General features: G+C 40.2%; 5 protein-coding genes and 2 long non-coding RNA genes across 9 annotated transcripts; 3 read left to right on the top strand and 4 right to left on the bottom strand.

The window, feature by feature from the left end:
• Positions 1-16982: 16982 nt before the first annotated feature.
• On the bottom strand, positions 16983-23436 carry SLC7A13 (solute carrier family 7 member 13). The gene is made up of 4 exons (XM_005445413.3): positions 22713-23436; positions 20045-20176; positions 17977-18341; positions 16983-17228 (listed from the first exon to the last, which is right to left on the bottom strand). Exons 1-4 carry the CDS (start codon positions 23434-23436, stop codon positions 16983-16985), a joined length of 1467 nt encoding a protein of 488 aa, XP_005445470.2.
• A 5136-nt stretch (positions 23437-28572) lies between these two features.
• On the top strand, positions 28573-49867 carry LRRCC1 (leucine rich repeat and coiled-coil centrosomal protein 1). The gene is made up of 19 exons (XM_005445448.4): positions 28573-28719; positions 28869-29074; positions 29433-29498; positions 30270-30437; positions 31992-32161; positions 32262-32471; positions 33089-33291; positions 34055-34241; positions 34571-34719; positions 35895-36099; positions 39150-39289; positions 40614-40815; positions 41786-41971; positions 43049-43223; positions 43915-44078; positions 44978-45186; positions 45384-45521; positions 48251-48386; positions 49631-49867. The coding sequence occupies exons 1-19, from the start codon at positions 28661-28663 to the stop codon at positions 49751-49753; spliced, it is 3096 nt and encodes a 1031-aa protein (XP_005445505.2). The 5' UTR covers positions 28573-28660; the 3' UTR covers positions 49754-49867.
• A 3259-nt stretch (positions 49868-53126) lies between these two features.
• Positions 53127-68197, top strand: E2F5 (E2F transcription factor 5). Its single transcript, XM_055706099.1, has 9 exons — positions 53127-53363; positions 59274-59383; positions 60050-60213; positions 61414-61455; positions 62905-62969; positions 64569-64833; positions 65516-65716; positions 66116-66160; positions 67453-68197. The coding sequence occupies exons 1-9, from the start codon at positions 53232-53234 to the stop codon at positions 67560-67562; spliced, it is 1134 nt and encodes a 377-aa protein (XP_055562074.1). The 5' UTR covers positions 53127-53231; the 3' UTR covers positions 67563-68197.
• On the bottom strand, positions 67877-73274 carry RBIS (ribosomal biogenesis factor). Its single transcript, XM_055706105.1, has 3 exons — positions 73112-73274; positions 69637-69753; positions 67877-68321 (listed from the first exon to the last, which is right to left on the bottom strand). Exons 1-3 carry the CDS (start codon positions 73229-73231, stop codon positions 68253-68255), a joined length of 306 nt encoding a protein of 101 aa, XP_055562080.1. The 5' UTR covers positions 73232-73274; the 3' UTR covers positions 67877-68252.
• A 626-nt stretch (positions 73275-73900) lies between these two features.
• Positions 73901-95649, top strand: LOC102050995 (carbonic anhydrase 13). 3 transcript variants are annotated; one of them, XM_055706104.1, is made up of 9 exons: positions 73901-74250; positions 81266-81463; positions 81826-81874; positions 82590-82615; positions 85290-85408; positions 88745-88840; positions 89998-90060; positions 90941-91096; positions 93426-95649. In XM_055706104.1, exons 1-9 carry the CDS (start codon positions 74220-74222, stop codon positions 93537-93539), a joined length of 852 nt encoding a protein of 283 aa, XP_055562079.1. In that variant the 5' UTR covers positions 73901-74219; the 3' UTR covers positions 93540-95649. The 3 variants fall into 3 exon arrangements, with proteins under 3 accessions (XP_055562079.1, XP_055562077.1, XP_055562078.1); XM_055706102.1 differs by lacking the exons at positions 81826-81874; positions 82590-82615 and having other exon boundaries at positions 74104-74250; XM_055706103.1 differs by lacking the exons at positions 81266-81463; positions 81826-81874; positions 82590-82615 and having other exon boundaries at positions 74116-74250.
• LOC114017584 (uncharacterized) lies at positions 94503-101651 on the bottom strand. Its single transcript, XR_003562727.2, has 2 exons — positions 101447-101651; positions 94503-97955 (listed from the first exon to the last, which is right to left on the bottom strand). It is a non-coding gene; the product is annotated as an uncharacterized LOC114017584 (long non-coding RNA).
• Positions 101652-110603: 8952 nt separating this feature from the next.
• On the bottom strand, positions 110604-116299 carry LOC129735727 (uncharacterized). The gene is made up of 3 exons (XR_008731561.1): positions 116015-116299; positions 114980-115107; positions 110604-110658 (listed from the first exon to the last, which is right to left on the bottom strand). It is a non-coding gene; the product is annotated as an uncharacterized LOC129735727 (long non-coding RNA).
• Between the last annotated feature and the right edge of the window lie 21711 nt (positions 116300-138010).

The following is a 138010-nucleotide window of genomic DNA, read 5'->3' as shown; positions in this document are numbered from 1 at the left end:
TTCAATGGCTTTCAGTCCTGGCCACAGAGAGGAAAAAGCTGTCGGACTGCAAATCCTGATCCAGCTTTTGTGTAGTATGCTCTAAGAGTATGGCTTCATACTCTTAAGTTAATTGAAAGCACAGGGTTTGCATGTCTTCAAGTTGCATTTTGGAATTTGTTCTGCTGCTTTTATTTAGTAGTTTTCACTGAAAAGCAAGGGGAAAACTGTCTCACCGTTGTATTGAGAGCATAAAAGAACTCACTTTCATAGTATTGAAGGGGACTATAGCTGATGTAAAAATTGAAGCATGTACTGATATTAGGAAGAACAGTGTTGTTTTCAGTTTCAGAAACGGTGTCCCCCCAAAAAAAATCTTTTCCAACCCCTGCAAACCTGTTGCGGGATAATTACTTTGAGGGGGGGAATTAGAGAAAACTGGGACCTAATAGAAGCATTGTATTACATAAGGCATTTTTTAGGGTAAAATACAGCTATTGCTTTCAGAATGGTTGGCATGCACGGAACCTACATCACCAGAGTTTCCTTAAGAAACACATCCTGCCAGCTCAGCACATGCTGATAGGAGTGATGGAGGATGGAGCAGAGTGGAGACACCGCAGCCAGGTTCTGTTTTGCTCCATGCAGGAATCGGAATTTGATGGCACCATGCAGCTGACAAGCTGTATAGCAGTTGTCACATGAAGAATCTATGAGATGCCTGTGGCTGAGCCAACTGTTGTGGCAAAATGACTTTCTTCAGATTAAATAATCTTATTGTAATACTAACACACACCTCCCTCCCAAAGTTACCTGCCTCCAAGGTGCTACTTACACCTCACTGGGCACATGATACCAGTAAGTAACAATATGTACGACTAGAGTCACTCAAGCTCCACCTAAGTGTGAAGGAAATTGACTGGTCCTGGAATGAAGTCCGAAGGTGGGGGGAATTGTTGTTAAACTCCCAGATTACCCAACGCTGACTTAGTGTTCACTAAGTTAGGTCAAGCTGGCGCACTCTCTAAAGCTGTTATGATCTAAGAGACTTCTAATCAAGGGAGTCAGCCTTGGGAACGATGAGAGACAAAGAACAGATAGTGAAAAGAACACCGTTATCTATGTTACACAGAAAGAAGCTTTCAAGTGAGGAAAGTTCTAGCTATAAGAGGAGATCAGATGATAAGGTGTTGCAATCTACTGATTTCAACAGAAAATTAATTGAAAATAGGACAAAGGTAATTGTGGTAATGGGGAATTGTGAAATCCAACTCAAATAGCCCCCCTGAGAGAGGGCAAAACCCCACTTGGAGAGCATGTGTAGTTAGAAGAAAGCTTCAGTAGTGCTGTCTGAGGATGCACACTGATTTGCATTAGAAGTGAGAAACTTGTAACCAGTCCCGTGTATGATGAATGCTATGAAGTATAAAAAGTGGACAAATGAGAGGACTCCATCGTAACTTCTGGGATCAGTCAACGGGTTGAACCTGTCTTCTGCACCCCCACCCCACCCCCCCCCACCCCCCCGGGATGCCTACGGGGTAAGAACTTTATCTAATGCGCACTAAATAACTAACTCGCGCTAGCTGTTATTAGTGATTGTAGTTTCGTGGTATATCACTTCAAGCTTGGGGTTTTTTTGTGGGCAGTCTCTATCACTGTCAATCGAGAACCTTAATATGTCATGACTTTATATTAGAAAGAGTGTTATTCCATAAACTGCTAGTGATAGTCCTTCATGGGCGCTAGCAGTCACCGGCAGCAGGTAAAATATTCAAATAAAGTGAGAAGACCCACTGAGGGCTCCCCCTGATGCTCTTGGCACCTTTTCCCTGAATAAGTCAGTTGAATCACCCTCTGATCCAGCAGGACTGTTCGGTGAAGGGTCCCTGTAACAGTACGCTGACAGACTGGCTGGGCACAAGGGTCTCGGCTTTCCTGGGGCACTGATAGACAGATCAAACACTAGGGGTCAAGAAAATCTTCCCCCCTTTCATGTAAACACCTGTCATCAGCTATTTGAAAGTCTTGTCTGTAAGTGAATAGAGCCCATAAACTAAAAGTCTGTACATGGAAGGGGAAACTTTTGCTTATTGTGAACAGCAACACTCACAGCAAAAAGAATAGAGAGGTGTTTTTATTTAATTTTACTTCCCTACAGGAGAGGCTTCAGCGGGATTAAGATATTGACAGTGTTGTGAATTTTCCAAAATGCCTGTCACTTAGCGTATGCCCACTGGACTTTACCATAAAGTCAGCTCACATCTTGCCGTTCACACCACTGGACTTACGAGGTGCACTGGTGTTAACAGGACAGAAGTGCTCTTCATGTGGAGGATTTAAAAATCTATGTATCATGGTCATTTTGATTTAATTTAAATTCAGGAGGAAAAAAATATGAATATTGTAAATACGATTTTTATAAGAACACAAGAGGTATATATCAAACAGTTGTACTGGATCACGAAAGGATATTCTAGCTTCTAGTGTCCTACCTCCAACACTGGCCAGTGGCAAATGCTTAATAAAATTATAGAAAGGAGCAAGCATGTCGTGAATATTTTCCCAGGGTGCTTTCTCAGCCTCTAGCAATCTAACTTATTGAGTTAGAGATACAACTTCTAATAGTACACAAGGGAATTTCCTTTCCTGATTTGTCCAGGGGTTTTTTGAACTGTGGTAAAATTCAAGCATTCACAAATCCAGTGGTAAGAAATTCCACTGATTAACTATTCATTGTGTGAAAAATGCCTTCATTTTTGCTTTTGCTGCCAACTGATAATATAATTTGATATCTACTAGTCGTTGTCTTGAAAAACACAGAGAAAACTCTTTCCCTGTTCACTTTGTCTATGCCATTCACAATTTCACAAGCCTCTTTTTGCACTTTCGCTCATTTGTCTCTTTTCCAGGCTGACAAATTCTAAACTACTTATTAGCTATGACTAGTATAAGGAGTCAGTCTTTGTTTACCCTTGCAACCTTTGTATCTTTTCTCCTTTTAGTACGTCCTTCTGGAAAAGGACTGAAACTGCACATACTGGTTTTAACTTACAAAAGGGCATGGTGCTGTGCTCTGTTTTGTTCTCTGTTCCTTTTCTGATCATCCCTCTGACATGATATTTCCTTCATTCTGTAACTGCTATTGGGCTCAGAGACGATACTTGCATCAAAAGGACTTCTTTTAACCCCAAGGTCACTTTCTGAAGCCTGCTCATATCCCATTGTTTTCCAACGTTTTAAAATAAGGATAATTTTTTCCCAGTGTGTACTATTTTATTATTCTCATCATATATAAGGCAAACTGCATACTGGACTCCTTCATGAAGACCATGGCCAGAAGATCAAGGAAATTTGCTGTGCTCCTCAGCACCAGGGTCTCATCTGGGGCTCCCCAGTTTAAGAGTGTTGAGAAAGTGGCAAGGCAGGGGAGGGCTGTGAGAGGGATGAAAGCACTATCAGAAGGGGCTGCAGGAGCTGGACATAGAGGAGAAACTGCAAAAGCAACCAGCAGTTGCTTGAAGGGTAGTTGCAAAGGTGACAAAGCCAACGGCTCCTCAGTAGCGGCAAAAGGATACAAGCGGGGCCACGTGCTGCAGCAAGTGAGACTGAGGTCGGATATTAGAAAGAACCCTTTCACTGGGAATGTAGTGCAGGCTTTGTGGAAAGGCTGTGATATCTGCACCCTTGGAAGTTTCCATGATTTGCGCCTAGACATCGACACGGCTGACTTGGTCTGCTGTTGGTGATGGTCACGCTTTGAGCAGCAGGTTGGACTTGATGAGGAGCCAGAGGTTCTCCCAGCAAACATTGCTGTAAGTCTGTGATTGAATGATTTTACAGTTTTTACAATGGGTACTATATTTGCTGGTCTTTTCTTGAGTTAATGGTGCAGCAAAGCTAACTGAATATCTTAATGAGTATTCAGCTTAATTAGGTGCCTGTAGCTATGCATCCTGGCTTTAAAAAGACAAATCCCTGAGCTTTAGAGGATACTAGAAGAAGCAGTGAAAAATCCCAGTGAAATACTGTATTATTTCATAGAGCTTACACAGTTGCAGCAAAAAAATTGTTTGAATTGACAATGCTTCATCCCTAAGATTTTACATCTTTTAAAAATATTCATATAAGAGCATTTGTGTCTTTGCATCTTTAAAGAGAGAACTCTTGGAAGTGTCTTTAGCACTTAACCACTGCGATTGTTCAGCACAACTCACACAATGTGATTTAAGCCACCAGCCAGGCAGATAAAGGGATCCCCATTCCTTTCGCTGGCTGATTCAGTGCATTGCAAGCATGGGAGATGCTGAAGGCTTTGAAACTTTCAGGGCTGGAGTAAGCAGGTCTCAAAAGTTTTAAATATTAGAATATTTTTCTGTCAACTCCTTCCCAAGAGTTTATATTGCATTTAGTAAGGTTCATGGACTCATGTTTTAAAAATAGCTGTTTTCTCTCAGTACTAAAGAAAAGAGACAGTAATATATCAGATTTATTTCCAGTAATCAGACTTCACAATCAGTTTTATTTTGTCTTATTCACAATATAAAATTTACTCTTCTATCTTCTCCTGGCTGCTTTTATTTTAATTCCCGTTGCAGCAAAGAAATTACTAGAAAAGCATTTCTAGCATATATTCAAGTGTGAATGCAAAAAATTCTTCTTCTGGTTTCTATTAGTGAAAAACAACTTCTCTCAACATTGGTATGAAGAGAGGAAATTTTACAGAAAATACTGCAAAGTGTGTGTCTGAAGATAACATTTAAGTTTGTAAGACACATTTAATGTATGCATCTTTATGAATATGCAACCAAAAATGTTTTATAAGTATAAAACTTTATATTATGTTAAGGAAAAAATAAAGATTATTGTACTTACCAGGACAGAAAAATATTTTTCAAGAAAAATAACCACAGGATAGGTCATGTGCCTGTTTGCATTGAACAGTACTTCACTTCTAGGAACAAAATTCATTGTCAATAATGCAGTAAGTTTTGCATTCTGTCTGATTTTTTTCTGCTCCTTTCTTAGTTTTTTTTCCACACTATTTCCAAAGTTTTTACAAATATTGCCCTTTAACTTGCTCTTCAGGAGTAGCAAAAAATTTACCATGGTAATGCTTTCACTGCACACAGAGTATTTCATTATCTGATTTGATTGTGGTAATTTTTAAAATTAGGTTCATGGTGTGAATAGAAGCAGCAGAAAATTAAAAATTCATTTATTAATTTAATTCATTAAACACTGCAATGTTTGCTTAAAACTAGCTGTTTACCAGGCAGTTCAATTGCCAGATATACATAGGAAATGCAAAAAGAGGTGCAGATAAGAACAAGACAAAATAATTTTAAAATGAAAATGAAAACATATGATGCTATTCTGTTGTGATTTTGGAGTCACGGACTTCTTTCAGGTGAAAGCAAATACTTCCGCAAGTGCATAGTAAGTGGCACTGGTAAGAATAAACACTTCACTGACGTTATTATTTCACACCTCTGCAAAATTTAGGCAAGTTATTGCAAAATGATGCCTCTACATGATAAATTCTACCATTTCTCAGGTAATAGGGGCTGAAATGGCCCTCAACATAATTTTCGCTATGTTAAGTTTAAGCTTTACTTTAGCTGTGTTATCTCACATAGTGGTGAGATGATGTGCAAGCCCATGCTGGCATACCTTGGCAGCCAATGGTTCAATTGAGAAGGGGGAAACACCTCTCTCTCTACACATGTTGAAAGACAAAAGAGCGACTCCCTGCTTTGTTTCTTTTCAAGTTGATGAGCCAGAAATGTGGAGATTTAACAGGACAGTCATCTTGCCCGAAGCCCTTGGAGGGGTCCTTTCTCCACCCCCTTCACCCTTTAAAAAAACAACGTTCTCACAGGAGGCAGCAGTCACCAGTGACACAAATCTGGCCTGGCCCCTTTTACAGAACAGCATCACATCTCCAAGGGTGAAACTGATTATGATGAGGAGGACAAAGGCTAGGAAAGCCTTGGCAAATGTGCTACAAGTTTTTTCTGGAACAGAAATCACAGAGCAGAAAAGCAGGTGCAGGCTGGAGGCCGAGGCACTCTAAATGGAGAGCTCCAGCACCAGGCGCTCCAGGGCAGCAGCCTTGCAACTGGCCCAGGAGCATCTATGGGGCCATCAGAGCTGCCCTGAAGCTTTCTGCTCCATTCTCACCTCCAAAACACCCTGTACACAGAGACAGCGAGTGGGTGATGTAAAACTAGTGAAGTCAGCTTTCCCAGCAGAGGCTCCCCGTATGTCAGTGGAAGTGGCAGCTCCCTGAGCAGCAGATTTCCAGCTGGCTTCCAGCAACGAAGCGGTGCAACACACCTGCAATGGGTGCTTAAGGGACTACAGGGACACCACATCCTGGGAGAAAAAAAAAAGCTCAGGTAAAGCTGCTGCTCCTACTCCAACTCAGGCTGCTGAAACCGTCAGAGAGGCCACAGGGAAAAAAAAAGGCTTATTAGTGGTGTTGATCAGTGTATTTGTGTCACAAGCTTTCAGTTTGTCCTTCTGAGAATCGTATGCTGTCATGCAGTCCAAGAGCAGATTACAGCAGCTACTGCTTGCAGGAAGGCGTGCAGAGCAGTGTTGGAGTACTGGATACTGCAGCAGTTACTGTGGGTCCTCAGTGCGCAAAGGGACTGAAAAGAAGAAATGTTACATCCAAGCACAGTAAGAGGAAAGAAGCTGAAAAGTCTCAAAAAAATACCCTAAGGAAAATTTTCAAGAGACAAAATCTGGTGTCAAAAGAGACTACTGAAACAGGTTAATTTTTAAAAATGTCATTGTTTAATTGGTTTAATTGATTATTACAGTGTGACGGAACAAATGTTCCATTTTAATACATGAAAGTGATCTAAGAGATTCATTTTAATAAATTTAATGAGAATATTTTAGAAACTTAAGAAAACAACCTCAGAGGATCTTCAAGGAGTTAAAATGTAGGCAGGGTGTTCCTAAATGCATTAACATTTATGTGGAATGAAAGTTCAAATGAGACCCTTCCATCCTATGTATGATTCAAGCCCATAAAGAAATAAAACCTTGCTGTGTTAATGGCAGCCTACCCATTGGTTTCACTGGGATTTCACTCCAGCAAGCCTCAGATATAGTCCTACTTTAATTTAAAGTTGAATTCGCAAACTCACATTGGTGCTTTTTATTTGATGATGATTTCTTACGCTGTATTGGAACCCAGCAGACAAAGATAAACGCTGCTTTCCTGCTCGTCTCCCAGTTTCTCGCTTTTTACATGCTTCAGATCAGCTCACAGCCAGCTGCTCACTGATCAGCATCACTCTGCGGTTACCTGCAGGTTTTTTTCTGCCTGTTCTTTTGCCACATCACTGATCTCTGTTTTGCACTGTTAGCTTACACTAAATTCAGCTTATCCCAGCTTGGGTCTGGAGCAGAAAAGCCTTCTGGCTCCAAGGGAATTAACCGTTCATTTGTCAACTGTTTGACCACCTCAGCGGGTGTTAGATCACAACCTGGGAAATTACACTTCTTATAACAAATGCACAGAGGATGGGGTCAGAACTGCGGCTGTGGTGACTTACCTAAGGCTGCTGGTTCCTGGCACCTCCACTGGTCCCAGGACACCTCCTCTCAGAGGGCTTCACTGCCATGCCAGTGCAGATGAAGGCTGCCTGGCCCTCACACGAAGTCCCAGACAAGGAATATGCAAGTACTGATACCCACCTAGCCTTCAGCTTAAGTGGCTGAAAAGGTATGGACAGGTTGGAGAAATGGTAAATTTGTCCTTTATTAGGTATATAATATATCTATATTGTATATGTAGGTATACGTATACCTATATACCTATTATTACCTATATGTAAATATATATACCTATATTAGGTAAATTCATTGGCTTTTTCTTTTTCTAGATTACTGTCTAGAGCACTTGGAAAGCACAGCTAAAGGCTGCAAGACTAAATCTGTGAGCTTTCTAACCAGTCAATATGGGATCAGAGAGGAAAGAGGCTCCTCTGTTTCCAGTGCTGCTTAAATGGAAGAATTTAAGCTGAATTTAAGCTCCTGCACCTTGCTCTTGATGGATTTCTCTGATGAAAGACCTTCAGCACTTAATTGAAGACTGTTACGTTAACCATCAGTGAAGGGAGATGCTTCCACTAGACCAGACACAAAGGGAACTGTGATCTGAGACATGCCCTTGCCTTTGAGGGTTGCTGCTGACACCTCCTACCCAAAGGTGCTGGTTTATGAGGCTCTCAGCTGAAGGTGGCTACGCTGCACCATTGACGATGCAGAAATCATGGTGGCAGGTCATCTAAAACTTTTCCAGACATCTCCACATGATGCCAAGATCTCAACATACCTTTCTGAAAACCGACCCCCAGGTCTGCATTACTTGATCAGGATCTTCAGAAGAAATATTGTGACATGATCAAGGACTGGATGCACCTCAGCTAGGTCCCAGTTAAGGTTACGAATCTGATTGCAGCTTTACAGTGGATCTGCCACTCACTTCAGCATAGACATAATTTTGCATAACTTATTGAAATATCTGGCCAGTATTGTTATGCATGCAAGTTCTGAAAATAAAGAGCAAAACCAACATAAGACCTTAATTTAGGCTTCAAATTAAATGCCTGGTTTCAAATAGTTGAGTAAGAACCATATGTTGCCAAGCATTTCAGGAAATGAGGATTTGTCAGACTAAAAGATCAATTAAAAAGCTGATCAGTTGTTGTTTTGGGGTTTTTTTTTCCCCTTAAGGAAAAGCCTCATCTCTAGCAGTTAATGTTGATATTGATTATATATAAAACCCCAAAGATTAATTATGCTTATAGTGATGATGCCCTAAATATTGATTCTTCCGATTGTGCAATTTTTTCAAAGGCTGTACGGCTAAAGTTAGTAAGTCTGAAGTTAATACTAAGCAAGGAATGTGTCAGTAGGTTTCAGCTCCAGAGAATATTTAGTGTTTCCCCCAACTAAAACAGAGGCATTACCTTGATTACAGGAAGAGGGCTGAAAAAAGCCCATATTAAAATACCTGGATGACACTAAGAGAATCAAGAAGAATCAGAGTTTTTCCCTGAAATATATTAAGTCAAATTATTGCAAGCACAATCACATACCACAAATGCAATGCACTCTTCCATTGCACTGGGAAAGTGATTATGAACTATGTATGGGATTACCCAAGTTAAATGTAGTAATAACAATGCAATAAGGTTACAATTTTTTAAAGTGTTTAGCTTTGTCTTACTTTACATTTAAATTCCAAGAACAGGAATTACACAAAACTACCACACCATACGCTGCATGGAGTAAAAGCCAGTAAAACACAAAATGTAATTGTGAACAAGAATGTATCCTCCAGCAGTTGTATTCCTAGTGGAGTCTCTCATGTATCACCTTTTGGCCTTAGGCTCCTTAAAATATTTTATCTAGCCTGGAGCAAAACCACAAAGCTATCCCTGACATACTCTGGGTCTGACAAAGTTGAGGAAAATCACAGGTAATGAAATGGCATGTTGCTGCTATAAGGCATGCTGAATAATCTGGGCGTAGACACTGAAATATGAATTTCTGTATCACCCATCCAAAACAAGAAATACTAATCTTGTTTCTAGGATGTGGGTGTCTCTCCTGGGAATTGCTGCTTTGCAGATGTTAGAAGCCTTGGCACATAACTAGCTAAGAATAACTCCTTAGAGTGATGCCATGGTCAGACTTGGAATATAATTTCTGCAGTCCAAGTAAAAATTCCTCTGTTTCACCCTACAAGAACTCTACATTACATCATTTGTGTGACTGCTGCTGATACTAAGTCCAGTTTTAGCGCCCTCAGAGAATGCTGATCGTCCTCACTTAACTGAAAATGAAGAAAGATTCACATAATAAATCTCATCAAATAAACTGGGAAAAAAAAAAAAAAAAAAGAATGATTTTAGTGAAGAGTCCCCCCCGTGAACTGGTAATGACTTGGTCAGTTTAGTAAAATCTATACGGTGAACAGAAATTCAGTAACAGCAAACAAAGAAAGAGCTAAAACCAAACCAGGAAGTCAAAGGAGACAAATCCAGAAGGGAAATACCTCTAGCAATGCATTTTTTACACTTTAGAACAATTACCCAGGCTTGACTATTAGTGGAAACAAAAACTTAATCAACTAGCAAGTGTAAGATAACAGGCAGTAAACTTGCATGGCAATGAACGCACAGAGGAGATGCCATTTCTGACAGCAGATTTTAAAACTTCTTATGCTGGAGACAAAGCTGAAAACCACAATTCAGTGCCCTGCGTGTTTTCACGTTTGGGTGACTTTTTGAGTATTTCACATGCACTTGCCGCAGCAGTTCTGCCAAACTTAGTCCAACCACTGTCTGCTATGAGGGTAAACTGCAGATCAGAAAGGCGTCTTTTGCAAAGACTGAAATACATATGATCTAACTCAACTGACACATTTTGGCAGCTGTTGTGTTTATCCTCAGCAGCTTTTGAAAGTAAATTCAAAATGATGCCATAACCTTTTTGGCTTAGAAGGAGCTCAAGACCACAAAGTGAAATGATTAGACAATTTTGGAAAAAAAAAACAACATAAGACCTGTCAAAATGTGCTGCATAAAAGAAAGTTTTAAACATTGATAGCAATGGCTTTGACAGAAATTTCTGCTGGAAAGTACGTCAAAGGCTGCAACTTACTTGTTGCAAAAAGGGATTAAGAAGAAACGGGAGAAATAAAAGTTACTTTCATGTTTCCTGAATATAATTTTATTTTTAACGAGGTCTGAATGAACATATTGAGCCTAAAAAAATAATGTATATATGTACTTCAAATTTAGTCTGAATTGCTTCAACTTTGAGGTCCAGGATCTTGCAGTGTCTTTATCTGCTAAATTTAAAAGCCACTTAGTAATACTTTGCTTGGCATCAATTAAAAAAATTTCCATTTGGCTAAGCTAAAATATCCAAGTTCGAGCCATCGTGCATGGTTGGTTTTCTGTCATTAACTGTCTGCTGTTGGAAAGGATTGAGAGAGAAATCACAGCCACTCCTCCTGTTGTGGAGAGACAACTGGAACCAGTTCTTCAGAGGAGGTCTAAGCCTTGCTGCCCATGCAACACAGAGAAGCAGGATCTCACTGAAGCTCAGTTCAGTTGACCTTTCACGACAACTGTGGATCACTTCTCATGGTCGCCGGCAACAAAACTGATCTAACAGCCTGCTGCCGCCAGAAAGGGGGCAGTGGTTCTGCCTGTTACACATATGACGGTAATTTTTGCAGAGCATATTTTTTGCTTCTGCCCAGCTGATCACAGAATCCTGATTTTTGTGGCTCTTTGGATACTTAGCTAAAGCATTCATGAATAAAAAAATCTACATTATATAGGAAAATATTTTTTCCTGCAAGTTCTTCCATGCATTATTTCTCTCTGCCAGAGAGCCTTTACCAGCTGCCTCTCTGAACTTCCTCATCTCCACACGGTATTCCTGTTCAGTAATTGACCAAAACCCTGTCCTCTTAACTTTTTGTTTGCCATTTTCCATTTCAGTCACGTATAAACTTTTCCAGCGATGGCTCCATTTTTACAGACCGCTGACAGGCACACTGAACGGTAGAATCAAAGTCTGATCGCTGTGGGGCTCCTTTTCACAGGTTAAACCGAGATCTCATTTGCCAGTTTCTAAAGCATTTAATGTGTGTCATGTTGATTTTGTCATCTTCAAGATATTTCATAAGACTTTTCTTATCTCATTTCAAGTAAAGAAGTTTGAGTATTATACATCAACATTATTATCCTTTAATCAACCAAAATTACAGAAAATATAAAGTGAAGCTGGTTTGATAGGATTATTTTCCATAAACACAAATGAACTGGTATTAATTATGCTACCCTCTTTCAATTATGTATTAATTCAGTTTCTTATTAGCTGTTCCATTATTTTTCCAAGGATTTATGTCATACTGACAAGCCTATAATTACTTGGGTCATCTCTTTTATTCATTTTAAATATTGGCATGTTAACTTTCTTTTGCTCTCCTGATACTTCCCCTGTGTTGCAAGAGTTATTGAAAATCAACATTAATAGTCAAGCTCCTCAATGGTGCCTTTAAACCTGTCGGATACAGGTTATCCAAACCTGCTAATTTGAAACTGTTTAATTTCCTGTTCCAAAGCAGAACAGAAACAGCTTCAAAGTCCCTGATGCGCACACAGCTCTTACCCCACCAAATCAAGCCAGTAAGAACTGGGATGCTCAGGGTCCCCCTTCACTTGGAAAAAGTCATAAAGAATAATGACAAGAATTATGTCTGACTCTCCAGAAGAGAAGGTGACAAGCAAATACTCTTTGACCTGTAAGCTGTTAAAACGCAACTGTTTCTGTTTTAGCAGATGTAGAAACTGTGATACGGGGAACCTTAGCAACATCCACAGCGCAGCAATCAAACCTAAGATTAGAAGTCAGAAGTTCTGAGCCCCTCCATGCCTAACGGCTACAGGCAGCTCCTCACACATCCTCACACAATCCTCCCCTGTGTAAACCAGAGGTTCCAGCCAAAAGTCACCACATCAAGGCAGAAACAAAAATGTACAACTTCATTTTTAGTTGATTATCTTTTTACTGAAATCAAGGTTAACACTATGAAAAGGGAAGTAAATCGCTGATTTTTTTCATTTCTTCTGTACAATTGCTGTGGTTTGCCTCAGTAATTTTTTTCTTTTTTTTGTAAAGCAGTTAGCACACATGGAATTAGTAGGATATATAACAACAAGTAATTTTTAAAATAAGACATAATCATTTGGGGGTTTATGGGGTTTTTTTAATGGAGATAATGGTAAAAAAAAAACACCAACTAACAACAACAAAGCAATGCACACATACATACAAATATTGCATTAGGAACCTACAAAAACACCTAGGGATGTTGCATGCTAAACTGGGCCAGTACGGTATTGAAAAACAAATATCCACATCTTAAGTTTATTTTTTGTAAGGATGAACTTCTGAAACATGAAACATGCAAGTATGCATAAGCTTAACATTATAAAGTCAAAGGTAAAAAAATAAATTAAAAATTTAAATAAATGTCTGATATAGTCTAGTACTAAAGCAGTCACACTTCTATATAGCATTTTCTGAGATATATTCCAAGTAGGAAAGCAGGTGAGACCAACTAGTGTCACTGAAAACAAGCTATAATATTAAAATATTGAATTGCTCTTAGCCAGAGTAGCTAATATGAGTTATAAATTTGAATTCTGTTCCTTTATGCTTAGTGCTTGTAAATGGGGATTGGTCCAGCAACAATATAAAGTCTATATAAACTGAATACTGTACTCGATTCTTTGTGATTTAGCATTCTAAACAGGCAAAAAAAAAGGCCGCATTAAGAGAACATCAAGTGACAATACCATATCTAAGATCACTTCTATAATGTTAATTGAGCTCAGCTGTGTGTGTCCCTTTCCAAACAGCGGGTTATTTAATGAGAGCATTCTTTTTCAGAAGACCTCTATCTCACCCAGATCTGGGAGTAAGTCAACGGTCTGTGTTGAAGAAGACACTAAATGTGAGTGACCAATCCCTCATTTGCTGTACAAATGGAATCTGACATAGTGAACGAGGTGGCACTTGCAGAAGGGTTGCTGGATTAAGGAATCTGAATATTGCCCAGAAGAACTCAAACTTTTCTTCCCCTATAAAATTCCAAGGTCATACTGTAATGATTTAAACAAATGTTTTTTTAAAAAATGTCATTAATTCTGTTTTTCTCATTTTCTATACCCCATCTTAAATCCTCAGGGCTTGATTTGGTGGAATTTTAAACTCTCATAGTTGTAATTTAATATTTCATCGACTATCTTAAAGGAATTGCAGCTACCCACAGTCAGAAGTTGAGTTATAGGGTATCTGCTATTCATCAAAACCAAAATGACTGTGATAATTTGTCCTTCTTTCCTTTTTTTACTATTCTTGGAACTTAATTCCAGAAGACTATAGGCACTCTGAACTTTTTAATTACTATGAAAAATCAGGTCCAAGGTACCTCATCTTAGGCATCCAAAGTTCATGAATTATTTTGGCCATATTTCCCTTCTTTCCATCTGAAAGATGTGGAAGAACTGAATTCTCTATATAGAGGGTGAATATCTATACAAAGTGTATATTCACCAATTCTCTGGTTCTTTGCCCTGCTTCCTAAAATAAAGAAACATCCACAGTTGGTTCTGAATCTCCATCAATGGTTCTCCATCAAGGTGCCTGATATGAACTGACGGATCACAAGGAACATCACAAATTGCATTTGTTGTGCAACCTACACATCTGCTTAATTCACTTTATGCAAAGCAAAGATGATACTGCTGATTCAGCTCATGAGAGCAAAGACAAATTATTAGTTGTTTGTGAAATGCTCAGATGCTTCAATGGGAACGCCATAGAAAAGTCTGTAAGAAATTAAGAATGTCTATTGAGAACAGCATCCGAGCAGAGTGATAAATAAAGTGCAAGCTCACACACTGAAATAGGAAGAAAATAATAGTGAATTATCTAGCCACCATCCATTCAATCCAGTGTATGAGGAAAGGAAAGAATAGTTTATGATCTGATAATCAAAGGCCATTGTAATGTGCCCTCACAGAGCGGGGAGGTTGGGTTTGCATGGGCAGTTTTCATTCTGACCTGTTGTGTTCTAAGTGTTCGCAACTTTGCTGATCCTTTGGCAATAACCATTAAAACTGTGGGGCATGTGCATGCCTGTTTCTATGTGCCATAGAAAAATTATCTACTTCATATTATAAAAAGATACATAGGTGCAATTTATTTCATAATATATTTCACCGGGACTTCTGAGTTCCCTAATTTGTTGAAACTGCTAAACCTCTGAATTCAAAGTTTGTATCATTGATACATGCTCCAATTACATTTTGACACATGTATTCACTACATAACCAACTCCTTAAGGAATTCAAGTGTACAAACAAGCTCAAGTAGATCTACTGACAAGAAATTACATGGAAATTACACATCCAGTTGAGCAACATCCCCCTGATGCCTGCTTTTTCTAACCATGCGGTCTACAACACAATATTAATTGTTCTACACACTTTTGTTTTTCTTATGGCTTTCATTTTTGTTTACATATTAAAACATGGGTTTACATAAGTGACTTGTTCAAGATCAGTTGAAAACCTGTGGCACTGCTAGGCACCACACCTGCATTTACAAATCCCTGGTTGGTGTTTTAGTCACAATAAAATCCTTCCATCCTTTCAATACTCATCAGAATTCAGTTCTTAAAATATTACTCTGATAAAATTTTGACAAGACTTGTGATTTTGAAAATCTAAATAGCAAAATAAATGCTCTTCTGATAGCACTACTCATTGAAATTAAACATTGATTCCTGCCTTGCTTTCAGCAGGATCCAGTCTCCAGCTCAACTGTACTGACTTCACTCCTTACTTGCATAGACTTTTCTTACGGCATTTGGAAAGGTCTAATTTTTACTTCAAATTTCCATTCTGTGTACACCACCAGCTGTGAGAAAAGCCATTTTCTTCAAGAACTTGTGTTCGTCTGGGGGTTTGTTCCAGTGCAAAGTCAAATCCTCTTAAACCTTCAGTTCCCAGCATTATTGGATGTGTACCCTATACTTCGGGTAGCTGTGTATAAAGTCTTTGCCTATCATTCTCAACTCTAACTTTTTGATATATCAGAGAATTGCATATTCTAGCAAGGTTTTTTTCATACTACTAGAAGTGTTATAATACAATACTCTGCGAAACAAATTCTCTCACCAATGCAGCATCCAGCAAGCCAGAATACCACAGTGTAAGAGAGATGTTAGTCTGGAGCCATCTATGGGTTATATTGCTGAACTTTAATAGACAGATTTGAAAACCCACTTTACACATGTAGTTTTATTGTAATTACAAAAGTAACAGCATATATTAATATATGAATCATCTAAGTATGTGGTGTTTCTTGTGTACTGGTTCTCTGTGTTCAAGTTTAGATGCCAGGAAACTTAATATAGCCCAATTATCAAAATAAAAAATAATTTATTTATCTGGCTTTCATAAACAAAATAAAAATGGAGGGGAGGGGGGCTAAAAAAGCTCTTATTTCTCAGTAACACTGACAAGAAACAAAGGAACAAGGTAATATTAATGCCAAGATGTAAACAATTTAGTAAAGTAATCCATACATCTTTAGTTTTGCTGTGATAAAGAGGATAAATAGCTCTCATTGCCTTATTTGATGTTTCATAACATTTCATCTTGATTTTGTATGTTCTAAATATATTGTTCTAAAATAGCTGAAATGCACCATGTATGGTTTTCTTGGGATTAAGAAAGGTCGCAGACAATTTTATGACGTTCTTCAAAGGTTTTTATCAGAAATAAATTCAGAAAAAAGAGGTAGCAGATGAACAGAAGTATAAAGCCTTTAAAACCAGAAGTTCTAATAAACTTGACTACAAACTAAAAATAATGCAGATAAATTAGTTTGGAGACCAAAAGTGTATTTATATAATGATGCTGTTAAATATGTATTTACTCATTTATTATATAATAATATCAGTAATTATTTGTGCTGTAATTTAGTCTTACTTCCATCATTGCAACTTTAACTGTGCCTTCAGGAGCATGACAGCATTTTACAGATTTTACCTTTTAAGAGAGATTCTTTGCACCTATTAAATAAGTATGCATAAACACCTACATATATGTATGTGTACACACAGACACACAGAAATATATATACATTCATTATGCTAACGTCTATATATACATATGCATATATATATACATATGCATATATATACACATGTATATATGTATGCAATATATGTGTATTCATCTATGTATGTGCATACATATAAATACATGCACATGCATGCACACCTATGTATCACACTTAAAATCTAATGTGTACCTTCTACAATCTCAGTTAAACAAAATTGTCTCTTGGTTTTTAGTTGTACTGGGATTAAACATTTGCCATTATTCACATTTGCCCTCTGCAGATCCATCAGCAGGAGAAACTTCCAACAGGAGCTGTAAGTGGCAAGTAATTTTATCAAGAAATGCAAAATGCAATTTATAATGTATAAAAGGTAAATAAATAATAAGACTTCCCAGCATAAACAAGAAAGCATAAACATATTGCAGGTTTGGGGACCAGACTATGGGAGCTAAAACTAAGAAGAAAGACACTGCCACCATCACAAATGGTACTGGTAGAAACACCTGCAAGAGAAAGAAAAAGACTGGTTTAGGAAATAAACTGACCACGTGATTATATGCCTCATTCATAAGAGTAATAATGCATTCTTTGCCACACTAGAGCACCATTTCTCATGTTGTTGCAATCTCACCCATGACAAGATTCATCTGACCTCAAAATGCCTACAAGATAGGCATCTTTTCTAAAACACTTGTTCAGACGTCTTCTATTGTTAAGGTGGAGAGACAGGTAGCACCTGAAAACCATTTGTCCACACATGATACTACAAACTTCTAAAAGAAACTCAGGGTTCGATGCCTGGAAGAAGACTTCACAACAATCATACACTCCTAACCCAGCTTTCTGAAAGCTAGGTTGAGAGGAAATTAAACATATCGTTAATGTCTGAGTTTGTGTCAGGAAAGATGAGAGTAGATGAAGGTTTAATTAACCATGAATGGCCAGCCTGGATCCCACACTGTTCTGGTTACTGCTTGATACTGGTATGGTTTCATGTTTGTACGTCTCCCCCATTCTGCATATATTCATCTCTTGCTTTTAAGTGCAAGCTCTCTGGGGCAGAGATTATCTGTTTGTTCTTTTCCTTCTACAATAAAGCAAGTTTTTGAATAAGGCTCTAAACATTGTGATTATTATTTGTATTTTTGAAGTGACTATCCAGTTTTTACCTGCACTTGTCCTGTAACTTTTGCATGCTACCCATGACTCAAAAATATCTGTAAAACTATTTTGTAACTTATTTCCATTTACTTTGTATGGTCGATGTAGATGAGGTTCCCGGTATCGAAGTACAATCAGGCTCGCACAAGTCAATCCAATCATAAGCCAGGCAGAAAATCCAAAGTAATTTGTTAACGTAATAAGGTCAGAGGGGATGATAAAAATGGATGCGATGGTGGTTGAAAAAATCATGGCTGGTGCTGGAGTACAGGAGTGGACATTAAGCATAGATATTAAAACAGGTAGATGTCCTGACTGACTTCCAGCATAGCTTAATCGCCCTAGTGTGAACATGCTGCTGTTGAGGGCACCAAATATTGAGACAGCAACAGAGAGAGGAATGATCCAGGCAACAGAAGGGATCACTCGATCAGCCCAAGTGACTGCCACAGCAACTGCAAGAAAGCAAAGCATTAGTGTAGCGTAGGCATCATGTTTTGAATTACTAACAGACTCAACAGAAACAAAACAAAATACAAGAAACACCTATTATTTACCAGCAATGCCTGGGTTTTTTGTTACAGTAGTCAAACATGATTAATGGAACCCTAAGGGTATTTAATTCAGGAGCTAAAAATTTTCAGGGTGGGGGGGTGACAGCAAGAAGGAGTGCTGCCAGCCAGAGCAAGCCAGGTAAACCTGCTGGGGCCAATACCATAGTGATGGACTGCCCAGCAGGAGCAAGCTGCATCTCACTGCCATGAATCACAAACGTGCACACATGGGCAAGGCCATGCAGAGAAGGAAAATGAATGCATTAGTCCCCAGTGTGGCCACAGTGGTGACATGATCTACTGTTATGAGGGAATTGCCAACACGAGTGCACGTATGAGCAGAGATGGGTCAGAGAGCTTGTTATTGATGAGGTTTTGCTTTGGGTGGAACTGAGAAAGGTAAAAGATTATTTCTGAACAAGAGACATTCAATAATGCTAGGAAATTAGCTATAGCCCATATTGTAGTGAGGACTAATATTTAGTGGGGCTATAACCAATAGCTATGAGGAATATAGGTCTTGCAGTGACCTGTGTACCATAGGAAGTTTAATTACAGATGGGGAAAACACCACCCCACCACCTACTACCCGCCCAAAAAAAACCCATAGTGAAAGAATAAGAACCGCAGCAATGCATAGCAACGTTTGAAACAAGAGATATAATTGTAAAGCTGTCTCCTCAGCTGACACAGATAAGCACAGCTCCCCTGGGATGTTTGGAGCTGGTCATGCCAGCTGGGCAGCTGCTATACACAAATACCCTGGTATTCACTGCCTCTTTCATTGTAGGGTGGCTCTGAAAATGTATGCATCCCTCCCAACACATAGCCTGCCAATGGCTGAGCAATAATAAAGGGCTGCTGAGTGACAGTTATACTGCTCCCATTTATGTTATTGAGCTGTTTTCACAGGAAAAAAATTAACTGATCCATCCAAATGATGGTATGTTTTTTGTCACTCCTGGAGGCAAGGTCTAAGAGCTCAGTCTCATTACAGTGGTATTTAAAAGGTGCTGTTTGGACAATCACGGAGAAATACAGCCCCTCTTGGACCTATTCATGGGCAGCTTATTGGTACAAGATCTGAGAGAGGCTTTACATACACTGGACTTTTGTATAGGCTCTTCTAAGGATTCATAATATTTATCATGAATCCACCCACCCACAAAATGGTTACATTTTTGCGTCCATAGTCTTTTCTATATTGCTAGCTACTAAAGGTAGACTTGTTCACCTCCTAAACAGTAACAGCTTTAGCCTGAGACACCATGAGGTAGGGGAGGAAGAAGAAGAGAGGATTAAAACTACAGGAAAACAAAGGTCTTCTCTATGCTCAACAGGGACCCGATCTCCACCTGATTTTCCAGGTTTTAATACACTTCTGATTTCTTTTTAGACAGTGCAGGTATAAGCCAACTTTTTCAGCACATAATAAATTCTTTCTGCATTCAGTCCAACTTGTGTCATACAGTTAAAATTAAACAAGAATCCTCTGTTAAAACTTAGAACGAAAACTTAGATCAGCAGGAATAACCCAGTAAATTCACATCAAATGGGTATGCTAATGGACCATATCTTTTTAACAAAAAATGTCAAATCCATACCTGAAGAGACAATTTCCTTAGGTGTTAGGACAGTCAGATATGAGATGTTCACCAGTAAATAAAAAATAATTACTGCAGGAACAGCAGTCATCACAGTTAAGGGGATATTTCTGCTAGGGTTTTTCATCTCTTCTGAAAAACACAATTTAAAAAGATTAATGAAGCAAGCAGTGTGGCTTCTGCAAGTGTGTTTTAGTAGTGAATCTGCACAGAGCTTGACAACACTGATACCGAAGTCCTGCCGCAACCCCTAATCATGGCTGCTAAGCTAAGTTCCTTGTGAGGTCCTACAGTGGTTATCAAATAGTTTATGAGAGAAGCCTAAACAATTCTTTTCATTTTTTTTTTCTTATTCAGCTTTCTTTTTTTTTTAACTACCTGGGAAGAGAGATGGATGGAGGTCTGATAAAAAAATGACAAAAGGACTGATAAATTTGATTTGATTTGATTTGATTAAAGACATATTTGATTTACATTAGAAAATCGATTTGGTAGGAAATTTTCAAGTAGCTATACTTTTAAGTCACTAGTTTAAATATGAGAGTCTAAAGCAAGACTATTTATTCTTACACCACCTTATGAGACCCGATGAGAAACTTTCTGAGTGTATTTTCCTATTTCTGCACAAAAGCTTTCTCTTCGCCCTTATATCAGGAAATGCATACAAGGTAAAGGGAGAGGCTGGAGGTATTGACAGAAGAGTAGTAATGCAGTGGCTTTAAAAGCGGTCCATTCCCAGCTGGATTCTACTGTATTTTCCAGGGCATAAATTGAAGAGGAAAACTTTTTAGTGCTAAGCCTGGCATCTTAACTTAAAACTACTCTTACCAAATAAGGAAAAACTCCAATTTTTGCCGCTGAACAACTGAGGCACTCACAAACATTTCTGATCATGTGATCGTCCCAGCAAAAGACGAAGCTGGTTTCCAGAACCCTAATAATTCATCCTCATCTCAGTCAAAAAGGGTCTTCCTCATCTCTTTCAGTCCTTCATCCCTTCCCTCTCGCTCCCTCTCCCCTCCCCACTTCCCTCAGCATTTAAAGAAGAATTCCTGAGTATTACCAATCAATAATTCACAAGGGGGAAGAAGTGCAAAGTCAAATGTGCAGTTTACTTAAGCTCTTTTTTGGGGAGAGAAATCCCTTTCCGCCCTCAAATATAATTTCTGTCTCCTGCTCAGAACATCAGCTTTGAGCTGGCCCCAGCGCCAGCTGCAGCGCGCAGAGCCAGAGGGACTGAATGAGCACAACAGTAAAATTCAGACATGAACTATCCAAGAATTTGAGATTTATTTCAAATGTAAGAAATACACTTTGTAATTTTGAGCCCAAAAGAGGACAATCACCAAAATTGCCAATTTAAATTTATCTTTCCATTTGTTTTGTTGCTCATTACAGTCCTGCCATCCAGCTGGCACCTGATGCTGTAGCCAAAGCTCACAGGAATGAAGTTATTGTTAAAGAATAGGAAATTCAGTTCAGAAGGGGACTATTGCACAGGTTGCATCTGTGTAAACAACTGTGCTGCCCAGTGTATCCTATTTATTATTACTGCTAACTGATCAGAAAACTAATATTTTACCAATTTTTTAAAATTATTTTCTTGGGCTTAAAATGCTAAATGTTTCCATTTAAGGAAATCCTAATATTTCAAAATTATACTTTGCTGATATATATAACTTCTTTTATTGCAGCATATTGTAATGCTGGAATACTAAGTCATTTTCTTAAACATTAACCCACTTTTCACACTGTTCTCACCATTGAACTTTGTGTCATCCATTTCACACATTCACTTTATTTAATGTTTTACATGTGATAGAGGTCAATGGATAAATAGAGTTAAAGATATAAGAGCAACATCCAGTTGCTTACAATTCAATTCTATAAATCTGATGATACTATTAAACTGTTCATTTAACTCATGATGTGCATAATTAACATTATGAACATTATCTCTGCAGCTTCCATGAAAAACTGCCCTATTTATTACTGCCACGTGTCACCAGACACAGAAAAAGTAAACAGATATTCAAAAAGGTTTAGAATGTTTAAAATTGAACACAAGATATATGAAAGGATTTATACTACTTCCCTTAGATTCTTCCTCACCTCCTGTACAAAACTCCTATTTTCCCACAGAAGTGATTACTGACCACCCTATATATTCCATAAAATTACAATATTTTAACACAATTAAAAGTGACTTTGTTCATGTACAAACCAGCTGCATAACCTCAGAGAAGGTACAGATATTTAAATGCAAATAAATCATTCATCTTTTTTTTAATTTGGTCCTTACTGTGCACGCAGCTTGGCACGGGTACCTTAATTCTTTTCTAAAAACGCACTGACACTGACACTGAGAGAGACAAAATGTAACCTTTTAAAGTATGAAAAAACCCCAAGTTTATGCATGAGATTTTAAATTAACTATTTTGATTTCTCTTGTACTCCTCCGGAAATGTCAGTCTGATTCTGGAGACTCCACAAGAAGCAAGAAACCTCCCTAGAGAGACCAACAATGCCTCTTCTACCAGCTCCAACAAACACAGGACTCATGTAAAACATGAGATCCTATGGTCTTGAAACAAGTTCTATCAAGATGAGCTGAGGAACATAGTAAGAATGGCAACTGCAGAACAAAATCTAAAGAACAGTGAGATACCTGCCATATAATTGAGGGACCACCAGCCACCATACGCGTACAGTCCTTGGAAGAAGGCTTCAGCAACCTCTGATGGGTTGGGCATTTCTGAGCTGAATGCATCCTCAAACCTGGCCAGACTCTCCTTTCCCCCACCAACGAGGAGCACTACGCCACCGACAGCAATCACAGACAAGGCCATCATCTTCAGCAGAGTGAAAACTGTCTGCACCCATGCAGCCATTTTGACACTGCAGCCATTCAAAACGCCCAGGGACCAGAGAACGGCCAAGGCCAAGCATTTCTTCAGTGCTTCAGGTGCAGGGCAAATGCCGTAGAAGGGCTGGGTGGCATACTCAGCAAACAGCAAGGCACGAGCAGCATTCGAAGCTGGCTTGGTAAATGTTGACGTCCAGATAAACATGAAGGCAGGCAGGGATCCAAGGCCTCTTTTAATATGGCTGTACTCTCCTCCAGAGAAGGGCAGCGCAGTTCCCAGCTCCGCATAGCAGAGGGAACCCATCAGAGAGACCAGCCCAGACGCAATCCAGATCGTTAGCGCAACGCCGACATTGAGTAAGGAATGCTTTAGCACTCCTGTGGGAGACACAAAGATCCCTGCCCCAACGATTGATCCTATAATAAAACTTACCCCATCTAAATAACCTATATTTCTTTTGAGTTCTATCTTGGCTTTTTCTTTTCTTTTCACATCTTTGGGATCATTGCTTTTTCCTTTCCCCATTTTTTTCTGTTTTTTCACAGCAGATTATATGACTCCAGAGGCTGGATTACATGTATTGCCCTTTCGCTTTGTTCTTAGCAGACTGTCATGGTCCTACTTGCTAGTGAAATGTTACAGGAAGCCTGGCTTAATCATTCAGAATAAAAGCATACTTTGGGTTCTGATGCCTTCTGTGTGAAGATGATTAACCAAATACTTAAAGAAACACTGGCAAATCATGTACATGTTGGTTTAATATGTACTTCAGAATTTATTAAGGTCTGGAGGTATTTTTACAGAAAATGGTGTAACGAATAATGCACAGTAAATGCTCATTTCTCATCTGCTTATCAGCAACAGATTTCAATTTTTTTACGTGTCTTCAGAGACAACTGCGAGAGGTGGGTAAATGTGACCTTTGCATCAGGCCTAGGGAAAGGGGAAGGGTATAGCAGCCTGAAGAAAGAAATCAGCCCTCCTTACATTATTGACAGTGACATGGGCATTAGTTGAACAGCCTGTACTATTTTTCCACCATCAATACATAAAATGAACAGTGATAACCAGTCATCGCCAGTATGATTTGCCAAATCCTCATCACTCAATGGGTATACTGGAGCTTGTTTATTTAATTTTTAGTTTATACTGATCAAACACTGCCCCAGAAAAAAAATTACCAATTTTTTTCCCAGCTTTTCTTGAGCATTCATCGTTATAGTAGTACCCAAGCACTTCCTAAGCAAGTATCAATCTTTGGACACTGCACTGAGGGGAAGGGCTGTACGACCATTTCCATTGTCTGTATGGCGGCTGTGGAACAGAAAGCTGAAAGTTCCCACCAGTTTGGTGTGTGCCTTTTAAGGTGCAGCCACTGATTTTTCTATGTATTTACCAATCGTTGGTACATTTTATCTTCAAAATACAGAAAAGGAGCTTCTCTTCAATCAGATGTGGATATATCATTGCCGCAGGTTTCTGCCCCAAGAAAAATGTTGGTGTTTTTTAAAGAGATATAGAGGAAAATGGGCAAAAAGAAGGAAACTAACTGAAAAAGAAGCTAAGCATATACCTTAAGGGTTGTTAAGTGCCCAACTAGTAGCTACATAGTTCTTACGTTTTGCCAGTCAAGTCGCAGAACCAATTTACTCATGGCTTTTACAGGGTCCAACCTGAAAGACACAGTGCTTCAGGTAAGTCCTGAACAGCATGATTTTCACTCAAATGCAAAATAAATTAGTGTGGAAAATTAGGTTTACGTAATATGTCATCATATGAAAGACCTCTAGTTAAAGTAGGCATGTGCACAGACTGTTATTTCTTAATTTTTTCAATGACTTGGTTAAAGTAGGTTTCCATCAGCACACAGAAGCTGTGCAGCGTGGTCAGTGACAGAATCCACAGCTCCAGAGAAGCTTTTAACCATAAGACAATTCTTCCATCTTCTGCAAATCATTGTACCACAACCAGGACAACTATATACTTTCACCTTAAAAAACAGCAAGTCCTACAGACTACAAAAATTTAGTTCTACATGAAATACACCTCTATTTATAAAAATTTGCATGCATTTTAAATTGCATTTATTCAATTTATAAATTGCAATATGTATTTAAGTATGCATTTACCATGTATTATGAATAATTCATAATAAAACAAATATTTATTCACCAGTATTCATTAATCGGAACTTAAGTGTGACAAATGTTTTAAATGGTTAAAATATGTAATTTCCTGTTTAATTTCCGTGCCTTTTCTAAGTCTCCTTCTCTGTGAAGGCACATATATTTTTTGATATCCCACAATCTTCTAACTCTTTATTTTAGGTGTTCAGCCATGTACAGCTGGATTTGGATTACTATTTTAAAACAAATCAGTATTACACTAAATGGCAGCTTAAAGTACAGATGCAATTGATTTTGTTACACTGTTCATCCTACAGTACATTAATTTGTTGTACAACAGAAGCATTTCCAAAATCTCCCAAGCAGCATATTAATAAGGATTTTTTACTTCTGACAAAGCTGCCCAATTTCAGAAAACCCCACTGAGATTACTACTTTCTTGCATGTGCTTTCTGCCTACCTCAGATAAATGTTTAAAGACTTTCAGTGAAATGCTTTGGAGATTCATGCAAAGTATGCTTCTCATTTCGGTGTGTTGCTGCCAGAGTAGGAGGAAGTAAGAGCAGAGGTAATGACAACATTCCTACAAATCCAACAAAAACTGACATTCTGGCAACAGCACGCTAACATGAGCATTACCAGGGCAGAACCTAGTAAAATACAGCTGGTTACACAACAACAGGTAGTTTTCAGCCAAACTGTTTTCTTTTTTAATATGTAAGGGCAGAGCCTTCTGAAGCATGCCATAAATATTCACGTCCCAGTTTTTCTGTAAAATGTCAAACTCCTCCCTCTGGCTAAGAGGATAAATTGCCACAGTCTGTATGATTATGTCAGGGTGTCATACGTCAGTGTCTCCTGCCTCACACCCAACTACGTACTCAATACCTGGACAAATTCACTTTGATGACAGTATCCAGAGACTCAATCACTGGATATAGGGCAAAGATAAATGATTAAAATAACCTAGACACATCTGTAAGACAAGCCTAAGATTCCCCTGATACATGGAGTAGACCAAAAGGTTGTATCATCATCAAAATAAAACGCCAAAATATCACAATTTTTATAGTCAATAGGGAGCGACATTTCTCTTGAGTGCCAGCTAAAATGAGGTCAAGAGAGTGCTATGTAACAGCTATGGTTGAAAGCTGAAACTTCAGCTAATCATTTCTAGTGTTCCTAGCATTTAGGACCTTCCCTTTAAATTTTCTTTTAAAATTCTTTTAGCCTTCAATGTCAAGTTTTTAATTATCAACTAGCTAATTCTTATCAGGAATGATACCTTCAGTCACTGTAGTTTCTCTAGACTGAAAAGAAACCAGTTTAGAAAAGTAATGGAAGAGTATTTTTGTTGCCTAAAATCGATATGTCATATTTTGTAATTGTGATTAACTGAATTTCAATGTACTTGGATGAGAAGCCTCGATTTCAATCTTGTCAAGAATTTTCTGCGTGTACTCACTAGTCCTTCTTATGATCCACTCACTGATTAGATGGACTAGAAAGAACCCCATCTGTCTAAACAATGTCAGATTTTAAAGCATTTATTTATTTCCTTTTCAATCAACTACAGTGTTTCAAGCATGGTATTGACTTATCACTGCACCATCACAAATCTTTTAAGGGGAGAAGATATAGCAAAAATTAGAAACCACTTTGGCTTGCAAAGTTTCAATAACTCTCCTGTGTTGCCTCTGAAAAAGCTTTCTGTTGCTGACATTCACCAAGGATAAAGAAGCAATGGAACAAAAGAAACACCTGAAGAAACCTTCTAGGGAAAAAAGTCAGTGTTATTCTTCCTTGGCAGACACCCAGGAACATACTGTATTTAATATGACCGATGAATTTGATCCTCCCTTTTGGTCTCCTCTTCTTCAGCTCACCTTTTGTGGGGAACATTACATTTCAAAGTAGTTTTGTCTTGCCTTCTGAAAGGAGTTCAACAGCTATTCAAGGACTTCTGTTAAGTTCCATTAGAGGGGAGACAGTTTACTATTTGCCACACCAGACCCCATGACCATATTCACAAACTTATTTAGAATATGAGTCTGCACATAAGAGACATGTGACAAACTACTGCCTTGGCAATATTCCTGTTTTCCTGTTCCTGGTACTCTGCCAAACTTATTGCACATCTGGTTTTTACTAAAAGTCTTAAGGATCTATTTGTTTCCCTGGCAGATACATCATTCTACTTTTATTATTGATCATGAAACAGACCTCACACAGCAGTCAGCTATTGGCAAACCAAAAAACATGGGAAAAGTCATTGTTCTGTGACATGCTATGATGTTTGCACTTGCATCCTATACAGGTGTTCATACTAGCTGTAGAGTTTACTGAAGTATTTCTCTTTGATAAAACATCAATGTAGGTTCATTTGCATGAGCTACTGTATACATCCATTTTTGGGGCTGCGAAGTGTGAAGAAAAGCATGATGGATTTTTTTCAGTAAACAGGTATTAATAATCACTGGCTAGCGAGCATGTCCAACAATAGCACTCATCTGTGTAAATGCAGATATTTAAAAATTAAGTGTCTAGTCTTTGTTATGTGCGAGACATGAGTTGAAACTCACCCAGTCCCAGCAATGGCTGTATTAACTGCCCACTGAAAATGATTCCCCTCCTACTTTTAGATGGTTAGATGAATCTACTCTATCAGGACAGGTTTGCATTTTCTACATCAAATGCTCAGCATTGCACTGTAAATGCTTAGTGTTGCACTGTAAAGTTATACAGTGATGCTATAATGCCATGAAAAATTAAGTTACTCATGAAGAAACGTCAATGTGGTATTTTAAAGGTGTACTACAATAGCACTGATATTAAAAGGCATGCACGGTGCCCAGTCCAAGTAAGAAGCCCATTAGGACATATAGTCCAGCCTTACTGAAATTGTTTAACCAAACTTCACCTTCAGCTACATTTCTCTTCAAATTCCTGGTTGTACTGTAACAGCCAGTGCCTTGTCAGTAGTTACAGTCAGCCAGAGGCTCTCCCCAGCCACGCAGGCCAAGCAAGATCCCAGAGTCATGGCCGGCGGAAGGCCGCCAGCAGCTGAACACAGTGCCGTGCCTCACCTGCTCCTCAGGACCCAGCAGGGGTCCCACCACGCACAAATACCGCGGTGGGACCCCTGATTTCCGCACACGGACCCCGAGCAGGCCAGCCTGTGGGCAAGTACTGAACCAACGCTCTGAAGTGCTGCCAGGGCTCCAGTGCGTTAGAAAATGCCGTTCTACAGAGTGAATCTGTGGCCCCCTGCCGAGGCCAGGCCAGGCCCGCCTGCGCCAGGGCCCAGCTTCGAGCCACGGCTGGGGTAAACTCTTAATGCTGCACCAGCCCTAAACAAACCCAAAACCTCCACACCGTGAGCGCTGTTCATACGCTCAGGCCGCCGGGAGGGCCCTGCCCCACGGCTACCCCGCCGCTGGCAGGCGGCCCACGCCCGCCGCCTAGCGCAGGCTCCCGGGGCCCGGGGGGGAGCGGGGAGGCGCTGCTTGGCGGCCACGTCGTTGTGAGGGCTTTGCGTCTTAGCCGTAAAGCGCGGAGCGTCGCCCGTGGGAGGCGGGGGCAGTTTGAAGTGAAGCGGCGGTTTGTGCGGGCGGGCCGGCGGTATGGCGGGGGGCCGCGCCATCGCTGGCGAGCTCAGCCTCATGGATAAGGGCGTTAAGAGGTGAGGAGCGTAATGGCGTCCCGCAGCAGCCGGCACTGGGAGCGGGGCGCTCGGGATGAGGGGAGGCCGGAGCGGGGCGCTGGGCGGGGGCGGGTGGAGCGGCCTGGGGGTGAAGCTGCCCGGTGGCGACAGGGGCCTTTCCTTCGCAGCCTGCTGGACGTGTCCCTGAGCCCGGGCCTGCACACGCTCAACGTGCACTGTAACCGCATCTCCAGAATCGAAGGGCTCAGCCACCTCCGGAATCTGCAGCATTTAGATCTGTCATCAAACGAAATCCGCCGGATCGAGGGGTTAGATTCCTTGGCAAACCTGCGCACCCTAAGTTTATCCTGTAACCTGATAACGAAAGTGGAAGGTCTGCAATATTTATTTATGTCTATTCAGCAACTCGTGAAGCTTTTCTAAGAGTTGCATTAAAGCTTGCTTCTGGAAAGTATGCATATAATTAAGGTTATGCGAAGTTAGTGAGCTGCTAACCATACTATTGTGTAAATTTTAAAAAAATATGTAGTCTTTGTATGATTTATCATAGCAATATGGTGTTAATTTATAAGGGAAACAGTTTATATATTTTTTAGATTTATTGTAGTTTATTGTTGTAATTTGTGGTTATGCTTTTTAAAGGCTTACTTTGCAGGTTTTGATTTGATGAAAGCAGAGCGTTCTTCTGAAATTCTTACTGTTTGTTGTTTTTTTCCCCTCATTTTGTTTAGGACTGGAAAAGCTCTTTAATTTAACTACACTGAATTTGTCATATAATCACATACATGATCTCTCTGGTAAGTGACTTTAGCATGTGCAGTGCAGTAAAAAGCATTTGCCGGACATTAATTTTTAAAAACTTGACCAAGTTTATTTTTAGAAGCTTCTAGTTGTTCAGCCAATTGACTGAGTAATGCTACTAAAGGTGCAATTGCTGCTACTATCAGCTTTCAAGTTTCTAACATCAAGGATTGTTCAGAACTGGATTTTTTTCTCCTGTATACGGCGAGGCCAAGCTTGTTCACTAAGTAGTATACTAAACATTTCAAAAAAAATGCTTTTGGAAGCATTTCGGAAGATATTTCCAAAAGATTCATATATTTCCTTTTTGTAGGACAAAAATGCAACTCTGGATATGATGTGAAAGTTCTTTTCTAAATCTATTTGTTGAAATGGTGGATTTTTACTTGTAAGATTTTTAAGCTGTAGAATCAAGGGAGTTTGTAATAGAAGATTTAAAAGAACATTGGTAACAATTTTGTTAATGAACTGAGTAACAAAAAGGAACTTCAAGCAAAATGTTTATTTTTACATGCTGCTTAGCAGTTAAACTAATCTATTTCTTTGAAGTTAGCTCTTGTAACTAGCTTAAGCATTGCACTGTGTGGTAGTGTACCGTAGCTAATTAATATATGTAGACAAGGATATGGAGCAAAAGTTGTTAGATCATTTCCAGTTATGATATATTATTTGCTGAATATTTTTCAACAGGATGCTATTTGTTCTAAACCCAATAGTCTAGGATTGCTTCAGAAATCGTTATTTTGTGGTTTTTCTCAAATTTTCAGGACTTCAGTGCCTTCATGGAACCAGTCATAAGATTAGCCATATTGACCTACATAGCAACTGTGTAAACAATATTAATCACTTACTTCAGTGCACAAAGGGGCTGCGCTGTTTGACAAATCTGACACTGGAAAAAAATGGAAAAGCCAATCCAGTTTGTCACAGAGCAGGTATGGGTCTCCTGTTAGGTAAATAATTTGTGCTCATTATGTCAGTGATTTCCCTTAAGCTGTGAGCCAGGTTCTGAAGCTTGCAAACCCTTTTGTAAACTGACCGGCCCGCAGGAATCTAAATTCTGTCAAAATTAATCTGTTTGCCATTAAAAAAAATATTATTTTTTTCTTCCCCCTGGGCATATTCTCAACATTTTATCTACTTGTATGCTTTGGTAAGGCTCAACTTTACACATATTATTTTAGGTTAAGGCTGGAGATAGGTAAAGAGTGATGGGAAGAGAAAGTATTGCAGAAATAGGAGGGAAGGAGTATTAATATTATAATGTGGGTGGGTGGAGAATGTGAAGAATGGCGATAGAGATATTGAACTATATAGAATGCGGGCAGGCATGGGAAGTAGATGTTTGTCTGCTGATAGAGACCACAAGAGGAAGATCAGTAATAAGCACTGTTAGCCTTTTGTCCTTGTCCCACAGCTTCAGTAAGCAGTGATAGACTAAGACGCTCTGCAGTAATCAGCATTTTCATCAAAATAGGCAGTGGTTTCACTAGCAGCATGGAGCCAACCTGGAGGAGTATGTGTGGATACATCACTTCCAGTCGTGTTGGGTTTCTGGGTTTGGGATAGGTTTTTTTCACTGTTCAAATGTTACACCTTGTGTTCAAACAAGTTAAACTGTAGCATCCTGTTTTGCTGCAGGTTTTGTTTGTTTTCTTTCTGTATAAGAGAGGGGGAAATCTCTCACAGGAACATAGAAGTGGAGGATTGGTACTTCCGAGACAGCTCAAAGATAGTCTCATTACAAAGAGTAGAACAGTAGGAACTACAATATTACAAAATAGCAACCATATCATGAGCATGTAACTGATACAGGTATAGTATGTGTACAGTTCTTAGAAAGAAACTTCAGAGATAATTGAGGTTTTCAAAAGCACCCATGAACAAGTTTTACAAATGAATTCAGGCACCATGGATGCAGTAACAGGCTATTATAAAGTTACCAGGATAACTTAGGAAATTCCACTAATTTTCTTCTGTAAGTGTTTACGTACCTCTTCATATCTGCCTTTTTGGTGGCACTTGCTTTCAAAGCTGCAGCATTCAGAAGCCAAAATTCTATTAGTTTTTAAATAAATCTGTTTTCAGTGCTTTACAGTTTCATAACGCCTTACTTCATTAACTGAAGAAGCATGAGGTTACGTAAGCCTTTTAGAACTTGCCTTTACCTTATATTTGTCTATCCTTATACTTGATACAACTGTTTTGGTGCAGTAGGCCAATATTAAAAGGTTGTCTGTGCAACTGCAACATGCTGATGTTGGTGGGGAAATCCCCATATGGACCAGGACTAGGCAGGCAGCTTCCCAGTTAATTTGTTTTGTAATGTTGTCTATTGAAAGTCTTGTGGGTTGGGAAAGATGAGACACTTGCAAATAACTCACTCCTTTTTGTCTTCTGTTAAAAATGCAATGCATAATTTAAGATGACATACACTAGATATTGCCTTTGGAGATTAATTTCAATTTAAATCTGGTCTTTTCCTCAAGGTTATAGAGAAATTGTTCTTCAGGCGTTGCCTCAGCTAACAACTCTAGATGGAAGAAATATTTCTGCTGAACCAGCGGACCCAGCAGAAGAAAACTGTTCAGATTTGCAGTGTTTAGAAGACATTTTAGGCTGTTCGGTTTCATCTGGGTTCCCCTTATCCAGAGACCAGGTGCCATAGTTTGTGTGTACTGTTTTTAAAATTGATACATTTCATTTTTATATTGCATGCAACTCATTAATGTTACAAGGATTGTCTTTCCTTTTGATAGGACTATGTTACCTTACCGGTGTTGACACCTCATATTGACCAGGCATTAGCTCATTTTCATCAGCGTACAAGAATACCAGTACAAAGTGCCATCAGCTCCTCTACAGAGCTTGTCTCATCTTCAGAACCAGAGAAGGCTGAACTTGATAAAATATTCAGTGAGATGAGGATTAAAAAAATAGAAGATCAGATTTCACAGATACTGCAAAAGGTGAATGTTTTTCTGTGATTGCACAGAAAGTTTTGTTTGTAAAATGAGGTGTACCTTTTGATTGCACTTTGAATCATGAAAACTTTCATACTGAATAAAAACCCTAGTGTTTGGGACTGGGAGAACTACTGATCGTAGTATATTGGAAAATTGTCTTCTGGTTTTTACTCTGAAGCCATCAATATAGTAACTGAACCAGAGTAAAATATGAAACACAGCAAAATACCTGACTTACAGGGTTGGTGAAAATTAATTTTGCTAATAGTCTAAGTTGGTCTCATATGTTTGTCAGGAATGTTTTTGTAACAGTTCGTGGTGTACCTTGCTTATTTGTTTTATATATTGCACCAAGCTGCTCTGCCTAGGGATTTTGCCAAACTTCAGGTATTTCAAAGATACAGCTGTGTTCTCAAACATGCTGTTCTGTTTGGTTTATATTGTCTTCAAAGCAATGAAATGTTTTAGCAAGGGGGGAGGAGGTTGTTTGGGAGCAATTGTTTACTTTTCTATCAAAATTATTTTGTGTGAACTTTTTAAAAACAGCACCTGAATAAGTGTGAGAAACTAACCCGTTAGAAATTGCAACTTGTATGGATAAAACTTTGATCTGTTATTAGGTATCTGATACCTCAAGAAGGGAAGCTCCTCCAAATGTTCTGAAAGCTAAGAGGGACACAGATCCAACTTCTGAGAGCGAAAATGAGAGTGGGAAAGAGAACAACAGAAAGATTGTGAAAAGAAGCAAGATCCCTACTTACCGTAGAACTACCTTATCTACTAGGTGTCATGCAAATCATCTTAAGAATAAAATAATTGACAGGTATCCCAGTGTTCGCAGTATAAAGCTAAAATTAATTAAGATTAATATTGTCAGAGTGAACTAGTAGTTTGACTTGAAACATTTGGCTGAAAGTGGTAGATTGGGTAAACTAGCTCTGTTAATAATGCTGTGAAAACTACTAGCTGCCGAGCCTTTGCTTGGTCATTTCCCTATACGAGCATTTTCTGTCTTGAGGTGAAAAGGAAATTGATCTGAAGTTTCCAAAATTAACACTTTCAGAATTCTAACAATTTACATTTTCATCTTTGTTTTAAATTGTGGTTACAGACAAATTCTCCACAGACAGAGGAACTGAGTCATTAAAAAATAATAATAAGATTTATGATGTCAGAACGATGGTCAAGGATATAACTGCCCATATTTGGTGATGAAACTGAGAATGCTATAGTAGTTTGATTTATATAGTAAATATCGGAAGTGATGAATAAAAGGTGATATAAATTGGAATATTTTAGTTTAGTCAGCCACTGCAGCTCTACAGCTACTCTGCTTCTCTAAAATTGTTTAATAGCTACATGATCATAAGGTGTTTCTCAGGTAGCATCTGCTAGTCCTACTTTTTTTACACCTGAAGATTTGAATTTAGCTGTTTGTTTTATGATTTGCTTGCAAGTTACTTTCTGTGTGGTTTTGTACTCTGTACAATTCAACTTCTACACAGAACTCTAAAATTTTGACCTGTTATAAAGTGTCTGAATCCCCTGTTGTTTTTTAAACACACCTTGATGTCCTGCGGTTATAGGGAAGAGAAGAAGAGTTCCTCAAAGTGTCCACGCTCCAGTCAGAGACACGCTTATCCCAATTCATCATCCGATACTCGAGACTTAGAAGTAGTGGGAAGAAAAGCTGAAAAGTTAACTGGAATACAGAGCAATATAGAAAGAGTAGAAGAAATGAATTCAGATGCCACAGAGGAATCAACATACCGAGTATGTTTTGCATCATTTCAAGTTAAATATGAGTATGTCTTCACCTGAAGACAACTATATGTCTCCTGGTGAAATTTTAACGTGGGAAGTGACAAAAATAATTGCATGTAGATAGTATCAAAAAAGTTGTGGAGTTCTTGCACTGTCTTTGGGAGAGAATTTATTTCATTTTATGGTGATTTTTGGCCTGGTTGCTTGCACTTCCCTTTGTCATCCATGAATTCCAGAAAGACAAAATATCTTATTCTACAATTACGAATATTGTTTGTCCTTTTTGGCCACACTGGAATGTTTTCTATTAAGCTGATGCTTGCCGCCTTATTGTTTAGGTACTGATTCGAGAACTGGATCAGGAGAAAGAAAAGAGATGGAAAGCAGAGCAAGCAGAGAAGAAATTAATAGAACATGTCAGAGAGCTACAGAGACATGCAAAAGAAGAAAAGAATATTCAAAGTATGGCTGTATACACTTCAGACAGGTGGGGAAACAGTGCTGTAGCATAAAAGTTTGTTTTGGTTTTATTAATTCAAGACAATTCAATTTATAGACTGAAGAAATGAGAACAGCTTTAAACAATATGCTTGGAAAATAATGCATCATGACATAGTGCTAGAATTTCTCTCAGTATTGCCTAATGAAATTCCTTTCTGCAGCTTTCTTCCTGTTCCTGTCTCAGAACAGTACCAGTATGTCAATTTACCTCCATTTCTAGCTGTTACTTTGCAAGCAGTCTCTATCATAATTACACTTTACCTTGCAGCTCAAGCCCTAGTAGCTGTCTCGTGTCGTGTTTTCATCTTCCAGTTCCCAGTCTCCCTTTCCACTTATACATACAGTGTTCTTTTTTTCCTGTATGGTGCACTTGAGCAAAGATGTTTGTGTCAGGGTAGAGTTGGCCAATAGGCAATATGTTGTGCAGGTCAGGCCTAGGGTATCTCCCATAGACTGCTACCATTATCCTTGTGAGTTCTGAGCAGCATCTTCTCCCCCCCCCCCCAGGGAGTTCTCTCTTTTAACAACATATTGTTTGTTCTCAGCTAAGACTGGAGATGTCTGCTGTATTTATATTTTTTTCTTAACTGCATTGTAGTTATCAAAGTTACATTTTCCTTTTTGTAAGGAGGAAACAAGCCAAGTGCTTCCTGAGTTGCCATTCATGTCTGGCTCTGATTGTTTCCTTTTTTTCTTTTTGTTTTAGGTCCACTTTGCACCTTTACTTGTTACTACCTTGTATAAGAGGCTTATTATGTTCCTTTTCATTTGAAATAGATCTTATGTCAAAAATTACTAGAATATTTAAGGATATTTTAAAGTTTTCTGAAGAAAATTATTAAATTACAAATTGATACTATATGTCTGACTACTGTATAAAGCAAAGTGGTACTGGAATGTCATTTCCTTAAAGACCTGTCTATGAGGTTGTCTCCAGCTTAGTTTCTTTCAAAATGAAACTTCATCTAGAAATGATACACATTACTTCAGTAATATTTTACGTATTTTTAAACAGGTTTACATGACAGTGCTTTAAATAGTAAAACTCAGCAAAGAACAAGATATAGTGCTACAATACTTACTAATGTCTTTTTCTCAATGTATTTGGCATCAAACTAAATACTAAAATGTTTGTAATACTTTAGTGGCATTTATTCTCAGGCTAAAGGAACTGATATTGAGAGAGAGAGATATTAAAGCAAGACTGCAGGCAGATGTCCAACAGTTGAAAGGTGAAACTGAAAGACTGACTAATGAGTTAAATCAGGCAAGAAACAAAGAAGTAGAACATCAGAAGGCCATGCAAGCTTTAGAAGAAACACTGTCCAAGATGGAGACACAGAGGCTGCAGCAACGAACAACAGAGGTAAATATTTTCCATGAGTAAATAACACAATGACAGCAGGATGGCTACTATAGTCCTAGATATTAATACATGCTATATTTTACGAGCCTTAAGTCTGAGTTTGCCACAAAAAGACAAGTATCCTTTTTAATTGTCAATTAACGTTTTTTATAAATATGTCATGGATGTGGTTTTAAGATAAAGGAGAATAAGTCCTATGTACTTAACACTGAGAGTTGATATTTTCTGAAAATCAACTTTTTAAAAATGTTGCTGAAATCAGTAAAGATTTTACTATTGGTATGAAAATCTGGTGGTTCTGTTTGTTTTGCTGATCTAAAGAATCAGATTATTTTAATTGTGACCATAAAAATTGCTGAGAACTTAAAGATTCTGGTTGTTTTGGGTTGTTTTTTGTTGTTGTTTATTTGTTTGCTTGGAATTTTTGGTTTTGTTTTTACAGCTGGAGAAGATAATGATGCTTTTGTTGCCACAGGCACTTTGTTCAGTATACTAATACGTAAAATCAAGATGCTGGACCAGATACTGCCACTATTTCTGACTGACTAACTGATGAATTTTCAGTGGTCAAATGCTCCATCCTCCAGTAAATGTTCCTGTTGTTTGATTCTTATTCCTGTGTCACTGAGTGCATCCACTTACAGAAATTGAATCCTAATATATCCATTGGGAAAAGTGTCTGAACTGCTAGTGTGGTGCTGTAGGGCGTGTTGTTGCTCAGATACCCTGAAAGGAAACAGAATTGGGGAGGGTGCTGGCAGCCAAACTGTAAGAGCCATTCAAGTTATGGATTAGCCACCCTCCACTTTAGGTTTGTTTAGGCACCTGAGTGGCTCTTCCATTTCCTTCCGTACCTGTAAAGACCCTGAAGCTATTACGGATCTAGAAGTGACCTTCAGTTTAGATCAGGTATCTGCTTGTCATTTTGAAAACTGCTAAATTAGTGATTTAGAGAAGAGTGGATGGTTTTGGGGCCTTTGGTTTTTTTGGGTTTTTTTCTTTTTCTATAAGAAAGTAAATATTTATGTATGAGGTTTTTATTTTTTCTTTGAGTTTGTAGAAGTAATCTCTTTTGATAGTAGTAACATCTTTTTTATTAACTGCAGAATTTTAAGGGAAGGCCTTTGTTCCTGTCTTTAAGATTCTGTAGGAAATATTCTTTAATAATTATGTTTAAAAGAATAATCATGATTCTCTAAGCCTAACAAACTCTAGAATATTTTATAGAGCTTTCTTATAGTACACATTGGCAGTTAGCTTCAGTGGTAAATTTTGGTTACTTATGGTAGTCACTGTTCAAGGATTCCAGTCAACATTACTAGATTACTTCTTTAAGGGGTTCAAGATAAATAAGTTACAATGGATCTAAATTGTACCCTATTTTCTAGCAGTCTTTAAATTTGTATGTGTTCTCACTTGAAATTTTTGTTTTTAAATACTGCAGTTTAGGAGAGAATTGCTTCACTTCATCCGCAAAACAACAGGAATGCAGTGGGGATGAGTTTAAGTGTTGCTTATGAAGAGGCTTAATATGTAGAACATGAGAACTTAAGTTCATACTCAAGCCTCATAACGATTTTCATACAACTGAAGTTACTGTATGAACTTTAGGTACCTCTAGCACTTTGAAGCTAGAACTCATAACATGCAGCAGCGCTTATGTATCTTAAGGGACGTTGCAGGAGATGATAAACATTGGAAACAATGTTTTATTTATCAGTGCAGGACATGCCTTACATGTTCCTTAATTTTTTATTTTTTTTTTTTTTAATTTTTCATTTTGATTAATTGTTCAAAAATCAAGTTGCAGGAACAGATGTGATAGAATTCTGAAAGAAAACAGATTTAGGTTGGGATTTTTTTATTACTTGGTCTTTTTTGTTTTGTGGAGATTGGGGTTTGTTTGTTTTATTGTGAGTGTTGGAAATCAGACCAGTTGTTTCTGGCATTCTAGCTCTGCCGTTAGATAACTGACACTTAAAACTAATCTTGAGTAGTCCATTAACCATTCACAGATTTGATAACTCTGGAAAGCAGAGAGATTAGAATTGTGGAAGTACAGAATTTGGAGGCCCTTTGCTTTGCTTAGGAGGACAGATTGACAAGATAGTTGTTACTGCTCGCTACTTGATCACAATAGGATTGAAATGAATGCTACAAGTAATGATTAAGAGTAAGAAAATCTCCATTAATATCACTTCCGCTGTTTCTGTTACACATTCTAATCTGGAGCCTTCTGAAGTGTCTTGATTCTGAATTACCATTTCATGAGTAATTAAAACCTTTTTTTATAACTTTTTTCATATTTTTTTCCTACTTGTTGCATCAGAAAAGACAGCTTTGTATGTAAAAGGCTTAAGATTATATGATGGATTTATTCATAAAAATTTGCATCAAATGGAAAAAGTGGACTATGTCACCTGGTATTTATAATATTTAATATATATTATTTAATAATATATATTAAATCATTAGAAAGAAGCTCTGTTCAGCAACTTTAAACTGTAAAACAATAAGATACAGATTTTGGTAACTGTGGTGTTTAAAAAAGTTATATTGGATGCATCTAAAAATATTTTGCTTGAAACTAATGCAAGTATTACAATACCAGAGATTCTAACTGAGGAAATCATTCTGCAGATATATTTGTTCCACTTCTCCACTTTTGGGGTCTTCATACAAATTAAGTAAATGTCCTTGGTTCTTCCTGAAAGTTGCTTTTTTTTTGTGTGTGTTGTAGTAAGTTAATCTAAGACTTAATTTTTAAAATCTTGTCTTAAATTTCTGCAAGTGTAACAAAACAAATTAAGCTAAAAAAAACCCAAACACACACCACAAAACATTCCTTTGTCTTGGGCTAGGTAACATAATAACATTCCATAACATTTTGTGAAAAATACAGTTGTGGTGTTTGCTGTAAACATAATGGCCCAGGTAGACATGTGTAAAACTTAATAAAGCACCTGTTCCTTTGTACTCTAGTATAAGACATGAAGAACAGATTACAGTTTTAAGAAAATCTTGTTTCTCTTTCTATTAATTCAACACAGATGAAACAGGTGCAAGAAGCAGAGCTTAAAGCATCAGCAAATGAAAGAGAAGTACAGTTACTTAGAATATCCTTTCGACAACAGAAGGAGAAGATAAAACAACTACATGAACTTCTTATATTAAGAGAGCAAGAGCAAAGGTATGGGGTCTTCTATTTTCTTTTCAGAAGTTAATGGAGATGCTAGTGTTGCAAATGTGTTTTGTTTAAAGCCATTCTGCAAAGTGTGGCTGTGGTTTTGGTAGTTTGCTCTTTTGTTAATGGGAGAGATGGTCTTTGTAAAAATGTAGATGTTTTCCCACCCATTTTCTTGCTCACTTAAGCATATCTTCATATCTTGTAGATTCCTGACTCATAAAGACAGTGTAGGCAACTGTGTTTTTCCAGCCTTTCATTTGATAGGTTCTTGTCTTATTATATGGCTGAATTCCTTTTAAATATTTCAATTGAGGAAAGAATCAGATAAAAATAAATCACATATGATTTATTGTCTGAAGGTCTGCATATACTACATAACACGAAGTTTAAAAAAAAATAAAAGTCAGCTTCTATAGTATCTTGTTTTAGGGTGGGTTGGCGACTTGCCCATTTGGTTTGAAGAGGAAAACTTGGCTGTTTTCCTCATTCATTTCAAAATTTCCTGTTTCTTGGAGAATACTTGAACACCAGATCTGTGCTATTTAGCTAATACAATTAAATATGTGTGCAAACTAAAGCAACAAGTGGTGTGTGGTATACTAGTATGTGAAGGAAGTTGTTCATAAAATAAGTTGGTTACAGTTCTTTAATTTTAGAAGGATAAATTTATTCCAATACCAAGATAACTGCAGGTTTAGATGGGAAGAATCTGATAGCTGTGTTTTGAGAACTTCCAGTTATTATCTCATACATCTCCAAAAGACGTAATGTGAAGGACAGCAGGTATATTTTGTGTTTGTGCTTTAAGACAGATGAACAGAATAGTCTTAAAGTACAGGTACTTTTGCTATAACATTCTCCTATAGGGATGCTTTCAGACAGGAAGGACATATTCTGGAACTCTTTAGGTCTCCACTGCTGTTGCTTTTCAGATTTTGGGTCTGAACAAGGAGAAACAGTTGAGTGAGGGTGAAGAGAATGACTGCAGAAGAGGTTATACAGTTCTTTTTCCCCCGATTCCAATGTCTTTTCCAGATCTTTGTTAACAGCAAAGCAAACAAACGCTAACAGCAAAAGAGCAATTGAACAATTTCTACAGCAGTTTGAATTTAAAAGTAAGGTTATTCCTTTGGGTGTTTTTAACAGTACTCAGCACAGTTTTCCTCATCCCAGGGCCATTGTCATACAAGACTGAAATCTGTCTGTGAAACTGAGGCATTTACTCCATTTATTACGTAATTTATTGTCCTTTTTAAGAAATTCTATGAAAATGAAACAGTATTGTGAGATACTGCAGGTCTTGTCTCAAGTATATGTTTAACTTCAGGAAAGAACTTGAAACCCGAGTTGCTTTAAATGGACCTGAATTTCAAGATGCTTTGTCAAAGGAAGTGGCTAAAGAGGAGCAGAGGCATGAACAGCGTGTTAAAGAATTTCAGGAGAAAATTAATACGTTAAACCAGAAGTACAAAGAGTTAGAAGATGAGTTTCGTTTAGCTTTAACCATTGAAGCAAAAAGGTTTAAAGAGGTGAGACTAAGAGAACATTTAATCTCAAGCTAAATGTAGCTGTAGTTTTCTTAAACGTGTAGGGTTTGAGGGGGCAGTTGTTTTGAGGTTTTTTTGATCCAAAGTCTCTCCTTCAAGGATTCATCTAAAAGTATGGGTAGTAAGCCTTGGAATATCAATGATTGGAACACAGAGAGGAAATGCCAAGTCAGCACTCAAAAAGCCCAGCATTTTTGTTCATAAGTAAAAGTTAATCAAAAGAATTTAGAAAACCTTCTGTCTGATGGTATTAATATCTTTTAAAAGATGTTGACCTATTAGAACATACTAAATTATTGTAAAAACTCCCTCATGTTTTGCTAAGGTTATGGTTACATATATTCTAATGTAGTTAATAATAAAGTTCTCTATTGTTTAAATTTTCAAAACTGAATTTTGGATAGCATTTTGAAATTCAAATTCAAAACTTGTTATGAAATTCCTTAGATAACTTATTTCTATGGCTAGTGTTCACATTATTTTATATGTTAAATAAAATTTTAAATGCTTCATCTTGACTTAATACATGGGAGAAGAGGGGAAAGAAAAGACTGGGGTTTCACCCTTCAAAGCTTTCTCTTGCAAGGGAAAAAAATATAATTAATTCTAAATTCTTCTGTCCAGATTTTAATGTTAATCTTAACAATAAGATTAAGTCAAGGCATTGTTTTCTTTTCCTAAGATATGTTTTCTGCTCTACTTCCCATCTACCCATTGATTTGTTTTTTTCATTCTGTTTTTACCAACTTGTAGCTGAAAAGAACCAGTTTTTAGAGTTGAGGTATCACCAACAAACTGGTAGAAAACTAGTCTCAGATATTAACTGATTTCCCATACTGTTGAGGAACCTCAGTTTCCTTCTTTATTTGAAATTCCAACATCATTTGTGTGTATGTATTCACACTTTTTCCAAATGTTAGCATTTTTCAAGTCTTATCTTATAAAACTTTAGGTAAAAGAGGGTTTTGACAGTGTTGCTGCTGATCTAGCTGAACATAAACGAGCCCGCTTTGAGTTGGAACAAAAGGAAAAGGAGATGGCAAGTCTGATCCAAGACCTGACAAGTATAGTGAAAGAACAGAAAGCAAAGATTGCAGAATTAACAAAAACAAACGAAGAAGCTACAGCAAACCTTAAGGTACTTGTTTCAAAACATTTCAACTACCTACATGATATTTTGGTAATATTTTATCTATAAAAGCTAACAATTCCATACGAGGTAGATTGACTGAAAGACGTTAAGTTTCCTGTTGCACTAAAACCTAGTACTCCACATCACCCTTTTTTTCTTGCATCTTGCACTTCTGTTTCTCACAAACACTGTTCCTCATAAAGCAAAATCTAGACTCATGTCTTCAGAAGTGCACTTCTTGCCTTGTTTGCACTAACAGTTTGTGTATAATCAAGTGGCCACTCTTCACTGAGATTTAAAAACCTATATTAATCGCCCTGACCCTCTGTAAATACAAAGTAATGAAATACAGTTCTGCAGTGGCCGCTGTATGTGAGGTAAAGATGAAATTGAATAAATAATCAAGTGTAGTTATTAGCAGCTTAATATCTAAGAGTTGCATAAAATTAGCAGTATTAGTCATTAATCTACTAATTGTCTAATTTTAAGGTTAAATACTGTGGGCACAGTTGCTTTATCTTCTACTATTGATCACTGTATAGTAACATACTGTAGTAAGTAGATCCTTAAAAATCTTGGAAACACAACCTTTAAACTGTTGTGTGAACCAGTCCATGTATGTATCCAGTCCCTCTTTATGTTAAACCTTCTGTGCAGTACAACCCCTGCGCAGCTGTTTCTCATCTCCTCCCCTACATGTTGCTGTTGGGGTGTACAAACACTGCGTGTTGCTGTACAGAATAAGATTCTGCCCATCAGTGATGTTGCTAAAAACAAAGTTAAAAAATAGCTACGTTAAACAGCTGTAATCTGTAAAACAAAAAGTAGCCTGCATAACTGCATAATTTAAGGTGGGTATTTAGAAATCAGCTTTACAGTTTTCTGGGATTGAAATATGTCTATTTGAAGCAAATCGTTTGTGTTTTATTACTGGGAAGAGATGCAGATAGAACACTGTATGCAAGCAGTATATTCTTCTTTTGTCACATGTAAGTACTACTTTCCTAGCCACTTATATTGGTGTGAAATTTTGAATAGCTGTTTTAAAAGATCTAATTGTGTTTTTCTAATATTTGTTCATAGTGTCGAACTGGAGAACTTGAAACTGTGATTGAGGAGCACAAACAGAAGGCTATTCAGGTTGAACTTCTGAAAAAGGAAAATGGAAAGCTTATTTCTCAGCTGACAGCCCAGGAATCTGTGATAGACGGGTTAAAAATGGAAAGGAAAATATGGGGGCAGGAGTTGGCACAACAGGGTAATTTTTTTTTTTTCTTTTGTAGAAAGAAATTGTTGGTATTCAGTGTCATACCTTTTAAAGGATGCCTTGTTGATCTTATGCAGTTGTAAAGATGGCATGCTAAAATAATCTTCTGTAGTACACAGGCCATTATAGGAACTATAACAGCAGTAGTGGGAGGTAATTGCAAATACAGTTTACCTATTTCCCAAAAATATCAAAAAACCATGATGTTATGCAAAAAACTTTCAAATATGAAACTAGGAAAACATGGATTTGTAAATATTGTTATGTAATGCTACTTTTCTATCAGATAAGTCTAATGGGAAAATCTCAGTATATATGTTAAAAAAAAAAAAAGTGTTAACTGCTGGGTGAAAAAAAGCTTGGGCTTTTATCACTTTTCACTATTCATGTAACTCAGCACCACCTTGTGGGTTGTTTGAGATTAGCTGGGTCTGTAAGAATTACTGGACTTTTATCAGAGAATTTCACAAAGGATAAAATACAGACCTTCAGTTCTACATTTCCTCTTTAAGTTTTACCCACCTACAGATTAAAGCCCTGCAGTGTTTCTAGTGGGCAAAACGGTCATGTTTGATTTTTAAGGTGGTTATTACCTTCGCCTCCCTCCCCCTCCTCCAACATTTTACATCTTGAAGTCATTTGTAAAATGAGTGCTGTAGTGTGAATATCCTGTTTTATCTAGGAGCTCATCTTGCTCAGGATCGGGGAAAACTGGAGGCAAAAATTGAAGTTTTAACGAATGAGATTGAGATGTTAAAAAAGCAAAAGGAACATGACAGTGATACAATAAAAATTAAAAACAAAATAGTGGACGATCAGACAGAAACAATTAGGAAATTAAAAGAAGTAAGTGCCATGTCTGACAGTTTGTGTGCTTAGTTAAAATTAAGACTTGCAGTGAAAGTTGTTGTAAAAGGCTGTAATGAAAGCTGGCTCTGCACTCCTAGTTTAGCAAGCACGATCAGGCTGTCAGTGGCAATTGATTTCACTGAGTGCAGATGAGGGCCTTGTTTTAACTTGGTGTACAGAGATGCTACTTAAAATATCTCTTTGAGCCATATGTATGTGAAGACTTTCTTCTCTTTGCCTTGCTTCAACTTATTCTTGATAATGATTTTGTAAGAGGAAAAGCTAGGGTAGCGTAATTTTTCCTGTGTGTTTAGAAGAAAAGGAAAAAAAAGTTTGCTTCAGATCTATTTCACAATGTAAATATTTTTTTCTTTATTATGTTCTTGTAAATCAGTATTTTAACAGAAGAGCTACTATGTTTTCTTCTATTAATTCCATTCATGTCATTTAGAAACTTAAGACTTTAGATTATTAATCAAAGTTTTATAGCATGTTACATCAGTCAAGGTTAGATGCGTTACTCATTAAGCTATATAGCCACGTAAAAGAATGTGAGCTCAGTGATTTGTGTATGTGAATTGTTGTATTAGTTATAAACTTTTTTCTGAACTTGCTTTCAACTTCAGATTTATGTTTTGATGTTTTGTTGTTTTTTAATTCTAACGTCTTTCAGATGAAGATTATTTAACTGGCTATCACTTTACTAAGTGTTTTTCATATAATTATATGTTTAAAGAGCAAACTTTCACATGTCCCTCTCTGCTTTTTTCCAGCATAGACTAAACACATATTCTTAAAGGGTATTTAACAATATAGTTATATTATTGAATATAGTATATTTAACAATAAAGTTAAAATGAAGGGAGTTTGTGTTCAAAAATATTTGTCTCCTAAAGGGCTTACAAGAAAAAGATAAACAAATCAGAAAACAGCATGAAGAAAATCTGGAAGCTCGGAAACTTTTTCAAGTACAGTTGGATGAAAAGGCTGCTGAACTTGAAGAGCTAATGGGAAAATTAGAAAGGCTAAATGGAAGAAAAGAGGAATTAAAGCAACTGCTAGAAGAAAAAGAAGTAGAACTTGATGACATTAAGAATGCACACAGGTGACAAAAGTGGCAATAATCCTTTGAGATCATCATAGTATGCAACACTGCTCTGAAGTTATTCTATGGTCAGAGAGTACTTGCTGGCTATTAAAACCCACAGAAATATAGAAAAATGGAAGCATGGAAAACTTTTTTACTCCCTTCTAAGAAGTGGTATCTATATCCATTGTAAATGTGTGCGTTTTATTTTTCAGTGCACTGAAAAAGAAGTGGCAAGGTAAAGGAGACCTATTAAGTCAGCTGGAGGTGCAGGTTAAACAAATGAAGGAGAGCTTTGATATCAAAGAGAAACGGTTGATTGAAGAGAGAAACAAAAGTCTTCAAACTCAGAGGTGAGCACCTTAATAGCTTATTTTGTGACTGCTCAGTTGGTATAGAGTTGCCCTGTTAATAATAGTACAGAAATGTGTGATTATTTAGTGAAAAAAATGCATAATGCCTTTTTAAGTACTTGATGAGCCCAGTTGCCGCAAACTCTGTGTGCATAGACATAATTCTTGCTATACAGGTGACTGACTTTGTGAAACTAGCATCCAGCTACAGTATTTTTTCCTTGTAACTTAGCTATGTTCCTATTTTCTTTGAAAATACTTGGACTCTACAGTCCTTCCTCCCTAATATGCTCATTCCACCACAATGCTTTTGATTTACCTCTGTGAGGAAACTTGATGTCACGTTTGCATGATAGGGACTCTTATACAGTCATCAAACATGCTGGCTGGAGGCATGCAGTGAAGATGCTTGTACACGTGAGGGACAGTCTGTAGCAGAGTTTCGTTGAGCATGAGCCTGTCAACCTTTTAGCTTGTAACCAGAACATGTGGGACAAATTGGTTGCAAATTGCAGGTCAAGCCAAGCAGCTGTGGCTTGCATGTGGGCTTAGAAGGGGGGCCACAGTGCTTGGCTAATGTCTCTGCAGGATAATGAAAATACCTCATGCACTTTGGAGGAAATTGAGGACTGATCCTCAATATTTGTCACAAGAATACTAATAAATCATAGAATTGTTTAGGCTGGAAAAGATCTTTAAGATCATTGAGTCCAACTGTTAACCTGGCACTGCCAAGTCCACCACTAAACCATGTCCCTAAGTGCTACCTCTAAACGTCTTTTAAACACTTCCAGTGAAGGTGACTCCACCACCTCCCTCCAGTACTTGACAACCCTTTCAGTGAAGAAATATTTCCTAATATCCAATCTAAATTTTTCCTAATATCCAATACCCAGTTGCACCTCCCCTGGTGCGGCTTGAGGCTGTTTCTTTCCTCTTGTCCTTTTGTTTGTTATCTGGGAGAAGAGACAGACACACACCTCGCTACAACCTCATTTCAGGTAATTGTAGACAGCTATACAGTCTCCCCTGAGCCTCCTTTTCTCCAGACCAAACAACCCATGGTTCTCAGCCACTCCTCCTAAGACTTGTGCTCCAGACCCTTCACCAGCCCCGCCGTCCTTCTCTGGACACACTCCAGCACCTCTACATCCCTCTTGAAGTGAGGGGCCCAAAACTGAACACAATATTCAAGGTGCGGCCTCACCAGTGCCAAGTATAGTCCTGCTGGCCACACAGTTTCTGATACAGGCCAGGATGCTGTGGGCCCCCTTGCCCCCCGGGGCACACTGCTGGCTCATGCCCAGCCGGCCGTCAGCCAGCTCCCCCAGGCCCTTTTCCCCCAGGCAGCTTCCCAGCCGCTCTGCCCCAGCCTGCAGCGCTGCCTGGGGCTGCTGTGACCCAAGGGCAGGGCCCGGCACTGAGCCTGGTTGAACCTCCTACAACTGGGCTCGGCCCATCGGTCCAGCCTGCCCAGATCCCTCTGCAGAGCCTCCTGCCCTCCAGCAGAGCGACACTCCCCCCAGCTTGGTGTCAATTAATATTTCAGCCTGTGATAAACAGACTGTTTATAAGTTACCTGTCATTCTCTTCTCATACAAGTAGCAACAAGTTTTAAGTTTCTTTTATTGTTTCTCTTGTACTGTCAATTTTTTTGAGCAGTTAATAGTAAATACAAGATGATACAGAAACAAATACTCATAACCCAGAAAACAGGGCCTTAGATGATGCTCAGTTATTTTATGTGTTCAATTATAGAGAAGTATGGTAGACTGCTGCCTGTGATAAGCTCAGATTGTTAGTATGATTTTTACTGTACTCTTTGGCCCCTTTCTCTTTTCTTCTTTCCTCCCAACTATTCTTAAGAAAAGAATAGCTAGTTAATTATTTACTACATATTTATCTAGCAGTGATAACCACAGTGTTACTGAAGGAATAAGCTAGTATGATGAAGATTTTTTGCTTTACAATTTTAAATTAAATACTTTGATGAATTATACTTTCAATATTATTTTAAGGAAGGTTATTGATTAATAAATGAAAGAAAATAACTTGATGGTTGAGTTTGATTTAAAAAGCAAACAAACAAAAAAAACCACAATTAAGCAAAAACCAACCACCTCAAATAGTCAGTAGTACCAGGTTTTGAAATTGTTAGATGATCAGTAGTGAAGCTGAAATTCTGTCCCAAATAATTCTGTTTTGCTTCAAAATTTTGTGGTAAATCAGTTGTGTAGTGGAATAATTTGCCTTGCCTTCTATTGCTACATATGATAGAATTATCCTCTAAAAGCAGAATTTGCTTGCAGTCAAGGAAATACTTCTACTGTGAAGCAGACACTTCTCTCTTTCTGTGAGACACAGGCTTACAGGCCATTTACAGGGTTGCATAGTTCTGTCATTGACTTCTCAGGAAGCAAAAGCCTAAGTAGATGTTTGAAAATAGGTGGAGTTCTTACCCATATTGACAGTAGGAAGCTCAAATCTTCGTATTCTTTGCTAGTAATTAAACTCTTTCTGCTGAGAGGAGTGCCAGAAGCCCTAAACACAGTGCATGAAACTAGAACACATGCTTGAAAAAATGACATGTTCTGATGCTAGATATTGAAATAATTGTCTTCGTGCCTGTGTTATTAAAGCCTTATCAAAGGCAGAATTGAGCAAAGCAAAATACTTCAGTTGTTTGCAGGAATGTGATTTTCTTTAAAATTTTTTTTATCATTTTTTAGGATTGCTGTGGAAAAGCTTCATGAAATGGATAATGCTTTTAGAAAACAACTTGAGTCAATGTTGGCAGCCCATCAGGAAGAACTATTGCAGCTGGCAAACGAAAAGGAAAAACAAATAGAAGCAGCAAATGAGAAAGTAATTTTAATACTAAACTTAAATGTTTACTGTATTTGAATTTTTATTCTAAAGCTGCTACAACAGTGGTGCTTGGAAGTCACCTGTTTGTATCTACCTGGCTAATCTCTGGCTGGAAACAGCCCTGGCTTAATCACAGAATCATGTAGGTTGGAAAAGGCCTTTGAGATTATCAGTTCCAACCGTTAACCCAAGGCTGCCAAATCCATCACTAAACCACATCCCTAAGCACCACATCTAGGTGTTTTTTAAACACCTACAGGGATGGAGACTCCACCACCTCCCTGGGCAGCCTGTCCCAATGCTTGACCACCCTTTCAGCAAAGAAATTTTTCCTAATATCCTCCTAAACCTCCCCTGGTGTAACCGGAGGCTGTTTGCTCTTGTCCTTTTGCTTATTATCTGGGAGAAGAGACAGACACACACACCTGGCTACAGCCTCCTTCCAGGTAGCTGTAGAGAGCAATAAGGTCCCCCCCGAGCCTCCTCTTCTCCAGGCTGAACACCACCACTTCCCTCAGCCGCTTCTCACAAGACCTGTGCTCCAGACCCTTCACCAGTTTTGTTGCCCTTCTGTGGACACGCTCCAGCACCTCAGTGTCTGTCTGTCTTGTAGTGAGGGGCCCAAAACTATGCAGTATTCGAGGTGTGACCTCACCAATGCCAAGTCGAGGGGGACAATCGCTTCCCTTGTCCTGCTGGCCACACTGTTGTGGATACAAGCCGGGCTTGGCCACCTGGGCACACTGCTGGCTCATGTTCAGCTGGCTGTCAACCAGCAGTTCAGTTTACTACTCAAACTGTACCATCATGAAGTTCTGTATCGAAGCAAAGTAAAGTTGCCATGCTATGTAGCTGTTACGAGTCGATAGCTTAATATTTCCTAATCTATACAGGCAAGAATAATGATGATTATGCCAGGTAATTAATTTCACTCACCTAGGCCAGTGTTAACAGTTGCTGTTCCTGTCATATACTGCATTCTTCCTTAGTGTGACAACTGGTGCTTTCTCTGCATAGTAGGTATTTTGGTTTGATACATTACTATCTCCTAGCAAACTAATACCTTTTTTAAAGCAAAATTCTGCTACTGCATCCAGCGTCAAAAGTAGTGCATTGCTTATTTAAACATAAGCATATCACTCTTGCATAGCTCATCAGTGTTAAAAATTGCCAAGATTATATGGTTTTAGGTATATTAAGGAAAAGCAAGAATTCTATTTGATCTCCATGTGCTCTTTCAGGTTTACTATGTTGAAGAAGAAATGCGGCAGCTTCTGCAGGAAATGGCAAACAATAAAAAAGCCATGGAAAACAAAATAAGACGACTTACACATGCACTGAATGATATTCAACAAGATCTTTGAAGATTATTAATATATACACTAAAAATGTGTATTATACATATGCAAATTCATATGCTACAATGCACTTTTCCTTGTTTTCTAGGAAATAAATTCTTTGTGATATATTTTGATGGTTTAGCAATCAGACAAATTTTTACATTATTTTCGTAATGGTTATTTCTAGCTTTTTGTTACTTTTCACTATTTCACTGTTTTGTCAAAACGGGTCAAAACACATTTATAGATTAAAAGCATTATACGAAATGAGAATTAGTGTGTTTAATAAGAGAAAAGAAGGTTGGGCCTTTGCTTCTAAGACAGGAGCTTGATGGTTTGCTTCGCTGGGGTAAAGAGTCTTGTAATGAGAGATCCAAGAATTTACCGGAAAGTATGTTTAATCTGCACTGTTGATGAAGGATGCATGACTTTGCAATCTGGAGTGGCTTTTGAAAAACAGGAGATCAGCAGTTTCTTATGGAAGCTAATCATAAGCCTTGTGTTAATATGATTGGTATACTTCTTTCATGATGGAGACTGCCATCTCCACTGTGTTCGGGCATTTTTTTCATTTGTGTGAATCTTCCCAGAAGATCCTAAACTGTTACTGTACTATACCATACTCTGAAGTGTTTAATTTTGCAGTAGAAGTAAAATAGTGACGGCAGTTATTTGTTGGTCCACCAGGTGGAGCTATTTCTTCCCCCCTCGCAGTAGCTACAGCAGTCCTGTTGCTCCAGTGACGGTAGAAGCCCCTAAGCCGCCTGTGCCAGCAGCTGGTTCAGGCCCCAGGCGTAATGCGGTTTTGTGCCCCTTAAAAGCACTGCTGCTAGTAAAAGGCCCTGGCCTTTGTTTAGGTAACTGTGCAAAGCCCGTTGGGCTTGTTATCAACGTGTTACAAAACTTTCTGTGTGAACCAGAGCTTGATACCAGTAGCCTGTTGTTACAAGGTGCAGCTTAAGTGTGGGATGTAACAAAGGCCTTGAAAAACGCAAGCACGAGTTGAAAGTGGAGCCAGAGCAGCAAAAACAACTCACTGATGGTCAGTGACTGGTCTTTGGCAAAGCACAACCTTGATAGATGGGAACAGACTGCTTTTGCTTTAAGAAAGGAAGCAGCAGCGAAACAAAATAATAATAATAAAAAAAACCCCAACAGCCCAACAACTATAAGGCACCTGCAGGGGCCTGGGAAAACAAGACCCCCTGCCCCGCTTCGCACAGTAACTTTGTCTGAGGGTGGAGGTGGAGGGCTGGGAATTAGCTACAGGTTGCATAGCCTTATAAACAGGTAAGAGCCCAGTTTCATGAGAGGAGGCAGAAAGCAGGTATCTGCTTCAGCCCTGGCTCCCTGCATCGAGAGTTCCTGCCCCTGGCCCCTGAGAGCAAGGACGGGAGCCATCGGTGCTAGTGAGGAGGCATCCGCTCTGCGGTACTGTATACCCGCAGCTAAGGTGGGGCAGAGCTGCCGAGGACCGACTGCTTTGAATCTGTACTAACAGTTGATAATCTTTAAAAATTAATACATAGTGGTAAGTTAGCAAGGTGTAAGAGCCAGTGCTTAGCACAATTGGGTTAATGAATGTCAGTGTAGTAAATTTTGCTGTGGTGTTTAAAATCAACCAAATTTATTGGTCTACTAGCATCCCAGTGATCTCTTCATTCCTAATAGGAATCTATCAATGTTATCTAAATGCAGAAGAAAATTATTTCTCATTCTTACTTTGCCCTCTACATATTCCTGCTTCTTCAGAGGCCACGTTATGTGAGGAAATACCTGGAAAGCTGTTCTATAGTATTTAAATGGATAACCCTGACACAGAAAGGTTGTACTGCTTCAGAATGCTTTTTTGTCACATTTATCAAGCGTTTCCTTGGGCACTTCTTTTTTCTTTGCTTCTTAATCAACCAAGCTACACTTTGGGCGAAGTGATGAATACCTGGAATGCACCAGGAAGGTGGTAGAACTTCCTCTTACCTTGATTCAATTTAGGAATATTGGCTCAGCGTTTTTCCTCCAAATTTTTAATTCTGAAATTATTTTTTTACTTCATCATAGGGAGTTTTTACTGCTTTTAGTGTAAATTCTTCTATTCCTTGGCTCTTGACTCAGAAATCCCACATGACAGTACTTGGTACATGCATGGCTAGTGTTTGGATTTGTCTGTCTTCTGGCTAATTCTGCCTTTGGCATTGTTTCCCTCTTTGTGCTTGCATGGCTTCCTTAAAGCTTTTATTTCTACCTTCAAAATGATAAAATAATAAATATATGGTGTAGGTCAAGGCTGTGCCAAAATCCCCTGTTCACCAGGATAAAATTCAGCCTGAGGTTACTGAAAGGTGTAAAACAAATAAATACAAACAAAATGTGAACTCTGACCTTGTCAGATGCAAGGCATGTTCTGCATTCATCATGACAATTTAAAATCAATCACATTATTGGATTCTGTTGTGTTTTCACTTCCAGACAAGATAATGGGTTTATTTAAGTCAATATTGAATGTGTAAGGAGTCAGGAAATTCCTGTCACCTGAGATCAGGAGGAATACGATTCAAGGTCCAGAGAGAGAGCACATCCCTGCTTGCTCCTTACTTCTATACATACATATATTGCCCTGAACATGCTATTATCTGTGAAGGTACAGCTCCTACGTGACACAGCACATTTGCTGTAGTGTCCCTCCGTAACGTACTCCGCTGCCTGGTGTGAAAGGGTATCCATGTGCCTCTTTCCCAACAGCGTTTCCTTCTTGAAGTGCATCTCTTGAACCCTTACGCCATACGGACTGCAGGGCCTTCTCACCTCCGTGTGACGGTAACCGGAGGAAGCGGCGCACCTGGAGCAAGGTTAAGGCCGGGTGTATTTGGACACCAGCGCAAGGGGCTGGGGAAGCGCCCGAAGGGTCGCCCCTCGCCAGACCACCCGCGTGTCCCGTGCCTGGTGGCCTCAGGAGACTTGAGGACCTAAGTTATAATCGATCTCGGCGTTTTTCTGTCAAACGCGGCCGGTGAAATGAGTGACAGGGAGCTGCTACGGCGCAGGGGAGAGGCGGGCGGGGCACGCCAGGCACCGGGACGGGTCGCCGGCGGCCCGGTTCTCCCCTCCGCAGGCGCTCCCGGCCTGCGCCACCCGCACCGGGGAAGCCCGAGCCGAAGCCTGGCGCGGCCGGCGCCCGCCGAGTGCCGGGGCTGCCCGTCCGCCGCGGCGCTGCCGGCTGGAGACCGCCGGGCTGTCGCGCCGCCCCGCCGCGCTCCCGGGGGTCGGGCCCCGCCGCGGCCCCATCACCTGCGCCGCGGCCCCGCGGTGCGGCCGCGGCCCCCTCCCCGCGGGCGGCCCTTCGCCCCCCGCGGCCGAAACATGCCGGTGTCCAGGCAACGGCGGCGGCGTCACTTCCTGCGGCGCCGCCCCTCCCGCCGCAGCCCTCGGGCCGAGGCTCCGTTCCGGGCTCGGGCCGTTGCAGCGGCCGCGACACGTGGCGCGGTGGGGCGGCCCCGCTGCCGGCATGGCCGCGGCGGCCGAGGCGGCGGGCGGCGGCGGCGGCAGCAGCCGCCACGAGAAGAGCCTGGGGCTGCTGACCACCAAGTTCGTGTCGCTGCTGCAGGAGGCCAAGGACGGCGTGCTGGACCTCAAAGCGGTGCGAGGGCGGGCCGGGGCGGCGGCGGCGGCCTGCCCGCCGCGGGGGGACGGAGCCCGCGGCACCGCCGGGCCTGGCCGGTGCGCACAGCCCCGCCGCGCTGCCGGGGGCGGCGCAGCCCGGGGCCGGGCCGGGCCGCCAGCTCCCCGCCTCCCCGGGCGGCGGGGCCGCTGCGGGCTGCCGGTGCGCGGTGGTGGCCGGCGGCCGCCCGCGCGGAAAGCGGCTAAGATGGGCGCCGTGCGCGGAGGTGGCTCGCCGGGGAAGGGGGACAGCCGCCGCGCTGTCCCGCCGCGCTCCGCACCGCCGGGGCGCTGGCCCTTGCCTGAAGCCGTTTGTCACCTGGCCCCCTCGATGCCCTTCTGGCCAGGGAAAACCATCCTGAAAACCCGACCGTCGCCTCTTTAGTACTTCTAAAAATGTGTATAAAAGGCGCTTAATTGGCGGGGTGAGCGGCACGTCGTCGTCACCCGCTTTTGCCACCTGCAGACTCGGCGGCGTGAAGGCGTGTGGCGTCAGCGGTGGGAGGGCGTCCCCGGCCGGGCCCACCATGTGCCAGCCCCGGGCCGGGCGGGGGCTGGGTGGCGGGAGGCCCTGGGTGCCAGCCCCCTCTGGCCGGAGCCCCGGCGTGCTGTCGCGCCGCAGGGGGCTGGGGCTCGGCCCGGGCCCTCCGGCTGTCAGCCCCCGCGTCGAGGCAAAGGCACGTTTTGCTGGCCGGCTGAGGTCCTCCGTGAACTGCTGAGGAGTCAAGCGCAGCTCAGTGAGCAGCTGGTTTGCTGTTTTGGGGACTTGAAGCCCTTTCTGGAAAACTGGCCTTATTTGTTGATGATGCTTAATGGGCTCCAGAAGGTGAATGGTGTTCTCAGGGCTCTTTTGCGCATCTCTGGTCAGAGAGCAAGCACTTCAGTGATGGTACTGCGGCTTGTGCAACTTCAGGGTGAGCTGGGAAGACACCGATAGGTTTTGTATTCCTCCTCTAGTTACACTGTGGTCTGGACAAGTTGATTAACTTCTTAGTATCTAACTGTCTCTGACGGAACTAGGCTGCCCCCACCTCAGGGATTGTTGTGCAGCTGGGTGTATTACCAGTCGCATGCTGCGAGGTGTTGCAAGTGAGTTTGAGAAGCAAAACATACTCACTTTGCAAGACATCAGGCCAAAAAGCTCAGCTTAAAGGGCCAAAGGGGATGGGTATGAACAATAAAGTCGGGCTGTGTGTGGGGAAGGAATGACACTTCTGATTCCCTTTTGTGAGGAAGGTATCAACCCAGCGGGAATGGAAGGGTTGATAGCCAGGGAAAAGTAGGTGGGCATGGCAGCAAGTCATAGATGTTTCTGCTCAAGACCTATTGGAGACTGGTTTCTGAATTACAGGGTGCTGTTTGTTGGAAGTAAATGCTAACTGCAGTACATAAGTCATTGGTACTTTCATAAACAGTGAGTCAGAACGTATGTTTTTTAACCAGTATTTCTCATAAGTATGCCACATACCTAAGGAAAAATGAAAACCAGCACACACGTTATGTCGGTGTGCTTGGGGTACTGAAGAATAGGACAGTCTTGAAATAGAACTGTGTTCCAAGAAATGATTCATGCAGGGAACATCTTCAGAAGTCTCCCTACTGACAAGTATTGACTGATGTGCTGCTGAATAGTATTTCTGTAGCAAAACCAGCAGGGCACTATGGAGAAAATAAAATTCGGAAACATTAAGTGTACTCCTAACTTTGTTATTTAGCCATTGAGAATGAAAAGCTGTTCTATAGGACATTTCCTCGTGATCTTTGGATACATCTATAATTATAGTTAAGCGGTCTGTAGGAGGGTGCTTTGGGATGTGTGTGCTGACCCGTTACGAAGCAGAAGTGATGCATCATCCTATGTGGGGCACTGTTCCTCACTTGAGGTGCAGGGAGTCTGCGAGTTCTGTATGCTGAACTTTTTTTTGAAATGTTTTAGCGCCAGATACTTCTCTGCTAACATGTGACAAACTGTGGGAGCAGAAGTGAGGATTTTCTTTACTTGAAATTTGAATTCTACAGTGCTTACTTTAAAATCAAACAGCTGTTCTCAAATAACGGCATAGCTGTCTCTGAATAACCCTGTATAAAGAAATCTAGTTACGTGAATAAAATATTAAGGGATGAGATAGAGGGGAAAGAAAGTTCCTATAGGCAGCAACTCACAAATTGCAGGGAAGAGAGGAAAAAAGCACAATGAGCAAATAAGGGATAATCCACCTGAAATGATGCCCAAAACATCGTGTATTCTTTCTTTTCAGTTGCATACAATTTCTCCTTCCTTGATTTCTTAAAAGAGCTTGGTTTCTAGCAGAATGCCACCCCTGCTATACTGATGATTAAGTAATGTTTCTGATCATCAGTGCGAAACATGAGGTACTTTAAAATCTGCTTGTTTGCCTCTGCCTTTAGAAATGTGTTGATCAGGTGCACATGACAACTGCCTTACATTTGCCCTATTCCACAGAAGAAGAAAAAGCCTGTCTATTAAATTTTGCATTCACTTAAACTTTATGGATGCAGTGATACTCAGTACTGCACGTATAGATTGCCAAGCGTGCCGTTCAGTTTAAAACTCACACCAAACTGTTGACAGTCATCTTGGGGAGAAGACATTATCATCTGCTACCAGCATAGTCCAGGAGATGCAGGACCTCTTTGCTTTGACACATGGAGAGCAAGCAGGCCTTGCTGGCCCTTCTGCTTTGTTAAGCTTTTCACTAATGACTGTCATGGTGTTCTAGCAAATTCCTCTGCTCTTCAGTGCTAACGCAGCGAATGTGCAGCTGATGATTCCTGCCGCCTTTTGTCAGCTGCCTGGGAGCAAAGAAGAAGTTGTGTGAGAGTGCACCCGAACACTTTTTCTGGCTGGTTGTTTTATTTCTGGGCAGGGTTGTGTGTGTGTGCATGCCTGCAGCTGAAACTGTGCCGAACAGCGTGTTTTCTGTATTCCAGAAGTTACACGGTCTGAATGCACATGGATCCAAAGCCCTGCGCTCAGACGTTTTTCTTTCACTTCCAAACCTGTTGGTGAGACACTCATATAGTGCTTGTCTTGGATATGTACTTAATCAAAGTATGAGGAGATGCTAGAAGGAGTAGCTAGAGTGCAGCAGCTTCACATTGAAAAGATTTTCTGAGGGAACTTCAAATACAAATGATTCAGAGGAAGGAATGTGGAAGCTGTGTCAAACCATGTTAGCAGAGCCACTGTGGTAGATGTCCCTTTCTTGTGCTGCTGGATCTGCTTCAACAGTTTGATGTCAGCTGAGAAATGATAAGTTTTAGAAGTGGTTTTGACAACAGGAGGTTTGTCTCAGCAGGCTCTTTTAATTACTGAAGTCAGTAGTGGGTGATTTTTGTGGAGGAACTGAGTGCTTGAACTTAATGTCTGAGCAGTAAGCCTATTGGAAGGTGTCACACTGGTACTGCTAGAGTGTCAAGCAGGAACTTTTCAATTGGTTTTGAAAATATCTGTGAAACACCCCATAAAATTTTGGAAAGATAATTAGGTTACGAGACCAGCACCAGAAAGCTGGTGAATGTCTGTATTAAACTTCCCAGACTGGCCCCAGTTTGACATCTTTGCTTGAATTCTTGGTGTAAGTAGTTGGACTTTGTAGCTGTGATCGAATTATACACAGGGCTAGTCAAGCTGAGTATGTATCTAACTGTGGCGTACTTTTCCTCAGTCCTCGGAGCATGGTTTGCAGCCGTGGTGAGTCTGCACTGCTGGTGTTCATGGGAGCCATGCTTTGGGCGTAAGAAATGCAATAATAGCATTGAGATTATGCCAGCTTTGAAACATCTGAAGTTGGGCACTCAAAATTAGTGGCTGTTTTTTCATTCTTAAACTTTGGTATCTTAGCTACAAATTTATGTACATTGGTATATTTTACCACCAGCACAGTTTGAAAATACATTAAGATTAGTAAAGCATTTATATATTGTACAGGCACACCTTTTGGAAGATCTCAAGAGGTAATGAAATCTGTCTCCAGAGCAGTTTCTTCATTGCTCGGACTGTGAGCAGTAGACTAATCCTACATCCATCTGTAGAGCAATGGCAAAAAAGCAGAAAAAGCAGAAAGCTGAATAACAGCTGATTAAGTAAGTGTGTGCTGTCCATTCCTTGCACCGAATAATGCCAAGAGCTTGTAGAAATTAAGCCTCTGAAGACTATGCGATATATGAGGTGTTGGTTAAACGTTGTGCAGGTGGCATCAGTTTTGCCACTTCCTAGATTTTGAAGGCTTCTCTTACAATCATTGTAAGTGGTGTGTATGCATGCACCAAAAAGAGCAGGTTAAGCTAGCAGGCGTGTACTTGCTGATATAAATGATTGAAGAGCCTGTTTCCTTGGAGAGAACTAAAGTGTGTGCTTTGTATGTATTTGTCTGTATTTTGTTTTGTTAGATAGGAAAAGGTTTTAACAGAAGAACATGCAAAAGATAAATGTCGATAACCGTATCAGTAGAAACAGTTTAGTAGGTACATCACTGTTAAGGCGAAAGAACAGTGTTTATGCTTTATGGCTATGAGAGTATTTTTTTTTAATCTACATTCTTCTTCCATTTTTTTCCTTTTAATTTTACTTCACTAACAAAAAAAATATGTATTTCTAAGTTCTAGTAATTAACTTGCTAGTAGGAAAATGTCATTTCTTTGGAAGATTAGTGAGTTCATGGTTCAGAAAATACTGTGAGTTTTATGTACTTTGCTATAAAATGGATTTGGTTTTCCTTCCTAATTGCAGTTGTCTCGGGTTGTACTCTTCATATAGGCTACGTCACTAAAAGCATTAATTTGATTGCTGGAAAAACTGAAACAAGTCATCATGTGCTTATAGTGGAAATTAGTTTGCTTTATGCATTAGTTCAAATTTGGGATGCAGAAGTCTTTTCTAGCCAGCCATCTCTTTATTTTTCTTCTTTTTTTTATTTTAATCTGGTTAATACATGTAAGCCCTTGTAATCATTGTATCTGAGCTGGACTTCTCTTCGCTTTCTCACCTTTAACTAATATTCTTTGAACTTGAGCCACTTCACAGCATCAAACTGCTGAAGGTGCGGAAGGCATGACTGGCTCAGGTTTGCTTACATTATCTTAGGTCTTTGCATCAGGTACATAAAAGCCACCATGGAAAGAATTATGGCATGAAGCAGACTGTTTTCTCTGCCTGGCAGTCTGCTTTGCTTTGGCGAGCTGTGACAGCACACAAGCACACGGCATAGCTAGCTGTAACGTAAAAGGGATAGTGTGACAGCAGCAAGCATCCCTGTGAGCTCTACCAAGGTCCTCGTGGCTGTGAAACAGCTCTTGGTTCTCAGTGTGACAGACTGAGCAAGCCCAGGTACACTGTGAGGTGGATTCATGCATTAGAGGATGATGCTGGCGTGAAGTATCGCAGCTCTCCTTCAGCCACTTTGTGAAATTACAGCCCTGTCATTTCGTATCCTGGCACCGTTTAGTCCAAAGACTGCAATACCTCGAGTGTCAGCAGAAGGGATGATAAACTTCATACGTCATTGGCTTGAGAGGCTTGCTCCACTGCAGGGCATTGCTGTCTGCCTTCCCTTCTTTTCCCTACCTTCAAAACACGCATTGCAAGCTCTTCTGTGCATAGTCCAAGTACCAAACACAGTCTTTGCAACACACATGAACTCCTCCCTGATGAGGGTAGGCCTGCTGGCCTTCAGAGGTGACTCCTCTCAGCATGCTTTGTAGCGCTACATGCAGGTGCTGAGCTTTTGAATTCATGATTGGGTGTCTGTTTCTCAAAGAGCTAAACCTTCTCACTTAAAAATGACATTAGTTGGCATTTTTCCAAGGGAATGCCTTAACTGTCTTTTGCCCTCAGCATGCAAGCTGCTGATACTTGTTCTCTTGGCAGGCTGCGGATACACTTGCTGTGAGGCAGAAGAGGAGGATTTATGATATCACCAATGTTTTGGAGGGGATTGATCTCATTGAGAAGAAGTCAAAAAACAGCATTCAGTGGAAGTAAGCCTTCTCAGTTCTAAAAATCTTCATGTGCTCAAAAGCAACAAAAAATGCTTCTTCCCACTTCTCCTGACTAAATATGACACCGCAAAATTGATGCTCATCAATGAGCAGTATGACATTTTAGAATTATAGTAAAGTTGTAACTGAACTGTATTTGTCTTCCTTTTAACTTATGTCTTTGATACATAATACCAAGTTGAAAGCACACAGGAGAGAAATGTTCAGAAAACTAGTGGTGCTACTTTATAACTAGCACTTGTAGTTGAAAAGTTTACTCTTGATGAATCTGGGAGGCCTATTGGGACACACTGTCTCCACCTATCTACCCTCCTGTAGTCCTTGCCTATTTTCTCTTCTGTGACAGAAGGTCACAAGCCCAAGCTAAGAGTTAGAGGAGAGTGAGAAAGGGCCTATAAATCAGCTCCAATGCAGAAAAAGCCTGCATTCCAAAAGAAAATAAATTTTGGTAGAGGGGAATTCTAAATTCGATCTTAAGAATTTTCATTTTTCTGTTCAAAAACTTCTGGGAGGGTAAACACTCATTTCTGTCATATTGAATATCAGTAGACTTCAAAAATGTTGAAAGTATAGTCTTAAGAAATTCTTTGCATGTTTACTTTAGTTTTTCACTTGTGGTTTCATGAACCCTTATACCTTTTTAAGAGGAGTAGGTGCTGGCTGCAATACAAAAGAAGTCATAGACAGGCTGAGGTATCTGGAAGCTGAAATTGAAGATCTAGAGCTAAAAGAAAAAGAATTGGATCAGCAGAAACTGTGGCTTCAGCAAAGTATCAAGAATGTTATGGATGATTCTACAAACTACCAATATCCTTTTAAATTAATTGTGTGCATCTTGTAAATAGAATTAAAGCAATGGTTAGAGTGTAGGTAATGGATAAAGCATAATGTAGTCCACGTTATCCAGAAGCAAGGAAAGGCAAATATTTTTTTCAGGTTTTGGTTCAAAAAGAAAGAAAATACAAATCTTATTTACATGACTTTTTAACTTCTGTGACTGTATGATCGGTAACCTGAAAATAATGTAGCACAGATATATATATATATATATGTATATATGTCAGTATTTTTTAAGTCCAAAATATAACCCTGGTGTTTCTGGCACTTGAATTTATACTTTCTTACTAGTGCTTTACATGAATCTTCTTTTGTGTTGCTTCCTTCTCTTAAAAAGATTAAGTTACTACCCAAAGATGAATTGAGTTGACAAAGTCCCGAAGCTTGTGTTTGAAACTGGAAAAAAATCCTGTGTGTAAATACCCCATCAGCAGAGAATTCCAGCTACATCACTTGTAGCCATGTGTTTAGCTGTCTTGCAAGATACTGAGAAAAATAGACACCTGAGATTGGGAGCAGGAAAGTGCCCTTCTTATCTATAGCGCCAGTGGTAAGTACTTAAAAATTACTGGAGTTGCTCTACAGAAACTGTTCCTGTAAAATGGATTTTGTAGCAAGGGAGACTCAAGTTAGATGTTATGAGAAATTTTCCTTTGGGAGAGCTAGCACTGGAAGTGACCCCCCAGAGAGGTGGTGGAATATCCATCATGGGAGGTTTTCCAGAAGTGGGGAGGCAAACATCTGTCTGGAATGTCTTAACAGTTCATCCTACCTTGAGGCGGGGGAATCGGATGGCAGATGAACTCTCAAGTCCCCTCTGACAGTATTTTTGTGTGATTCTTGGAAGCCCTGATACATTAATTCTGTAGTGTCAAGTTAGTGAGGTAAGTGGTATTCTTCAACACAAGATTATACATGTTTTTTTAGAAGAATCTTCCCATTCAAGCTATGCAACTTTTTGTATTTTCTTCACAGATTTTTTTTTCTTTAAAAGACAGAACTCTGCTATTTTTAACTAGGCATTCTGAAAATCAAGTGTCATGCCTTGATTACACCTCTCAGTAACAACATAAGTTGTTACTTAGGCTCAGTTTGAACAAACTTCTTTTAAAGGGCAACCAATAACGGTTACATGTTGCTTTAAGAAAAATGTTCCTTAACATAAATTACATTTTCATATGTCACCCATGAAGATATCTGCAACTGCTTCAATGGTAAGTTGTTACTAGGCTGTATTTCTTAAATTGAGGGATTTCATGATCTTCGTCTTGAAAACTAACTTCTTAACTAACCTGCTTTTTTCCCTGCAAGCATTTTGAAGTACTCAATAGTGATCAATACTAAGTAGATGTCCTTCACAATGTTCATGACTAGCAAGTTCTGGCATTTTCTAGTTGTAGTCACAGATTGTATGGAATGGAAGCTCAGGTGGTTTTGGAGTACTGGTTTTGGATGTCTTTTTGTATTCAGTTTGTAGCAGCTTGCCTTAGGCTGTTTAACAGAACCAGGGACAGGACATCTTGATCCAACCCACCAGAAAAACCAAGCAGGTCCAAATTTCATAACAATTTCTGGTGGCAGCTGTGGCCAGAGCGAGCTCCTGATGATGCTGTATAAATGGAACCCAGCTGGAGTTCAATGATGGAGCATTGCTACTAAATCAAAAGGATTCCTTCTGTACAGGAGGTTTGAAGAAATGGCCAAGAATTGCTGGCAGAAGTTACTCCCCTTGACATCCTCTCCTGATCCTGGGTCACCCAAGGGAAGATTGTTGTTCAGCCTCCAGCTAGGCCCAGAACCATCTCTTTGCCACAAGGAAGGTTGGATTAATTTTTCAGTAAAAATGTAAGATTAGACAACTACTGCAGAATTTAACAAAAATGAGCCATTACTAAAAAGTTAGTCGTTACTACAAAATGTGGAGGCATCTAGTACAGCAGTCACACAGTACTTCATCTAAGTGCCTCTTAGGAGGCAGAGAAGGAAAAGCATTATTCCCAAGTGATGGACAGAGGGGCAACGCTGTGTAGGTAGGTGAGTGACCTGCAACGTGTGGCTGGTTGTAGCAGTCCTGTTAATGTAATTGTGATCTCCTGACTTGTAGTCATTTAGCACGTTCTAGTGTGCGTAGTAAGCCACAGGTGAGTTTGATAGCCAGCTGTTACATCCCAGTTGTATGCTCTGCAGAAGGCGTGAGCTCAGACACTTGGAAGTGCTGGCACTGAAGACAATCATTAATACCTTTTCTTCCTTCTGTTAAATGTCTCTACTCCCACCATTCTTCAAAGCCACAAAGTGAGCTGGACCAGAGAGCTGTTTTAGCTAAAAAGAAACTAGTTAAGTATTTTTACCTGACGTTAACGTATACAACTAGAAGATTCAGGGACAGTAACAAACAGGTAAAGGAAGTGGTAGATCTTGTACTGCTATGAGAAAAGGTTCTTGCGACTGTGATCTAAGTATTGGAATTCTGTGATTTATATGATGTGATATACTTGGATCTTATAGGGACTATGCAAGTCCCACCACAAGTTTATTTATGCTAGAATTATGCAGTATTTTAAGTACCCTTGGATAACCATATCTCATGTGAGTGGATACCATGCAAGACTTAAGAAAAATATTCACAATTAACACTTTCTTAAAAATTGCTATTTAACCAGGAGACACACTTCTAGCAATTCAAGCACCTTGTGGCACACAGTTAGAAGTACCTATACCCGAAATGGTACGTACTTGTTTCTTTTTTTTATTAAGTGTTCTAGAGGGGCAGTGGAAAAGAAGAGCTACATTAGAGCAGAGAATTTACCTCTATCTGTGTGTGAGGGGGAAAAAAAAATAAATTAAGATTGTTTCACTTGAGAAGGGAGAGGCTGGGTAGGGAAAAGTGGTTTTTCTACACCTAGATAAACTAATGGTAACTCTGTCTTCTATTAAGAACAAGATAGAATAGTGGGTTTCTTTGCCCTCTCTTCTTCCGTCTTGCTTTTAAATGTTGCAACCTTCCGAAACAGGCTTAATTGTCATGAATTCCCTTGAGAACTTATTAGCAGTGACTTTTATGTGTCAAATTTCTCTATTGTATTGTTAACACAGATACCTTATGAAAAGGCCTTTTAGATTTAGTTGTAGGTTTTACATTTAGTCTTGTAGTACTAGACTGGATAGAGAAACAAACTGCAGTCTCACTTTAGGCAAAAGGCTTAAACGGGCAGGATTAAAATAGGAGGCCAAATTATTTGCCTCTGTCCATCTTCAGTTTTGTTGTTGTTGCAGTGCTCTGTTTTAAATAGGGCTTACATAGTTGGGAGAGGGCATTGTATAAAGCACGATAGCCACTATGCTTGTAGAAGGCTGAAATTCACCTGAGAGGTTTCACAAGCTATTTTTAAGTGAGGCTAAGCACAGTGTAATATTGTAAAAGCATCCAGAGCTAGAACTGTGAAGCTTATCAGTGGTACTATCTTTGTCCATCTCTGCTGAAATCAGTTCAGGGAACGGTAAGGTTCTCTGTGGGACCAAAGTTAGCTGCTGCGATGTTGGGGGTTTGGGGTTTTTCTGACTTTTTGTTGAGGTCTTTAGCACCGAGTTCAAGCTGGATGCTTTTGCTTTGGTTCCCCTGCCCTGAGGCTTCTTTCCCACTTTTCTCATGCTCATGTTTTTCCTAGAACATACTTGCTGAAAACCTGTTTGCTGAATTAGCCACTGCAGAGTCAGTGGTCTCATTGAGACTGGGCTACAGGAAGCTAGTCCCAGTTGTATTAAGTAACTTGCCAAAAGCAGGCCTGGCAAATCAGCTAAGAAATTGTTTCCACTAACTCGTGATCCAGTGTTCGCTCAGTATGGGTGAGAGATCCAAATATTTTATAGGATGCTTGATCCCAACCAAGATCATTCTGAACTTGTCATTGTTGTTACTGATAAGAGGTAATATATAAGCCCTGCTATAAGTCTCATGTAACTTGAATTTTATTTAGTTAAGCACTTTGAAGAATTGGATATTTGTGTCCTCTGTAGCTGTGTTCTGGTCAGGTAAATACATTGCAGGTTTGTGATCTGGCTTGTGGTTTTTTATTAGATGATGTGTTAGTTTTAAATACTTTTTTTTTTTTTTCCTGAGTATGGTTTGGTAAGTTTATGCCAGTTCTCAGCTCTTCCTGGTGATCTAACTGGAAGAGCACCGTATTTATCTTCTGCATCAGTTTGAGAATTAGGTTCAAAAATCTTCATTACTTTCTGTGGGAAATAACTATGCAGTTACTATTAAATTTTGTAAAGTTCCAAGTTCTCAAGGAACAGTAACTTTCATAATATACCACCTCCACAGGGACAGAATGGACAGAAGAAATACCAGATCCATCTTAAAAGTAGTTCAGGACCTATCCATGTGCTGCTTATAAATAAAGAATCGAGCTCCTCCAAGCCCATGGTGTTTCCAGTTCCTCCGCCCGATGACCTTGCACAGCCCCCATCTCAACCTGCAGCTCCAGTTACTCCCCTTAAACCTGCTGCAGCTCCTCAAAATCCACCAGAACATGATCCCAACCAAGGACAAGAGTTACCGCAAACATCAGTTGCAGACACACCATCAGGTGGGTCCAGGGTTTTGCCTGCCTCAGATGGGGGGGAAGGGAACTGGAGGGAAAGAAGAAACTGTTAGAAAAGGTAGTAGGTAAAGGAAAGATCAAGAATTTGCATAGTGAGCACCTGCCTGTTAAGAAACTACCCCAAGGGCTTACTCACAGTTCTCGCGAGGTTAACAGAAAAGCCTCTTCCTCTTCTCTCTGGTGAAACAGATTCTTCCCGCGTAGCTTAGCATCTCATACTGAGCAGCTTCTGGGTGGGATCCTGTTAGTTGTTCTGAGGTGCTTCTCAGATTGCAGCGTGGGACAAAACCAGCCTCTGACAGGGTATGATTTGAACATGTAGCTTGTAATGGGACAGATAATAGAGGCACCGGTTCCAGCTTTTGTGCCACAAGGTCACTTACCTTCTTCCACATAGCCACAGTGAGAGACTGCCTGAATATCAGGTGTTTTTTCCACAACAATAGTAAGGGAATAGGAAAAGGTTTAAGAAAATGCTGGTGGTGTTACAGACTGCATTTCTGAGGGGTCCTGATTAAATTGTGCCCGTGACTTCAGAAGGGGGAAGACTCCTTTCACCTCCTCCCAGACATCGGCCGTGTTCTCCTCAAAAGACAAAGCTGGGTGCGGGCGTTTTGTGTTCCCTTTACCGTAGCGGACTGTATCCCATGCCTTTCCGGCTTTGCAGACGGCAGCGTGCAGCAGGACAGTGCAACCCCGGCAGCCCCTTACTCCAGCCTTCCAGAGTCGGTGTTGTACCCCAGCCTCTCCGGAGATGTCGCCCAAGCTACAGCTAGTTCAAGTGACTACCAAACCTTGCTGCCCCTGGATGTTAACTGCATTCTCAAGCCAAACTCATTCGACATAGCAAAGATGGAAGAACCCGCAGGTAGGAAGCAACAGTTATGCTTAAATGTTTTTATTAGTTTCCTGAGCCCTTCTTTGTGACCACGTTACCGATGGGTTACACAGAGGAAATGACAGGCCTCTTCATCTCCTAATGAAGCCACTGAGCCAGCTCTGTGTAGCAAACTTGTTTTGAGCAAATACTGGTCTCTGCCACCAAATAAACTTCATGCTGTACATGGCTCTAGGGTTATAAGGGATTGGTGTGAGAAATGTATCAGGAGAACCTGAGGGATACAAAGATGAGTATATTTTACATACATATGGCATGCTATCCGTACAGCTTCTACACTGCACGAGCCATACTGTGCTTTGTAATTCAGTGTTTCAATGTAGAGAATATACGTTGGCTTCCATAAACACATGCTTATGTCTTTCACAGGAAATATCAGTGGGGATATTATTGATGAACTCATGTCTTCTGATGGTAAGTATTTAGCATCTTTACTTTTCTATAATTACAAGTAGCAGCATGGGGTTTGTGTGAACAGCACTCTTAGTAGGTGTATGTTAAATCTGATACCAAGAGTCAGTATGAAACTACTTCTTTCCCCTGTACTGCCTTCTCTGTCTTTGTCATTCTTGTCTTTGCTCCCCTTTCCATTCCCTGCAACAGTTTTATTTAACAATCAAAATATGAAAGCTTTAATCCAGCAAATACTTACATGCATGAGTAACCCACCAATCCTTAAGTCAGGAACAAAGAACAGGCCGATAACTAGAGTGCTGCCTTGAAAAAAATAATACCTGGTTTAATTCTGTTCTGCCTAAGGCTTCCTGCAGGTGCTTTCAGTAAACATTTCAGAACATATACATGCCTGCATGCAGACAGATACATGACCAGCTGTGGTACACTAACAGAACAGACAAATGTTACCCGTTTCTGCTCTTGCGCCTCAGTGGCCAAAAATGCAGAGCTGAACCACAGCTAGGAAGTTCACATGCTCCTTGCCTCTCTGCTTTGTCTCACTGAGGTGCCAGGTGAACTCGGCTGAGGTTGTTCCTCTTGCCCTGTGCTCTGTAGGTAGCCTGTATCTGCCCTTCAAGCAGACGACCTCAGAGCTTACCCAAAAAACCCCCATGTAATTATAAGATCTGAGGGGCAAGATGGGATTATGTGAATGTGCCAGAACATAGCTAAAATGGAAATAGTCTCTGCTTTTAGGAGGTACTAGGTTAGTGTTGCTCCTGAGGTGCAGCATGAGAGCTGAGAGTTGTCTTGCATTTCCTCCCCAAAGACAGCTTGAAATCCACGCTTGAAATCCATCACACAAGGAAACTGCTAGCCTCCATTTTTCATCTGTAAAATAAGGATAATGGTAACTTCCTTACTTAAACTGATAAGTATTTGAAGGCTGACATACGCAATATTGAAATATAAATATAAATGATGGCTTTCTGATGAAAGTCTCAAAAGCTGCTCAGGAGCTTCTTTGCTGCAGAAGGAGAAATTAAGTCCATATTCCACAGCTATCACTCTATTCCAGCAAATTCATTTAAAATACTAAGCAAAAATATGTAGACCCGTCACTGTCTTTGCCTTAGTTTGAAGGCGATACAGGTATTCACAGTATGTATCTTAGTATGCTTGTCAGGTCATAAAGACTGGTTTAATTATTAAGACTAACCCCAATACTGGTGATGACAAACATACTGAATGAGATAGGGCTGATATTCCAAAAGTGTTTTAATTTAAACTAAACTATTCCTGCTTTACAGTTTTTCCTCTCTTACGACTCTCTCCTACTCCCGGAGATGACTACAACTTTAACCTGGATGATAATGAAGGAGTCTGTGATCTCTTTGATGTGCAGATACTAAATTATTAGATATTGTATCAACCAGACTACTTATCTACCTCTAACTATAACATTCTAGACTTCTTCATAACCTAAGTATTTGAATACTGAATGTATAACTTCTTAGTTCACTGACTCTGGGAGTATATTTCCTTTTGCTTCCTTTAACGACTTCACAAAACAAATTTAACAACCAGAAAAAAGGGCTTTTATAAAAAATTCTGGCACGTTTTTTCATCCGAGTGTCGTCTGTGTAATCCAATTTTTTGGAGTTTCCTTCAGTAAGAGAAGTGAAAATGCTTTATAGCCTTTTGATCATTAAAAAAAAAAAAACACAATTAGACTTCTTGCTCACAGTTAACAGCATTTTCTTTGAAGCTTTACTGCCAAGAAGCTTTCTGTATTTTTTGTCTTTAACCTTTCAATCAGTTTTGAAGCTTTCACTGCCAAGCTGAAAAGTGAAGGATATCAACTTGAGTTATGCTAAATTGTTTCAGTGAACCAATTTTGTGAAGTGCCTTCTGTTTTAGCACTTTAAGTTTCTCACACTGACTTCTGACATTCCACTTTCCTAGATGATAGGAAAGGTCTGTTTGTAGTTTGTATTAAAGTGTGCCAATACTTGTATATTAACAAGATTTTTTAAATAAAATTGTACAAACAAAGCCATTGGTATCTGTTATCTTCATTTCTTGTGATCCCTTCATCATCCATTATGTATTACAACTGAGATAATAGGTTTGTGGCAGCATCCACGTTTGCCGGTTCCTCTTCCAGGTTTGTGGAAACCTGAAAAAAACAAGTTCAAGTTTAAAGTAGAAAGCAATTTATTTTTACTCCAGTAGTAAACATCCATTGTCTAGAAGATTAGTTTGTCTTTATATATTTGATTGAGGCTAATTTTTCAGTCATAATTGAGTGATTTGGGGGATTACAGGATTCACTGAACTTGACAGATAAGTAGCCAATACTTTATGCCACAGGAAAAAGACAAAGCATCACACCAGTAATATAACATACATGGCCAAATGGAAATAGGCTCAGCTTTTAGTTCAGAAGTGCTCTTGACAACACTTCTGCAACTTCGGAGAAAGTACTATTACAGCGTGCATGATCACGTACAGCCCTACTAGCACAGAAGCAGTGGTATAGTCCGAATTCCTGGCTGCACGCAATAGCAAGCCAGCAGGGACAGGTCAGCTTCCACCAACTGCCTTGAAACCCTTGCTTGGCCTCATCCTGCGCTGGCAGTACTGGCACCTGTTTCATTTTGCCCCTCAGCCTCTCCTTAAGGTATCTGACACCTGTTTTGTTGCTCCCAGCTATACAGAAAGTTCTTCACTCCAGGCACAGTAAATAACACAAAATTCATGTCCGCTTCTCCAGCAGCCAGGATGGCTTCATCTGTACCTCATCCTAGCCCGCTGCTTTCTCTACCCCAAACCATGCCCAGAGCATCAGAGTCAGCATAAAGAGTTTATATGGAGGAGCTTGCCTGCAATTACACTCTGTGAATTATTTCTTGCACAAAACTGCACGTAGCCCTGTGTAAGACTTGAGAAAGGAAGATAAGTGCACTTCAGGTTCAAGACAGCATTTCACAGGCAAGAGCTCCAGTACAGAAATTGCTGTTGCAGGTGTTGGTACTTCTGATTAGGGAATACGAAGGTTTAGGAATCGGGAACAAAAAGAGGCAGAACTGTTTGGTTCAAAACACTATCAGATGCTTCGGGTAGGGAATTAGCAAGGTTCATCTTTCCTTTCTATGTCTCTTCATGTTGACACATAAGTCTCAAAGAGCTGGAGCTGGAACTGACTTTTTTAAAAAATCAATTAAAAACCGGTGAGAACATAATTTAAAAATATGTTTTAGAAGCATGCTCTGGCTTGGTTACCCACCCTCTTCTCTCTACTTTAGTAGCTACCTAGCACTTGAATATGCGAACCAGATTGCAACATTACAACACAACTTAAATTAATAAAGCTGGGTTTATAGCTTTAAAGCAACTGCATGAATTGCCTGCAGTCTTAGAGCCAGAATATATGCTTTGAACATGCACACTCCTTTCATTTCCCTCCTCAGATTTTTACAAAGGGAAATTACCTGATCATTCTTCTGAGGTTCTGCTGCAGTGCCTTTTGATAGTTGCTGTATTTCTTTCTGAACTTCAGCAAATGCTTTATTTATTGTGCTAACTTTCTCAGCATTTCTAATGTTTAGCTGGGAGGGAAAAAACAAAACAAAACACATTGGTATTTTTAAGAGAAATTCTATTAGCATGCACAATTACACCATTTTTGTACAACTTGTACAGCCAGTGTTACATACGTATCTTCCAAAATATCTTTTTAGTGGATTTATCTGTTACTTAATTACACTTTCTAGTCATGTGATACTAATGTTCTAATAAACTGGAAATTATGAAAGCAGTTAAACTTGTTCTATTGGAAATGGAGCCCATAGTGATCCAGAAACAGAACACAGAGAAAACAAAAGCCAAGCCCTGTTACACCACCCTCAGCTTCTCAGCTGTAGTGGAGTTCCAGGAAAGGTTTCTTCCTTCATTTGTGTGGTGGGTTGGCTTTGGCTGCACACCAGGTGCACACCAAAGCCATTCTATCATTCCCCCTCCTCAACTGGACAGGGGAGAAAATACAACAAAAGGCTTGTGGGTTGAGAGAAAGACAGGGAAATCACACCAACCACTGTCATGTGCAAAACAAATTTGACTTGGGGAAAAAAATAATTACCAATCAAATCAGAGTAAGGTAATGATAAATAAAACCAAATCTTAAAAACACCTTCCTCCCACCCCTCCCTTCTTCCTGGGACCAACTTCACTCCTTATTTTCTCTACCTCCTTCCCCTCCTGCAGCACAGGGGGACAGGGAAGAGGTGTTGCAGTCAGTTCATCATGTTGTCTCCGCTTTCCTTCCCCCTCAGAGGGAACACTCCTCACACTCTTCCCCTGCTCCAGCATGGTGTCATTTCCACAGGAGAGTTCTCTACAAACTTCCAATGTGGGTCTTTCCCACAGGCTGCAGTTCTTCACGAACTGCCCCAGCATGGGTCCCCCCCACCAGGTGCCGTCCTTCAGGCACAGCCGGCTCCAGTGTGGGTCCCCCGCGGGGTCACAGCCCGGCCAGCAAACCTGCCCCAGCCTGGGCTCCTCTACCCACGGGGCCACAGGCCCTGCCAGGAGCTGCTCCAACGCGGGCTGCCCATGAGGTCACGGCCTCCTTTGGGCACCCAGCTGCTCTGGTGTGGGGTCCTCCATGGGCTGCAGGTGGGTATCTGCTCTGTCATGGACTCCCATGGGCTGCAGGGGCACAGCCTGCCTCACCGTGGTCTCCATGACAGGCTGCAGGGGAACCTCTGCTCCAGTGCCTGGAGCACCTCCAGATACTGGCCCATTGCACTGCAAATGTTCCAGAGGCATGCTCGTTGTCTTCAGGTGACCCGAAGTTTCAGGATACCTACTGGTCTTCCAAAGGCTCCCCCTGTAATTCACCTCTCAGCTATTTACACAGGCAGAAGCAAACTGTGAATGGTTACACATATTCATTTTGCTTTCAAATGCTTCCATAATTTCAGAACACGTATACATTAATAACAATTCCATTTATCCTGAATGACTAGGAGAACCAGTAGTAAGAAAGCAGTGGCAAGAGGCTGACAAAACAAGTCTACTCAGATTAGCGCTTTAATTTATAATAAACTGAACAGTGACTCCAGAAACATCGACTCGGCTCCTAGCTCAAATCAGAGTTGATGCAGCTGTGGCCAACCCAATTTACAAAGATCTTAGGTTTCCCCTCAGGGCTCGTTACCATTTTGCAGATTCACAGGGGTGCTGAAAGGATCCAGTCAGTTTTAATACCCGACATCCTCAGCTACTCCAGCAGGACTTGTACAAAGAAAGAGGCTCTATAACTAGCAAGTGTATCTATATCAGAAGTTGTTTGAATAGTTTTAATGGGCTCTTATCTATTAAAGAATAATGTATTTTAACATCTTTTTTTCTGATCATCTTCCTATAAAGCTCAGTAAATCCCAAAAGGCTTAATGAATTAAAGAACAGTTTTAAACACAGAGAATAAAATTTTACTCCTAACAACCTACTGACTTTTCATGAATATGTTTTTAAAACCTGTTTCTCCCTTTATTATACAGAACCCTCTAGACAAAGTAGAGATGTGACAGCAGCAACATAAAATATGTTTATTTCCAAAGTTTGTTACGTTCCTGTCTGTCTACCAGATTAGCCTGTCAAGTGGCTTTAGCTTGCAGAAGATCTCAAAGGGCCTTTTGTTGGAGCTGCTATTTAACTCTGTTTGCCCAGTAGACTGCAACCAAATCTGATGCGAACAGTAAACCACCAACTTTCTGCTTTTATTATCAGATACCCTTATAAAGGAACCAGCTGAAGTCTCAGCAGATCACACAACTCAGGCTGGAGGGAAAGTTTGAGAAGAAGATACTGTTTTAATTATTTAATGCTACCAAGAGGAAAACTCTTGATCAGATCACCCACATCCCTCTTTCCCTGCATCACTCCCAGTCACACGACCCACTCCCTCCCTCCTCTGGGCTGCCGTACTCTCCAGACACAAAAGCGGCTGAATATTATTTTTGCTTGTTCACTTTTCCATTGCTTTAGTGTGTTAAATCAGCTCACAGAAGGGTCTGCAGAGCATCACAGCCCATCTAAGGTGCAAGAAGGGGGAAAAGAGGAATTAAGAGTAAAACATAAGGCAGTGTGTGCCCTTAGAGCTATTCACTGTGTCTCACCGGCATGGTTTTATTTCACAGCTGGGACAAATAAACAGCTACTAGGCCAGAAAAGGCTCCATTCTTTCTGGTTCTTCCTCCCCAAAATGTTTCTGATTGTGCTCATTCAAAATGAAATTTGTTCAACTTGTCAACCCAGCACAGAAAAACACAAACCACATTTTTAATTGCTTTTGCTGTTGATTTAGCAAGTTGAATCACCTAGTATGCACTGAGCTCCCAAGCCAGCATCAAGGAGAGCTGTGGGAACAGTGCCCAGAACCTGGTAAAGTGGGCTGGGGTTCGGAGCACGGCGGAAGGAACAGGTCTTCCCCCTGCAGCATCTGTGCCTGGTGGTCTGCATCAAGCCATTTTGTTAAACTATACCCTGAATTACAGCAACAGTGATGCCGCACGCGTGGTCTAGCCGACCTGAGCTCACTGAATACTTTCTAAGTATTTCCGTCAAGGGGAACAGCTTGAAGCCTTTTGTGGCAGGTGCTTGCGGGAGATTCGTCAAATCAACTTCTTGTGCTTTGCTTTCTGAAGACGACGACGTCCCCGTACACACCTATTTTTCGGGTGGAAACCGCGTACTTTGCAGTTCTGCGCCCGGCAAAGCACAGCCCACCTCAGCTCTCCGCGCCCGGCCACAAGCGCTCGCCGCGGGCCGCAGAGGCGGCGAGGCCGCCCGGCCCGGCCCGGCGCGCCAGGCCGAAGCCTCAAGCGGGGCCCGCAGGCCTCGGCCCTCCGGCGCGGAGCCGCCACGCCGCGGCCCCGGCCGGCCCCCTCCCCCCGCGCCGCTCACCTGCTTCAGCCCGGAGGTGACGGGCCGCGCCTTGCCCTTGGCCTTGGCCTTGGCGGCGCCGCTGCGAGCGATGCGGAAAACACTGCCCGCCTTCCCCGCGCGCGGCCGGCTCTTCCCCATGGCGGCGGCAGCGCGCGACCGGCCGCCCGGCTGACGTCACACCCGCGCGCCGGGGAAGCCGCCGATCCCCCGCCAGCACTGACATTGGGAGGCTGGGCCGGCAGGGGGCGCTGTGCCCCCCGCCTGTCTCCTGCCCGGCCCCGCGGCGGCCACCGGGGAGCGGCGCGGCGTGGGGAGCGGGGGACGGGGATGGGGAGCGGCGGGAATGGGGAGCGGGGGCGAGGAGCGGCGGGGCGTGGGGAGCCGGGACGGAGACGGGGAGCGGCGGGGCGTGGGGAGCAGGGGGGACGGGGAGCAGGGGGGCGACGTCCCCGTCCCAGCGTGCACTCCCCGCTTGCCGCGCAGGCTCCCGTGTCCGCAGGCTGCTTCCAACGGGGGAAGCCGCGCTGTGCCACGGTACCACGGCACGTGCGTGACAGTCCCTGAAACACAGGGTTTAAAATAATAAACAATTAAAAAGAAAAATAAAATCGAGTGTGTTGTGGGAAACCCTTCTGACTCCTGCGCCTCGCCGGTAAAACGTGCCTGTTTTTCCGGCCGGTTCCATCTCCGGGTCGGCTCCCCTCGGGGCCCGGCGGGAGGGGGCGGCGGGGCGCCCCTCGCTTTGCTCTGGGGGGCGGCCGCGCTGGGCGACCCCCGGCCCAGGTACTGATGTCCCCATGCCGCCGGCGGACGGGCGGCTAGCGGCGGGGTAACACCTCAGCGCCGTCGGAGCGGCCCCCGGCGAGGCAGCACCACCGCTGCCGGCTGGCCACCGCCCCCGGGCCGCCCCGAGGGCGCTGCGCTGGGGGCACGGCGGGGCCTCGGGGCAAGAACGGGGCCGGGGGCCGGGGCCAGGCTGCGCGGGCGCGGAGCGCTGCTGGCTCCTTATCGGCGCCCGAGCATCGGGGCGTCGCCGCCCGTCGCCTTCAAAGCGGGCGGCGGTGACGGCACGGCCGCCTCTCCCGTCGCAGCCCGTCGCAGCCCGTGCCGGCAGCAGACCGGAGCCATGCTGCACTGGGGATACGACGAGCACAACGGTAGGGCGGCGGCGGGAGGCGGGCGGGGGGCCAGGGGGGCGGCCGCGGTGCTTCCTGCGGGGCCGTCGGGGCGGCCGGGGCACCGCCAGGGCACCGCCTCCGGCAGCTCCGAGCCCGTGGGCAAGCGGAACGCGCTGAAATGCCGTCGAGGCTTTGCAGCGTGAGAGCGAACAGACTTTTGTCTCGGAGCGATGCCAGGCTGGCTGCCGAGCGAGGGGGTCGTGCCTGCGGCGGCGCCTGGCAGGACCGGGACAGGGGCGGGCTCTGCGCGGGATCCGTCTCGTTCCCCGCTGGGATTTCGCGTGCTCCTGCAGCTGCTCAGCTGCCTACCGGGTATTTATTAGACGGTCACACTGACCGGAGCTGCCGCACCAGCAGTTTCTTCCCGATTCTTGCTATGTTCTGCTTCTGTAAGGCAGTGGGACATACTAGGTACTAGGATCGGACATTTGAATGTGCAACTGTGCACCTAAGAGGAGATGCTTTTGGTTTTTGGTTGTTTCATAGTTTCCTTCATCTCATCAGTCTTTGAAGTCCCAAGGTGTCCTCATCAGCAGTCTCAAAGACTTTCCTCTGTTTTGCATTGTAAGTCATGCAAACGCTGCTTCTGTGTGCAGACCGGCTCACAGGTTGTGCAAGTAGAAATGAAAGCACTTTTGTAAATTGGAGACTCAGCCCTGATAAAAAAAAAAAATGGAATAACTTCCGTTGTCTGTTATGATACACAGAGAAATAAAACACCATGATAGTAAAAGGAGAAAGCTATATATTTGCATTTACTAATGCCTAGAGGAGTATGCTTCATGTGTATTATTACTTAGGGTTTGGAATATTGTTTGCACAAGGATTACCTTTCCTTCCTGGTCCTTTTGTTCCATCTTTTCTGGATGGATATACTTTTCCTGAAAAACTGGGAGGTGGTGGATCACGGCGATGTTGCAATGATTACGTGTGTTATCTACTGTTGTGCAGTCTACTCTACCCCTCCCTTTAAGACGTAAATGGGTCTTGTTTTTCAAATTTGTTTCTCTGTATGTTTTCCAAGAGTGCTGTGGACTTCACCTGCACCATCCAGATAAGAAGCCCCTTTTCCCTCCCTTATCCTATCCTTCCTCCTTTGCTATTCTCAACTTCTAGGAAGGGGAGGGCACCAGAATTTCTATCGGGGTGGCCCTGGACTTCACTTGAGGCCCCATTTCTCCTATAAAGCTCTGTTTACTGCGTAACACCATACTAGGGGTGGCCTTTGGCTTTCTCCCTCTCCTTCTTTGGAGCCCCCAGCAGCTGCCGGGGGTAGGTAATTCCTCATCAGCCCACCCCCTTCCCCCTACCTCTCACAGGAGGCCAAAGGAGAGAAGTGTGGATATCCAACACTTCACAGCTCTTCCCTAGCTATCAGTTTTAATTTTTGTGCATTTATTTTATTGGGTTCGCTTGTTTCTTGTTTGGCTGAATCGCAGATGCAGGAGATTGCTCTGATTCTTGAAAAATATTGTTGCCCTGCATGGCCCTGAAAATAATTTCCTGGGAACTAAGATTAAGTTTTGCAACTAATGTGGCAGAAACAAAGTGAAACTAGTTCAATCTGGTGCAGTCATATATTGAAGTTGACTTTGGAAAGACATCTGCATTCACTCTGAGTACTGCATTTGTTACTTGCAGCGATAAAAGTGCTGTTTTTTTTAAACCAGGGGAAAACTCATGTGCCCCTTAGCAATAATAACTGCAACATAAATCATGATGTATGTAAAGCATACTGTCAAATATTACACATACCTATCTGCATATATGGTGTATCTATATAGGAGGACATGGGCTGGCTGTTATATACAGAATTAAATGTTGTGGTGAGTTGACTCTGGCTGGGCACCAGGTGCCTACCAAACCCACTCTATCACTCCCCTCCTCAGCTGGACAGAGGAGAAAAAATGTGACGAAAGGCTGGTGTGTTGAGATAAGGACAGGGAGAGACCACTCACCACTTACTATCACGGGCAAAACAGACTCGACTTGTGGGGAAAAAAAATATTACCAATAAAATCAGAGTGGGGTAATGAAAAAGAAAACCAAATCTTAAAAACACCTTTCCCCCACCCCTCCCTTCTTCCCAGGATTGACTTCACTCCTGATTTTCTCTCCCTCCTCCCTCCAGCAGCGCAGGGGACAGGGAATGGGGCTGGGGTCAGTCCCTCACACGCTGTCCCTGCTGCTCCTGCCCCCTCAGGGGGAGGCTCCTCACACTGCCCTGCTCCAGCCTGGGGTCATTTCCACAGGAGACAGTTCTGCATGAACTTGTGCAATGTCAGTCCTTCCCATGGGCTACAGTTCTTCATGAACTGCTCCAGCATGGGTCCCCCCATGGGGTGCCGTCCTTCAGGCACAGCCGGCTCCAGTGTGGGTCCCCTGTGGGGTCACAGCCCGGCCAGCAGCCCTGCCCCAGCCTGGGCTCCTCTCCACGGGGCCACAGGCCCTGCCAGGAGCTGCTCCAGCGTGGGCTGCCCGTGGGGGCACAGCCTCCTTTGGGCACCCACCTGTTCTGGCGTGGACCTCCACAGGCTGCAGGGGCACAGCCTGCCTCACCGTGGGCTTCACCATGGGCTGCAGGGGAACCTCTGCTCCAGCCCCTGGAGCACCCCCTGCCCTCCTGCACTGACCTGGGTGTCTGCAGGGCTGTTGCTCTCACACAGTCTCTCTCCTCTGGCTGCTGCTGGTGTTGCGCAGGGTTTTCCCCTCATTCTTAAATATATTATCCCATAAGGCGCTACCACCATCACTGATGGGCTCAGCCTTGGCCGGCAGTGGGTCTGTCTTGGAGCTGGCTGGCATTGGCTCTGTTGGACACAGGGGAAGCTTCTAGCAGCTTCCCACAGAAGCCACCCCTGTAGCCCCCCCCACAAAGCCAATACAAATGTTCTCCTCTGCTTTGATGCACATATTTATGAAATCGAAAGAGGCATTATTTCATTTCTATGCAAACCTTGGCCTTTGCTTTCTTGCCATTGTTCTTACCTTTCAGTTTTGATGGTGCTTATGTAGGGAGGCGTAATACTGAGGTCTTGAAAACTGGCTGCAGTGTGGCATCATGCGTGCTTTTCTTTGCTGCTCAAGGTTCCTGTGAAGAGGGAAATGTTCTTACCCCTTCACAGAAACAATCTTTTTAGTTAACTATTCAATTGCCTTACTTAAAAGAGAAAGCAAGGATAAATTGCCTTCAGTTTGCTATTTGTTTAATAAATTATATGGAAAGTACTTTCGTGTATTGTGGTTTACAGCAAAAATATCCCTTGATCTAGTTACTACTGTAACACTGAGGCATTTTATAAATAAAAAGGGGTGTGAATTCATAGAATCATTTAGGTTAGAAAAGAAGTTTAATAACATTGAGTCCAACTGTAATTTCTTATACTTTTTTTCTCCCTGAAAATCATGTAATTTTGATGCCTGCTTTAAAAAAACAGCACTTAATTTTACCCATTATGAATTTTGATTTGGTTTTACTTGAGCTAATCTTATTGCAACATAATATGCAACTAAACTACTCACAAGCCTAACTTCATAAATTTAAGCATTTTACATGTGATGAAGTGGGCAATGGATTCTCTTTAGCAATACATGAGCATGTGATCCTGCCAAGGTCAAACCACACCAAACTAATGAACTTTCTGCATTTAATAGGAAACTGTCCAAAACCAGAATCCACTTTTTTACCTGTACATGCTCTATTTATGCAAGTGTAGAGGCTCACCGCAACCGAACTGTATCCTGCAATATCTCAGCTAGGCTTGTTTCAGGTTTCCTTTTGATGAAACTCATCATCTTTAACTTGAGCTGGATAAACACCAGCACTAATGTTAGGTGCTCTAGAGAGTTCTGTTTCCTAATAAATTCATAACTGCTTTCATTATGAGATCTATTTAATGAACTGAATGTGTGCAATGCTGGTGGGTACTATAAGTAGCGATAGTCCGATCTAAAAGTGACAGAGGTGTGCATCACATTTGGTAATTCTGTGTCCAAAATAAAGGCATGCAATCTTGAGAGCAGATGGATCATTTTTTTTGTCCTAAATCTTGGTCCCAATGGCTTTGATTGTTAAGAGCTACGAGGTAATTTCCTCTAGCAACAGAACATTTCCCCATCAACATACCGGATATGTCATAAAGTACATCTCTAGAAAACTAAAGTGTACATTATGTTGAGATGGAGGCATATCATTCAGGTCCATATCCAGAAGGAATTTTCACCCTGGACATCCCATTGGCTTAAATCTAATTGTATGGCATGCATTTGAGCATCTCTTCCAACTGTAATGACTTATTTTCCAACAGTCATATACAAAGTTTGCTTTGAGGTGCGGTCTCTAGTAATGAACTGAGTCACAGTTTTCCTAGGGTAGCAAGAGTATATGATAATTGTATTAGGTTGCTGGTAGTTAACCCTGTAAGGAATACCACTTGATAGAACCTATTGGTACAAAGTGAACTGAAGTTTCTTGATGTTTTTCTGCGTATTTGGAGAGGTCAGAGTTCTGGCAGTCTTGTGTTGCTGATAGATGTTTAATCACCATAGCAAAACATGATTTTGGTCATTGAAGCTTAAGACAAGTACAAAAGCAGGTACTATGTCTTTTTAGAAGTGAAGTTTGTTGTTGAATAATTAGCTAACAGCAGAATCACAGCCTTGGGTCCTCTTTTTGGCACATACTATTTCTGAATGCAAATCATTCATATTATTTAATGTATAATAACTATAGTTATTTCTGAGATAGACCAATAGGACCCAATAGTTAAACCCATAAATGTATTTTGCCTTTCCTCAGTTAAGGAACATCTGAAACATTAAAATTAAGTAGCAAGAAGCTTTTTCTAGGCATCCCAAATGACAGTAGTTAGGTATAAATGACGGAGTGGTGCTTCTTATGAATAAAATTATGCATTGCATCTCCAACTACAGGGTACGAGGAGCTAAACAATAAAAATTATATCACCTGCTAAACTGTATGTCATTAAAATATTGAATAGCTTTGATCATTTGTGAAGTGAGAAGAATTAAGTTTAAACAGCTTTATATTTCAAACCAGTAGGATTTTTATCTTCTGCCTTAGAAGCTGTTCCCTTAATGAGTTTAATTATTGAAGTCATTAACAAGAACTTTTTAGCAAACTCAGGACTGAAGGCCCTTGCCTTTGTTCTATGCGAGGTTTAAGTCTCAGGGTGGTCTTTACAAGCTACTCCTTCCCTGTTCCATTTTTTTGGTGCTGCTTAGAGGAGAATCCATCCGTCTCTGTCCAGGTGCTGTGCAAGCTGCGTCCCCACAGTGCTGCAGGGCGCTTCCCTCCCTGATCCACTGCTGGGGCGCTGGGGTTATTTTAGCACCTGTGAGTTTCTGAGCTAGGTTTACTTCTATTGAAGTTGAGGAGAGAAACCCATCTAACAAATTTTGATGTCAGGCTATTAATCACAGTGTTGTACATGTTAATTCTTTCTTGTTGTCATGTTTATTTAAGTGCTAAGCCATCCAGAAAGATCCAAACCAACAGGCTGATTTTTAGACTGTGTTTCCCCCCCCCCCCAGTTACCTTCTAGTATAGGGCATTATGAGGATTTCCAGTGACACAGATTTTACAAAATCAGATTCTGATGCTCATATTTAAGTTTTTCTGATATCCAGTCTCTCTTAGTTGATTTATTATGCTTCTTACCATGATAAGCCTGAAGAAAGAACAAGTGCTATGCTCATTACCCTCCAGACTTGCCCCTATGCCCTTTTCTTTTACCCCACCCTCTTTTTCATCCTAAACATTGTTTGCTGTCTTTACCTTACAGAACATATTCCCCAAACAGCTTATTGTTCCTCTTTTTCTTCTGTGGCTTCTTTCCACATTGTTTATTATTCAAATATGGTTTAACAGTGGCACAAATATTCTTACTTAGAACTCTGATGTTTGATAGATAAGAGCAGACACCTCACCTCACACATCTCATCAATGAAGCTTTTGTTGCTAGTTTAGAATGGCATTTGCCATTTTTCTCATATCTATATTGTTGATTTACAGAGACAACGCTTTTCAGCTGGCTTTTGGTTTAGCTTGCACGGAGAGAGGAAGGTTAACTGATTAACAGCTTCTATAGTGTTTTAATTTCTAGCTAACTCTAGTGAGTGGTGGTACAAGTCTGTGTCTGGAAGACCTACTCACGTTTATCAGCAGGAGGTGATAGAAATCCAAACCTTTTGCAGGCACCACTGTCCAGAGTATTCCTGTGCTTTGCTGCTTTTGTCAGTGCAACAACACTAGTGTGTGTGTTTCTGTGCATGTGTACGTGCAGACTTCACGGTTCGAGGGTGACGGTCTCTCTTTGGTTGTGACAGCTGGTGTGCAGAGCTGATGGGCTGGGAGAAGGTGGTGGGTTGTGCAGTGGTGCTTAGGTAACAGGCGCTGCCATCAGGCCGCAGCAGAGCCGGCACACCGGTCAGATGTTTTATCTTTTTTTGACATCTCCCCGTCTCATTCAGCATAGTCAGTAGAAGGTGTGTTCTCAGGTCTTTTACAGCCAATGACTTAGGTATAAAAAAACCCTTAATGCAGGGGGGTTGGGTGGGTAAGAGGTAATCCTTAAAGACATAATGAGACATGATATTAGTCAAAAATGGCATGTCAAAATTTTTTTGCGGCACGGTGCCTGTTGGATACAGGATGCTTGATTTAAATGAGCATTTATTGGATGTGTCTTATGCATAGTTGATTCTTAATTGTGAATAACTGAGTATCTACCTGCTGCACATGTCCTTGTTCAAAGGCCAAATTCAGTTAGATACACCATGCAAGGTAGATAAAGGGGTCCTGAGAGCTGTTGTTGCAGTGCGGTGCAGAAAAAGTAGCTGAATATTTTGATCTTTTCCTGATGTACCCTTTTTGAATTTAAAAGATGCAAACAAGAACTATTAAGGTAGAGTTTTCTTTCGTATGAAGCAGGGCGCTGTCATCATTTTAGACTTCTACTCCAATGCATTGCAGGGCCTGCCCACTGGAAGGAAGTTTTTCCTGTTGCTAATGGAGACCGTCAGTCACCCATCGACATCAAAACTGAGGAAACCAAGTATGATCCCTCTCTCCGTCCTCTAAATCCCAATTACGATCCAGCTTCTGCTAAAATCATCCTTAACAACGGGCACTCCACCTGTGTTGAGTTTGATGATACCGTCAACAAATCAGGTTTGTTCCTTTCCTGTGGCAGACACTATGTCTTCTTCCACCATTTCCTGAATAGAGTGCATCCAGCCTGGGCATGTCTTGCTGCTGGGTATGAGCTCCTCATAAAGAGTAAGGCTTTGCTCCTCCGGATGAGAGATTCCTTTTTCCCCTGTCTTTCAGCATGATACAATGTGGGAACATATTTGGACATGAGTTTGAGGCTGCATTTCTCAGAAAGCACTAGTATTCCCTTTTCACAGGAATGCTTTGATCCACCTCAACCAGCTAGATAGTGCCAGCCCCCCTGTTTGAACAGTGTTGTGTACAATTTTTCAAATGCTGCTCTCTCTCACTGCAGATGAATCCTTTGTGTCTCATTACAGGTTCATTCCAACCGAATCGCTCAAGTCTCTTATCTGACTTTAGCTGCAGGTTTGGTTATATATTTTTACCCTTTTTACAATCCATACCTGGACCTCTTGTGTCAGGAAAGAGCCAATACAGAACAAATGAAATATATATCCCAAGTGATCCCTTTTCTTCACTGAAAAGCGTTACTGTCCCAGTCTCATCTAGGAATATGTAGCTTCCCTTTTGGCAAGCAAGAATTCTTATTTAGAAGTTCTCTGTTTTAGCATAGTCTTTTTAATGTTAGTGCCTTCATCTTTAAAGCCTTCTCTTGGATGGCAGGCAAGCTAGCACACCTCCCCTTGAAACTGCAGGAGTGTAGATTCTTCAAGCAATAAAATCGTCTTGTGGTTGTGTGAGGGTTAGCTGAGGATCCAAGCCCATATGATGCTCTCACAAGGGTCGAAGCCAGAGGAAGACTAATTTGTGAACACCCTGTCCATTAGTCCTGAGGACCTATTAGCTTACAGTGGCAACAGGGAGAAACATAGATGGAGACACCATCATACTTTGCTTTCCTGGACAGTCTTAGTTTAATTCTTAGAATTCCTGTCGATACAAGCAACATTGGATGTTGCCTGAAAGCCATCAGCTGACCGTCAGTGATCTGGTCTGACCTCGTGTGGGTCAGATGCCACGGGACTTCCCAGAATTAATCTCTGCTTCAAGCCTAGTAGGCGTGGGTGAACTAAAGCACATCTCTTAGAAAAACATACAATCTTGATTTCAAAATTTCCAGCGATGATGAACCTACCACAGCCTTTGGTAAGTTGTTCTGATTGTTAATAATCTTCACAATTGAAAAAAAAAAATAAATAACACTTTATTTCTGGTGTGAGTTGGATCAGCTCAGCCTTTAAACTCCTCTTTTTTTTTTAAAAAAAAAAAGTGAATATGAATACACCAAGAATGTCTTTCACTTTCTAATTTGAAGTGACAGGGCCTGAACTAGTATTGTGATCCTCTTCTTACTGCTTTCCTCAGGCCATATCTCCAAGGATATAGTTCATGTCATGGCAAAGCACTGACAGATGTTGATCAGATAATTAAAAATGTAATCCCCAGTCTCCTTCAGGAGACTCCGTATCTTCTATGTATGGACTAGATTCTTCAGTCAGCATAAATGGCTTTACATTTTGGCTATTATCATGCCTTACTTGTCAAAGAATTCAAATCCTCCTGTACCCATAAACTGAGTTATTCACTAATTTCCCTAATATTTGTCACTGACAAACTTTATCAGTAATGTTTTTGTTTTCTTTCAGGTCATTGATCAAAAAATACTGAATTTTCTAGGGCCAAAATTTGGCCTATGGGGCACCCCTGTGAAGTAAGCACTCCTGCCATATGTTGGGTCTATGAAAAAAAATTCATCAAATTAATTGGTACCAAATACATTGGCATCTTTTAATCCATTATTAACTGACTTCCATATGAACTATTTCTTCACTTTGGCCAGCATTGAATCTGGGCTGTGAAGTCTGTAACTGTAATTCTGTTATTCTTCGCTTCCACATTAGCTCCATTCTCTGAGATTGGTCTATTGATGTTTCAAAGACCTCTTCTTCCAGCTCTTTTCAAACTTTGAAATACTGATATTTGCCTTAAACAGCTTTTGACTAACCTCTTACTTAATTACTGTTGGAATGGAAAGGTTTTACCATCACCGTATGATGTGGCACAGATAAATCGTCAGGCCATTTTCCACATTTTTCATCAGAAGTATTTCATTGAATGCTGATGCATTTCTACATAATTGTTTTCCCTCAGCCAGTTAGAACACTAATCTGTACACATTTCTAGGGTCATTTCCCTACAGATTTTCAGTTCTTGAAAGAAGGAATTTGTTTTAGGAGTGCCACTTCCCCATCCCCTTTGTTCGCTAGGTTTATAGGCTCTGTAAAAGCGTGGTTTTGAGTTGAAGTTTTAAGGAGGTCAAATATTTTTCCCTACAGAAAAACAGTTGCAGTTCCTTTTCATCAGCCAGGCTATTTGTGTTAGCAGATATGCAACTTAAGAAGTTCTTTTATCTTTATTTTGTATGTTTTGTTCCTAACAAAGTTTAGGTTTTGGACTAAACCTAGAAGAGAGAAAAAATTACTTTTTTCCTCCCTGGTGCTCTTAAATTAAAAACCATCTGGTTAAAGCTCCCATCCTATCCCGTTAAAATCTTTCTAATGAGCAGTAAACCAGCCCAGACTAATTCCCAAACCCTCAAAGGAGATTTGGAGCTGGGAGAGTGGGGTGATTTGTTTTGCGATTAATAAGGAATCTTTCTGAATGTGATTCACATTCAAGTCTCTGTGCAGAGATAGTTTGGTTCCAACTTTGATTAGCAAAAGACAAGTACTTGTGAAAGCAAAACAATGAAAAGCCCACACATATGTTAGGGTGAAGGATGGGATAGGATAGAGTAGAGTAGAATATTCAGATCAGAAGGGACCTACAACAATCATCTAGTCCAACTATCTGGGCAATCTGGGACTGACCAGAAGCTAAAGAATGTTGTTAAGGGCATTGTCCAAATGCCTCTTAAATGCTGACAGGCTTGGGGCATCAATCACCTCCGTAGGAAGCCTGTTCCTGTGTTTGATCACCCTCTTGGTAAAAAACGTCCAGTCTAAACCTCCCCCGGTGCAGCTTTGAGCCATTTCCACAAGTCCTGTCACTGGATGCCCAGGAGAAGAGATCAGCACCTCCCTTTCCACCTCCCCACCTCAGGAAGCTGCAGAGAGCAGTGAGGCCAGCCCTCAGCCTCCTTTTCTCCGACCTAGACAAGCCCAAAGTCCTTAGCTGCTCCTCACAGGACATCCCTTCCAGCCCTGGATAATTAAGTCAGTAATACTGCAGTTGTACAGTGCACATGTTGTGTTGGCTTCATTTTATTTATGTTAATATATGCTCCTTTTTCTCAGACTTCAATCTGATGTAACTGGCTCTAGTTGCAAACGAAGGAAAGAGCCTGATTTTTTTTTTTTTTAAGCTCCACCTACTGTCCTCCAAATTTCAAAGAGGAGAAGAAATTATGTTCACATTATATTTTTCTGATCCTCCCATTTATTCATAAAGCCTATATTTGAAGCTTAATTTCTCATTGATTATTTTAAGTATGTTCAAGAGAGGAAACCACTTGCAAAGTAGAAATATTTTCCCATCTTCTGAGAAATATCCAACCCATAGCAAGACAAACCTGGTGATAACAACATATCCTTCAGTGGGCCACAACCCACTAATCGGTACATAAATGAAATTTTGAAAGTTGGATCCTGGACAAGTGAGGGTTTCCGTAGCACTTCAAAGAAATGGGAAGCCATCAGAGACAGCTTTCGAGAAGGAGTAAGGGGACTGTCCAAAGACTGAAGGCCAGCGTGAGTTTAGAGGATGTGGGTGGCGGCTCCCGTTCCTGCAGTGAAGCCTTTCCCTCTGCTTGGGTTTCCAGTGCTGACCGGGGGGCCACTCAGCGGGACCTACAGGCTGCGCCAGATCCACTTCCACTGGGGCTCCAACGACGAGGCTGGCTCTGAGCATGCAGTGGATGGGATGAAGTACGCAGCAGAGGTAAGGCTTTACATGGAGTCGTCTGCACCTCTGAGCTTGTGACTAGTTTTCCATTGTAAGAATAATGCTGCCTCTCCTTGTCCCACTTCTCATTCTCCCCCCATCTTGTCAAAAGACAAGCGGTCTTCCTGAAGTGTTCATGTGTGGTCCTATCTCAAAGGAGAACCTATTTGAAAGCTTTGGAGAGGATTAAAAAAGGAGTACAGAAGACAAGAGCTTGATAAGAGCAAGATTTAATGGTTCAAGAGTTACTCTAAACTTTATCTTTCACTGTTTCTTCCTTGGAGAATATTTTCAAAGTCAGCTTCAGTTACAGACCACAGAATTATTTGATTTGGGGCCTGTGCAGCACAGAGCTTACGCAAGACTTAAGAGTGTTGCATTTTGTGGTGCATTTAACAACATGATGGTTATGACTTTGAGAACCACACCTTAATATCGGTGGGGTGCCTGCTGTCCGTGGAGGTACTGCGCTTGGAGGCAGCATGCCACGGGGAGAAATGCACCGTCTGCTCTGGCACGGACAGTTCGCTCCGGCTCTGTCTCCTTCGGTGCATTTGAGTAGTCCGCACTAAAAAGTATTCAGTGTCCGACTCATCTTTGCAAATGGAAGTAACATGGAGTATTTTGATGAGGATGAGATCTTTAACAACACATAGTTCAGACAGTGGAAGAGGTTTTGGGGTTAAAAAGATGTAAAAAATATAAAAATAAATGGTAATGGACAAATAAAACCCGTAATGCTAAAGAAGAAAAAAAAATGAAATGTGTGCACAGTGGTGTGATCAGATTTTACTGGAAATGCTATAAAATATAGCAGTCAGAAAAAAAATCAGTTTTCTAACACTAACGGGGAAAAGTTACATTTGCAGTGTTTAAAGGCTTATGTTTTCCACAGGATCCAGGTGAGATGGAATATAAAGAATTAATAGAGGTACTTTAAAACCATTAAGTACCAAAACCAAATTTCTAGCTGAGAAAATATATATATGTTTCCCATCTAAGAAACCAAATGGAAGGAGAAAATATCTCTGAATTTCTAGCCAGTCTAAAAACCTTTCTGTTACCTGTTGGTTGGGTAACCCTCCACAAGAAGCTCTCTAGAAGTCACTTTGGCTTTGCAATAAGAAACCCAGAATTAAGATCAAGGCTTCTGAGCACTGTTCACACAAAAGAAAATACCTCAGAAGGAGACATGAAGATGGTTTCAGTGCTCACCTTCATAAGGAAGATGTGTAAGATTTCAAGAAAAAGCATCGACCGAGTTGAAGAAAGACTTAGCGTACAGGTAAAGAAGACTGCAAGGTTCAGCCCTCTAAGCCCACCGGGAAGCAGAAGGGATCCGTGACTCCATTCTTTGTGACAACATATGGTCTGATCAAGGTCTCTTCACGAGCTGCAGTGACAGAGCGGTGGTAAGACGGGATATATTCCTTAAAGAGAAGTCACAAGACATTGAGAATGGGGCTGTACCCAAAAGTGTTTCACAGCTCTGTTTGTTGGGGGATTTTGGGGTTGGATGGGGGTGGTCTGGGGTGGGTTTTTTTGGCAAAGCTATGAGGGAGTGGGCTTTATTTAGTTGTGGGAATTTTTCTTTTTGTTCTTTGTTGGTTTTTTTCTTTTTTAAAAATCCGCAATAAAAGTCAATTCTGACTGAGAGTATCTGTTTCCTTTTTGTGTATGTAAAAATGTAATCATTTAAAAGTTGTTCAATGTATAATAGTGAGTGAATGTATGATAGTGAGTGGTGTAGGCACTATGAGCTCCAGGATACTAATGCACCCGAGAATGGTTTAGCAGACTATATTGTCTTCCTGGTTTAATTTATAATATTCTTAGCAACTTTCCTTCAAGGATCTCTGAAGCTGTGGGCCAGCATGTGTTTCATTGTGAGTATATCTGTATTATTATTAATTCAGTTGGATTCCTTACTTGCTGGAAGTAATGTTTCAGCACTTCAGAGCCCAAGTGCTTAACAAACATGAATTATACTCTATAACACCAAGTAAGAGCTCCATTTTACAGATATGGAAAATTGAAACTCATAGAGATTAAGCAAGGATTGAGATTCAGAGTCAAAATTTTTACAGTCCTAGATCCCTATTTCAACCACACAGCTATGTTGCTTTCCGCAGAAAACTTTTAAAGCAAATTGCATCTGTCCTAGATTGCTTTTACTTTAGAGACCTTGAAGTGCTGTATTGTGAAAGGAAGCCTTTTTTTTTTTTTTTTTTTTTTTTTTTTCCCCCCCCAGGGGTTCATCCCAGTTTAAGCCATTCAGTGCAGCTGCTTTCCAGTGTTCCTAAAGAGTAAAGTTCAAAGTCTGAAAAGATGGTCACCAATTTTAGAAAAGCCAGTCTCACGCCCTGCTTCTTAGCCTCTCTTTCCTTATCTAAAAACTATGGGAAATAAGATTTACTAATGCACTGAGGATTTGTGAGAGTAATTAATGTTTGTGAAGTACTTAGTCTTAAGCGCTGTGTGTTTGTACTCTCTCCAGTTTGGTGGTCGGACCGTTGCTCAAGGCTGGGATGTCCTGGCGCTTCCCAAGAACCGGGAGCTCCCGCTGTGGAGCGTGGCCAGGATTTAGGAAACCTGGCTTAGCAGGAGGGACTGAGGTGGTATGGGGGTAGACAACACGGGCTCTTCCTTTTCCCACCTGGCTAGGTGGCCTCTTTAAGCTGCTTAAGCAACTACCACAGGACAGTTCCAGAATAGCATGTTGGAAATGCAAATGCTCAAACCTGAGATAATCAAGTTGCTTGTAATTGCCAGACTACCGGTAATCATAGAAAATTACATTTGGACAAACTTAAAAATGAGATCTGATGTTCAGCTTAAACTAAATGAGGGAAAAGGGGTCAGCGCAAGTTTAATGTGTGTTCCTCTGCCTGTTTTCTAGCTATTTATGTGGCTGATTGATGCTACTGAAAGCTTGATTAAAGAAAAAGAGGAGCAAAATACTAATGGCATCTTCATGATTTTCAATCACTTTTAAAAATCAGCTATGCTAAAATGGATTTAAAAACTTTAGTTATATAACCATTGGACATCTTGTTTTAGCTTCTCTGTTCAAAATCTGCGGACCCAAGAGCAATTTGCCAGGGTGTGCTGATCACTGCTCAGTTTTGAATCATCCCAGTCACTGGAAATGCTTTTGACATTTGCGTGAGCTACACATTTACCGATTTAATGAAGTATTTGCATTTAGAAAAATGAATGGCTTTGAATACAAAAGAGAGAAGTAGAGTATCAATACCAGTAAAGTTGTAGTATTAATTTGTGACTATTTGAGTTCAGCGGGAGTTGATGCTGTTTGTGTTTCTTGCTTTCCAGCTTCACGTGGTCCATTGGAACTCGGAGAAGTATTCCAGTTTCGTCGAGGCAGCTCGTCAGTCAGATGGATTAGCAGTCATGGCTGTATTTCTACAGGTAAGAAAAGAATGCCTCAGCCCTCCTGATAAATCTGCATTATGAGTCCAAAAGGATAATGGCAGTGGTTGGTATAAGTGCTGCTAAAGAGATACCCGTTTTATATGGGCATTAAATTATACTGTTTCCTTCTTGCTGTTTACTTGCTAATACAGAAAGCTGTGCTTCCTGGAAGATTAAAAATATCAGATTAATAGATTTTCAAGACAGTGAGACTCTTCAGTTTACCTAGCCTGCACTCCTGTACAATGTAAGATGAGGAACTTAATTCTGCTGCCCCTATATGGATCCCAGTAACTTGTATTTGACTAACAGGTTTCTTTAGAAAGGTGATCTGATTTTATTTGAACGCTTCTTTAATGGTTTGTTTCTGACCTGGTAGTTTCTCCTGAAAAATAATAATTAATAAACTGCCCCAAAATCAGAAACTGGAGAATTTCCTTGTAATTGTTATATACCCCTTTGCCTTCTGTACCTGTTACAAGATGAAATTAAACTCTTGCAACAGCTTCACTGACTTCTGTATGATAGAGAATTCACACAATCCATGACAAAGGATAGGGCTTTGGTCAAATCTGTGGTTTCTGTCTGGGTGCCACATCTTCCTGAGCACAGCTGGTCCTGGTGCTGGGGCTGGCACAGCCAGGGAGCCATTATGTGCAGCTGTTGCAAAGAACCGCTTCAGTAATTCTGTCTTTCCAGTTTACATTACAATGATTCAAGGGAAATTTCACTGGGTTTATTAGCACACAGATCTGCTTGGGATATGTAAGAATGACGTTTTGACTATTTTAAGCAATTTAATTTTCAGGTGTACGCCTGCAACTTCTAATATCCCGCATATAAAACTTGAAAAATGAATTGCTTGTGTTCCCCTGTGCTGTAAAGCTTGTGAATCTTTTGTAGCTGAAATAATTACTGTAAGTAGCCAGAATAAATACTGTCAGCAAGGGAGTGGATCTTCTTTATGACCAGTGCTGTTTCTAAGGTCCAGCTAGTCACAGGCTCGTACTCACAAAATCTGTGAGTTTTTTAAATCAGCTATTATTTCAGTAAAGTTAAATACAACCATTTCATTACGCATTTGCTTTTTGATTATTTATTTTTGCTATTTTTCTCTGGAGCTCAACTATTTCTTTTTTCTCTGGTGTTACTAGATTGGTGAATGCAACCCTCAGCTGAATAAGATTACTGACCGCTTGGACACCATCAGAATCAAGGTGAACGAATGCTTCTAAAGAATACTAATACTTGTGGTTGCTTTTGTTGTTTTGTTTTGTGGGTTTTTTTTGTAACCTGGCTGCTACTCTCTTTACCTTCATGTTCCCTAATCCCTAGTTTCATAGCTGTGCATATCTAACTCTGATTTGGGACAGTTTAGGCACATTCTTGTTAAGTAAAGTTGAAAACTAAGGAGACAAAGAATAATTTTTATACAGTAAGAGATCAGAGGAAAAGGCTAATACCTCATAGAACCCAGTCTCTGAAAAATCTCTTGCTGTGAGAATAATAACAGGGGAAGAACCTATTTTATGGGAAGTTGTGAAAAAGATGAGGGAAAGGTTTCCTTCCCTGTTTTGCTGAGGTACAAGGTGAGAAGTAAGCTATTGTTTCTATGAGAGACGTCAGCTGACTCACAACATCATGTTTTGTCCAGGCATCTCTGGCCTGGTAGCTGGAACAGGGAGAAGAAGTAACCTGTGGGCCTGGGAGGAGTGAGTAGGGAGGGGAGCAGCTGGCAGTAGCCTGTGGGTGTCTTCACATCATCTCACCTCTCCCTCCAACTTGCATCTCATAGTCACTTGTAACTATGGGGAGCCTACACTAACATGACACCTTTGATGGTGGCCTGCTGTCATCCAGGGTAGCAGCAGCAAAGCTGTCCCAAGAGGTAGGACCTCACCAGAAGGGCACTGGCTCACCCAGGATGCTGCCAGCCCACCTGATAGTGGAACAATCTCTACCTCTTTGGCATGGTTTATCTTAGCATCTTGCTTTTAAATAGTATTGTCCTTTTTTAAAAAAAACTTTGTGTAAGTAATAAATTTATAAATATATCTAATCTAGAATCTCAGTGAGCTAGTTTTTTTCTCTTTCCAGGGTAAAAGAGCACTGTTCACAAACTTTGATCCTAGCTGTCTGCTTCCCAAGTCCCTGGACTACTGGACTTACTTTGGCTCTCTCACTGTTCCACCTCTTCTTGAGAGTGTCATCTGGATTGTTCTGAGAGAGCCCATAAGTGTTTGTTCTGAACAGGTATTTTTGTTTTTTCACTGCTGTAAAAATGTTGCTATTGTAAGACTTGAAACTGGAAACGTCACCCAAATATATATATTTTTTTTGCAGACCTTGGCATTGCATACTTTATCAATTTTTCAAAGGATAAAATAAGTCTATAAAATTTATCCTGACTTCTTGTTGCCTTTCTTTACCTAACAGCTATTTATTACCTATTTTTTAAAAAGAATCTGCATACTCTAAAAATTAACTATTAAAAATAACCCACAAGGAACTTATGGAAAAAAGGGTTCTGGTGACACTTAGAAATCCTGGAATTCCATTCGCTTCCATCATTTGCATATCCTGCTCAATCCTCTCCTCTGGCATTTTTTTTGGCAGATCACTAGTAAATTCCTTCTTCATACCACAGATGTAAAACTTGGTGAATTTACTAGAATAATGAAAAGCAAATACAATGGTAATAAGTTGTTTTTTATGTTAGGCTATCTTAGGAAAAGTGTGATACCACATCATCTACTTAAATTTCTTGTTAAATTAAGCTTCATGCTATATATTAATGTTGCAACAGTGACACCCAGTGGGCCGATCATCTCAGGTATAAAGAGTTTTTCCTGCTGGAGACACTGAAGTTATGTCAAATTATACCTTCTGATATCAGATGTTGATAAATACGTCACCTGCAACATGTTATTGATATTCTTGGCACACTGCAACCGTTAAGATTTTTGCACCGCAGCATTTGTCTCATTCATGGTCAGTATTACAAATACCTCAGAAAATTCAGTACCCCGGCCCACATACTGAGCAGAAATGGCGATGTCTTTGTGCAAAATGTTGACGGCGCACTGAATGGGATACCTGTTGGTCAGGAAACCTCAAATTCTGTTTGTAACTGATTTAAGTAATCTATTTTCTCAACGTGTGCATTTTTCTCATTTGTATCTCTTCCCCCCCTCCCCTCAGTCTGCCTTTGTAAGACTCACTGCAATGCGTATGGATCTAGGATTGACATTTTGGTTTAAGATACCAGCTTCCCAAAGACAAGACATTGTTCAGGTTAAAATGTTCTTATTTGGGCTAATCTATAATTAATACATTCTAAAATGTGAAATACTGTATGCAAACACCCATGTCTAACAGGTTCAGAGGATATGTTGTCAGAAACAATGTCAAATACAGTGATTCTTTACTAGTTGTCTTACACAGACTGTAGCTATATCTTATGTATTAAAGTATAAATGTGCTTCATTCTTATAAGCTTGCATGTAGCTAAACATATTTGTTTCCAGTAATGTCCACCATTGTGTCTGATCAGTCATCACCATAACTGATGCTGTTTTGCCATTTAATTTTATTCTGCCAGTTTGTATTTCTTCCAGGCTTTACAGTTTACTACCTACTTTTTGGTGCACTTTTAACTTTTCAGGTTAAAAGAAATTAAAAATAAATTTTAAGTTTTTAGAAACTGACAGGAAGCCTGATTTACAAATGTTAGCTTTAGAATGGAGTGAAGTAAGATAGTATTGACTTTTTTTGCTCTTAATACAATTAAGATGCCATGTGCCATACAACTAAATGCTCTATTGTAATGGAATGATTTTTGTTCTGTCCTACCTTTGGTAACCTAGAGGGGAAGTGGTATATAGAAATAGTAAATATTAGAAATATTAGAAATTAGACCAAATACTAAACCTCAGGCCATAAATCAGACTCAGATTTCCCAAGGTTTAGAGGTGGAGCTCTGATGTGGGTTTCTGCTGAGATCAGCTTAAGCAGAGAAGTTTATGCTGAGGTACGAATAACTGCTAGTTCCGTGTCTTCATAGGGGAAAAATTTGAAATCTCTCTCTCCTGGTCTGAATACAGATATGTTTAATATATGAAAAGTGCTAATTTCAGAAGTTTTTTATACCACCACACCTACCATTCCAGGTTAATTGTGAATATACTATTTAAACAAGAAGATGTACACAGGTGTACTTGAGAAATCCAATTTTTTGCATGAAACATTCCAGAATCTTCAAACTATATAATCAAACTAAAAAATTTAAAAATCCCTGGTTTAGATCAGGTTATAGAAGACAAAGTGTGAATATAGGAAACAAATAGTCCTTATGCAGAGTTTTGTTCATACACATATTTTGGGAGATTTTCTCAGTAGTCATCGTTTTCATTTGCAAGGACAGAAATGGTGAAATTGTCATTCGCCACATGCCATAGAAAAATAAAGTTTCATTCTTTCTGGCAGAAAAAAGGTGACAAGTAGCTTTAATATTTACTACGTGCTTTTTCATTGGTATGGTGTGAGGGTTTTCTGCTGACCTGTATGTCTCTTTTGATTGCAGCTAGCCAAATTCCGCAGTCTCCTGAGCACTGCTGAGGATGAGGTCGCCTGCTGCTTGCTGAGAAACTACCGACCTCCCCAGCCCTTAAAGGGACGAGAAGTCAGAAGAAATTAGAGTAAAGCCAGAGTAGTCTCCCTCTGAAACCAAAGGCTGAATTAATTTTAATAGTTAATACACTTTGTGATTTTTTGTTTGTTTGTTTGTTTTGTGAGTTGTTTTAACAAATAGGTGTTTTATTACTGGTTACCATGCAGTCATTTCTGACAGAGGCGTGTGTCCTGGGTTGTTGCAGGTTCATCAGTGTTAAGAGGTCTGACTGTGTTTGAGTGCATTGGTTTGGGAGCGTTGAGGCACTAGGGTTGGATGCACAGAGCTGGCAGTGCTGATCGCAAGGGTGAGGTGTGGTGAAGGAGTTGTCCAGAATTTGCCACCAAATTACTGAACAGGATCCCTGATATTACTGTCGGTGAAGGATGTTCTGAGATTATTCTTTCGGTCTCTAACACATTTAGCTTCTATATAAGACTTCACACTGTAATTCTGAAGAAAAAAATATTTTAAGCCTAATATCATTTCATTGCTGACTTCTACAATGTCATGCTTGTCTTCCTACAACAAGCAGTAATGACTAACAGGGTTTAAGTAAAACAAGATTATTCATATGATCCTGTTATTCTGACTGCTTCATAGCAGTAATGATGTGCTGATCGATTTTTTCCTTTAAAGCAAATAGTAAGGATTTTGTATATTGATGGATTAGGTATTCCTGAATTCCACCATGTATAGTGGTGAAATTGTCCTGAAACCTGAAAACTGCAAGGTGGAAGAGCACAGAGGGAACCGTTTGTTCCTAAATCCAGTCTGTTGCAGTTGGTGAACAGTAAGGGACCGTAACACTATATCCATGGAGCATCAGGCTCCTACCACTTAAAATCAGGAGGCAGAGGTAGCTGTTGCTCCAGCCCGTTTCATGCTTAGACGCGTTGCCTGCTGCAGTATGAATGAAACCCATGCCGCATACCTCACATCTTGCAGTGGAGCACAGCACTACTCAGGTGTGTAGTGTCTCCTAAGTACTGGCTGATGTTCTGCTGCCATAGCTGAACTTGTGTGGTTGCACTTACATTCCAAGACCAAAGACAGCAGTTAGAACTAGCCAAAGAAATCAGAATCAAGTCAAAATCTAATAAAAGGTCAGCCCTCAACAGCGATGCATTGAAACGTCTGGCTTTATGAATTGACTTGAGCGTGTGTTTCTCTCAGGAGCTTTTGTTATCTGAATATAATTGCTCATTTTACACAAAATTTATTTTTATTATTTTTAATGAACTTGCTATAGGATATAGCTTAGTATAGGATTAGATTTACCCTCAGATTGTGAGAACTAGGTAGTGAAAAACAGTGGTACCTGGAAGAGGCAGCTAGAGGTTACAGGGGCAGCACCTACCAGCAATCTCTGTAGTAATTCTGACCGGCTCATCTTTGATGACTGCTCTCCATGAATCTGAGGATTTTTATAGGTTTTCTAGGCTGTGCCTTTTACCTCAACAGGTCTTTTGATCTTAGATGGACAAACGAGGGAAATCTGAATCAGGATTGATTTTTTATCTTTATATACCTTCTTATAACTGAATAAATTAGACATAGAGACATAGATATTTAGCTTAGTTTAAGGTAGGTGGATTTTTTGTTTGTTTTCTCCTCCCCAGCATATAGCTACTATTGCTGCAAGGCCTCTCGATGCCTTCTGAATGTTTTCTGAAGGAAAGAACACAGTAGACCATGGGAGAAATAAAAGATATTTGGCAGTGGCAGTAAGTACAAGCATTAACCAAAGGGGAAAAAATTCTAGGCACTTTTTGTTTTCTGGCATAGGGAGAAGAATGTAGCTGAAAAGACCTCAGGTTGGTTCTTTCTGAATGAGGACATCTGGAAAATGTGCGTGGGGAGAGCAGAAGTGTGTTGCGTGTTTTCATACCCTTTTTTAGGCTTAGTGTTGGATCTGATGTTTCCCTGTCATGTGAGTAGCTGCAGAATGTGGACAAAATGTTTACAGATTGCATGAAGGTTATGAAGTTTGTTTGCCTCGGAAGAGAAAGTAATAAGGCTACTGCTTTGTATCAGAAACAAAAGTTTTACATGTTTTTTACATATTGAAAACAGTGGAGTTGATCCACTGCTTTCATATTTATAAGGATTTTAGCAAAATAAAAAATGGATTTTATGAATGTGTCCTGTATTTTCTATTGAAGAGATTGAAATTTTACAGAGAAAGCTGCAGTTTTATAACTAGTGCCTCCAGCTCAAGTTTTGCAAAAAATTGTCACCCCTCATTTGAAGTCTGTATTTGGGCAGTGTAGTGTTAGGTATCTTTATTATCTCTCAAGTAAAATGTCTTTGGCAGTGGTAATACATGCAGTCATTTGTACATAAAGTTTCTGATAGCGCTTCTTTGAACTATTGACTATTTTTTATAGAGTTATGCAAGTAAGTTTTAGAAGACATCATTCACAGTAATTCTAATGGTGAGATGCCATGTTTTATTCATTAAGTACTTACTCTATGGACAAATGGCCTTTTCTGGGTGTCCGCAGTCTTTGTGAGACAGGAGGTAATGCTGAAGTGCTTAAACAAAAACGTTTCTAAATTAATGTTTTATTGCCTGTTTCTGTCAACCTCTCCATCATTCATGCCAAGTACAAGTTTTCACTGTGGTGGAACATTTGCACATCTGATCTGTGTTGGCTTCTCTCGTGCAGCAGTATTTAAGGACAGGGAATGTCTCTGACAGAGTACTGGGTTGTCGCGTGAAAACCGGTTCTCTGACTCAGCTTAACAGTACTGATGTGCTGCACAGCCAATTCCTGTGTCACTTGTATTGTAGCAAATTTCACCCTCATACCTGAGTACATAAATTTGAACAATTTCAGATGCTCATGACAGTTCCATTTTTCAGATGTTTAAAAAACCAGCACTTTGACATTTTTGAGGGAAAAAAGGAACCCAGTCATCCTTGGTGTTTTTCAGAGAGTTTGTTCTTGATTTCTGTTTTTCCTTTGTCCTGTTTAAACTCCAGCTGCTTATGTAGTTTGTGATTTCATGAATAAGCAGTTTATGTGGAAATCGCCAAGAATCTCAGCACCCAAACTTATATTCCAAAATCATTTTAAAGCTGTCATTGTAGAAGGCATAGGTACCTATGTATGAATAGCTGAAAGAATCCTGTGTCCCCAGGCCTGCAGATAGCAACGACAATCCAAAAATTGCTGAAGACTATTTATATAGCATTTGTTACCTATTTAATTGCCAATACAGTTATAAATAAGAGCAATATCTTACTGCTGTATGAAACTAAATAATACAAGAGTCATGGTACTCTGCTATTCAATAACATATTAATTTTTAAGTCTGTTAAAAATGTCTGTAGAGACTACCCAAAGAACTTCCAGCCTGTTGGCCCAATACCTAAAAGAAACCTTGAATTTCTCAAAGCAGTTTAGCTCATCTTCCTGACTGGTTCAGGGGACCTTTGTATGAGGAGCAAAGCCCTTCGTGAATGTCTGCTGCAGCAAACCTGTTTGACCAAATTAGTTTTGAACTGGATGATACAGAGCAATGATTGTATATGACAAAATAAAAGCAAAACACTGTTTACTAATTAACATTATTTCAGTAGCTGTAACATGGTGTGTGGTGTTTTCAGCAGGTGTCCTGAGCAAATCCTTGAAATATTCTCTTCTGTACTCACAGTCTGATGGTATTAATATAATTACTCTTCCTACGTATTGTTCCTAAAATGTTTAGCAACTACACTAAACCACCTATGTATATATTCTGTCTGTATATATGTTTATAAGTAAATACACAATATATGATATACATGTTATGTGTATGTATATATACACACATACACCGTAGAGTACACAGGGAGAGCTGGATCATGACTCTAGAGCACAGCAGATTCTGTCGAGTCCTATGGAACTGAGCTGTCACTGGACTCCACCAACCTCTTGAAGTCTGCAGACAGGGTCCTGTGCCCAGAGTGGCCTCGGTTTTGGTGTGTGGATGGTGTCAGGGATAGCCACACTCAGTAGGCAGCTATGTGGGAATGCTAAATATACGGTGTTGAGATGATGCTACCCCAGCAGATACTGTGTCTTCTGGATGCTGGAGATGCCCAGCACTCTTAAATGCACCAGCAAATGTACTGATGATACAAAACCTTCTATTTTGACATATACTCTGGAGACAGAGGAATGATTGAGGACAGGGATATTGGGTTTGAAAAGATAATAGCGGACTAAACTACATTCAGTAATTTAAAATGTTGAACTGACTGTGAACAACTGAGCAGTGAGAACTGGAGAAGAAGAAGAGAAATGCCAAAGACAGAACAAACCTGATAGAAAAAGAGGCCCTCTGCAGATTGCTTTTGACGGTAGATGTCACTGTAAATAAGGCAATAGTCTGGGTGTCGCCTTCCCACTGACGACAGCTGGAATGACACTCACAGTGTCCTGAAGTCTCAGCCTGTGGAAGAAGAGTATGGAACATAACTCACGTGTTAAGGATGTGCTGTTGATTGTGACTTTACTCCCTTTCTTAAAAGTGAAACATGGATTATGAAAAAAAAAGATTACTTTCAGATATTAGCAAAAGATGTTCACGTTTAAAAGATGATATTTAGGTGAATCTGTGCATTCAAATGCTCCCCTGTTTCCTATAAGCAATTAGCCTCACCTAGTTCTACACGTCTAAAAACCACATGCCAGAAACAACCACTTGTTGGTGCAAGGTAAGTTTTTCAGTGTTTGCTTCAAGCTGGAAGTTTCCCCAGCTGTTAAAAAAAAACAAACAAACAAAAAAACCATCTAAGTCAGTTGTGTATAAGGAGCCTGGACTGTGCATGGCCACGTCAGTGCTGCCAAGGAGGTTCTGGAGGTCCAGCATGGTCTGGCTTGGCTGGACTTCTCAGAGCACATGGGAAGCCACTGGGCAGAGCATGGGCAGCAGGTTGGACTCTGCTGGTGCCTGAAGCTCTGGGAGCAAGTTCTGTGCAAGGACAAGTTCACACATGCAGTAAATACAACTGAGTGTAGGTGATCATCATTGAGCAGTTTTTTTGCAAAGGGAACAGTAAAGATTCATATAGACAATCTGACCAACTATTTGAAACCAGCTTCTGCCGATGAATTTGCTTCAGCTGTGGCACCACTCTCGCCTCACTCTCTGTGTGAGGTCCCAGAAAACATTTGCCTACCTGTCTCTTGGTTATGAGCTATCTAAATATCACTTCTAGGACTGAAGACAGGCTTCTTGGTTCACACAAGCACTCTGTAAATGTATGTTAGGTGGAAAAAGATCTTCACCACTACAGAAAGATGAGAATTGTAACTATAGGTGGGAAAATGCACTACCAAAATGGTCTTCTCTGGCCTGCTTCTTCTTTTTTTCTTTCTTTTTATTTAATTATTTATTGGATAACTATAATTTTTACTCCTCTGGATTTCACCCTCTATGTCAGTGTACAGAGGGTACGTACAGCCTAAACAGCCCCCACCTCTGGGCTATGGCAATCAGGAAGTAATCTAGTAATCTAGCCCTGCAGCACAGCCATCTAGCAGGGGAGTGGGAACACCCAGGATATCAGAGCTGAACAGCACTCAGGTATGCACACAGCTTCAGTGAGATACTGCTTAAATAATACAGAAGTCTCATGATTGCACTTCACTTCGCCCTAGTGACTGGCACTGTGTTGCATTATGACAATGTCTTCAGGGGTGTTTGCAGAGTCACTTCTACTAAGATCCTACTATAAGGGGTTGAGATTAAAAAAAAAGATTAAACTGAAGAATTTTCTCATCTTACATCCAATAATTCATGCAAGAGGAAAATGTGAATAACTGGACTGCTTTGTATTGAAATAGAGAAAGCTCCATTTCATTTTCTGAAAAGTGTGTATTGCTGTTTAGTTACACTTTACATATTGTTACTTATATGTCTGTACTGGACTTCTTTTCTGTTGTGGGTTAAAGCTATATTCAGCCTCTTCAAAGTCAGTATTCATCCCAGTCTGGGCACTGGGTCAACTATTCAGCATGCAGGTCTTTGAGTGCTAAGATGTGCTTCAGTTCTAGTACTTAGCACTCTTGCATTGGTAGGCACTGTACAAACATTAGCTCATGCTTCTTACTGGCACCAAGAGTTACCATTCTCTTTGGCAAGGAAAAAGCTACCCAGCCAAGGTATAAAACCACTAACCAAATGAACGGCTAGATATTTAAAAAGAAATAGCTTAGTTGCATATTCTTGTTGCTATCACTTTATTTTGTGCATTTACAGAGAGGCATAATATCACACCCATAATGTGAGTACAATCCAGTTAGAGCAGTGAAGTGTTCATGTTAAAAGCCAGTGTTGCTGCCCATCAAGACACCTTCAGAGGCAACAAGGATCCCTCGGGCTGAGCATGGAAAGGATGCCTACTTCTTGAATGAGTGTGTGAACTACCAACATCCCCTGCTTCTCGAGTGGGAAACGGGGTGTATCTGCTGTGCTTTGCAGAGAACTTAATAGCTGCGCCTATTGTGGTAAATAAAACAAGCCAGGGCCCACTTTCCAGCCCTGGAACAAGGGTTGTAACAAGTCTTGAGTCCATACAACTGATCTTTCCTGCATACTTTCCTCCATACAGTCTATTAGGGATTATCATTTCACCCAGTTTGGGCCCTCTCGCAGAAGGGTCTAGCTGACATTCGCCAAAATCATGCTGGGGAGCTTCCACTTGACCATGGCCAAGTCCTGTCCCTCTCGTTGCTTGCGTGGGCATGGCTAACACTTCTGGTCTGTGCTAGGAGTGCCATGTGCAGCAGCATGACCCAGGGCTTCACCAGCACCTCTCTCCTTTCTGAATCCCACTGGAGCAGCTGCGTGACACCTTGTCCCCACTCAGTCTGGACACTTAAGTCTCCATAAGCTGGCTGCTCTGTGGGCACCACTGCACATGGTATTCCTGTGTGACAGTGGTATTTAGATGTCTCGTAAATGAGAGAGGCAGGCTGGCATCTGCTTTCTGGAGTTCTCTACCGAATTTAGCCACTGGCATTCATCCTAAGTTTCATTACGGGTGCCAAAATGCATCTTCTGAATCCTATTGTAAGCCTTTCTTGTGCCTCTCCATATTTGCAAAACAGGTGGATTGATGCTTCATCAGTCTCTTGTCTTTCAGCAGAAATTAAAGGTTTTTGTGACTTCTGCATCACAGAAGCCAGCACATAAGTGAATGCTGATTTAACTATGGAAACAGCCAGCTTTGTTAAGTATGTGGTCAAACTAGAACCAACGGGCCCTGTGGTCAAAGCCAGGACCATGCAGGTGAGATTAAGCAGGATAGGAACAGGCAGAAATTGAGCCCCCGCTTTGTCCTCTGTGAGGAAAGAGGAGCCTTCTGGTTTGCAGCCTGGAAAACTGGATACGTAGAAGTTGACTTTAGGTCAGGAGCAGGTCACATATCTGTCATGGGAAGAGCAGTGGAAAGTGATTTTGGAAAGCTGTGGTTTAATGGTAGGTTTGTTCTAGGGGATTGAGCCACCTCTAGCATGGGAGCCCTGCACAGAAACTCTGTTCTGTTCCTAACTTTGCACCACTTTTCTTTGTGGCTTTGCAGTAGTCACATCAAGTCACTGTTTTCAAATGGTACTTAACTCTTGTTTCACCATTTAAAAATAAGCTTTTAATTTGCTTGAAGTACTGAATACCTAAGAGATTTCCTAGTTAATGGAAGCGCCAGCCCTGTGGCAAGCTGGGTCACTTCTGTTGTGACATTTAGAGATTTCAAAGCATAAACTTTGGGAACAAAAGCTCAGCAGTAGCTGCTGAGTTTTGCCATTAATCTAACCATCCTATTGGAATAACTATATCCCTGTGTGCTTGCAGACCCACAGAAGAACATGAGTATGAACGCTCTGTATGTCACAGCCTTGAACACAATTAGGTTTTAAGATATACTCCTTTATACTCACAATATTGTTTTGTTGAGTCATTTACTTGAACTTAGTCTATGCTTCCTTCACAACTGGCCCAACTTGCCGTAGTGTCACAGAAATGAGATTTCAGTAACAGGTCTAGAGCTTGATCTCCTGTAGGCAAATGTCTGGTCTTGCACCTGCTTGAGCCAAATATCTGTTCTCAGTCTCCCTCTCATCCATCAGATAAGCTGCAATGAGTTAAAATGTCACTTGAAGAAAGAAATAAGCATACAACAAATACTTGGAAGGAGGGCTAAAGGATGACAGGAAAGGTCAGCAATGTTCATACCAGGAAAACCATGGAGGCCAGAAGCAGGATACAAGTGAGATGAGAAACAGTTCTGTAGGTCTTGGCAGAGCTTTCCTTTGCAATAATTGTCTAAAGCTGTCTGGAGGCTTCCCCTGGAGCTTTTCTCTCCTTTGTCCCTATAACGAAAGAATCCATGTTACAAACTTTGCTGTGGGATATGTAATGGAAATGCAACACGCAACATAGTTAGCCGGCAGCCTTGGAAAATGCTGCCTAATGTTAATCCTACAGGACTTGTTCAAGGAATGAAGCCACTCTGAAGTTGGAGTGTGACCTTTACAGGCATTCCTCTTGAATATATACATTTTCACAGACACAATGGCTCCATTGGACCATGCCTCCAAAGTATGTTGCCATTGCGAAAAAGGCTTGTACGGTTCCATGAAGATAATTAAGAAACAAGGATCTGTGAAAAGATACTAGGCCACGCTTCACAACAGTGCGAATCAGTGGAAGAGTGCACAGTTTGGTGAGGGACAGAGGAGGAAGACGTGCAGATCTGGCCACCCTCAGAGGACTGCAGGGAAGCCTAATTGCTTGCACAGAAGCAGCTGTGGATGTCCCCCTCCTTGCTTTACCTCATGGGGAACCTCCTGATAAGACAGAGGTGTTGTCAGTTGCTGACAGCTTTTTGTGCCACTACTACCAAATCTGTCCTGACACATTTTTCAAGGGTAAATCTAAACGTTTCCTGACAGCAGGTTGTTGCTGTGCCAGGGGTTAGTGTCTCCTTATCATGAGGAAGCAGTCTGGTTTCAAGGGGTGGCCCAGATGACCAGATTGCCCCGGCCTTCCACTTTCTCTTGATTAACACCCCTCCAGAAGGAGCGAGTTTACAGCAGGGCAGGAACGGGTATGTTCAGAGGTAACATTTATAAAAGTATTGGCAGTGCATGACTTGGTCTTTTATGTTGGCTCATATTATGACATTGCTCTGGTAACGGAACGTCCCAGTAGAGATGAGGTTTTATTGCATTAGATTTTGTCATGACAGACTCTATTTTTTTCCAGTCTTTCAGGCTCATTCACTGCTTTGTCCTGTTCGACTTCAGTCAACAGGCGGTTTGCTAAAGATCTCAGCGAGGATAAGGGCAGCTACATCATCACCACAAATCAAATATATGGTGTCTCAAAAAAGCATGTCCTCACGCTGCCAGGATTCCTGCGCGGGTCTGATGTTTTTGTGACCAAAAGATCAAACACACTGCTTGAGAAACTGCCTTATGCTACGCTGATGAAGGCCATGCTTGCCTGTGTGGGGGTGAGCCCTGCGGCGGGTGAGCCCCCCGGCCAGCAGCCCTGGCCGGGGCTGAATTTGGGGTGCAGCTGCAACCAGGCGCTGCAGCGGGCCGTGCTCTGCGGCGGCGTGTCGGCAGATGCGCTGCCCCCCGCCCCACCATATCTGGTTACTGAGCACGGCTCTGGCAGCCGTCATCCCGCCCGCCACATACACCAAGACCCGGGCATGCGACATGCTCAGCCACCCCTCAGCCATCCTCAGGTTTCTCTTGCTTGGGCAGGCTGGATTTAAGCTCAGGGGTGTCCTGAGGAGGGGTAAATGCTGTTCCAAGGGTATGCGAAGAATGAAGCTGAAACCCCTCTGGGATGGGAAAAGAGAGGGAAGCTTGGGTCTTTGCCAGCTCGCTTTTAAATTTCCACCCTGAACTCTGTGTGTGTATATTTATAAGAAAATAAAGTAGAGGCTACACATTGCCCAATACAGCAAATACCAGGGACAAGATATTACAACCTCTGGATTTCACAGATTTATCCAAATGTGAGCAGTAGCTCTCCACATACAAAATAGGAAGCGAACGTAATGGATATCTAAAAGGGGATGATCAGGTGGCAATAGTTTGGTGGTGAGGGAAGTGCTCATTTCAGGCGGCAGTAACAGAAAGTGCTGCTGCTGTTACCACTCCCAAAATGGCACAGCTTGGTCCTGCATCCACCCAGGCTCCCTGGATCCCAGCAGGCCAGCGCCCCACGGCAGCGCTGTGTTTTGGTCATCTGCTGGAAGCAACCGGGATGCCTTGGGGACAAAGGGCACCTTGTCCCTCAGGGGAGCAGCTGCCTTGTTGTCACCCTTCTGAGAGGAACCTTACGCCTTTGGTGGACTTGGCTGCAATGGATAGCTCTTAAAGAAATCAGTCACAGTATACTGTACTGGCATGAACAATCCCATTGGTGTATATTTCCTATGCATACACTATTTAGGCTGAGCTGGTTCTAGCTACGCTATGGTGAAATTTGTGGCAAAAATGTTTGTTGATTTTAAAGTTTTTATGGTGTGATCTCTTGGTTACCTCAGTGCATTGCAAAAGACTTAATGGCTTAAGTGGTCAAAAAATAAATGCATTTTATGTGAGCTCTGTGCTCATGCAGAAAAACTTGAATAAGGCATGCAAGGAAGCTATAATGCATTACCATAGCATAGGCAGCAGTATACCATTAACCCTGGTGGGATTTTTTTAGCATTTCTTTTTCTTTTCTTTTCTGTGGTAAATAACGTAATCAAGAAATTCAGAATAGCTAGATAATGTATTGATATTGACAAGCAGTTTTGTTTGAAAAACAATTCTTAAAGTTTCAGGATGTGGTATTACATCTGGAAGTTTTCTAAATGGTTTGCTGTGACTGACTTAAAAATTAAGTGGTTTCTTCCACTGCCCAATGTTGTTGCTAGCTGATTTGAAGTCCCACGTTTCCCACCCTGTGCCATTGGGCTTGCTCAGCACTGGAGCCCTGCATTTCTGTGCCTGTTATAGATGGGATTAAAGATGCAGAGGATTCCCAGAAAGTCTTGTGAAAGAAGTGAGACTTGTTGTATGAGGTCTTACCTTTTCCAAAAGATCTACAGAGCCTACAGTAAAAGCCCTAAGCTATATCAGGAGTTATTAACTAGGCCTGCTCATGCTATCTCTCTCATCTACAGGGTTTATCTGGGCATTCTCAAAGTACACTTACCAGCTGACACCTTTGTGGTTATAACAGTACACTTCTTCCCTTGAGGGAAAAGTTGAACTAGGAAGGATTTTATAAAGAAAAAATGAATGTGGAACATTAATCAACCTAGTTTTCTCTTATAACCCCAACAAAGGAGTCCTAGTTAAGATGCCCAACAGAGGTGAAGATGGAAGGGATTGCTGGAGCCTGTCCTGGAGCCCATTCTGCTAATCAGATGCTAAATGCTAACTACTTTTTCAGAGCTCTGGAGCTACGCAAGGGAACTTTATTTTAGCAGAGTTACTGTATTTTGAAAGCCTTTGCAAGATGAGAAGAAGCTTAGCAGAAGTTCTCTAGATGAGTTGTGTCTGTGGTATCTCGCATTTGCCTGTTTGTCATTTGAGACTAAAGGTGATTTACTGTGGGGTTTGGCTATTGACACACAGCACACAGATACCAACATTTTTATATAAAAATAAAATACTGAGCAGCAAATGAGGAAATTATTCATTCTGGTAAAAGGCAGAAGCAGTATTCTTAAAATTAGCCTTAAAATATTTATGGTTTTCTGTTTGTTTCCTCAAGTCTTTGGCATTGAGAAATCACTCATTCAAACTACTGGCACTGGGAAATTTTCCCTTCCATCTCCTTTATATTGCCAGCAACTGCCATTAGATGTCAATGAAGTGATAGCTTTATGTCGGAAAATAAAATCCTTTTTGTTTTTTTGTTTGTATTTTGTTCTCTTTCCTTGCTATACAGGTAAGAGATCTCTCCTTCACCGGTAGGCAAAGTCTAGAGATACTATGAAATGACCTTGCCTTTCCTTGATCAAGTCAGACATTTCCTCTGCCTTGCCATTTCCTAGCCTATGAATTGCTTATTTATTTTCTTGGCTGTTGTAATCAGGTCCATTTGATTTTCACAGTTGTTCCTACTTGCTATTTTCACTTGTATTTTATTAAAGTAACTTTCTGAAGGAGTTACACAGAAAGAAGCAGGGTAACATCATTTATGTTGGAGATGAACTTGAGACAAACCAGTAGATACAGCTGCCCACATCCCGTCACCCTTGTGCACACATGCAAAGGTCTTTAAATGATGGAACCCGCAGCTCTGCAGCTCAGGCCTAATCTAAATCAGGGAAATTATATCTTGGGACAATAGTTAGAGCGCTTTTTTAATAGACTTTGAATGAAACAGATTTGTATAGGAAGCTGTTGTTCTGCCTAACAGATTTGTTGCCATTTCTCAAATGTGTGCCTGTTGTGGTCTGTTTGTGAATTTTAATTTTTTCCCATCACAAGGAAGATGCCTCCTCCAAAACCAAAGTGATATAGCTGTGCCTCTGTTCTCACTTTTCCCACAGGCACCATCAGATTCTTTTCTGGAGAACTGAGAGGATTGAAAATGGTTATTTTCCTGTTCACGGCTGTTAAAGGGATGATGCAGTTCTTGTACTAAGGCAGAGACAAATGGTGTGGCTTCAGGATCATTCATTAAGAAGGTATCAGTTATCTGAGGGAATTATTGGCCTCTTTGTAATTCTTTTTGTAAGCTTATGAACAGAAAGAGGCATTTTACTGGCTTTGCTTATTAAGGTAATAGGAATAGGTATTACTAATAAAGATGGCAGGAAATCTGACTGAATGTTGATTTGTCTGCTTTTTAATTAGCACAGAAGCAGAGACTGCTTTTGAATACTGAGGTCCTCATTCCCATGCTCATGGATGATCTCCCATTTTGTTAATGATTCTGCATCAGGGATTGATATTATTAGGAAAGAAGCTCTTCTGACAAAAGGGAGATTCTTGTTCATAAAGGTGGAGGTCTCAGACTAAGCTGAAGTATTGCATTTTAGCTGCCATGTTTGTGCTTACTCTTCTGTACTTGCAATTAACATTTTCCCCTTAATTCCAAGACAGGAGAATAAAACTAAATTATCTTTCCATTATTTCTGGTGTAAATTGCTTGTGATATCTGAAAACCTACTTCATACAGAAAGTTAGCTGTAAATGTGGCACCTGTTTTGCAATGGAATAAAGAAATATCTTGGTATGATTTTATTGTATTTCTTACAAATGCATTGCATCAAAGTAAGTTAGTCTTGACTCCTGTCATCATGCTTAACAGGCTAATGGCAAAAGACAGCAAGGATGCATAAACCAGGCAGGTATAAGGTAATCTGATTGGGGCAAGTTATTGGTTATTCATTTCACATGTTTTGTTATGATAATTGTTGCCACTACATTATGGTGGTGAGTCACAGACCAAGGCCTTATTGATCCTGTTGCTAGATACACACGCTGGTTAGCTGAAAAGGTGAACCTAGGAGTACGTCTCACTGAATGCAGCTCACTGCAGCAGAGGTGGCATTTTCCATACAAAGCAATCCAGCTTTTGAGTATGTTGGGAATATGGATTTGAAAAATGTCTTTAATTTATAGAGGAAGTGTGAGGCACTGTAAATGCTTACAGCACTGCTTTTACTGTATAGTCAAGGGCATGCAAATGTTAAAGAAGAAACTGTATCTGTAGCAACATGTGCTGCAAAACCCCAACAGATAATAGTCACGTAATTTAGTGAAGGTACTTCATCATTTCAGTCAAATAACATTTAAGTTACATAATGGGGTCAACCGGAAACCCCATTTCTGTTCTAATGCTTTACATTTGTATCCTTGTAAAGTCTGACTTTATCTTCTTCAGACCTTTGCCCCTGCTGGCTATTAAATTATTCAGTTGTCACTGCCAGTGCCATTTGCAAAGCTGAGTACTGCTCTGCTTAAGAAAGAGTGAAACTGGTGCTGTAAGTGTGACTTAGGTGTACAGCTAGACCAAGGTGCGTTCCTTTCCTGTGGACATATGTCTAATAATCCTTTATTAGGTCTGCCAGTGAAATAAACCAGCAGTTATCATATAATTTCTTTTAAAATACTGATAGCATAGCACTGTTACAATACTGCTTCATGTCAAAGCACTTTCTTTATTAATTTAGTTTTAATCTGGCATGTATCAGCTAAACTAGAAAAAGAAAACATTTTTATTAGCCAAATCAACAACAACGCATTAGTAATTGCCTTTAACAGTAGCAATTTCACTGCAAAAAGCAACAGACAGCTCATACAGTTGCATAAACTCTTCTCGTGGGAAGCTGCATACTAATAAATTTCATTCTGAACTTTGCTTCTTATCACCATGGTTTACTTAGTACATCAGAAGGAATGTGATTCATTAAATAATTTAAAGTACATTTCACTGTTAGAAGTCTTGCATTGAAACAGATCAGTTGCCTGCCACAAAAAGATATAGATTAAAAGTAGTAAAAGCATTAGCCAAATGCCACAGTGAATTGCAACAGCTTCTGGCAGGACAGGAATATTGCAGCTAAGGACATATGCATGTTGTTATTTCTTTCATAGATTTTTCCATAGTCTTTGTCTGGATGCGTTGCTAAACTGTGGTCCAGATTTGCTTTTGTTGTCTGGAATTAGCCTCTCACCACTCTGCCTTTCAGCAGTTGGGGTTGCCAGTGATTGCTCAGTATGGGACAAGGTGCTTCCCCTTCTGCGAAAGACCAGATCGTGTGGAATTAAGCCAGCTAAATGGAGGAAGGAAGGAAGGGGTATATTTAGCTTTTGACTTTTGAACTGCATATTAGTGAGAAATCATTATACTTTCCAAGTAACTTTCTATTCTTTAAAAAAATTAAGCTTCATAACGGTGAATTAATCCAGTGGTGTGTCAGGATTTATGCTGCCACAGAAGTACTGGAACAAACAACTCTTTTTGAATATCCTATTTATTCCTATATCCAGCTATCACAGAAACTTTTAGATACCGGTAACACTTGGTTATCACCTATGTAAATAAACTGGGGTTTGATAAATTAAAATTATTGCCAATTGTGAAAATAAAACCCAATGCCTTAGAACTAATTCAACTTTGCTTTATATGTTGCTTTTTATCTTAAACTATCTGTACTTAATTTCTGTTCCCTATACACTGAGTAGCCCAATTAATAAGAAATATTAAGGATCTTCATATGAAGTACTTAACTAACCTTATCTGGAAAGATATTAATTCAAACTTCTTTGGAAGGACAGATGGCAATAACTGAATTGTGTAAGAAAATTTTTTAAGAGTTTAGAACAGAAAGAATACTTACATTGAAAAGGCCAGTGAGGGATATTTAACTTGTCCTACAGACATTGTTAGGAAATAATGCAATAATAAAGCAATTGGTACAGCTCCTAACCACTCTACAACAGCACTGAATGGAGAACTATAGCTGTTTGGTCTTGTGGCACATCACAAAACTCCCTGCTCAGGCAGGTTTCCGGCTGAGATTTGATGAGAATATGAATTTCTTTTGGGGAGTCTTGTAGGAATGAAGATGGAAAGAATTCATCTTTGTTGCCTGGCTTCTGCTTTAGGAGACACACAAGGAAGTTTAAATAAGCAAATCACCTTTACTAGAGCAATGGAAGCAACTCCACTAATCTGAAGTCATCTTATTTCAATTCACTTAAGACTTTGTAAGATGTGAGTAGCCTGACCTGGCTAAGGCAGAATCATAAAAATTTATTAACAGCAATAATGTGGTGTAAAGGTAGTACTCATTTTACAGTACAAATGAGACAAATAAACCTGAAACAATACAGCAACACAATGTAAAGTGATAATGTTCCTGAAACTAAAAGATGAGAAGGGTCTTGTTCTTTGTAATACCATACCTGCTCTGAGGTGATAGTAATTGGCTCTTTAAGGATAATCCAGATGACACTGTCATGGAGGGGAGGATGAATCAGAGCCACTGTAGATCCAGTAATACCTGTATTTAGAATATTTAGGCAGTAGGCCTGAAGGACGAAAATTGCAAAAGCAAACTTGTTTACCCTGTGGGAAATACGCTGGGTTAATGAAACCCATGAGTAAAATAGGATTTACATCTCAGTCTACAAGTGAGTGTGTTGCTAAATCAGAGGAGGAAATTTCAAAACTCCAGTGTTTTCTCATAGTATTAGAGGTGAGTTTCTTGCCCTGGTGATACATTTGATGCTGAGATACATCTAAGCTATCACTGCTGACAATGAGCAGTGTCACTCCAAAAACAAAACACAGAACAGCTTCCCCCCACCAAATGGTATCATGTACCAAAGAGTTCAGTCATCACTGACTAAATGGTTGTGGGGTTTGTTTGTTTGTTTGTTTGTTTTCAAAATACTGAACTCTGTGCTCCTGAACAAGCAAAACACTTCTGTGTATAATTTTCAGCTGTCTGTTGAAGCTAAAGGGAAAATCATGCACATTGATAATGTTTGCATCTTCAGGGTCAAACTCTACACTCCTTTTTAAAATCCTGTGGGAGATGCTGTATTGTTTTTTTAACATACTTCACTAAAATTCAGATATTCAGATTCTATCTCTGCCTATCCTGTGCCTTTATGAGAGGCTTGGTGGGTATAGTCATTGTAAGTAAGCAAGACAGCTTAAGAAAAGTGCAGTTCTGGTGTTATTTCTCCCCTTTTTTCCTTTCCTTTAACTAAGAAAAACTTGAGTTTGGTTACTGTAAGTCTGTGTTGGTGATGGATACCAGGGGTAATTTTAAATAGACAGACAGATGGATGGAAGTGTAGGATTAGGTAGGAATCTTACACAAAGAGCCCATAGCCGTCTACAGGGTGGAGCCCCACAATACAAAATATCTTATGGGATCCCATAAACTCATGTCCAGGATCATACTTTCAGCTCCTACATCTCAACAGCCTCCTTCCGCTGAAACCCTGCATTATTGTGAAGTCTTCAAAAAGGCAGATGAAACACTGTGTAGCTTTTAATTTAACTACTCTATATATTATCATGATCAGGCTATGATGACGTTTACCTCAGTCTTTACTGAATCCAAGGCCTTCAAGACACCCTTCAGGTTCTCATTGCATAAGCCAAGCTGTAAATAAAAGAATACTTTAAAATCCTAAATACATAACAATAGTATTAGTCTGACAGAATCAAGAATAAGAGTATGCTTTATAAATGTTCATTAGTTTAGCTTTGCAAACCCACTATGAATGAGGCAAAATTTAGAACTTTTGAGGAAACAATGGGAAGTTTTGCTTCTGCTTTAGAAAGTAATGCAAACAGTAGTGTGAAAATAGTCTGTGGTTCAGAAGTATATGATTGCTTTGATCATATGTGCTCAGCCTTGAAATTCACTTTGAAAGTATTCAGCGAGATGGTTTTGCTGGTATCTTTTTTGCAATGTGAACTATGAGTAATTATATTTCAGCAGTACATAACAATATATAATATTATTTTATGATACTTCCTTAATATAAAAAAGTCCTTAATAATAAGGAATTCTTTTTCCTGCCTCAATAGCGTTTGAAAGGCTAAATATGTCATATGTATGGATCTAAGATTTCTTGGAGTTCTGATTTAGCTTTTTTTTCTGATTGATAGACAGTAATAGCACATGGGACTCGAACCATCTATCTGTGAAAGTTTACATTGCTGTAAATGGAGTGGAAAACAAACATAAAATGTGCAAGCATTGCCTGTTACAAAGGTGGGCAAAACACCTCAAGCTCACTAGCACCCATGCTTTAAAACACAGCTGCTCAAGGGCCTGTGGATGAGAAGGGGATTTGGGTAAAACATCCATGTAGCAGCATGGGCAAAGTTGGAAATACGGGCTAAATCAGGGTAAGGGACAGTCATCTCCACCAATTTTACACAAATAATAAGTGTTTTTCCTAGTCCTCATCACTGACTGCAGTTTTAGTAAGGAAAGGGAAGATTGACATGTGTTTTCAGTATGTCAGTAACTGACCTTCAGGACAACAGTGACAATTGCCAAGCCATCTGGTTTGTTAAAAGCCTCAGCTACATTTGAATACTTGTCTGCATTCCAGAGAATGAGATGACACTAAAAAGCAATTGACAGGTTCATTTTTGCTGGTTCTATTACAAAGAAATGCCGCCATAGAGTGAAATAGTTAGAAATGCCACTGCACATTTAGGGTCTGACCGTGAAACTGAGAACATGCTTGTGGACGCCTGCAGATTTATGGTGTTTTGCTGAATTGCCCTGGCATTGTCAGGACTCATACCCAGGCTTTATCTTGGGGTAGGCAGAACTGCACATATTCCTGAAAGCAGTTTAGAGGTAAGTACACAGAGATGTGGAAAATCACAGCTTACAAGGGACATTTTTTTTCTAACTCTATTGCTAACAGTCTCCTGTGTATGCTTTTATTTCCATGCCTTTAAAAATGTAATACATTACTTAGCATTTTGAGGAGTGTAACCACTTTGTTATACAGCATGCAATATTTATTCACAATAGTCTCATTTACTGCAAAAGATTGAAGGTATGGCCATGAACATCATGGCTGTGGATGGTTTATATTCAACACAGATCTTTCAACCAGTATTTGACAGTATTTGCTTTAATAGGGTTTTAAGGAACTTTTGTTCAGCTTAGTATGTTGCATATTGCATTGTGAGCTATTTTTTTGTGAAATATAAATATCCAAAACTTACAGAACTTGGAAATCATAAGAATTTCTTAAAATGCCTTCTCATCTATGAATATGCTTACCAATTACTTAGCAACTATGTAACTCTATGGCAATAGTCTGGTCCTGGATTATTTGCATAATGTTTCAGAAACATAGTCACAAAAAATATCAAAACTTATAAAATGCAAGAAGGAGATCCTAAAATAGAGAAACAGAACATGGAAATTTTCATATAATGCACATAATCTTAAAATTGTGATTTACATAATTTTTTAAAAAAAATCTGGTATTTTTTAAAGCTGAATTGCTGTCTTTTCAACTTACCATCTTAACTGTTTCAACTTATTTTAAACTATTGATTCAAAGCAAACTAATAAACACTTAATCGTGTGCTGTTTAAACACAGCTTAAGTGCACTATTGCACTATCTCTTTACAGCAGAAAGCAATTCTAAAGGGACACCCCTTTCTTGTCTTGGCTGTATCAAATGAGATAGCTTTACACTCTCTACAGTGGAAAATTTCCTATTAGGAACACACTTCTGGCTATGTGTTCCTAATGCCTAAATTAAAAATGTGTAATCCATCCCATTAGTTTGTCATGTTGTAATGTTCCTAAAATCTAAAAAGCTGCCAAAGATAACATTACACGGATTGAACATGAATTATTTGTTGGCATGTTGATGACTATTAGCAGGACACTAAGACACTGGAAAATGAATAAAATCTGTTACTTTAGAGGTGGTTTTTAATTTTTGTAAAAAGAACCTTGTACTTGACATTTGCTGGGGCCCTTACTAAACAGCTTTTTTACTTCTTTCTCTTCATTAATTTCTTCTGGGTTTCCTTTTTTTCTGTTCTTGAAAAGTCAGAAAAAAACCACCTTACAGTGATCAGCATACTTGTAGCTTTGAGGAGATCCAGCTACTACTGTAGTGGGGTACTGGGTGATCAGACTCTCTAAAAAGCAGTTGATTTAGTATTAAGCTGAAGGTACTTTTACAGCTGACATTTACATTTAGCAGATGTTACTTACTTTTACACCTGCACCTTTCAGCCCTATTTCAATATTTAAAGATGGATTTAGATTATCTAAATTTTTATTAATAAGTACTGAGCACAAAACCCAATTTGCTCTTGCAGAGTCAGCTTTGCAGACACAGAGATGGTATTGCTTTTGCAAAATAAAATAACTATAAAAGCTATCTACATATGCCTTTTTTTTTCTTTTCTTTTTTTTTTTTTTTACCCCTAGGGATGATATGTGTGACTGGACTTCGAAAACCTGACTTTAACTTTTCTTTTATTGACTCTGCCTCTGAGGTGTATTTCCTTCTATCCACTGTGTGCTCTGAGTCTTACTCATCCATTTGGCCCCCATAGAAATGAAACTGCTGCAATCTATATGTTTCGTTGAGAGGTCTGCCAGCAAATGCATGAAGTATGGTAAAAATATCAATCAATTAAGTCTTCCTGACAGGCAAATTATAGATTTCAAAGATTTTATAACATGCAAGCAGTTTCCTCCATGTTAAAATATTAACGTGATTTGATACTAGACTATTTTTAAACATCTGGAGAAAAAGAAAACAAACAACAGTTTGTGCAATTAAGCCAAAGGTATTTAAGGTTTTAATTCCAGGTATACACATGAGTGTATTGGCAAATCTGCATGTCTGCTCAATACAGGTACAAAGTTCAGGTAAAATATTTGTGAATACAAGTTTTACTCCAGAGAGAAAACAAAAGAAAAAATAATGCCGAAAACCAGCAGCTTGCCAGAAACAGTAATTGGATTTTAATAACTGCAGAACAAATTGTCCTACCTCATGGAATTCACTTCATGCTAAAATTTGTGGTATTTATGACAGCATTTTAAAGGTCTCTTTCTTCATAGAACTAACAGTTAATAGGTACTTGATGTTTTCTGAATTTAGATTATGAGATGCCACAAAGGTACTCAGATGTTATTGACACTGTTTATTGGTCATTATCATTGATGTTTTCTGAATTTAGATTATGAGATGCCACAAAGGTACTCAGATGTTATTGACACTGTTTATTGGTCATTATCATTAATTCCTTGCTTACGAGCACATAAGTGTGTATTGATTCCCATTTTAGTGATAGGCACCTGTGATTGTGCATGATGCTTAGAAATATGTGCCTGGAGTTCTTGGAGCATTTGCAATATTATACATCAGCACAAAGAAATATCCTCCTTTGCTACCAAGGCAATAAGACTCTCTGAGGAAAAAAAGCTAGCCCAGTGTGATTCCATATGGAGTTACACTGTGCGTAACTTTTGCATATGTATAAGTCTCCTACTGCATGTTGACTTTTTTTTTTTTTTAAATTGAGTAACTGTCTTTAGAATCTCTCCTCCTACCTTCCCCTCCCCAAATCAGTGACTATCCTGGAGGTTTCCTACTGGGAAATTACCAGTTCTTTTGCCATTAACACAAAAACACTTGCCAACAAGTTCTAATTTTAAAGAATATCACTTGGATCTTCTGTGACAAAGGGTGCTGCCAACTAGTATAACAAAATTAGCAAGCATACCCTAATCTACATAAATACTCCTGAAAGGCAACTAGTCCTGTTTTCTATATAAATTAGAGAAAAAGAGAAGGAAAATAAAAAATATCTCACAGCCCCCTCTCTAGATCCCCCTTTTACTAAGCTGATTGATTGTCCTTATCCTCAAAATTCATGTGGAATGAATGTCTGACATTGATGCTCTCTTTACCTGTGGAAAGTTTCCTAGTAATCCAGAAAAGCCCCAGAAATGCATCTTTTTTTACTTCCTTGGTTTCAATACCAATAGATTGATGGTCTCTGTTGGCAATAGCGTATAACTTGGCCAGTGGTCAGGTCCTAGGCAAAATACATAAATAATTGAAGTTTTCTACTTCTAATTCTGCACCAATACTGAATTCCTGACACTTTCCCTTGGAGCCAATTGAATACATAATACAGACACTTATGTTAATCAACCATGTAATTCTGAAGAATTTTTATGAGGAAAAGAAAGAAATATTCAATATTTTATAAAGAAATCTGATTTTCTATTAAAGATGGCTTTTACCATTGTTGCCTTGATAACTCCAGTTCAAATTTGCCATTTTTTTCTGCTTGTAAGGTAGTGTTTTCTTTAAAAAGAAACTACTGGTGCTGATGAAAGCTGTTAAGACAAGATTTCTGCTTTGATTTTTCTTTCGAATTTCTAAGTAATGCCTGGGCTTTTATATGCCTGCTTAAACAGTAAAGACAGTAATATTTTCGAACCAACATCTACTGATTTAATGTAATTTCAGAATGGCATGATAAACTGTGATAAGAGAAAGGAATAAGGAAACAATGTGGTTTGTAATCTGTTTACTTTTTGATTTAGTATATGTATTAAGACAGACATGACTTAGATGCCAAATTAAAATATACAGCACTTTTAACTGTTCAGATGTTGTCCAAAGATGTTTACACTAAATCTTCACAATCCAAAGGATAACTATGGTATAAAAGGGCAGACTACACAGAAAGCAATGGATGCTCAGCCCTTTTGAAAATCCGTATCAATGATTTTAGCCATCTGTGTGTAGATTTTAGAACATTAATTTTGACAATCACTAAAAAAACAGTCAATCTCAGTAGCTTTTAGCTGTGGAAAACAATTAACAACATCAGCGTGAAAAAAAATGGTCAACATATTATTAAATATTACATTAATATGACTAGCAATGTTCTCATTAATAAAAGAGGAGGCCCAAAGCCTACTAAGTCCTACCAGCTTCAGATGTTTTGGAAATTATCTCAAGTCATTTTTGTACTGCTAGGAATCTTCAAGGTAGACTTTTGGGGGACTGAATAAGTGCGTGATTGAAGTCCAACTTCCAGAGTTCTCTCTGTAAGCAGGTCCTATCTTGTAGTTCAAGAATATTTATACACAGTCACTTACTTCTTCAGTAATAAGATACCATGCCCTGACCCTCTGTTTTAAAGCTAAGTTCTACTAACACATGGGATTTTGCCTAGCTTAAACACTGTCTCATACATGCTTAAAAGCAGGATTGTATTTTTAGGACCATATGCTTAACGAGTACTGCAGCATAATTAAATAGTTGTGGTATTATCTATATTTGTAACCATTTGAACTGAGTGTATGGAGTACTTATTTCTATATAAAATAAGGTTTAGCATAGACTATGTAAGCATTGCCTTGTCATCCTGCGTTGCAAAAATGGAACCTGTTGACATTTTCCTGTTTTTCTCACAGACTACTCTCAGTAATAGGAAACTGCTGATATCTGCCTTTGCAGATGTCTGCAACTTGCGTCAGGAATTTCAGATACCATTATGCAAGTAATGTTATAACCTGTAAAACTTGTGTCATTGATGCCTAGGAATACGGCAGGTTTTAGGTGCATCTCAGTTATAGAGAGATTGCAATTTTTTGTTAATTTTTTGTCATTGTTCAGAAATTACATTTTGTCAGAATGGAAAAATTTTCAAAGGAAAATTACCACCACAAACTTCTGCTGGAAGAGAGACAGCTTCACCTGCTTAGTCCCTGATCAATTTCCTAGTCAGATTACTCAGATGATATCAGTTTCACTACATCATGAAATTTCTGCTTGAAGTGAAGGGTGCACAATTTATGGGCCTTGGGCAACTTTGATGTGTAAACTATGTGGGAAATGAAAATAGCAAAACTAACAGATCAGCTGGAAATACTAGGTATGCTGGCCCTGGGCAGTTATGAACTCGTCTCTCTGCAGCAGGGAGTCTGACGAGCTGGGTACCCAGGCTTGTCAAGCCTTCAGCACCCTGTTGGGGCAAGGGGAACTGAGGGGCCTGCTACTGTCTTGGCTGCTACGGTCTGGAATGGCTGTGATAAATTACTGCCATGTTTAGCGCTGAAACAGACTCAGGCTGGTGTTGATGACTGTGTTTTGAGGCTTCAGAAACAAGACCTGGCACCAGATGCTAAAAAGATCCGATCCACTGCTCTGGAGAATGGAGGCATACAGCAGGCAGCCCAGGAGCCCTCAAAAGGCCACCTTCATGCCAGGCACTCGGGACTTGCAGCCTCTCTGCTGCTACAGAAGATTTGGGGTTTGACTTCAAGTTACACAGTTATTAGTGAGATGTAAGCCTCCCAGCTTCAGCCTGGCACATTGGTGCAAAGGTGTTCATGGCTCAAGAGTTTTTCGCTTTGAGAATCAGAACTCTTTTGAATGTATTTGTGAGAGGACTGAGCAGCCATCAGTAAAATTCTTAAATTCTTTAAAGAACCGTTTTGAAACAGAATGTGTTTCTTGCAGAAGTGCTGACTATTGACCAGTTCTGATGTCAACTATCATCATTCCTTTGGAATAATGTAGGATAAGCTCCTTCACTCCTATGAGAGCCACAGCACCAAATCAACTGCAGTTGTTCACAGTCATGGCAGGGTGAAAGAACCAGAGTCCCCTCAGTTCCTTGTCTGAAGTCAGTCATCTGTAGACAGCGTTGGTCACTGTGCATTAGTTATATAGATAATATCAAAGACCTTCTGTCAGTAGTCAAGAACTACTGACTGGACCACTGAAAAAAACAACAGACTAGTTAGGACTAATCCAGAGAGATCTGAAATTGTGTTTATGGTTTGAGTGAAACAGATGGTACATTCCAGCATGATATGGGGACAACATAATATAAAGAAATTCAGTGATAAAGATTACAGAAGAGTGTGGCAAGATAATCTTGAAATTTCTAACAAAGTTCTAGGAATAATGGCCAAAAGAAATATAAATCTTGTCTTGTTAGACAGATGCAATGGGAATATAATGTGGAAAAATTGCCATAGTATGTTTTGCTTGATCAGATAATCAATGTCAATTTTCTGACTATGAAAAATATTCTTTCTGAGCGAGGTGAGCATGGCAGAGATTCAGTAAAATGATCTCTTGGAAGAGAAGCCAAGATTTCAGTATTGTGACCTTTTTTCTGTCTCATCAGCCAGACCCTAAAATAATTCTAGACCTCTGATTTAAATGCAGCAGACTGTGTGTGACTGACACAACAGCTGGTTTGCTTCTTGAAACCCAACACAACTGGCTTATGATTCCTCCCATTACACCATTTTATACCTCCCTAAGTGCACTTCAACTTTTAACTATGACCCTTTCACTGTTGTTAAAATGTTTTATAACTAGTATTTCTTAATTAAAGTTTAATCTGTTGGTTCTTACAACTTTAAATTCAAACCTGTCAAAATCATAGGTTTTTGTGCATGAATGTAGAGAGTAAGCTTATTGTTATGAAGGAGCTTTTGAACTCATGAGGAGCTCATCAACCAGGATTCAAAGGAAAAGAGTCCAGTATTCGTTTGAATAGACTTACCCCTTTTTTTAATTCTTGAAGTTACTGTTCGGCTGTACAATCAACCTTTATCTAGATGACAAAGAAACTAGGTTTGACTTTAAACAAAATCCCAGGAACTAAGGTGATGCAACTTAGGAAGGCTGGCTGATATCTTACTGGTTGTTGCACAGCACTTGCCATTTGGATGACTTCTTTCATTTCTCTCTTCTACTTGACCAAAAACTTTTCAAGGCTTTTACAACTTCATGCTAGGAGGAAAGACTCCTGAACTCAAAAAGCACTGAATCTTTTTCCAAAATAAAAACTTTTTGCAAATTACAATAGGGATCGAAGTAAATTATCTATAAATGTAAGTTAAAATAATCTAATCTAAAGCATTTTATAATTGGTTTTGTGGCTCTTGTGCATTCCTCCAGAGTACTTGTAGTCCAGACATTGTCACATTATACTAATGCATTAGAACTATGGGACTGAATTGCTGAGACAGCAACAACAAAAAATGTCCCAGCAGCACAGGGCATAAGAAGGCTGAGTATCATGGATAGTAACTAACTTCTTAAAACACAGGCCTGTATTCCATCAATCACTTATTATTGCCTCCACATTTTAGGCTATCCACACTCTGCAGGGAAAGTGTTAGCACCTTTCCAGGAAACTAGGATTAAAGAAATGTGATATCCTTGGCAAAACCTTCACAATATAAATAGAAGTGGATCCCTGGCTTTCAAAATGCGCGTGGACAAAGTTGTAATGTCTAAAGCTCTAAACTAGCAAACCACTATACATGCGTCTAACTTTATGCATAGCAAGACACCTATTGACCTTAACTGTGAGTATGAAATTAAAAATGAACATAGTATAGGAATGACTGCAAAAGAGTCTTATTTTAAGGACACTGGCTAGAAAAACAGAATATTCTTCTGAAATATATTAAATTATAAGAAAATTCAAAGGAAATTTTTCATTCTTAAGTGCCAAATACTTGGACACTCAATACACTATCTTGATAGTGAATTGATTTCTGAAAAAAATCCTACAAAAGGCTTCAAAAATATTTCAGTAGCTCTCACAGTGAACCTTTTTAGGTATTGTTTACAGAGAATTGAGATATTTTTATTTGTAATGCTCTGATCAAAATTAAGTAAGTTGCATTAGATAATCTTCCCTTATAGCTACTGTAAATAAACTAGTGGGAGGAAAGTTGCAGTTATGCAAGTTTTGGAGTGACTAGAAGGAGGGTGCTTCCAAACCATCAGGCATTACTTGATTTGAGGAAGCTCTGGCCATCCTTATTCAAAGTATTGCATAGGGTGCAAGAGATAAGTATCGCCTTAAAAATAAGATAAAACATAGTAAATATTGGCCTGTGGCATAAAGGTATGAGATAATGGGACCCCAATGGTTGTGAAAGAGCTCTTGTCTCATATTACCTCACACCTGTCTCCTTCCTGAGATACAGCTTAATTTGTCTAAGCAAGGCTGGTTATTGTGGAGTTTTACCTGCTATCGGCTACAGTTTTAGGCTTTTAATACTAACTGAGAATTTATTTTAAGTGGTGAAAGATAATACATCTGTCTACTTTTATTTGAAGACAGACCTCTAAAACATAAAATGGTGTGTCCTGTAACTCTTTGTCCTAGTTACGAGAACAGCCAAAGTCTGAAGCAAGGAAAAAAAAAGTCATGTCCAAATAATGAAGTATCCATAATATTTTCTTGTTCCCAGGTGTTCTGTGAGCATATGTAGTCCATATTTTCTAGCAAATACCAACAAAACTTCAGAAATGTCATTATGCATCTCATATTCAGGGAATATATTGAATTTCAACTAATAAATCTAGCTACTAGAACAGATTTTTAGGTGGAGATGGCACAGTAAAAATTAAAAATTTTATTATTTGCAGTTATACTGATACAGCATTAAACAGTCTATATCAGAAACGATGGGGTAGATCTATGGAGTTTTTTTCCATTGAATTCTGTACCTTAATATGAAAGCAGCATATACAGCTGCAACAGACCTAGTCTGATTTATAGATATAACATACGACAGACTGCTATGATGTTTTACTTGCCCTACATTAGAGGTTTTCAGCCCTTTGATTTCTAGATGCTTACCTACCAGCAAAGATACAGAAAACCAAAGCCTACTGAAAGCAGGCTTGCACTTCGTGGTTGTCTTTCATTTTGAAAAGTATCCACAGACCCCAGCATTTGGGGCAATAATTGAAAATCACATTTGTGTGCCATGAGACTGCTGAAAATTGTTCCCTGCATCATACATTTTCAGGATTTGGACCCTTCAGTTGGAGCAGCTGATCAGTTTGAATATAGCTTTAGCAAGTATTGCTGCTATTGCTTGTGAACAAATTTGAGCTGTATGTATGGAGCAGATTTTTGTCTAAGGTAACCAAATGTATTCAATTTTTGGAGTTCTGTACAAAACAGTATGTAAATCATTGGTTCAGTGGTCTGTGATAACACTTGTATTCTGGAAGTTGCATTAGACATAACTAAATAGAATCATAGAATCTCATGATTTTGTACAGATTTGACTGTTGGATAAATAGCCAAAAAGAAACACCTTCTTTCAAAGGTATTACTGATTGTGGAAACTGCAGTGTTTTACTCAAAACATCACTTCTGATAGACAGAAAACTTTTTAAGCAGAATGAGACATAGTCACACAACCTCCTGCTTGGAAGGCTGAATTTCAGCAGGGAGCTGTGCCCTCTGCTGCTTGCTTAAGCACAGTGAAGAAGTAGCAGTTAGAAACCTAGCTGTATACCTTTGACCTGAAACGTGGGTGGAATGGGACAATTCAAAGGCATCTTCTAACATAGCTGGTTTTATAGGGTAACGTTGTTGTTTGAAAGCAATTTCTCATATTAGATTTTTTGTCACAATGCTACAGAAAGTTTTATTAGTTTTTCCTTGTAAGCTGCGTTGGATGGCTGAGAATATTTTTTGTTTCCAGTCTCCTGAAAGACTAAGCAGTGAAAAACAGGAGTAGCAGAACTTTTGAGGAGGTTTGTTTTTTTCGTTTCATCAGTGATGAAGCATTAGAATTCATGCTTTCTTCAGAAAGAGTGGGTAAAAAAGCGCTTACTCTTCTATCAAAACAGCAGTAGAAAAACAAATGGTATGTGGCTACTGAAAAAGTAATTGTTCTTTTTATTATTGTTGAATCCTTTTTCATCAAATACTGCTTAAAACTTGATTCAAAACTTATTTGGCTATACTTCTGGCTGGCTATTCTGACTTTAATTTGCCATACCTTTTAATGTTACTGTCCACATCAGTGATAGTCACAAAGAATAATTTCTGTGAGTCAGTTAGGGATGCAGTGCTTCTGTCACAGTTTCTCAAAAGGAGTTTTCCCCCCCCCCCCCCCCCGCCCTTAACCAAGGGACCGGGGAAACCCCCATAATTTCAGTGTCAGCTGTTTTGCAAAAGTATTTCTCTCCTTGAGCTACTGAACTGCTGAAAAAACACCTGCACAAGTAAGAAATGCAAGTTTTGTTACAAATGTATGGATATGTACCTATGCAGATAAGCATATTTATGTACCATAGGTATAGTTTCACTGATTTCCATTCTAAAGATATTACTATGCTAGCAGTGTTCTTTGTATACGCCATGCTAAACCCCACAAGCATAACGCAAGTTGTAGAAGTATCCAAACATACGCTGCTGCTTGATGGCACATGGGCAGGCGCGACTTGTCGGTACCTTTCCTTTTGCACTGCGGCATGTTTGAAACCTACTGCAACTAACAATTGCAATTATATTTGTTAAGAAACGGCAACGGTTTCAGGAATGCTACAGAATTCACCAGTACCCCGAGCCGTTGGACCAACTCTGCCACCTACAGGCACGCGCCACTTCTGTATCTGCACTAAGAAATCCCACCTTAGGCCCCTGTAGAGTTCTGACAGCAGTGAAACTAGCAGGTATCCCAGCTGGGACATCCCAGTGTGTAAACCAGAAATATGGGAATGCGATGAACGATCAAAATTTAATGCAAATTGTATAGAAATGGAGCAAGGGTTTTTTTGCAAGAAAATACACATATTTACTCCATAACCATCTACACTACTGGGCATGCCACCAGGACGTAACAGAGCCCCATGATACTAAACAGAACTAAGAGGAAATGTTTTTTTATAGATAAATTATTGTGTCTTTACTATTCTTAAAAGAATAGCATCTTTCCCAAATTCCTGATAAAAGCCTGACGTGCCTGAAAATGTCAAAACCAGGACCTGCTTACCCCGTTTCCCCTAGTTTTTGTAGCAGCGTAGATTAACTGCATGTTCCATGCTCCCTGCCACCATGAAATCACACTCTGTACTACCTAGTTATCCTACTCCTCTCACAGAGGCAACAAAAAAATAAACTCTGGTGTACTGGCAAGGGATCAGAGAGAACCATGTGAATCCCAGGTCAACAGAGCAGACCGCAGATCTCCTCTCAGTTTAAAAAAAGAAAAGTTTTCCAGCCCTTTGCTGTGCAGAGATGGCCTTGAAAACTTGAAACGATGTAAACAGACTGAGATGGAGGAAAGGAGCCAGTGAGCTGATCTCAGCTTGACAACAGACGGAAAGCAAGAGTGTTACTGAAAGGAGACAACTGTATGACAGCACACCCGCGCATTCATGCTCTTACCCCTACAGAGGAGTGAAGAAGAAATCCTGAAAAGGTCTCTTTATCCCTTACCTCCCCCCTGGCCATTGCCCATCCCATTGCACACGGAGTGAGCAGGGATGTGGGAGGTTATGAAAGAATCTCCCAGCTGTTTCACTTCAGCTCTGAAGAACATCTTTCTTTACTCAGCAGGATAGACAGTAAAAAGCTGGAATTATTACTTTCATGAAGAATTCACATTCTGTGTGTTTCTTTGCAGTTTTCCCCAATTTTGCACTTCCCAGTAGCACTGTCTTAAAAAATGCCTGCTTTTATTCAAAATAACTATATCCTTGTGTTTCTTTAGTGGAAGATTAAAACCACTCAGATGATCTCAATAACAGCACTCTTTGACAGCTTTCTGAAGTGACAAGAAAACAGTTCTAAATAAAGATATTTTGGGTTCTGTGTTTTAGAAACTGAACAAGAAATTGTGACGAGTCTGGGGTGAGGCTGTAAGATGCCAACAGGAAATAGAGGACCTGAAGAAGTATTAGGGATGAAGAAAAAAACCTGAGAGGTGCAGAATAACATAGGGCCAGACTGGAACTGAAGATGTGGGAAGATGGAAAGGAAATAGCTGTGTAGCACAACCTGGTGGGCTAAGAGTTCTAGACTGTGGCTCCCTTACACACCTTGAGTACCTCTAATGCAGATGCATAGAACAAGGCTAGCTTAGTGCTGCTTGATGTTAGCAATAAAATATTTCCGACCTCTATAATAATAATTCTGTACTTTGATGGGGATACTAATGTTAAGTGAAGGTTGGTCCTTCTTTTTCTCATCTTTTTATTGCTCCTTGCCAAATACAGGAACCATTGAATTTCTGTTCACTATTTTTCTTACAGAAGTAGTGCTATGGACGTTTTCTTATTTGATGCTGTTGTTGCCCTTGCACTAAAACATGCTGTCCTTGTAGGAAGGGTAACCTCATCTAATGTGAGACTTTGAACTTGAGATATATTATTTTCTGTTATTGTTTCACTATTATTGAACATCAGCATACGATGTACCTGGATATCTCTTGTACATTAACACTACACATTTCTTGCTACATGGCCAACCATTCTGGAAGTATATTTATTTCATCCAGAGACTACTGAGACCACTGGTTCCTCTGCTTCTTTCCCCAGTTTGTATCAGTAAGTGAAATGAAATTTTAGCAACCACTTTATGAATACATTTTGCAAGCAGGTCATATGCTAAGGAAAACTAATATATGTCATCTTAATATATGTTCTGAAACATAAGTGAGATATTTTGGGGTTGCTATTTGTGCAGAAGGTTGGACTAGATGACTGCCTGATACTCCTTCCAATCTGAGTGTTTTTATGGTTGTGTGGCTGAAGTTTTGTCTGGAATGTTATAAAACATTTCTTCGTCACTAGGAAAATACTGGAACACTAGGTAAGAATTATATTGAGTTTCAACAAAGCTGGTCTATTTTCAGTTTATTTTCTATGATCAGATATAGGAATCAAAGAATGTGTTTCTAGAGAATATGTCCAGAGTTAAAGATAAGAAGATCTGAGATGTGGGCACTGCCTGGGGAATTTTGAGTATTGTTGTGTAATGATTTTTGTAACTCATCACATTTGGATTAAGACATATATAGATAATGGCTGTTCTCTGAATTTTTATCTGTGGTGAAATCAATCATGTGAATAAAGTATAACAGTAAATAGTCCAGAATCTATCACTTTGTTAAGATAAACAAATAGAATTGAGAGTTCAGATATGAATATTTTGTAGCAAAAACAGAGTATCCATCAAGTGACCACGTGGGATGTTGCAAGATGGGGATGATCTCAGCTATTACAAACAGGAGACTAGTTCTAAATGAAGGGGATTATAAAAGCTATAATTAGCTAATGCTTCCTAAAAGCCTAACTAAACTGTTGGGTTTTTTCCATTCCAAAGTGCAATACCATAGTGAGATCAAGTATCATGTAGTAAATGCAGACAGAGAAACAAATCTTATAAACATAGTATTGTCTGCCATTATTTCAGGACAATCTTGCAAACTCTCTGAAACATACTTTTCCTTTAATGACGCTGTGATTGATGAAGGACTTTTTACTTATTATATTGGAATATAATGAGCACATCACAATTAATTGCCACCAATTTATGTTAACTTTATTTACATGCCCACAGGTGATGCTTCTTTAATTTCTAATCTGTGCTGCAAATTCTGAAGAAAGCAGATGGATTGCCGAAGACAACAGAATACCTTGCCTCTTAAAAGCAAGTTTACTTTTCTCAGAAGTGGTTTCATTGCTGTTTTACTTACTGTTTACAAGTATCCATGGCATTAACGTAATAACCTGATGAAGGATGATTGTGTCTGCTCTGCATGAAACTCACCCTCTGTCCCAAGAGCTAAAAAAGTGCACAAATATACAACAGTTCAAACCCTAACAGAGAATAAATGAAGGGGCATGGGAGATCCTTCCTCTCACAGAGGATCAGCAAATGTGCCTTGGCCTTTGATGTCAACAGGTGGGTAACAGAGGGAAGCACCAGAGAAGAAGCAGGACTACTAGCAATGCAAAGGCTTTTCAGGAATATGGTTAATGCTGTCTTACAAAGGATAGGCAGTTAGTACCATCTGCTAGAGATGCAGGAGAACACAAATGAAGTGCTTTGATGACACATGCATTGACTAAAGAGGAAAGCGCAGGCTTGATTCTCCCAAGTCCACCCCAGCACACCCAGAGAACATCTGGTAAGCTAATTCCATAACAAGATCAAGTTACATTAATTTTTGAAACAAATTCATGGTTTCTTCAAAACTGAAATTTTATGTGACTTTAAAAACAGACCACTGTTATTTAAAATAAAACTCCAATATCTCTGACAAAAAATGTTACCCACCTGAACTGTGTCTAGTGTACAAGCATCTTTAGAGTGTGAACACTCCAACTGAATTCAAAAGAACTGGTTATAAACATAAATATTGCTTATGCTTAAATTCTCTGCTAAACTGGGCTTGTATGCTAGATGGCTTAGCTGGCCAACAGCAGCCCTTTTCTCTAATTTAGGAGACAGAGGAAGGTGTGAGACTATCTTGCAACATTTTGTCCTCTATAGCACAAATCAGTCATCGTGACAGTGTATCAGTGGTCCATTGAACTCCTGCTTTCTTCCTCATTGTATAAATAAATGAAAGCTTTACTTATTACCATAGAAGCAAATGACCCACGGAACATCTAAGTGACTGTCTAGTAACAGCAAATCTTAGTCTTTTAGCATCAATGCTAAGACTTAGGTTCTGTTTGGATGATAGATGATAAGTATATCTTATGTGATCCTTAAGGAGGTTTTCCCTGCAGGGAGCGCGACTTGCCTTCACTGAGGCACTGGAGCTACAACAGTGACTGTTGAAGGAGAGACCTCAGTCTCCAATGCATCTTCTCTCTGAAAACCAGCAAAACTCTCATAATACCAAATAACTCCTGTTTAGCACCACTCCTGCAGTTGGGTTCTGTATACAAGCATGGCTGACTATTAAAATATAAACTTTTGGTGGAGAAACAATTTTGTATATGTGACCTTGGGCTTCATGAACCACAGCTTGAGGTAAGTATGTTCATATGAGGAGGACCATCAACACCAATAGCCTGCTAAGTTGACTGTGGAATGAGAAAACGTCACAGCACTCTCCAAACTATCAAGCTGCAACAAGGCCTTTTACCATCTCATACCAACACACTCTTCATACCAGTCCCTCTGCTGCCTTCTCCTAGTCTGTCCTCATCTAGGGCACGTGTTTTCTCTCTGCTCCTTTCCCTTCCTCGGCTGCTCTCTCTTCATTGCCTCTCAACAACTTAACTTAACCAGCCACACCTGCACCTTATCCACATCAGCCAACCCACCGCCCCTGAAGCCAGCCCACAGCTGTATATTATCAATGGTAATTAACCCAGCTTCATTCCACTACAAGAAAACCCCCAACAGCAGGGTAAGGAGATAATTAATGCTTCCTTAGGCATTTGTACCCATTCTGTGTATGAAGGATCTTAAGAAGGCATTCTATGAAAACAATCAACCCCCCCAAGACAACATAAATCTCCAGTGGGTCAGGAGTTAGTCCAGTATAGCCATGTGGTGTGCTCCCAGTGCCTCTGTGCAGTGCATAGGCAGTAAATGCAGAAAATGTCAAACCTGCTGCAAGTGTACTGCACTACTGACCGATGCGTTTGTATGTGCCCAACCAACTCGCTGCACACCCAACAGAGCAGACAGATCAAACACCGGCAGAATGACAGTACATTGTGTGGGTATCCAATTACTCTGCACATCCAGAATGTCCGCTTTCCAGCATTTCAAGATGCTTAGTAGCCAGTGTTATTAGATGTTAGTCAGTAGGCTACCACCAAGAAAAGGAAAGCCATATATTATTACCAAATGCAAAAGACTGCTATCAAAGCTGATAAATTCAGGAGGGCTTAATGAAGGCAGTGTCCTGTGCATAATGAAAAAGAGACTTAAGCAAACTTCTTTTCAAAAAACTTTTGGGATTAGAGCACTGATAGTCCATATCAGATGACTTAAGCCCTCAGTTTAGAGATTGTGTTGGTTAAGGGTTACTTATGGTTACTGGACTATGCATCCAGTTATTTAAATTGAATTCTTTTTATTGGCTTCTGTGGTTTGGGTAGATTATCTGCTATTTTACCATACTAAATACATTTCTTTACAAGATTACAATTATACTCAAAGATGTAGTTAAACACAGACCTACATTAAGCTCAGACCTTTATTAAATTCAGGTAAGTAGCAATAAAAAGAGCAATGCATTGGATACTCATATGATGGCATTATTTACATTTTTTTCTTCATTGAGGGCAATGTGGAGTACTGCAGCAAAATAGCTAAGTAAAACAGAACTTACTTATAAAACTGAAATATTGCCCTCCCCACTCCTTCCAACAGAAGGAAATCTTTTAGGAGTCGTGTTTACAGTTTTTCCCAACACTCCAGTTACCAGCCCAAGGCCCAGGGTAACCGACTATTGAACAAAAGATATAAGACTGGGGCTTTTTTAATGCAAGACAAGCGTGATCTTACACTTCTTTGTGACAAGGTAACTTTTATCAGGTTTGTTTTATTGTCCTTTCACATTGAGGAGCTTAGTTTGCTGGATTTCGGTATAAAATATTAGCATTAATACATATCATAACTAGCTCTTTTATTAAAAAACTGTTCTTAAAGTTCTGCAGTTTTATCTGGGCATCAAATTTTCTATCAATAGTATAAAACTCTCTCTTTTTCCTGCTTTGGTTTCTGTGATTCTTTGCAAACTGACAGGCTTGTTTGGAACATAAACCTTTTGAAAAGAGCGATGGCACTACAGGACCATGATTTCCTTCACCTTTGGGAAACAGGTTTTCAGGAAACTGTTAGTAGCACTCCGTGAAAGCATGTGCCAGGATTAATTGTTTACAGTTGCACAAGCTTGCAGTAGTACCAGCTGTACTACTGCCTTTCAGCTGATCTAAACTGCTGATCAGAAATTCTTTTTGACTAATTTCCAAGAGGGAAAAATCCCTCTTAAAAAGCATTAACAAGTTGCTGAAGTAAGCACTGTTTGGCTGACAGAGGAAAAACCTTTTCTGCCTTTCTTTCCCAGACCATCATAGGTGAAGGCATATAAAAACAAGTCACTGGACTTCCCAGTTGAGAAAGGGTGGGTGATGGGTCATAGGATCTGTGGGTGATAGTATGATTTCGGTAAAAATTAAGAGCCCAGAAACTGAAATTTCATCTTTGAAATTAGGTATTTGAGTTTACAGACACTCATTCATTTGCTGCATCTAGAAGGCTAAGTCTGTTTGGAATATCATACAATTCCCTGGGTTTTGTAGTAATGCAATACAAATTAGAGCAGAGCTGAACAAATTCTTTTAGGCAGGTAGATTATATAGTTTTTCATCAGGGGGTTAAAATCAACCTGGTGATAGGGATTGTTGAAAGAAATGGAAGAAACACTAGAAAATAAAACATTTTGTTTTGACACATTAATTTTGTTAGCAACAGTGTATTTTCAAATTAGATTTATTTTTAAAATTCAAAATAAACCAAATGATGAAAATTATGTCAGTGAAATAAATTTTTTCTTACCTTGTTTTTGATTTTAATGTTCTGTTTAGCAACTGACATCTGACATTAATTCAGAGAATTTGACTTGGGATACTCATTCTGGTACCACTAATGTTTATTCAAAATTTCATATTTTTCATTACTCAGAATCCAGTATTAAGAAGTTACTTGTATACATCTGCATACAGATCATAACCTACAGCATCTCTGAATTTATAGCTAAACAAATGCAACTGGTCTTGGAATACACAGATGAAAATTGTTGGCCTGTTGTGCAAGACCTATAATTGAAACACTAGGTTCATTGCCCTTGTTAAAATGGTACAGTGATGCAAGGTTAGAAAAATGTTTTCCATGTCTAATGCCTTAAAATACTTTGCTAGAATTTCTGTAGAGAACCTTTGCAAAAAGCACGTAGTTAAAGCTGGAATGCCCAGGCAGAAGCACACAGAAGGTGACTGAATAGTGAAACTAGCTTTACAAACAGTAATGTTTATGGATGCAAACTCAGAAATATTAACATAAATTTTAGGTTGCTGCAGTTATGTAACTTGCTGTTCTTTCCACCCAGCATGCTACTTGCAGACTGTAACTCTACAAGAAAATAATGAAATAGATTGGTGATGCTGTGCAGTGCGGATACCCAGAACAGATTAGATTTGCCCCCTTCAGTAAGTAGGTAGCTAACATTTAGCTTTTGTGTGGCTTTTGATGAAGAAAAGAGATTGCAGGAATCATATTATTCATTTTTAACAAAGTCTTATGAGATAGGGAGTAGGGTGCTGCACTCTCTGCACAATGACAGTGATGTGAACACTGGCCAGGGAGTGACACCCACAGGTCCTCAGAGGACATTAGTGTTAGAGACAGGACCAGATATAATGGCTTCTTGTTTCTTGTCATATGCCTTTCACTACAGTTGCGCTGTCCTGGAGGAATTTGCTTTCTGAATAGCTGGGAAATCTCTGCTGTGTCCATGTGGGGATGTTTAAGAAACTGGCAGATACTGCCTGGTTGTATAAACTGCTAGTATTGACTGGCCTGAGACTTACTGGTATTTCCTGATCTGTGATTTTTCATTATCATTTATTTAATCCTCATTTCTCCATTTCAACGCATCATTATTTCTTAAAACTAAGCAATAAGATCTACTAAGGAATTAGATCAATTACATTTTGTACCTGGGTTGTGCAATAGTGAACTGGTGCATCATTCATGTCTTCAGCAAGTACACCTCAGTGTGCATCCTGAACATGAAGGTTTCATTGGTCTTAACTCTGAGAAACCAAAGCATTTATGAAGTCTAGAATGATGTGGAAAGGAGAGCTTCCTGAAATCACTAGAACTGAGGGAAAAACAGCAACACAACACAGCACCAAGGAAATGTGAAGGACCAAAGACAATTATTTGTATTCTTAACCACTTTCCACAGTCAAAATTGTGATCTCCTACGATGACAGTGATTAGGATCTGTGCCTGTGACAGTCTGGAGAGGATATACAATGATCGCTGTTGGGAGGGCCAAAGTCTGTAGTTCCAGATTGCACATGTAGCTGCCAGCAGACAGTGCTTGCATGTTCTGGGTGAGGGGTCCCAAGCTAGGATAGCAAAAAGAGTTCCAGTGTTCATTGTTACTGAGCTCTTTACATGTTGATTATAAGCTGTGACCATTATTGTAGTGGCAGAAGCAGCAAGTACCAGAGGGCACCTCTCAGTGTCACTCCTTGGTATGATGCTGTCACTGCTTCCAAAAAAGCCTGAAGCACAGCACAGTATAACAGTAGCCACTGTCTTCATTGCAAGCATGAAACATAAATTCCTTATTTACCTCTATCTTATCACATCAAGGCCCTTACTAGTCTTCTTTGCAGATGTGGAGTGTTTGTGCCAGGAAATATTCTGTCCTTGTCTAGGAAGAATAGTTCCACAGTGACATAAAGGTTTATTATTTAAAATATTAATTAAATATTAAAATATAAATTAAAATATCTAAAAGGTAGTGTTGCACTGATACATTTTGCTGCTTTTATAAGTAACACTGAAGCATCCTTAAGGTCAAGAGTCAAGAGCTTAGTTCTGAAAGCGTCTGAGTACTTGGCTCCATTCTTCAAATGTATTTCTGTATACCTCAGCACTACTATGGTCACTGAAATGACTACAAGATTTGAATGGCAGAATTGGATCACATGAAATATGTCTAGCATCGATCATCAAAACCAATCACAAAGTCTTGGCATCCATTCAGGAGAAAAAAACATAGGTTTTTTTCCAAAATACATAATGTAAAGATACATCGACTAACTATTACATTTGTAGATAATGTAGAGTCACACCACAGAGAAAGTTAATTTGAAGAGACTGAGGAACAGAAAGATAAAGAAGGGTAGGGATGGAGGGAAAGAAACTAGCAAAATCTTTTGTGCTAGACAGACCACTGTACTGAGTCATGCTGAACTGTCAGACCAACAGCATTTCAGTTAGTTGTACTGGCAACTTCAAAGAGCAGACATGTTGTATTCCATAGCCCAAGCTTTAAGTGGTCATGCTAGAGAAAGCTGAATATTGCAGAGGAGCCCATGGAGATGCATCAGTATGAATTCACAGAAATGAGACCTAGAATGCAGAGGATGGAAGCTGAGGATTTTGTCCGTAAGACTGTAATATACCACCAACTACAAAATGAGGTACTGCTCTATTACTGTATCCTCAGACAGATTTTTAAAGATTACATCTTAGGATCACCGCATGCCATTCTTTTAGTCTGTTTTTGTGGGGTTTGTTAAAAAATAAAATGCTTTTGATATATTGTTAATTTCTTAAACTGTTCTTCTGATAAGAACATTAACATTTCCAGATAATATTGTTTCTCAGTTACTGAAGGCTTTTTATTATGCAATTTTTCCCTCTCTTCTGGTAATACCTGCTCTTCAATATGTGTTGCTGAAATTTGACATATTTGATAAGCATAAGTCCTTGTACTGACTCCTTTTTAATTACATATTCTTTACACTTGCTGTACACATATAAAGATTTATACTTCCATACATTAAGTTATCTTTTTATGACCGATAGATTATGCTTTCAAAGTTGTTCTGTGGTCTCAGAGTGAAATCTTGACTTCATCAAAGACAAGCATGGGTGTTGATAGAAATGGGGTGTTATGCTCCGACCTTCAGAAGTGCACAAATGGTATGAATTCAGCTTCTTGTAGGGCTTTGGGAAACAGGCACCCCAAGGGATTTCTGTAAAATTATTATGAACTGAACAATCTGTGCCTGCAAAGGGCATACTTCAAGGACTGGAAACACGTGCAATGATTTTCTTATAAAGTTCTCTTTTAGAAGAATGAGTGTCACTGGAAAATATGTATGAAGTATTTAGAATTTGCTGCATTGTTAACTATGTGACATATACCATTGTCATGTCTTCTGTAAAACTCTCATGAACTCCTCCAGCCTCATCATAGCATTTCTGTGGTCTGGTTAGGACTGTTCCCAGGTAGATGTTACTGCCAGAGTATCACTCAAGATGAAGGTCGTACATAAAACTCCACCTTGATATAGAAGAGTTGCCAGTCTGCTGGAATCTTCAAACAGGCACGTCCAGATCTTATAAAAGCAAACAGTATAGGTCAAATTCTCATACTTGGATTATTGCAAGTCACACTGTGCCAGTGTGTATAAAAGTAGACAGCCCAGCTCAGATTTGGATTTCAGTGTGAGTACTATATAGGAAAATCATTATGAGAAAAGAGTCATCTTCCTGTAGTGTTTATCAGTTTAGGTTTTTTACATCTGGAAGATGGATTTTAAACAGGCAGAATATTGTTGTATCAGATCTCTATGTGATATTGAATAGATTTACTTTTTTATTATTTTGCTACTGATAGCCTTTTAAGTCTATGCCCATTTTAATAGATTGTCACAAGGAAAACTTGTTCATCTTTTAGTTCCTTTCGCTAAATCCAAATTCTGGTTTATTGTTTTCAAGTTTATTGTATCTCATGGACTAAATATTAAGTTCTGCAAATGGTAATATAGGTTCTGAGCCACAACAGGAGAATGATGGGATTTTGCAAGCAAAGTCCTAGCATCCAAACCACAGACTGCTGAGTTATATGCCTTCTGAAGTGGAAAGATGCATTAAAAGTCTGCCTCTTGTTTGTCTAGAGGTGCTACACTCTGCTTTTCATCAAATAAAATAAATGTAGCTAAAGAGCTCGGTGTGTATAAAACCAACAAACTGACCCAATATGCTTCTCATTTTCATTTGGCAGATCTTCCAACATGTGTCTGGCCGTCAATGGGGGTTTCCATTCGTGCCTACAATGTTTTCCATAGCATGGCATCTCAGTGAAGTGGAAGACATATGACAATTTGGCTTTTTGGCTATGGCATGCCACCATGGCATCCCTCAATCAAAAGCACCGAGTGACATGCCTTTCTTGCACTGCCTGGCATGCAGTGTTCAATATGTCAAAAAACATTGCTGCACCTTCCATATTGTGTATTATCAAATTCCTTTCTGTTGTATTGTTTTCTTCCACAAGCTATTAAATATAGTGGAAGACATTTTATATTTAGATTGGCCACAGGCATTGAGTAAATGCTTTTGCTCATTTAACAATGTGCTCATTGTGGGCACGTTCTGTGCTCCGGTAAAGTTGCATGAAATCACCCATGGGAAATAGCCCTGAGCATGGTGGAACCTGGAAAACTTAGCTTTGAGCAGGGGGATTCTTGAATTACATCCTGCTGGCATATTTACTTCTATGTGTCCCCTTAAAGTCAGCCATTCCTAGCTGTCACACTGGCCCCTGGAAACTGGTATGCTGAGGTGGAGCAGCACTTTGGTTGTTCTAATTATGTCAAGGTATTGGCCAAGCCAGTCATGGCTGGCAGAGCCCAAAGCTGCTGTAAGTCACTTTCCCATGCATCATTCTTCTGTACGTGCTTTGTGGTCTGGATAAAGCCATGACTCTGAGACATTTTCCAGACTCGTGATTATTCCTGCTTTCCATTCTCAAAGAAAGCATCTATCATTTCAGGAAAGGTATTTTCATAAGAAAGATGAACATAATCATGCCTTTGGCTGTTTAGCAGAAGCAAATACTGCATCTGAACTGCAAGTCCAACAGTGTCCCATAGCTATAGCAAGTTAATTAGTTCTGGTCCCTCTGTTTCAATCCTTTATTTAGGTGACAAATGCACAAAACCCTCCTTTGGATGAAAAGTACCTTATTGATTAAGTACCCAACAGGACCACTATGTTTTATTTATTCTGATAAGCTTTTGAAGTAAAAAAAAAGTTGTCACCAGGTGCCCAGCTGTGATCCTGTGATTTGGTACCAGTTTCAGACAAAAGCGTGTCTGAAATTACTGTGTAGGCTAAAACCTCTCACTTTCAGTCTCATTTCATTGCATTGCATTCTGCAGTTCAGTTACAGGCACGTGTGATGCATGCATTTGTCTACATGGGTGGGTTTCTTACTGTAACAGAGAAGTTTAGCATGAAGATTGCTGGTTTGTATCCACTGGGACTGGATTATTCTACTTTTGGTATTACATTTTTACAGATACAGCAGTGATAGGAAGCTGTCTGGCAGGCATCTTTCAAAGCTGTAACCTCAGCAGCACTTCTCAATGACATCTCTTCCCATGCTACATCGCTTGCTTTTTACGTATGTCCTTACATTACATGTGCTGCATTGTTGGATCAAACAAAAGGACAGTCTAAGGGAAGACAGATACAGTACTTATTCAGCCTGCACTTCACCTATCAATCTCCATTTGATGCTCACATCAATTCTGCCTTTAAGGACAAAAGCAGAACTCTGAACAGATGCACAGCTTTCCTTCCTTTGTAGCCCCAGCCATTAACGATGCTTCTGAAATCTGCTATTTGCTTTGGTCAGTTTGTTTCAGTTCACCAGTTTTCCTCTTACCTTTCCTTCCCTGATTTCTCAAACCTTATTTTTCGGATGAAGCAGATGTCAACTTACTATGTTTTACAGTGCTACTGAATATTACGGAATGCAGATCTGTCCCTAAGTGAGTGTGACCTGATTAAGGCATAGAGTAAGGAGGCCTGTATTGGATTCCCTGCTGTTTTGCAGTCTTCTTGCCTACTCAGAGTAAACAATTCCATACAGGATTTTTTAAAAATGTGTAAGAGATGTAGGATGACTTTTACGAAAGCCATCCTTAAAAATGCTGTACCTGAATTCTCCACCTGAACAATGGGTGTAATAACATTTATTTTCAGAAGATATTGGGAAGATACTTTCATCAGTAGCATACTGAGGTACTATGGGTGAAGGTTTCTGCTGCTGGGCTCACAGAAATCCTGAAGTTTTTAATGAATGGTATAAGGCTGATCATGCTCTCATCTTTGCTATTTCAGCTGGCTGTCTGCTTTGTAAATGTGTCAGAAGTTTAGAAAATAGAAATAAATCACTGCAATGCAGCTACGCATGCACTAGGTAACACTGCTTTTAACTGTTTAAAACTGTGGCCTCTTCTTAGTTACGATGACTTTTCATGACAGAAATATTTACTCCCTAGAGAAAGCAATATCATGCAATTTAGACAATAATGAATTTTTGAGCCAATATCAGAAGGAAAGGGTAAGTGCAAAGGTATGTCCTAAGGGATGCAAAAATAATTTATTGTGGTTATCTTTTCATGCAGATAAAGATACTACGTTTTCTTTTTGCTCAACCTCTGATGATGAAAGCGACAGGAAAAGAATACCACCACCAGAAAGTCAGTGAGACACCGTGAAATGACTCAGTGCCTGGGGCTGACTCCAAGTACCTACCCTGCTGATGCTAGCATTTGTCACCTATGCGTAAGTCAGTGCCTAGAAGCTGCAACGTGCAGAAGCTGACAAAGAGCTTCTGCTCTGGGTGCAACAGGACCACCTCACTGCAGAGCTAAAATATGAAGATTTCTTCTGTAGGCATGGGGCTCCTTAATAGAGAAGATTGTGTAAATTCTCACACAGACAATGAATACTAGGGAAAGAACTGACTTGCACCTTTTTGTGTGTAATACCGATCGTGTCCCTTAGTTCCATAAACGGCTCCAATAGGCATTCCTTGTATATATGAAGTTGTTTAAAAGTCTCTCTGATCCCTCAATAAACAAGCCCACTAAAGCTGTCCATTTATACAGACAGAAAATGAGCTGCTCTAATTTCATGAGCTCACAGATGTCTCTCTCCAGGAAGATGAGGTAGAAACCATTTCAAAAGGATTAATGTCTAAGCTTTCTGAATTAATATTGCAACAGGTGTCGATTTTACGTGCCTGTCATTACAATAAATGTGACATTATCCATTTGATTGATGACAGAGTAAAAGACTGTATTTTCTTCTGTTTCAGAGTTCTCTTTTGAAAGTGAAAAGATGTAATTTTCCATACCATTGTACCTAAATCACCTCTTAGTATTTTCCTAATTGAGTTCTGCCTAAGGAAGATAAGTGGAACCAGGTTTTCTTAAGAACACTTTGGTAATTACCTCATCTTTGTTATTACAAGTTTAAGGAAATCATTGTAGTTACCCTAAACAAAGTCCATATTCAGTTATTTATTAGCCTAGCTATATAGGTAAGTTAAAATGGGAACCTTTACCTTCCAGCTAGTGTGGGGACATGAAATACAACCCAATTAATCTTGGGCTCTGAATATTGCAGCTTCTCAGCCTTTTCCCTGTACCTCACCAGTACAAAGGGTTTACAGCCTCTCAAAGATGCAGATTTATTTCCATGCCACTTTCCAGTGCTGATGGGTACAAGGAACATTTGAGCAAGTTTGCTGCAACAGCGCTGGGAATCTCCAGGCTGATTCCCAAACATTTAGCTTGGGATATTATTTAGCTCAAGGTATGTAGTTTCAGGTAGTGTTTAGCTTGAGGTAGATACAGTTGCAGCAGTGGTACCACGGGCTGACAAAGCCAAGGGAGATGGCAGCGAAGGTGGTGTTGGGAAGAAAAGCTTTGAGTGTTCAACATAGATGCAGAGACAAAACCAACTAATAAAACCATACCAGCCGCTAACTCCCCATCATCTGAACAACAGCCGTTTTCCTGATCTAAATATCAACTGCTAAGTTGCCTGAGAAACACATTTGGTGTAAAGCTCCCCGCACAGAGGACAATCGACCAGGCAACGCCAAACCCAAATTTGACCGAACAGCCAGGAATGGCCTCACCTGGTAGGTATAGCCATATATACTCCCGCAGCCTGAAAAAACTCTGAAAAACAAATTTATGAAAACAGTGTTCCACAGCTTCTGGGAAGCTATGTGCTTTCAGGCGGTGGCTTTCAGAGCCCTCACACGGGCGCACTGGTGAGGGCTGCGCAGCCGGAGCTCTGCGGCCCGCCCGCCTGGTGGCCCACCCGGAGCACGCCGGCCCACCCGGAGCCATGCCGGCGGGCTTCACGCCTGCGAGGCGGCCCGCAGAGGGGCAAACCGCGCCGGCGGAGGCACCGCGCTCCCTCCCGGCGGGCTCCCCGTATGCGTAGCTGGGTGGCCCTCCACACGGCCGCTTCCCCGCCCCAGCCTGGCTCCTCGCCCCCCGCGGGGGCTGCAGGGCGCTCCCGCCCTTTCTGCCGCGGGTTCAGC

The sequence above is a fragment of the Falco cherrug genome, chromosome 3 (assembly GCF_023634085.1).
Source record: "Falco cherrug isolate bFalChe1 chromosome 3, bFalChe1.pri, whole genome shotgun sequence".
NCBI lineage: Eukaryota > Metazoa > Chordata > Aves > Falconiformes > Falconidae > Falco > Falco cherrug.
This window is presented reverse-complemented; position numbering and strand designations above follow the sequence as displayed.

What these genes read in the sequence shown, in the direction of transcription:
- SLC7A13 (XM_005445413.3), bottom strand. Translation starts at nt 23,436, where the DNA reads ATGGGGAAAGGAAAAAGCAATGATCCCAAAGATGTGAAAAGAAAAGAA. An exon ending in GTCCCTCAATTATATGGCAG is followed by an intron (nt 20,177 to 22,712) that starts GTATCTCACTGT and finishes TGTGTTTTTCAG; the next exon opens with AAGAGATGAAAAACCCTAGC. An exon ending in ATCTACATCGACCATACAAA is followed by an intron (nt 17,229 to 17,976) that starts GTAAATGGAAAT and finishes TTTCTCTTGCAG; the next exon opens with GTGTTTCTACCAGTACCATT.
- RBIS (XM_055706105.1), bottom strand. Translation starts at nt 73,231, where the DNA reads ATGGGGAAGAGCCGGCCGCGCGCGGGGAAGGCGGGCAGTGTTTTCCGC. An exon ending in TCACCTCCGGGCTGAAGCAG is followed by an intron (nt 69,754 to 73,111) that starts GTGAGCGGCGCG and finishes TTTCCCTCCCAG; the next exon opens with CTAAACATTAGAAATGCTGA. An exon ending in AACCTCAGAAGAATGATCAG is followed by an intron (nt 68,322 to 69,636) that starts GTAATTTCCCTT and finishes TGTTTTTTTCAG; the next exon opens with GTTTCCACAAACCTGGAAGA.
- LRRCC1 (XM_005445448.4), top strand. Translation starts at nt 28,661, where the DNA reads ATGGCGGGGGGCCGCGCCATCGCTGGCGAGCTCAGCCTCATGGATAAG. An exon ending in ATGGATAAGGGCGTTAAGAG is followed by an intron (nt 28,720 to 28,868) that starts GTGAGGAGCGTA and finishes TTTCCTTCGCAG; the next exon opens with CCTGCTGGACGTGTCCCTGA. An exon ending in CAGAGGAATCAACATACCGA is followed by an intron (nt 34,242 to 34,570) that starts GTATGTTTTGCA and finishes CTTATTGTTTAG; the next exon opens with GTACTGATTCGAGAACTGGA.
- E2F5 (XM_055706099.1), top strand. Translation starts at nt 53,232, where the DNA reads ATGGCCGCGGCGGCCGAGGCGGCGGGCGGCGGCGGCGGCAGCAGCCGC. An exon ending in TATCTGCAACTGCTTCAATG is followed by an intron (nt 61,456 to 62,904) that starts GTAAGTTGTTAC and finishes CTATTTAACCAG; the next exon opens with GAGACACACTTCTAGCAATT. An exon ending in AAGTACCTATACCCGAAATG is followed by an intron (nt 62,970 to 64,568) that starts GTACGTACTTGT and finishes CCACCTCCACAG; the next exon opens with GGACAGAATGGACAGAAGAA.
- LOC102050995 (XM_055706104.1), top strand. Translation starts at nt 74,220, where the DNA reads ATGCTGCACTGGGGATACGACGAGCACAACG. An exon ending in GGGATACGACGAGCACAACG is followed by an intron (nt 74,251 to 81,265) that starts GTAGGGCGGCGG and finishes AATGCATTGCAG; the next exon opens with GGCCTGCCCACTGGAAGGAA. An exon ending in TGGACACCATCAGAATCAAG is followed by an intron (nt 90,061 to 90,940) that starts GTGAACGAATGC and finishes TTCTCTTTCCAG; the next exon opens with GGTAAAAGAGCACTGTTCAC.